Raw genomic sequence first — 144,179 nt, 5'->3', positions numbered from 1 at the left:
TCAGGAACAACTTTAAAGGTAAAATGAAGACCAGTGCTTAAGTTTCTTCTCATTCAAAGAGTGGTAGTATTAACAAGCTTGCATGTTCCTAGAAATGAGGGGAAAAGAAGGAAGTACTTAGAAGCCCCAACAGTCTTTTTGTCTTTTTTTCTTGTTTACTTCAAGGCCTGAGGCAAGACTGTCATTTTTATTTATTTATTAATTTATTTTTTGTCTTTTTGACTTTTGAAGCACTACCCAGAAGTTGTTCCAGACAAATATGCTGCAGCAACCAGATTCCTTTATCAATTCAGCAGAATAATTCCAGAACAACAAACAGGCTTGGGGAAGTAATACTGTTTAGAATAACTTTACAGTATGAAAATCCAGTTATCTATTTAGACTGAACTCTTTGCTGTGGTAAGTCAACTCATAGCAACAGATAACTGATTCTAAAGAGCACAGACATATCTACGACGTTATCTTTTGTGCATATAACATCTGACAAAATATTCTAAGTTCTGCACAGCAGATCATCTGTATGCCCACAAAATGAGTTTCCTTACAGCACTAGTATGTTCCACCCCTGCCAGAAGATTTTTTTTTTTAACCTGTGGGGCTGTTGACATGTTGAGGTGGGTGCAGCTGCATGTTTGTTCTACTTTCCTGAGCTGGGCAAAGGTGAGACATAAAACCATTGTTAATCCACAGCGTTTTAGATATGTAAGTATACAATTGCCTTTGCAGGAAGAGACCCGTTCTGCCTGCAAGGCCCTTAATTCACACAGTTTCATAGGTTAAGCTAACCTGACACCATCTGAACATGTCCACATACACATGCTGTCAAGTTAGCTCCTGACTGGCCTCGTGTCATAAAGAAGAGGCATCTTTCAGATGCAGACAGTTATCTGAAAGGAAACGGATTGCAATCTAAATTCAATTTATGTAACGACATAATGTTCATGATTTTGGTGGCTGATAAACTGTTCTATGTTGAATTCTACGAATTGAGTTCTATTATCCAAAGGTATAATTTACCCATTATTCCAGCCAGGTCTATTTCTCCTTCAGAATGTTTTAAAACCACTCATACAACGTCACTGAGTGGTGTACAGTTTACAGTCAAATGTCTCATCTAATTTAGAAAGCTCTGTTTCTAGATGCATTGTAAGACATATTTCCACACTGATGTTACTGCAGCTGCCCACTAATCCTGCAATTATATCATTTTGCTTTGGTCTTAGCTCTTCACTGTAGGCCAGCAGGCAGGTCTCTGTGACAGACTATAACAAGTATTTATTTAAGACTATCATCCTTCTCTTCCTTTGTTTTTTCTCTTTCAAAGAACATAGGCTATGTAAGTCAGTTCTGCAAAACAACTTAAAAACCAGTGATAGTAACAAGCATTTTAAACACCAGCTAAATGCAATATTTAAGAAGAAAGATAATTACTAACAGCATTAAAAATTAAAAAGAATTTAAAAGGAAGTGTGAATAAACAGCTTGAGAATTACACAAAAGAACTAGATATACTTGATGCACCTTCATCAAATTGAAGGTGTCTCAAGTGTTCATCATTTAGAAAAAGACAATCTTGTTCAATGTATATTATTCATAGGTGACTAAGAAATATATGACTACAGAAACAAGACAGAACAAAAGGCTGGATGAAATAAGAGCTATTAACAAGGACGAGGTCCAACTACAGAAATAAAAGAATTCCAGCTGATTCTCACAAAGGAGCTGTAGCTTTGATGCTGAGCAGATGCGAACCAAAATCCTCAATTTAAGCCAGTTACTCTTACCTAGGCCTGCTGAGCAGTTAGAGGAACATGGCGGAGTTTTCACCACTGCCAATGATCTGCCATGTGACTGGAAGAAATGCCTTTAAGTTTTCAAAATGACCACTTGCTTTGGACATTAAGGACCTCCACCAACTGGCTTAACATCTGCTTTCAAAGGCCCTAAAAACCTATAATGACATTCTAATAAATGGGTTTAATTCCTACCTTGAGGGAAGGAGGTGCTGGTACATCATATCTTTGAATATACTTCTCTATTTTGATGTCAATGATTTAACAAGTGACATAAAAATGTTTATTAACCTGTGCTTTACCAAACACATTAATATTTATGAAGGGGAAATTGAGAATTTATTAATTTGCTTTTCCATATGAAAAAAACACCTTATCTTTAAAGGAAGGCATATCCTGTTTCACTCAACAGGCACATTACATAGAATTTAAAGGTAAATATTCATATATTTTACTCTAACAACATAATACTATACAGATAGCAATGCAGGTGTTCATAAGAACTTTGGGGGAAGAAAGCATAGGAATAGCAGAGAAACACCTGAAGAGTACTTTCACTTAGAGCAATTTGGTCCACTCCAAACAAAAACATTTTAAAGTGGTTATGATCAAACAAAAACAACTTGCAGCAGTTTAATAGATTGCAAGTAGTTGGCTGAGACATAGACAGTGGATTTCATTCCTTTTTTGTTGTGAAATGAATAACATTAGTTTACAGAGTAGTAAAATATACCCCTGGTGAGGACCTGTAGAAGAGCTTTCTCTTCTAGAAGAGAAATAATGTTTAAAACTAGTGAGGTCTACAAGGTAGTTGGAGTGGATTCATACAGGCCGTTACAGCAACTTGGGTTACACGGGGCCATGTGTTAAATCTGCATCCCTTAGTTACACATCCGTATCATTTACAAGTTCGTTTACAAGTCCCAGTTGAGTTAGGCAGTATATGGGCTTAGTAAAAGAAAGACATAAACACCAAAATGTGTAAGTCAAATACTCAATCTACCTTTAAAATGGCTTATCAAGCTTTTTGGCCCCTTAGTCCAGTCATCAGACAAAATTGGATGTAACACTAAGTGTTAACATTTTCTAAGAAAAATAGAGGGATGGCAATATCCTTCTGAAAACATTCTTTCCACTTCCATGAGTAACCTGCCTCCCAGCATGTATGCAAAAACAAAGTAGTTGACTGATTGCCTGTTTATGTAGAAACAAAACAAAACAAACATAATCCAATTTGTAAGTAGTAGTTGTGGCCACCCTATTCAGATATGAAAGTTTCTGTCCCTATCTTTGCCTCTTCATCATGTCACTAAACACAAACTTGAATATAGGTGCACTCTATTTCAGATTTCAGGACAGTACATCTCATATATATATATGTATTTATTTTACCTGCAGCAGCAAGGAATTCTTCAACAAGAATTAAAAGAATTATTTAACATCTAATCAACACTCTGCAAATAACTAATATTAAGCCAAAATACAGAAAGAATCCTAAACAACAGATTTCATGTCAGGTATTTTAAAATAAGAGGAATACAATAATGTGCAGAATCCTCTGTTAGGTAATACGATTAAGTACTTGTAATTGAGAGTCTAATGTTTCTGCCAAATACCAACCATTATTTGATTATTGCTTTTTCAGTTACCCTGACATACAATAACATTTATTTTGCCAAAAAAGAGGTGGCTATCAGTAAATAGTGAACATGTTTTTTCAGAAACACTATGCAAATTCTTTCAGCTCCCTTTTTCTGGTACAAAGAATGAAAGTTGCTGTGCTCAACCTATAAGAAAATCTAGTTGGATGTGATCTGATAGACACAATGAAGCCCACGAGATGTTACAAAACTGCTAATGGGCTCAAAGGAATTCGAAAGATTTGGTATACTTGCAGATTTACAGCAAATATTTGTATAATATTTTCTCTCGCTGTTATCTTTATATGGGTAACATATGGATAAGGGATATATAAATATTCCTCCATCTTTCATAATTCTAAGATTCTTTAACTCATGTGAAATATGTGGCCAGAAAAAACTTCAATAAATACTTATTGCTTTGATTATTTGCATCAAACATTCCAAGGAGCTTTCTCACAAAATGCATTCTTAAATAATTAATGGAGATTGAAGGAAAAAAAAATTAAAAAAAATTAATGGAGTAAGATGATGTATACATAGAGAAAATAATTGTATTTACACCCTAATTAGAAAAAAGGAACAAGTCAAAGAACAAAAGACAGAATTTGCATGGGTAAGAACAGAAGAGTTAGGCAATGCCAAAAGTGAGATTGGACACATCTTTTGTCTCCTGGTAAGTATTTGTTTAGATAGCCTTTAAATAACTGGTTGTATTTTTTAGTATTGTATAATTCATTTTTCAAACCTTTAGTCAAATAGATTGGTCTATTTCTGAGAAAACATTCTGAAACTCACTTGCATATAGAATATCACAAGATCTATTGCATTGAATGAAATATAATTTGTGATCATTTAATCACGATGCAATTTTGTTTTGCTGACTGGAATGGTTGAGACTTGGAGCCAGAGTGCTTGGCTTTTGATAAATTAGCCTTTCATTTCCATTTAATCACTTTACACTTTTCAGACAAAACTTGGAATTTTCTCTTCCATAGGTGTCTCAAAGAACTAGAGTTTAGAATGTAAATACTTACATAGCCTTAGTTACAAGTAGCTCCTGTCATGGTAGAAAATACCTTAATAGCCACACATAATGCACAGAATGTATTAAATTAGACATTCTTGACTGGAACTTTAGAGCCAAGGAAGGAGGAAACAGATTTAAGAATCTGTTCTATATTGCTTTTGATGCAGCATCAAATCTGGCAGAACACTGCTACTTATATAAATAAATCTCTGGATGATTCAAATGCATCATAATCATAGCTTGATGCAGTACCTATGATGAAAGAGGACATGATGACAGGGAAATAAAGCCACAGAGAAGCTTCTAAACCTGTCTCCCAGATGGGCTAGAACCTAACCCTGTTCCAGAGCAGGGCTTAGAAAGTTCCAACTGTAACTTAAGGCTACTGCATTCAGTTCAACTAAAGAGAAAAAACAAACAAACAAACAAAAACACATACACAAAAGAAAATATCAAAGTCATCAAGACTAATATCCTAACTCTTGGAAAAACAAATGGGAGAAACTTTAGTTGCCTGTTTTGCATTTCCTCTTAAAGACAGCACCTCACTCGAAGGGCTTGTTTTTGCCAGGGAAACTGCGCAGGAAAAAAAGCTACTCTCTGATACCCAGTCTGGATCAGCTTTCTTGGTGTATCGAGCTTCAATTATTCTTGGATAACTACTTTCAAAATACACAGAGAAAACAGTGAGTTTAATTCTAGAGTAGGTATTCCAGATCAAAGAGAGCCACTCAGAGGATAAAGCCTCAAGCTAAAGCTGATTAACATTAGCAATATCCTGCCCTCAAAACAACCCCTGGAATTGTTGCTTGCTGCTATGCAAAGTAAAAGAAAACTCAGTTAGCAACTAGAACCACAACTACAGAGCCCTCCACACTGTATGACCGTAGCATCAAGGGCATCTCTACTGATGCTAATGCAGTCTGTAGAGATTCCACCACAGTTGCAAGGGTACCTTGCAAACAATTGTTTCAGGTAAAATTTCACTATAAAAAAAAAAGCTGCATGGCAAGGCCTCACTTTGGAAAGCCTTATTCCATCAGAACAGAGCATCCATAAAAAGGATTGTTCCGTAATACTTTTCATGAGCAAACTCTTCTGCTGCATGATCCATTACTCAGTGGTAGGATGCTGATGTAGCACTGATTCAGGGAAAGACTGAGTCATTTAGTAAATCATTTGAGTGTTCTGTAGGGATCTGCTGCTCAAATCTAGGTAAGGCCCAGACCTGTTTACCATGTCAGTGTGTAAAGGACACACACTGTGCCAAAAACCTCACTGAAGGAAAAACAAACAAACATAAATAAGGAATGATTGGTTTCCACTTAAAGTTTTCTCTTCAATTTAAAAATTGAAGGGGTAAAACTCCACAGAATACAGAATAGTTATCTATCAACTAATTTCTGGTAGAATGTCAAGGGAGATGGTACCATCAGGCATCAAAGAGGAAAGGAGCTAGAATCTAAAAACCAAAGGGAAGATCCTGAAAAGATTGCCATGGTAAATCCTTAAATAAACACAGGAGCCAAACCTAAACAAGCATTCTGCTAAAATAAGCTTCCAGCAAACCTATGGACTCTTAAAGCTTCAACTGTTTTAGAGTTATAGAGTTAGCTATAACTACAGTTAAAGGACTCTGAAGAACTACAGGAGAATTTCACAACTAAGTGTCTACACAATGTTCTTGGCAAGACATAGTAGCTCTTTCATTCCCCATCAAATCTAGGAAGTTTGATTAGAAATATTTCAGAGTTTGAAAACATTCCTTTGATTTTCCCATAAATTTATCATCTTGGAACTGAGATATAAGTTCTCACTTGTAAAAATCTATAAATGTGAATGGACATGTGATTGGGGTACAAAAGCAGCAGCTAGACATGGTAAAAAGGAGAATATACAAGTATTTACATTAATAAAATTTAAAATAATTATGTTGAGCCACAAACTTAGAACAGAAGACCATATCCAAGGCAGAATATATAAAGGTTTGCATTCCCACAGAAGGGAAGAGCACTGTTTAGAATACTTGAAGCAAAATGTTTCCCTTTGTATTAGATTTTTTTTTCAGTACCACCTTTTATTTATGCTAAAACACTGAAATTCTTGCTAAAAGATCATCTAAAACTTGAGTAATGATTTATTCTATTGTGTTCATTACACAAGGAAGACTTTAAGCAAGAAAAAAGAATTTAACATCTAAAAGAAACAAGTTCTTGATTTCTCTAAATCTTAAATTCAGTAACAGTCCCCAAGCATGCTGCTTTTGGCAATAACAGAGTCACCCAAAGAGAATATCCCAGTTACAATTTGTAAAACATGGAGAAACAAAACACACGGCTTTGTTTTAGAACAGGAAAACTAAGCTCTCCTAAAATCACTGGTGAAACTTAAAAAATAATAAGAATAATAAAAAAAACAACTGTCGAGGAAGAACAATTCTGTAATACTTACGTCTGTTTAAAAAACTTAGATTAAAAAAAAAAGTTTATTTCTGAATAAAGAATTGGAAATTGTATTAAGTACTGATTTAGTTACAAAATCAATAAGAGCTGAAAGCCTTTATGCTTTCATGAATGCTTGGCCTTAGTGCTCAAACTGAGACAAAATGCAGCTAGATGCCTCACTCCATTGGTCACTAATTGCCCTACCAGACACTCGTTAATGTTTGCAGACCCTTCCGTATCTATTCCAAATACAGCAGTGCTCACGATAATCACAATTTTAATGTTTAAATTGAGAAATGAGTGTACCTAGATAGTCAGAAGGACAGATGTTCATCTGAGGAGATTTCAAAGCTAGTTTAGAGCACCTTTTTGAATCACTCTCCTGAGAGTGTTTCCTTTCTCCACACAGAGCTCCTAAAATGGCTGTTTAATTTACGCACCTAAAACTAGGTCATATAAATACCTCCCATTTTGGCTAAGCTGCTCTTGAAAAATGAACTTTCTTAGTCATCTAGGTCCACGTTTACCAATTAGCATATTCCAGACCAAAGATACCCTGTATATCAGAGCAGCAGAAGAGAAGTACTTTCCTGCCTGACCAGCTCGATGAACAAGTCAGACGGGCTGCCAGGGCACCACGAGGTTTGCACCTCCAGCAAGAAGGAACTGGAGCATTTCGTACCCACCTCAGGCACAAGGCAGTTCATGTGCTGGCAGAGTAGCATCCTAGCCCAACAGCTTCTTCTGGGTACACTGATACATCTCATGTCCACAACACTGCAAAGGCTCAAGTCCTGAGATGATTTGTGAAACTCTGTGAACTCTACTCTTCAATTCTTTGATTACATCTTAGACTAATTTTGCTTTCCTGACTCTCTAAGTCTCAGTGAAATTGATCACTCTAGCAGGTCTCTAGAAAATTGAATCATAAATGAATTCATTCATTCCACACCACAACTTTTAATACTGATAATAAGCACCTGTGGAAAAGGAAGGACTAGCGTACATGTGTGAGAAGAGAACTGGCACTTGATCTGTTAAGAATAAGTTATAATCAATAAGTTAATCATTGAATAATAGTGATCAGGGTTTGTGACAGTACATACCCTGCTTTTAGTGCATGTTAAGTGTAGGTTTTTTTCTTTAGCTTACACTACTGAAAGATTTTTTTTTTTGTTAAAGACAGTTATAACATATGTACCCTTAGAAATTAGACATAAGGCTTTTGATCCTGAAATATGAAACATCAGTATTAGCAACTTTACATCTTCAGAATTGTTTTATTTTATTTGAATGGAATATGTGGAGATATGGAGTAGATATCACAAGTACCTACAGAGGCAAAAATTCCAGAGGATGGCAGAAATCAGATTACAGGACAAGGCAGGAAGTAGTTTCAGACCCACACTTCTTTAAAATTGTAAGAGAAGTGCGAGACATGTCAGCAGTGAGCTAATGCCAGTGCTTTGCCCCAAGGGCTCACTTACATTTGCAATTTTTTTTTAAGCAACCCAAAGAAATTTAGCAATGTAATTAACTTTTCAAGTTCCAGGGTAGACTTCTGGGGTACACATGCACGCATACAGTGAGATTTTATGAATTCTTTAAAACCATTCATAAACCTAGTAAAATAAACTCAACATTCTTATAGCCACTAAAATCAGTTACCAAACATAAATGGAATGAGGGACCTTTTTTTATCCCCTCCACAATCAATAATGATGTTTGAAATTGAAAACAGTTTAAACGTACAGAAAATAACTCCTAAAAGCGCTACTTTCCCAACTTGTTATAGAAGCACCAAGACTGTAGCATATGATCAAGACCCAACTTTTATTTTGTTACTTGCTTATACTTCTCTTCCTTGCTTAGATACATGGGCTTTCCTTGGTTACACTTTTTCTTTTAACTAGGAAAGCCTTGAATATATCACAATAGCAGACCATGACACTTGGAAGCACCGAATAATGTTGCAATGGATTTAATAGCACAGTATGAAACTGTAGTCCCTAAACTCTGACTTGCAGATAGTTTTTGAGACCCTCAAACCTTGCTCAGGGTTACAGGAAATTGTTGCTGCTATGGCAGCCACAGGAATCTATTGCCGCTATGATCCAAACTGACCAAGGGAGAAACCTTACGTTTCCCATACTGTGCTATGTCTCAGCGTTGCTGCTGAAGGGCCAGCAAAGACTGGAGCTATTGGTTGTACATAACGCAAAATCCCTTGTCATGTGGAGCCACAGAATCTCAGCAAGTTTGTTACTACTTCAAAGTGTAAGTCTCTAACTTAAAAATCTTATGTAAGTGTCTAGATACTAGAAAAAAAATCTGCTATCCTACCAAGACACTATAAACACTCCTTATAAATAATCCATAAAACACATAAACCCATATATCCACTTGTGAGAAACACTGCGTAGCCAATAACTTAGGCTCAGGCGAGGATCTCAGTGAAGTAGTGATTTATTCGCGATTGCAATGGCAGGTGCCCCACAAGCAGGAGCACACCTACCAGTCACACAGCACGGTTTATATACTTTATTTCTCAATGACTGGGACCCTCCCCTGTTTCCCCATTGACTGGGTAATCCAGGTTCACAACCTATCCAATGCTTCACAAACAATGCATGGCCTTCAGTTGCTGGCCTGTTAAATTTCAAATTTCTTTTGACTTTTTTACTGTTTGAAGTGGTAATGTTTCTTCACTTATCTGACTTGACACCATGATCTTCACCTAATTGTTCTAAGTCTGGTTGTCTGCATTTTACAAGGTCTCCTGCTAAGTTTTCTTATCACTGCAAACATATCTCAGTACCACATTCCTTTCCTCTAAACAATGTAACTCTGCAAAAACAACATGTTTATTCCCACAATTCCTCCCTTCTATTCTTTTTAAATTGTTGATTTTCGCAAAACTTTTCTCTAAGGTGTAATTTGGTAGATATATTCCTCTTCACTTTCCATCTCCTCTGATATCACCATCTTATCTGAGTAAGGTGGTGGCTCCATGGTCACTTGTTTCAATAGTGCACTTTCAATTAACCACTGTACTAGTCCTTTTACACAGGGGATAACGCAACAACCAACAGCTGTCAAAACTCCTGCTACTATGATGAAGGATGTAAATATGGACACTACCATCCCTTTCCATTTATCAAACCAAGATTCCAACCATCCAGTGATAGAAGTGCCTGTTCCTTATTTTCCTGCCAATTCACTGGCAAGGGTAGTAAGCCCTTGCAATGCTCTAGTTACTGTGCCATCCAGGGCAGTATTGTTGGGTATAAAAGTGCAACAGTGGTTGCTCAGTATCACACACACACACCTCCTTTCTCCGCAAGCATCATATCTAATGCTATTCTGTTTTCCCAAGCCATTTTGCTGGTGGCATCCAGTTGTTCAGCAATCCCTCTTATCACATCCACTGTATAATTTATGAATCTCTGCTGATTATAATAAATATAATTAATCCAATCCACATTCTTATTGATTGTTACCCACCAGAACAGTGACTGGAACCCTGCAGCAGTTTGATTCCTGGCTTTCTGTTCATCGGGAACTCCTCTAGGCACCCCAATAGAATCTATGTATACTCTTATCATCAAATGATACACCTAAGCTTCTTTTACTTCTTCTGGGTATTTGTGATGTTTCTCTTTCAAATGCCAGGGTGAAGGGTATAGCTAATTGAACAAGCGCAAAAGTACTTCCCCAATTAGATGGTAGGGTGGACTGTAAGATCTTCCCTCCACAGTACCACCAGAGATCTGCCCTGGGGGTCTCAAGTCTTGAGCAGTTTCCCATCAAGTCCTTGGTAGCGTTCAAAATCCTCGTGCACAAGGCAAATTCTCCCAGATGCCGGGTACCACTCACACCCTGCCGTTAGAGGCACGCTGTATGAGCTGTAGAGAATGCAGGGGGAACCCTGATATTGCTATCATGCAAGGAAGGGAACAGCAAAGAGAGAGACTTACAGGCCTCATTTCCCCAGGCAGACTTCTCTTGGTATAATGCAATCATACATCACATCTCCTGGGAATCCTTGGTCCACCCCAATGGGAAGGGCACTATCTAGGCAATCGGTCATCCCGAGGCACAAGCATAGCAATTGCCATGGCTGAGACTCTGGACGGTATACTGGACCTATTCTATCCAGGCATTCACATCCCCATACCCTGTTTCAATCTCAAATGTTTGAACTGCTGCATTTCAAAGAGGGCCTCCTGTTTTCTCTTGTTTTCTCGAGTTTCTCCCTTTCTTTGATGGCAATAGAGGACCATTTCCATACAGCCATTCTCAATCTGGCTGTTGGGTCTCTCCCAGTTATTTGTTCTCTCTACTCAATTGTCGTTGGACAATTAAATCTCCACAAGCTAACACCTCACAAGCATCAAATATGACAGATTGTAGTACATAACCCTCTGTCACATCCACCCATATTTTTACAGGGTATCCTGTCTTACTATCATCTGGTCATGTCTTTTCCAAGTTGCCAATTGACTAAGGCCTTCTGAGGCCTACAATCACTAAAAAAATAAAACTGATTTTTCCCTGTCATTATTTTTAAACCTTTCGTTTCCAAATAATGATCAATACAAAGAATAAGATGTAAACTACTACTATAACAACCCCCCCTTGGAGCACTTCAATTCGCTGTAGGTCTGTCCTTTCTCTCAATCACAAGTCACACTCATTAGTTGTGAAAATAAAAGGTTAGTTTACAATTGTAAGCTTTTATCCCGCCCAGAGTCCACAACGAGATTTTACTCTTCGATTTCAACTTCCAACGAGTCTTCTGTAGGAACAGCTTCCCAGGTACTAGGGTCAACGGATGTCTTCACTCGAGTACAGTGAGTCCAACCTTTTTCCTCAGTTCCTATGGCTGTTTCAGTGGTTAGTAGTACTTGGTTAGTAGTGGTTAGTGTCCTTCCCATTCAGGCTGGAGTTGATCCTTTCCAGGTCCGAATCAGGACCCAGTTTCCTGGTTGATGGTGATGAATGGGGAATTCCAAAGGTGGGGTTTGAGCCAACAGCCCACGGGTCCTGAGAGATGAGAAAGAAGAAGACAACTCCAGAATACAGTTTTTAATTGTGGTATCTTGTTTTGAATTGTGGTATCTCATCCCTTCTGCCCAGATAGTGTAATCCAAACAGCATCTCATATGGTGAAATTCCTATATCCTTCCTTGGTGCTGTTTGAACCTGTAGAAGTGCTACAGGTAAGCATTTTACCCAAGGAAGTTTGGTTTCTAACACTAATCTAGTTAATTACTTCTTTAACTTCTGGTTCATTCGCTCCACCTTCCCAGAAGAGGAGGGGTGCCAGGGGGTGTGAAAATCCCACTCAGTCTCGAAGGCCTGCATGAACCCTTGCTGTACTTGTGAAGTAAAATGACTTCCTTGATCTGAATCAATGTTTTCAACTATCCCATATCTAGGGACTATTTGCTCCAGTGATACCTTAGCCACTGTGATCACAGTGGCAGATACTGAGGGGAAAGCTTACACCCATCCAGTCAGATGGTCAATTAGGACAAACAAGTACTTAAGTCTCCCTACTTTAGGTAACTCAGTAGAGTCTACCTGTATACTTTGAAAAAGTCGAATCCCTGGCTTCCATCCCCCTTTAGGTGGGTTATGGATGACCTTTTTATTTACCTTTTGATATGTGGTACATCCTCTGCATATTTGCTTCACTGAAGTGTATATTCCCACACAGACATGCATGTACTTGGCACATCACACGCTGCTTGCACCTCCCAATGACTCTCTTGATGTAAAACAATTAATATTTCCCTCATTGGTGCTTTATTCAGCATTTCTCTCCCATCAGGGAGTATCCATTTTCCTTCAGACTTCATGGCTCCTGATTCCTTAAAAAAAAATATCTTTCTTTTAAAACTTTTTAGTTTTTTCTTAATTTTCAACAGTTCCCGGAATCCTCTCTGGATTTATTCTTCATTTTCCATCAGATATTAAATGCCTTAAATACCTGACTTCTCTTTCTACATATTGTAATTTATTTTTCAATACTCCCAAGCCCTGCTTTCCCGTAAAGTTGAATAGCTTGTTAGTCGCTTCCTTCACAACTCTTTTCTCCTGTCCTGACAATAAAAAAATCATCTACATATTTGTAATAGTAATACCTCCTTGGGAGGTTGCAATTGCTCCAAAATCTGTTCTAGAACTTGCCCAAATAAATTGGTGGCCCTATAAACCTGAGGTAAAACTGTCCATCTGTATTGCTGCTTCTGCCCCCATTTCAGGGTCTTTCCAGTCAGAAGTGAATATATCTTTGCTCTCAGGGCCTGAGAGCACTCCGTTAATAACACTGTTATTCCAGTCTAACAATTTACTATTTGAATGCCCAATTTCATCATCAAATCCCTTCCCAACAAGTTAGTCCTTGCCTTGGGTACATACAATAATTGCCCAGTGATCATTTTATCCCCTACTCTCAGCTTGGAATCCTCCAGAAGTGGCACTGTTATCCCAGCCCCTTCTACCCCCATCACTTTTAAGGGTTTCATTAGTTAATTTAATCCCTGATACTTTACAAGCCACTAATGACCTAGCTGCCCCAGTGTATTGGGTTCGATGGCAAGGTTTGGGGGGGGGGGGGGGGGGGGGGGGGAGGGGCTGCAGCAGCAGCCCACATGAGAAAAATCCAGAAGCCTCCCCGTGGCAGATAAGGGACAATTTCAGTTGTCCCCAAAGGGGCCCACTGCTGCCCAGAGCCAAGCCATGAGCAACATAGTCTGTGCCTCTGTGACAGCACATCCAAGAAAACAAAAACAAGCAAACAAAAACCTGCTGCTCAACAGCAGCTGGGAGAGTGAGGAGCAAGAAACCTTCCCACAGACACTGAAGTCACGCAGAAGGAGGGGGAGGAGGTGCTCCAGGTGCTAGAGCCAAAGCGCCCCTGCAGCCTGTGGAGAGGCCCCTGGTGGAGCAGGCTGTCCCCCCTTGGGAAACTGACCAAACACCACAGCAAATATACCAAAACTTCTGGACTGTTACTTAGACAATGCCTACATCCTACTTCCCTGCTCATTCAACTTCAGACAGCTCTGTCAGATGCTACATGCCACACCTTTAACACCTTCAGCAACCCTTTTTAACACTTCTATCTTTCTCCAGCCTGTACTTTCACCAAAGGCTCCGTCATTGGCCAACTTAATTCCATACCTTTCTCCCTCCAGGATGCTGAAACAACATATCAGTATACCATATTTCATCCCATTTTCCTTCTCTCCTCCACCTTCCACTACGGATATTCCTAGTTGAAGTGGCCAGCCTGGCCACACTTCAAAGCCTGTCCCTGAGCTTTCCTTGCCTGCAATTCCTTCGTCTCTCTTCTTCTCTTTTCCATCCTGGCCCTGACGCCCTCTGAAACTTTTCTTCCTCTTTCTCCAACCCTCTGCCTCGCTACCTGGTACACTGTCAATACCATTAGTTTCGCTCTCTGCTTTTCCTTCTCATCTCCCCTCCTGACATACACCTTCAGGGCTTCCTGCAGGAGGACCCCCCAGTGTCTGTTCATTATATCCCCCCACCTTCTGGAGCTTTTTCTGTGTATCTTGCCAGGCTTTAATCACAAAACACACTTTCAAGAACCCTTGGTATATCGAGTCCTCGGGACTCACCCTGAGCACTCCCCCACCCCGACCCCAAGTCTCCCCCACAAGCCCTGTGCCTATCACCACTGTCACCACTCAAGCCAGGATGGGCAAGTGGGCACCCCTGCTCTGCTGGTATTACCCCCGGTCCCAGAGGATGAGCTCCTTTCCTTTCTTGTAGAGCAGCTCTCCTCCTGATCATTCTCATTTCTTCCCCTGTAAACAACATACTTAGTATAGACATCATTTCCCCACAAGAGTATACGTTAGGTCCTAGGAACTGGTCTAATAGTTCAGCTAGCCTGATGGGGTCCTCAATTAAAGACTTAACTAAGATCTCCTTCTTAAAACTCCTAATCTCTCTGCTGGTAAGGAAGGGGCGGAGTTCACCTAAGAGCATACTCAGTTAGTGTTAGTACTGTTAGTATCAGGGAAGGCAAAATTCTCAGTATCTCTTCTACCTTGTTCTAATTCTTGCCAGAGCCTAGAGTACACTCTTCTCTAGGTACAGTGTTAATTGCAGTCCCTGTCTCCCTTCCTGGAGAGACTGCTGCTGGAACCGGCACAATATCAGGATTATAAGGAGCATAACTTGTCTCCTTCTCCAAAAAAGTAATCTTATTGTTTACATATAAATTTAAAGCCTGAATTTTCATCAGACCCATGTTTTGGCCAAAATACTGCTATTTCCTTAATTGTTTCTTTTGTCCAGACTGATACACAATATTTAACCTTTTTTTTTTTCTTTTATCATCTCCTCTAATTTTGAGATTATTTTTCCGATTTCTTATCATTCTTCAGAAAGAACTGTCAGTAGGCACTCCCCCAAGGATATCTTTCTTTCCCCTGGAACTCTTATTTCCCATTTTTCCTAGCCCTTGTCAGTGTGCTGCTACAGAAACTTCCCTCCTGAAGGGCACCACACACTAACGTTCCAATTCTGGAAAATGGGGGTGTACTGCCAAACACCTCCCTGTGCAAGGGGTACCACACGCCTATGAGCTTACCAGATTCCCTGGTGTACTGCCAAGCACTTCCCCATGCAAGCGTTTACTGTACACCAAATTTCCCAAGACTCATCCTTTCTCTCCCTCACCTCATGCTTCGTCCATCTCTGGCTGTGCCCCTCGCGGAGCTATGGAACCCTCCTTCCCGGTCTCACAGAGCCATGGAACTGTGGATCAGGACTCCACACTTGCTTTGTACAAAAGTACGTCTCAGTCACACACCATGCAGAGCCTCGCCCGACCCCCAAGGCAATACTTAATATTTCTTACCTTGGTCTATGCACAAAGTTACCGGATCGATTCTTAAAACCCGGAGTGCCTACCTTCTTCCTTTCCCCACTACTTCACGGATTCTGCCTCTTTAATCAGTCTCTGGCCCCGTCAGCTCTCCGCAGAACCGCCACCGTCGATGCACAGGGCTGCTGAAATCAGTGGGGCATGCCTTCCTGCTGCTGCACTGGTGGGGCTCCGCAGTAGGTGACTGGCTCCCAGATGAGCCCCCAAATTGTGAGAAACACTGCGTAGCCAATAACTTAGGCTCAGGCGAGGATCTCAGTGAAGTAGTGATTTATTTGCGATTGCAATGGCAGGTGCCCCACAAGCAGGAGCACACCTACCAGTCACACAGCACGGTTTATATACTTTATTTCTCAATGACCGGGACCCTCCCCTGTTTCCCCATTGACTGGGTAATCCAGGTTCACAACCTATCCAATGCTTCACAAACAATGCATGGCCTTCAGTTGCTGGCCTGTTAAATTTCAAATTTCTTTTGACTTTTTTACTGTTTGAAGTGGTAATGTTTCTTCACTTATCTGACTTGACACCATGATCTTCACCTAATTGTTCTAAGTCTGGTTGTCTGCATTTTACAAGGTCTCCTGCTAAGTTTTCTTATCACTGCAAACATATCTCAGTACCACATTCCTTTCCTCTAAACAATGTAACTCTGCAAAAACAACATGTTTATTCCCCCATACTTAAGCCTTTTATATGCCTACATTAAGACAGAGCAATCCCAGCCTGAATGGACACAGAGAACATGCACGTACCCAGCCATTTTGGATACCAGTAACAACACAAATTCTGGCTACCAAGCAATTACCAGGGTGCAGCCCATTCTTGAGTCTGCTATCACAGCTTCACTTGTAACAGCGGCTAAATCAACTTACGGGATGCCCAGTGTTTCTGCATATGCTGCAAAAATCCATTTTGGCTTCACTATAATCCTAATTATACTCCGTTTATGTACGTTGTTCCATTGCAACCTTGCAGCATAGATGTGATCTGTTGTGTTGTCCCCTTCCTGGTAGTGCATTCTATGGAACTTGGTGCAGACAGAATGACATCGTTACCACTACACAACATCTTAAAACTGTTATATATGGAGTGGTAATTCATGTCGAGAAAATGGTTGATATTAATAAAGAAGGGGGAGATTCAGGAGTGTGGCCATGGGGGTCAGAAAGCCCGTGGTTGATGATAACATCAGACTTTTAACGATGAGGCCATCAGGAATGTAAAAGAGTTTAGAAGGAACAAAGAAGGGTGATGCAGGAGACCCCATGCAGTTTTGGGTTTCTTGTTCTCCAGCCATTAAGGCATGGAAATTTCTGGGTGTTTGCTGTTGCTGTTATTTCCAAAGTTGTTTGACCAATGAAAAGTTGTTTTGAAAAGAACTGCTGTGGGGAGAAGGGTATAAGAGGGGAGCCTGCCCTCAAGATAAAAAAAAAAAAAAAAAAAAAGGCAACACAATGAAGTTACATCATCAATAAAGAAGCAGGAAAAAGGAGTGAAGAGGAACAAGCTAGCAGAATGGAGACCAGGATGGGAACAGGCACTTTGATTGCCTCAGGAAGATAGGTTCGGCCAAACTCAGCAAACTGCTCAGAGAAGCTTGCACAGAAAGTCGCTGGAAATAGGTGCAATGGAGCTGGAGAGAAGCAGACCCGTGCACACAACTGCCTCTCACTGGTAAGCAGTTGTGCATTATGGGGAATCATACATCCTTAGGAACAAAGACTGTCCTGGTAACCTTACAGCTTATTCTCCTTATTAACAATCAGACAGTTTATGATCCTGAAACACGGGACCAAATTTATGTTAAGGTGTGGGACTCTGCAACTAAAAATGGCAAGGTTGCAGTGGGATTGCTCAGCACCTGGCGAGCAGTCTCTGAGGCCTTAAAGAGCCGTGTGGGACCACAGTCAGAAACGTGTGGCTTGCCAGACAGTGAGGGAGCTGCGGGCTCCTTTACTGATCCGACTGCTACGCCATGGGCCCCTCTGCTGCTACAGCCATCGAAGGCTTTTGCTGTTACGCCCCCTGCTGACCTGAACGTGCCTTTTGACCCAGGCCTATTGGCCTTGAAAAGGAGATGGATATGCTTTTCTTCAATCTGGGAAGAACGGGATACATAAGGCCTGAAGACCGAGTTGCTTGACAACTTAAAGCAAGACATATTGTTCAAACGGAATGGAAAATGAAGACTTATTTGTAATCAAGAAAAGGAATGGAAAATGGAGACTTATTTGTAATCAAGAAAAGGAATGGAAAATGGAGACTGTTAAGTCATGGAACTTAAAGGATTGTTTGTTACCTTTTCTGATTGTGCATATGTATAGGCGTACTCGGGTTTAGTATGTAAAGCAATGTTCTGTATATTTAGAATGTTTGATGTTTGTGTGTGCGTGTTGGTAGAGCATAAACTCCCCGCACACCCAGCGCTGTTTACTTGCCTTTTATAAATATTCTTTTATGTTACTAAATTCAGAGTTGAGACTTCATTTATAACACCTTTTATACCTTTTATAAGTATAAATATTAAATTCAGATTGAGATGAGACTTCATTTATAACAAAACCATACGTACCACACAGCTGAAGCATATACATGTACATGCTGTGACTGTTCACATGCTTCAAAATTTCCTATTCATATTTACTTCAGTCCAACAATACATTCCTGCCAGGACAGAACACATCAGTATCATTAATTAGTATCTGGCAGCACAAGCCTTTAAACAGTCAAGTCTGCCAGAGGTGATCCTTATCACGTCCCAGCTTACTCAAACAATTCTTCCAGTGCTGTATACTAATACATACAGATACAACCATATCTGCTTCTTACAGGCACCACACAACCACATCGCATCCGTTCAGTCACTCAGCTCAAGCTTACTACAGCTTCTCCTGCCACCCCCAGTCTGCCAAAATGCAGTTAGCACATCTTCATATAGCTTTGCATTTTTCCTGCTTTCAAATTCATGATACTTACTCCAATTTTATGAGTTCCTTCCTCTCTTAAATTCATAGTTTCTTTTGTACTTACGGCCTTTCTGCCAATTGCTAAACACAGTCTCACTTTAATCTACAGCAAGTGTGCATGAGTACAATTTGTTTCATTAACTTCATTCATATGATTTTGGCAGCTTGTAAAGGCTGCAGGATAGAAACAAGGACCCAGCTATGCTAATCACTATGCAAACCAGCCACAGGAAGGCAAACCCTATTCTCAAGAGACTGAAGGCTAGATTTAAAATAAATAGAAATTAAGTGGTGATCAAAGAAGTTTGAGATGGAGTAAAGTTAAAAAGCAAGAGCTTTTTTGTTCAATGAACAAGTTTCTTCCTGCATCTAACATGCCTACTGTTAGCAGGCTCCCATCTAAGGGCTACCTATGGTATCATATTTCTGCTGGCCACTAGATTAAAGTGGCATACAAATGTCTTTATTTGCCTCTTTTTAAAAGTACATATAGCACCTTTGAACATGTAAATAATATTGCCAAAGAGCTGTTTACATAGCATTTTTAAGACCCTCTTGTTGGGCCAGGCACATTAGCTCCTGTTTGTTATTACAATGAAACAATTCAAGCAGTGTTAACAAAGCCATACACCCAAGTTTGTTTCCCCAGCTTTGCATAAGGACTGCTGGGGACTCCAGTAGAAGTAAAGGATTAGTTTTAGCATTTTAATGGTAACTGTCTGCCATAAGCAACACCTGATGAAAAGCAGAGTGGCTTTCAGTAAGCATTAATCTCCCTGAAGTTTTGGAAGAGGAAACGTTCTGTTTTATGTCCATCCTTTACAGAAGCTGAATTTAACATAACAAAAAGCTTGCTGGGCAGAGCTATGTCCCATTAGGTCAAGGGCTGAGTAGTCTTTTCGTATTAGTTGGTAATTTCTTGTAGGCTCAGAATTTACTGCTGTTCTTCTTTGCTACGGCAGAGCAGCACTAGAGAAATGAACTGTGGCTAACTGAACTGACCAGAGAGCACAATTAAATTCCCCAACCACATGAAGCACCTACACAAGCCATGCTGTTTTGTAGTAAGGACCACACCAGTTCTGGATTCTCCTGAATGAAAGCTGTTTGGTAGCTTTGCTTCTGCAAACTTCTCTGAGCTTCCTGATAACCAGAAGCTTTTGACCTCCCTTGAGTAAGAGTCAGCGGAGCAAAAGATAGAACAGACGACAATAAGCATCCCTGCACCCTGCCAACCCTACTAACCAACCTGATGCCTTTTCCTCACAATATCAGACTTGGGTAAAACAAATAGATTACTGTGAGTGTGAGACAGCGTAGGGAAACCAGCCTTAGAACAGCTGAGCATACCTCTGCATATGCAGAGTATGGTTTGGTCTACTGGTGAAATACAGTTGGAGTACCTCCAAGCACAGTCAGGTTCTCTGCGTAGGAGAGTAATATAAAAACAGTTCTGGTGTTACATATGAGCTATCTTCACTAATGGCTTTTTAATCTGCTCTAGGACTCAGCTGAATAAGGTAAAAAGTTTCTCCTGTGTATCACCTGTTGTCACAATCACACAAACAAAATAATGAGAGGAAAGAACCAGCAGATCACTTCTTTGATATCACGTGCTCCTTCAAGATAAGAATTATTTTTGCATCATTTTCAGCTTCTGCAAGTCTTCCAGTGCCACTCTTGCATTCTCCTTGGGAGAACAAACAGAAGAAAATTAAATCTCAGATCTGAGCTAAAACCAAAATCCTTGCTGAGGGCTAGCTCTGAAATTAATGTAATTCAGTGGCAACACAAACTTTCTCACTATTCTCTGGAAATATGAGAAAGAACATAATTCTGAGAAAGAGCCCCTTAGGGGCTCATGGACAGTTGCCATCTTTCAAAGTGTTACAGCCTGAGGATACAGAAAACAGGTCTTTTGCAAATTTAGTCAAACAAAAATGTTTCAAAATGATTTAGGCAGTAATATTAACGGTAGGCAGTTTGTGGAAAGCTTACCACATCTGATTTCTTTCAAACCACAGATCATACGCTGAATCCATCTGCTGTTTCCCTGTGATACTGATTGACAAAGCTGCAAGCAAGGCTGTGAAAAAATAATTTAAAAAAATCAGTACCTACTACTCATTCCCCTAATAAACACATTCTAGTCTACCCACTCATACGACCAAACCACTGATTTAATAGATATGGCAGTAAAACATAAAAAGGTATTAAGCAGTTTTATTTTTAGCAAATTTAACTCTAGTTCTAATCTATGTCTCCAGAAATACGCCTGGCTGTTCTTCCTGATGTTCCTGTATGTTTCTTATACACTTCACAACACCATGCAAAGAAAAGCATTATCAGACACAACAGGCAGAGACTTTATGTGTGTTATGTAAGTCGAATCACAATGTTCAGGTCAACAGAGTAGGTTAATCATACCTATATTATCTACTAAAATCCTATAGCTTGCACAATCGTGTTTTACTAGCTTATATTAAACATAGCTTTTTTGCTTTTAAAGAATACTCCAAGACCTCATTTATTTTAAGAATTGCTTTTGTTACTGTAATCCTTTAACGACACATAATTTTGTCTTCCTACAATGAAAAAAAAGGCAAGTATACTACCAGGCCTTACACTGGGCCAAGGATTTCTCCATGTACCTCTTGCAAAAGTTTCATTAGTTCCTTGTGTCCATTAGCTATAAGCTTCAGGAAAAAGTTGGGTGTAGCTCTATTTCTAGCATAAGTATGTGCTTGGTAGCAACTTCAAAACCTGAAAATAGAAGCCACTAACTTGAAAGAATAATATTTTATTTTTCAAGAGATTCTTACAGGTTTTACTTGTTACTTTTCAGGAAGTTCCGCTTGTCGCTGAGCAATGTATCCCTCACCCTAACATCAGGAGAAATAAAACCCTTTTGTCACTTTTTTTCCCCCTCATCCCTCTTTAACGATTCCCTGCTTTCTAAAAGCTATCAGCTTCCCTAAACGTAAAGCGTCACATGAAACAACTAACTTTCCTTCAGGAAATACAAGATTTCCTACCTGGGGGGAAAAAACGTGTCCCATGTGTCTTCCCCCCCCAAATCAACTACTGGCCCCACAGGCAGAGGGCCCCAGACCCGGCACGCCAGGTGGGCAAACGATCGCTGCTCTCCTCCCCTTGTCGCCACCCCGCTCTCCCCCTTCGCCAACACACCCCGGTCGCCTTTGAAAGCCCAGATTTCCATTGCGACAGGAACCAAGCCCCCCATTTCCCTCACGTTTTCTCTTTTCCTGTGCGTTTTCTCCCGACGACGGCCCTGCCCAGCCCCACAGCAGGGCGTCCCCTCAGGGCGCCCTGCAGCGCGCGCACCACCACCCCCTTGGCCGCCCCCTGCCCCCGCCATTTTCTGCCCCCCTCCCCATTAGGGCGCATGCCAAGCGCCTCGCGGCTCCAGCCTCGCGCACCCCTGATGGACGTCAGCCCCTGCCAATCAGCGGCCTCTCGCGGGAGCGGCTCCTCCCTCCGCCAATGGGGCGGCGGGACTGCCCCAGCAGCCCAGCCCCTCCGCGCCGTAGCGGCCTGTGAAGCGCATGGCCACGCCCCTTCTTCCTCTTCCCGGCTTTCTATTGAATGAAGTCCCCGCCGGCCAACAGCAAGTTCCAGGCGGGCTTGACGGACGGCTCCTCTGTCCAGTAGGAACAGAGAGCCGCGGCGCGCCCGCCAATAGGCCGCCGGATGCGAGCCTAGGGGGCGGGCCCTCCCTCCCAGGCGGGCGGGGGAAGGCCGCAGCTATCGATCCCGCTGCTGGAGGGAGGCAGCACACAAAATGGCGGCCACGGCTGCGGAGGCGGCGGCGACTGCGGCGGTGCCGGGCGACGGCGGGGCCGGCGATGCCGAGCCCGAGCTGGAGCCCATCCCGGGCAGCGAGGCCGGCGCGGACCCTCTGCCCGCCGTCACCGAGGCCGTGGAGTCGGCGGTGCCCGACGGGGAGGAGGCCGACGGCGGCGGCAAGGTTGCTCCCGGTGAGGCCGAGGAGCCGCAGCCCGCGCGGAGCCCGGCCGGGAGGCGGGAGGCGGAGGTGCAGAGGCCGGAGAAGCCGCCGCCTCCTCCGCCCGCCGCCCCGGAGGCGGTGCTGGCGGCGGCTGCTTCGGCCCGGGCTGAGCTGCGGGGAGCGCCCAGCCCGGAGCCCGAGCCCTGCCCGCCGCCTGCTGGGCAGCCCCGACTTCCCGAGGAGGAGCCGCAGCCCTGCCCGCCGGCTACTGGGGGCTCCGCGAAGCCGGAGCCCGGGGAGGAGCCGTCCCGGCCGGAGGAGGAGGAGCCGGATGCTGCTGCTGCTGCTGCTGCTGCCGCCGCCGCTGCTGCCGAGCCCGAGTCGCCGGTGGCCGGGGCTCCCGGCGAAGGGGAGGCGGAGGCTCCGCTGCTGCCCGGCTCGGAGGTGCGGGTCACCCTGGATCACATCATCGAGGACGCCCTGGTGGTCTCGTTCCGGCTGGGGGAGAAGCTCTTCTCCGGGGTCCTCATGGACCTCTCGAAAAGGTGAGATCTCCCGGGGGAGCCGGCCTGAGCCGCCTCTTCGTCCTCTTCCCCCTCCTCCCTTGCCTCCCCAGGAGGCCGGAGCCATGCGGAGCCCCCCCCCCCCTCCGGGGGCCCTCAGCACCGTCCCCTGGTGGGAGCTGGGCACCGTTGCTCCGGGAAGGGGGCGAGCACTCGGGATCCCCCTGCTCGGGGGGGGGGAAAGCCCCGAGCTGCAGAGGTGGGCGTGCATCCACGCCGGCTGCCAGACCTGGAGCTCTGCAGTGCTTCCCCTCCTTGGCTCGTGTGTACCATTGCCTAGGTAACCTTAATTGCACTACCTGCTTTTTCCTAGAATAGTGGTTTCTAAGCCAGGCTGTTACGGTCCTGAAGTGTGGTTATTAATGTTAATTGCTCCTTGTGTGCAGAGAACAGGGTGAAGTTTAGGGTTTTTATTTTATCTCGTTTTGGGAACTGGTATTCTTTCAAAGTAACTCATCAGATTGCAAGGTCTGGGTTTTGGTTTTGTATTGACTTCCTGTAGCAGAGGGCTCTTGGAATGCCACAAGTTATCATTGTGAGTCTATATTTATAAACACCAACTGCTATTTACAGGTGAAAAATCTCTGTTCCTGTTTTGTTTTATGAACATACAAATGCTATGCAACTACGTGGGAGAAAAGTGAAATTTGACCAGGGTTATTTTTAAAAAGAACTGTAATGTGGAAAATCTAGATTTTGTCAAAATTTAGACTGCACGTGTGTTTCTTATTACCATCATCTGTTTAATAATTTCTGTAATAACAGTATTGACAGTGTTTTCTAAAAGAAAGCTATTAGTGACCAGCACTTTTGTCCTGGACCTAGCATCTTGATTGCTTTGTGAAACAGGTCTTTTCCGAAACCTAAGTGATGGATAAAGTCATGGAAGTAAGTTTTAAATGTGTAAGTCATTGGTAACTTTGCATTTCAAATCACAATTTGTCTTTTCAAAGCCAATTACTCAAATATGATCTGCAGTCTGTATTCTTTTGCAGTGTGAAATCCTGAATGCCCCAAAGAAGGCCAGGAGGAGTTAGGTTATAATGCTAGTTAACATCTGTTCTTTTGTAGGTCTGAAGGTCTGGTACACAGCAAAATCACATTATTACCTTGGTTAGGGAGGTGACTGAGCACGTGCTTCTGTACTTCTAGGGATCTGTGCTTGTGAAGAAGCAAAATGAGATGTCTGCTCCTTTACTCCTAAAAGAGATTATATCTTTTTATACATGTATTGAACACAAACATCCCTTACTTGCCTGAGGTTTTGTTGTGCACTGACGATCCTTTTCTCATGCAGCAGATCTACTGCAGCCCTGTGCATTAAAGGTCACCTGTGGCAGGTAAACGCCCTGCTGCTTCTGCATTGTGGCTTTGGTGGAAGCATGCGTCTCAATTTCCGCTGTTTTGAAGTGCAGGCCCTGGGGAAAGCCTTCATCATAAGGACTGGGGAAAGTGGCGTGTGAAAGCTTGTACTATTTCTCCCAGATACTCTTGAAGTTGAACTCTTTATTTCTTCCTCTTCATCTGTATGATCCTGGGCTTACTTCAAGGGCGCTTGTTATATGGGAACTCACAAGGTGAAATTAGAGGTTAAATCAAAACCACCTCAATTTCAGCATAAATTTACATGAAAACGGTGGGATTTCTAGTATACAAGAGGGGTGTTTAGGGATAGATGTCTCCCCTAGGTCATCCAAGTACATCTTATAAACTTTCCTAATGCAAATTTTGTTTCCTGTAGAGCAGTATCGGAAGGCCTCTGTAGGAGAGTTCTCGTTGAGTAAACATGAAATTTGGTATTGAAGTACACTTGTTTAATAACTTCAGAAAGTAGCTGATGTGTTCACTACACAAGCTAATACTGTTTTCGTTATATTTTCAGAAGAAAATAATTCCTGGTCCTTTTTGGATCTTAATTTCTGCTTTTTTCTTCATGGCAACGAAGGTGCTTGTTCTATACAGCACCATGAAGAGTACCTTTTAATGAATATTTAGAAAAAAACTGTCTACTGAATTCTTTTGCCTTTTCAAAGCATCTTCTAAATTTTGGAGAAAAGGAAAAGCAAAACTGTCTCATTTATTTTTTTTTCCCAATTCTGTTTCCATTGTTAAAATGATGTTTTGACTTCACGTTTTAATATCGTGGACCTTGATATGAATTTAATGGTGTATTAAAGGTTTGATTTCCTTCTGTTCCCCTTTACCCCCTGCCCACCATGAATAGGATGTTCATTTAGGAGTCCGTAACACAAGGATATGGGTACCTCAGTGTTCAGTGGACTTTCCTCTCACCTTTATTTGAGGTAAGGAAGTAATCTTTCTGCCTTTACTGATGGCAGTGTGATGTACTGAAGATCAACCTGTCTGCTGCTGCACTGGAAGTTTTGAAAACAGGAAGCCATGTCTGTCAATCCCAGATCAATATCTTATACAGTAAATCATCCTTTCACTAGGGATATACCTCCTTTTTTTTTTTTTTTTTTTTTTTTACTCTGAAGGCCTACAGTACAAGTTAAAAATGTGATCCTACTGTTAAGAGATAATAACAGCAGCGGCAATAACATGTAAGTGCCTTATTGCCTTGCACGATGAGGTTCTGATGTGGGTTCCTTGGCAGGGACACGATGGAGCTGTGCTGATAGAAGAGGCAGGAAGCGCAGCCAGCCATCAGGCAGGGGAAGTCGATTGAGTTGGTTTGTCAAAGCAAATACTGGAAGGCTTCGTGCAAGAACGTAGTTAATTTTCCATGCCATTGTTCAAATTTTCATTGAAAAGTACTTGTTAGGCCTAGATAGGGCTTTTAATCTTGTTGTATCCAGGATTTGACTAGCTCTGTTTGCTTAGGGTATATGAGATGTTAATGCCACCTGCTGGCTTAGAATTACTGTAAATCTTGCTCTGCACCTGGAGGAAATGTACAGAAGGAAATAACTGATGTGAACAGCATCTATAAATCTGAAAGCGTAGGATTAAAAAGTTCTAGTTTTAGTTTGTTCTTCTGGAGAGAGGATAACTAATTCTGCACTGTTCCCCTCCTGCCTTTCTAAAAACTAAGTGCTGGGGGACAGGTGAAGAGAATTAAATTTATGTTCTGTTGTGTAGCCATCAGCCAGGACTTGGGCTTTGTATGGCTTTATCACTTGACTAAAAGTTTGCTTCTCATCCTATACTTGTGATTGACACTTCTAGAATCACAGAATATTCCAAGTTGGAAGGGGCCGATAAGGATCGAGTCCAACTCCTGACACCGCTCAGGTCCACCAACAATGCAAACCACTGTCTTTTTCTCTAAGCTGTTTTCCCTCTGACTTGCATGTGAACATTGCAGCTCCTGGGAGAGGAGGCAGTGGGAGAAGAGCAAAGGGTTGTTTTGTTACCAAAAAGCTGTAGATAGCCAAAAGATGCTCAGTTTATTGCTAGAAGACAGGTGTTTAAAATTACATCTTAATTGGGGTTTGATTGTGGAAGAGAAAGAAAGACTTCCTGCAAGGCATGCATTTAATCTAAGATGAAAATAAACTGTTATAGATAGGTTCAAATTCTGATAATCTTAGTAGTATTTTTCATTTATAGCAATCTTTCTTGGAGACTCTCAAATCCTGTGCTTCTTCTGATTTATTCATTGGACTTTCTACTGCAAAATAATAAGGTTAAGTGAACAATTGCATACATTCCCTACTTTGTGTTGTCTCAATCTGAAAAGTGATTTAAAAATATAACACGTTTATATTTAACACTTCTTGAAACTTGCAGTCTACATACACTGACACTTTGTTGACATTAACTCTGCAGGGTGAGTCTAGTGTATTGTAACTCTATGTGCCAAGGGAAGTGGAGGGGGCAAAAAAGCTACTCCAAGTTGTGGAAGATTCAGGATGTGATGTGAGGAAGAAGCAGCAGAAGTGTTACCTGGAAAAAGATGTGGTGCGTTTGTCTGTGCTCTGAGTTCTCTTTCCCTGCTAATTTAATAAATAGGGACTGTTGTTCTTTCTTGGCAAGGGAAAGTTTAAGCTCTATGGAAGTACTGGTATTCTCAGCAGTGGAGAAATGTCTGTGTTACTTGGGGTTGTGGGTTTTACTTTTTTTTTTTTTTTTTTTTTTTTTTTCCTTGGTAAATTTATACCCAGTTTGCAAGATGTTCCTAAAAATCATCCCCTATTCTCTTTTGTTGTTTCTCAGAAGTGTGAATGGGCTTAGTGGAATGCTAGCATTTAAGGAATGCCCTTAAGATTTCTCTGGCATTTGCTTTATCCCTAGAACATTAGAAGCAGAGCTCTGATGTGAGTGTGTGTGGTTAAGAGCATAAATTACACATACTATTCAACATAACCTGTCAATCAGAAAGTAGAGTGTCAGATTTAGCTTCAGAGCACAGGATTGGATCAGAGGACCTTGTAGTATTGCTTCCAACCTAAATTTTTCTATGATTCTGTAATGCTTCAACTGTTGTGTATGAATATAGCTTCTCTTGCATCTCTATCTACATCCAAAACTTTACTGAGCCTTATTTGTGGTCACTTCTCAAGTGCTTTTTGAAAGGCTTACCCGTTCTGTATTTCCATGTAGAAAGTAAAAATGGCTGACAGAACTGGACCAGCTTTTAGGGGGCTGTTAGCGTAGGTATAAAATATGTTAACAAGTGCTGCTTAAACTGAACAGACAGACTTTCCAAACCCCTTCTGGCTTTGAGTGAGTACAAAAGTGTGAAATTTCTGTCCCCTGCCCCTTCTCAAAGCAGTGAGCCTTAATCTCCCTGGTATGTAGGGTGTCTGTGGATTGTGTCTCCAACTTCCATTCCTTAAAGTATTTGTAGTCTATGACTGGTCTTTATTGGACTCCGATGCACTGGATAAAGGCTGAACTGTCATTTCTTCTCACAGTATGCTTTCCTGTATTGAAATTATGTATTTCTGCTTGAGTTACATTGTTTTCTGAGGGCAGCTTGACTTAGCTTGAAGTATTGAGAGCCAGAGGATTTTGAGAGCTCAAAGTATTGAGAGCCAGTGAAGTTTTCAATATACTTTAAATGACTTATTTTCTTATGTTTCTATGGGACTGATGAAACTTGTACATCTAGACACCAAACTGATTTAAAGTTCCTCCATTAATAAATCATACTCCCTTCCACGTTTCTTGGGTTTGACTGTTATATGGGTAATCTGGAAGTGTATATTAAAGATACCTTATCATAAAGCTTTGTCATTTTGTAACATGTCCAAATATATCAGTAAAGCATCCACTTTAAAATGGAAACCATGTGTGTAACTAACAGTGACAACAGCTGTAAAAATTAAAAGATAACTTGAGTTTCAATGGACATTCAGCCTTACAAACACGTCAGTACAATTGCAGTAGTTAGCAGGAAGCCTAAACTTAAAACACACTATCTTTAAAATAAGTACTTTTGCATCCTTGATAGAACTCGTAAAGTTAGAGAGAAATGAAGGAAATTCTGGGAATTCACATGTAGATTCTTTCCAATGAAAACGTGAAAGGTGCCTTTCTCCTTTTGGGGGGAGGGAAGGAGTAATTAAGAACCATCTGAGTACCCTTCAGGCTTGTCAACTTAGAGATTGTTCTGTCTCTACAGAGGCTAATTCTTCAAAGTCTGCATCAGCATCCTGACTGCATGGACTTCTGTGATCCAGTTTCATGGAAGTTGAAGTCTTTGAAAGGACTTGTAACTTTATGGGGAGGTGTGCTGTAAGTTAATATAGCCTTTGGTATATTTGCATATTGTTTGTAATCATTAGCTGGTTTCTATTTGTGTAGTGATTGCAGTAGGATGATAGTAGTTAGCATCTGATTTAAGTCATTCCTACCTTGAATACTTCTAACTGGCTATCTTGAGATGCTCTTTCAAGCTCATTTCTATGCATACCCTGTTTTTCTCTTATATTGCTTGGGAGGTGAGTAAACCTTTCAGCTGATAACTTGGCTTATGCATATGCTTTTTTTGATAAGGTGCCTGCCACTAAAACCTACGTGTTCTGTAACATGCTGTATCACACCAACTAAATCCTGTATTACCAATATCACTGCATAATCTGCATCTTGGATACAGATTATTTTCAGGAGTTAGGAAATACTTTGTGTTGAAATAACTACGATCTAATTGTTTATTACACTGGATATTATAATTTAAACCCGCAGTTTGGATATACGCATGAAGCAAATATACTTAGCACTACCCTTACTTAAACACAGTATTATATTCCCAGCATTCAGTCTTTGAGCCTTTATCCATGAGATATAAGAAACAATTGAATCAATTTTTCCTGTAAGGATGATACTGAGCAAATAAGAGCAACACATTAAAAGGTAATCAGAGTTTACCATAGTCTGACTTTATGAAAGCTCTCATCTTCACCATTATCATTTCAAACAGACTTGACTTAACACAGGAAGTTAGTGTGTTTTGTTGACATCGACTCAGTGCTTGCAGACAAATATGAAATACATGTGCTTCTGAACCCCTTCTGTGGCTCTTGGCAGAACAATGTGCTTTTACAATTCTTTCCTTTTTTTTTTTTCTTTTGGAGAAGTAAAATTGATTCATTGGAGATTAAAGATGAGAACATAAGACTTTACATTTGAAGTAGATACTCTCTGCCCCAAGATATATTGTTTAGAAATTTATGTATGTGTAGTTGCCAATTTAGCTGGGATTTGTTCCTTATCTCATGCTTATTTTAAAAATACTTTTCAACGGTCCTCTGCTTTGCATACGAATTGCATAGTAATATGTATTCATTGTAGTAATTCTACTGTAGGATTTAAGTATGAAAGAAGTGTTCTTACCTTGCTTGAAGTACCAAGATTTATATATCTAGCATCCAAATTTATATGGCTGTAAGTAACAGACTTCTAGGTTTGATATCAAAACCATCTTTTAACTAACTACAAAAGATGCCGTGGCTATGTATTAGTTAACCTGTGGTTGACAAACTCAGGAAGTAAAACTTGACTTTTAAAATCATATTTCTATCTCTGCGTACCCTAGCCAATTGATAGGTTTTCTTTGTGTAAAGATCCCCAGACTGTTAGAAGGGGTCTCTTTTTTACCCTGTTACTTTTATTTTTTAAATGTAGTCCCTGCTTTTCCTGTTGCTATTTATTATTTGCCTTCAATGCATATATATGTGTGTGTATAAATATATAGTAGAAATATGATTAGATCCTACTGATTACTCTGGTTGCTTTTAAACCTCCTTGGAGGTATATTTCTTACAATGGGCTGTATCTGTATTTTCTTCTAGAAGTACTTTTTCAGAGCAAAAAGAGACAGGACAGTTTTATGAGGGAGGATGCTTGGCACCATGGAAAACTGTTTCTAATTTTGAATAGGTATGAAGCAGCAGTGCAGTGCTTTCCAGAAATGCCTTGATTATGGTTTTAATGCCTGTTTCTTACTTTTTTTTTTTTTTTCCTAACGGTTTGGTTTCAGAACCTCCATCAAAGAATCGCTTTATTCCATCAAGTAATATTCTAAAATAGAGCTATAAATATAACGTACTATCTGCCTGTACAATGAACAACTGGCACTTATGCACAAATTGATTTAAGCAAATTGTAACTGTAGCATGTCTTTTCAAGAACAGTCTTTTCTGGACAAAAATATTGTTGTAGTAAGGACAGGTTATATTTCAAAAAATGTCACTTGTTAGAACAAAGACAAGGCAATTCCTTGTGGCATTCAAGCATGCGACATAAGAAATACATATAGGTAGTTATCTCACTGATGTAGCACCTCTTTTAAGAGGTGATCTACTACTCCCTAGTCAGCACTGACTGACTAGGTCTTGCAACTCTTATGTGTGACCTATGTACGTGTGCTACTCACAGATGTTTCTAATGTGTAGCTGGTGTAACAGAAATCATTATTGTACAGAAAGCACTTGTCTTCAAGGTCCAGAGGTATGAAAATAGGGCTGGAAACTCACATTGCATATTGTATATTCAGTAAGTATTCAACTTCATTCAGGTGCTCTGTCAATGCCTTGTCTTGAATAGGTTTGTTTTGGTCACATATTCATTCTGTTTCTTCTAGTAAGAAAATAAGCCATTGTCTGTTTTCTCTGTCATTCTTCTTTCTGTCTTTGTACACTGTTCTGTGTCATTTTCTCTTTTCTTAGGTCTTTCTGCCGTTGTTCTCTCTTTAATTTTCATTTAATTCTTCCAAGTTACATGGCTGGAGAAATTTACCAAGGAGGAATCAACAGTCATGTAAAAACTGAATGTTTAGGGATGTAACCTGCTATTGGATGGGGCCAAAGAAAAGATGCAGTCAGCTGTTGGAAGTAATATTCAGTCTCTGGGCATGCCCAATTTGTCTTGTTTCAGATGAACTATGTATTTGCTAGTCAAGTCTTTACATATTGATGCAGAACTTACACGAATGGTCTTCCTATACTCTTACATAACCGGTACCAGGCAGTAGCTGTGAATGTTCTGTAATCTTACAGATTTTTTTTTATTTTTTTTTTAAGGTAGACAGGGTCAGCAGATTCTAGCTCATTTGTTAAAACAGTACCTCTTGTGAGACAGGCCATAGCCTCAAAGATTTGGTATGGATTGGTTTTGTCTTACTAAAGCAGGTTTGTGTCTTATACAAAAATTCCACTTCAGCTGTCCTGTTTGTCAACTTTTTCACTTGTATATTACAGAAGTCATTGAATGAAAAGATCTAAATTAGAGATTCTTGATGGAAAAGATAGTCTGAGATACATTAATGATCTTAAATGACATAATTGTATCAGTCATGTGTGGAGCTTTCCATTAGGCTCTTCTATGTGTTTTGAGTGCTGATCATGCTGACTTTGCTTGTGAGGCACTAGAAGAAAAATCTAGAAGAGATGAAGTACTTGAATGGAATGCTTCTGAAGAATCTCTTTGCAGTCTTCTGTCTTATTTCTTCTCAGATCATTGCTAATAATGCTTCATGTCCTAACATCAAGTTGGTATAATTGTCCTCTAGAAGAAAGGCTTATGTATTGGGCTATGGACGTGTCTTGTAAACAACTAGGAAATACAATTCCTTAGAGAAAAAGAAGTGTAAGTGATATACTTCTGTATGGAGTTTGCCCTTTAAATATCATAGTCCTGGCGTTCATCTGGGGTTTAAATTTTCGCAGCAGAGTTCTCTCCCTCTAGGAGTTCTTGTTTTCAGTTTGTACACCAGTTTTCCCAGCTCCTGTAATCTTTATCAGGTGGCAAAAGATGGGATAGAGATCTTTTCGCTGTAAAAGAAGCTGAAGTTCTTGATGCAAGTAACACTGAAAATGTTGTGAATTTAATTATCAGCTGATAGGTGTATGTGTGATTTTTGTTGCTTTAAATCCCACGTGGAGCTCCATAACCTATTCGTAATCCTTAGTGGAAGGAAGAGTGTTTGCGGCAAAGCGACTTGTTTATGCTTGGTGGACTTTAGGACTTTAGGGAACTTAAAACTTAGTTATGAGTGAGTCTTTGATAGATTAATGCCAAACTGTGGGCTGGAGAAATGCCTGTATCTGCTGCTAAATGTTTGTAACTCTTTGTAGCTGTCAGTGGCAGTAGACTGCATTTAATTGTAGCAGTCATGTCAGGAGGGACATCTGGAGGGGGCCCAACCCTGAGAAATGAACTTCTTTGGGGCGGGAGGGTATTTTGTGGCAAAGAGCACTTATGGACAGATGCAGGAGGACAGAACAGTGCTGGTGAGGCTAGCCTGGCTCTTGCCTCTGGCTTTAGAGTTCAAAGGTGGTAGGGGAACAATAGCGCTGATGCTGATACTTTTTAGCTGAAAATTGTCATGGGTACAACTGCTGCTCTTTTTATGATTAAGAAAATGGTTGAGTTGCCCTTTGATTAGTTATAATAGAGTGCGAGCTGGATGGGTAAATTAATCTTGGGTTGCTTGCTTAAATAACAATTTTAAGTGTAAAAAGTAGCTTATCAGATATGCAGAAGGGCAGATAAGTGGAGACTTTTGCTGGTGACAGTGTAAAGAATCTTCTAACATTAGATGACGCATTTCTTCAAAACTTTTTTTGAAAAAGAGCCATGTAGGCATTTGAATAACCTGTATGTTTATTGCAGGAAACTACACCAGTATTCAGCAGTTATTTTCAGTTGAGAGGCAAGCACAGATTGCAAATAAATTTCAGTTCAATCAGTTAAGATGCTGCTACAGTTAAAGAGCTGAAGAGCACTGTGAGGTAGTGTTAACCTGAAGACAAATCCTGGATAATGGCTTAATTCACATGTCTTGTGGGATAAACGCGAATGGTGTTCAGTGATTTGGAATGGATGATTTAATGTTTGAATTGCAACCTCATCTGTCATGTTCTTACTGCATCAAGCTAGACCATTAAAATATAACCTCTTGTAAGCCAAACACTTCTGTGTATATTGGAGCTGGGATCAGGCAGAGCTTGGGTGCTGAACAGTCTCGTGAGAGCTCTGCTAAAGTTGATACCTCAGATGGCAGATTCTAGTGTAAGATACAAGAAACATTGAACAGGCTTTTGTAATCCCTTTCTCCCCATTCTAGGGTTTGAAAGACACGTTGAAATATGAATGTATTTATCAGATGGCTTTTCTCTCTAGAGCAAGCAAATATAATGCTTTGTAGGCTGATGAAATGTTTCCCTTAGCATAACCTTTTGCAGAAGGTACTGGTTACCTGTTGAGCAGGCCATGTCTGTTAGTACAGGAAAGCTGAAGTAGTGCCTAAGACTTGCTGGGATTTTTCTGTCATCTTAATCGGTGAGAAGTCCTATGTGTGTGTCAAATAGGGCAGCAGATATCATAGAATACTTAGAGCTGCCTGCTCTAAGGTAGGCAATATCTTAAAATACTGATTGCGTGCAGAACAGAGGGAAAGGATTTATACAGTACTGAAATTATAAGGGTAGCTTTGCTGAAAGAAACTCAATCTACTGGGCCAGCAAGCTTTGGGTTGTCATGCATCGGATGGTCAAGTACTAATCTTCTCTGGGTATTTATTGTACATAAAGAATGATAACATTCTCTTAAATGCCAATATTTACACATTGTGTGTTCAGCTTAAATCTGGAATAAATTCAGCCTTTTGTGCTGTGCCACAAATTGAAGAACTCTGTAAAAGTTATTGAAGATGCCTTCCTCACATGAGTTGACTTAGTATGGAAATTAATCTTGTATAGATTTAGAGTTGATGGGGTGACTCGCTGAGTGTTTGCGTGCGTGTGTTTTCTAGAAGTATAAGGTTAAATTTTTTAATACTCTTCTACGTAATACTTTTTCTTAACAACAATCCCTGAAAATATAACAAGCATGTAAGTGAAGTTACATACTTCATGTTCTCTGCTGACTTGGTTTTTGGTATTCTGCCTTTTCAAAATTTACTATAAGGCTTGGTGTAATGCTTCAGTTTTGCCCAGAATTCATGTATTTCAAATGGCAGTTATGTAGCATGGACAGGCTTTCAAATGCTTTTTAGTAAATGCAGTGAATGATCCCTCAAAACCTTTAATGTTCTTTTGTTTTCTTCAAGGTTTGGGCCCCATGGAATCCCTGTGACCATATTTCCTAAAAGGGAGTACAAGGATAAACCTGAAGCCATGCAGCTCCAAAGTAAACCATTCCAAGATGAGGCACAGGTGAAGTGTGAATCTAATGCTGCAGTCCCTGATGACTCTTCTCTCACGCAGCCATCAGAACCAAGCTTAGCTAAAAGCCTATGGACTTCTAAACCACCTCCTCTCTTTCATGAGGGAGCGCCATATCCTCCTCCTTTGTTTATCAGGGACACATATAACCAGTCAATACCTCAGCCTCCGCCCCGGAAAATTAAGCGGCCCAAGCGTAAAATGTACAGGGAGGAACCCACTTCTATCATGAATGCTATCAAACTACGACCCCGGCAGGTCTTATGTGACAAGTGCAAAAACAGTGTTGTTGCAGAAAAAAAGGAAATAAAAAAGGGTGGCAATGCAAGTGACTCTTCAAAATATGAGGATAATAAAAAACGAAGAAATGAGAGTGTGACTACTGTGAATAAAAAACTTAAGACTGACCACAAGGTGGATGGAAAAAGCCAAAATGAAAGCCAGAAAAGGAATGCTGTGGTCAAGGTTTCAAATATTGCCCACAGCAGAAGCAGAGTAGTTAAAGTTTCTGCACAAGCAAATACTTCAAAAGCGCAGTTAAATACAAAAAAAGTTCTCCAGAGCAAAAACATGGATCACGCAAAAGCTCGGGAAGTCTTGAAAATGGCCAAAGAAAAGGCACAAAAGAAGCAGAGTGCAACCTCCTCTTCCAAAAACGCACATTCAAAGGTCCACTTCACACGGCGTCTTCAGAACACCAGCTCAGGTTCCCTCCCACCTCGATTGCGTTTAAAGCCACAAAGATATCGGAATGAAGAAAATGACTCTTCTCTCAAGACAGGACTTGAGAAAATACGGAGTGGCAAGATGGCAACTAAGCCCCAGTCTCGCTGCTCCTCCACCCGCTCAGCAGGTGAGGCCCCTTCAGAAAATCAGAGCCCCTCAAAAGGCCCTGAAGAGGCCAGCAGTGAGGTTCAGGACACAAGTGAAGTGCATGTAACTGTTGATCAGGATGAACACCAGACATTGGGCAAGAGAGGCAGCAAAAGCAATATAACGGTTTACATGACCCTTAATCAAAAGAAATCTGACTCTTCCAGTGCATCAGTTTGTAGTAGTGATAGCACAGATGATTTGAAATCTACCAACTCTGAGTGTAGCTCTACTGAAAGCTTTGATTTTCCTCCAGGCAGCATGCATGCACCTTCTTCCTCCTCCTCCTCTTCAAAGGAAGAGAAAAAGCTCAGTAATTCCTTGAAAATGAAAGTCTTTTCCAAAAAAGTCTCTAAGTGTGTTACACCAGATGGCAGGACCATATGTGTAGGGGACATTGTTTGGGCCAAGATTTATGGCTTCCCTTGGTGGCCAGCCCGTATTCTGACCATAACTGTGAGCCGGAAAGATAATGGCCTTTTAGTTCGACAGGAGGCTTGTATATCGTGGTTTGGGTCCCCAACAACATCTATTCTTGCTCTTTCACAACTATCCCCCTTTTTAGAAAACTTCCAGTCGCGCTTTAATAAGAAGAGAAAGGGTCTTTACCGCAAGGCCGTCACAGAGGCAGCTAAGGCTGCTAAGCAGCTGACTCCCGAAGTTCGGGCCCTGCTGACACAGTTTGAAACGTGAACATGGAGAGTAAGGTAGGCAAGAAATCCGGAGGCTCCACAAAATTCATAGCCTAGTTAGAGAACTACCATGAAGGACTTGCCAAGTCAGAAGTTGCACTCGGTTGAATGCTCTTTTTATACTAAAGTTGTTCCATTTGTAGCGGTTTCTTGAAAGTTAAACAAATTGAACATGCAATCAAAATTAGCCTAAAGTGAGAATTTCAGTATTTTTCAAGTGACAATTTTTTTTAAAGAAAAAACTCCTCCAACACCCAATGCATAGGAGCCATAGCCTCAGCTGAAAGGCAGCTTATTTGCAGGGAATTTTTTAGTAGTTTCTACCCAATATGTACCTAGTTGCTGTGTGGCAAAGGGTTAACACAAGGGATGAAAGTAGTAGCTGTGATACTTTATTTTTTTCTTTAGGTGGCCCATCAGGGAAGTGTAGAAATGTAAGCCTTGTCTAAATGGTCTTTAAACATTATTTCAAATACTCTCTAATGTGTTTAGTCTGGCCAGTGCAAATTGGTTTGATGCATACATAAACATTTCAGAGGCACGTGCCAATCCACATAGGCCAGTTTAAATGCCATTAGGAGACTTGCTGAAATTTTTAAGGAAGAAAAATTCATGTAACTAAAGACCAGATTAAATGGGGTTTAATCTTAGTGACCAGTTCTTAAACACTCAGCCTTTCTATGCACATGGGGGCACAAATATTGACACTTCAAGGTCTGAGAAGCTGAGAGGGATGCCTGTAGCTCTAAGACAAAGCTGAGAAGTTGCTCAGTATTTGAGATCAAGGGCTGTTAATGCTGCGTAGGTGTGAATCATAACTTCTGGTCTTTCTTCCTGAAGAAGTCTTTCAGGCTATGTGCCTGGAGTTTTAGATTAAGAGAGGCTTTGTTTTGAATGTGTAAATAATTGATTGCTGAAATTGGTCAGATTTTCTCCTGACTGGTTGTTCCTAAATTCTTAGGATACGTCCTAGTTAATTACACTTTGTGAATTGTCAGATGTGTAATTGTTGCATTTTGGATGTATCTAACTTCATTTTTTTTAATATTTCCGTTTAAGGTATCTGTTTGCAGGTCAGAAAATGAGAATATGTAATTGTGTAATGCTCTGAAATGTAAAAACAAAACAAACAAACTGTAAATAAAATTGACTAAATCTGAATTATTTGTGTGTGTTTCTCAAAAAGCTTTGAAAAAATCTAGGATGTTAGAGTACTTTATATGTATGCCGTATTTAGAGGACACCTTTTTTAAAAAAGTAAATAGTCCTTTTTCACTCATTTTTAAAGATAACTGCTTGATGTAAAGTACTATTGGTGTACTTCAGTTTTAATTTTGAGATTAAGCAATTATCTCTCCCTTTTTGTTTCAGAATTAGCTCTGTAGAGGGCTTTCTGTAAAGTTTATCATTTTTCCCCCTATAATTAGATTGTTCCATATATTTGAATAAAGACTGTCATTTGTACAGTGGGGAAACATTTTCAGTTTTCTCCATTTACCAAAAACTAAGCAGACCCACTCACCACTGTTACTTCAGCTTTTCTTGCATGTCTGTTGCTCAATGCGGAGCATTTTCATGCAATCAATTATGTTTTTTGCTCTAGTTTTGGTCCTTATCTGACCATAAGAATTGCTCTCTTCTTTAACCCACTCCTGTTTGAGCCTTGCAATGTCTCATGAAGAATCTGTCAACGTTCATCCCAAAGCAATTTTCATCCTGTTTTTTCCATAATTGCCCAAGTAGGCAATCATGACATGTAAAAACTTAAGCTTAGACTGAAAATTGAGATTTTAAACAGACATGAAAATGGGGTAAGGATCTAATCATCAAACCCTTAAAAAAATCTTTTAAACTTGAGATAAATTTCATATATCCATGATAGTGTCTGGTCTTTGCAAAGCATTTGCTTTCTTTTAACCTTTTAAAATTATTCTGTTGTGCTCACAGAACTACTTGAAGCCCAAAGTGTTGAATACATGACCATTCAAATTTCTTCAGAAGCTCCTGGTGAACTCTGCTAGGTGCTAGTTCAGCTTCCAAATATATCAGCTTTTCCTTGGCATTCTAACAGTTACAAAAAAAATCAACCAACTGGTCAATGCTTTTTGAATGTGATAAACACACAGTAAATTTCATAATGCAGAAAAAAAAATCCTGTTTCACTTCTATGTATTCTTTCCTGCAAACAGAAACAGTTACTTACTTATTTAAGTAAATAAGCCGTATTTGTTACTGAAGCAGACTGCTTTTTGAAGCCAAGAACCCATACAGCATGGTTTAGATGTCTATGCTGGTTTCTTGAGGTTTAGAATCTCAAGCAAACTGGTTATAAATTAGTTGTTCTGGCTTAAGTAGTGGTAAAATCAATATTTACACTGTATTTTTTTTAAATACTTGGAAGCTTTGTATTCAAGCTTTGTATTCTTTTATTTAAAGTTAGCATAGTACTAGAGCATACGTAGTTGAAGTTTGATCAGGTGTTCACTGCTAAGATTGAAGAGCATGAAGTTTGAGGGGGTTTCTTTTGATTGCTTTATGTTCAAACAAACTTTACGAAAGGTGTTTAATGAGTTTGAGTTTTGTAGGCGGTCAGTCTTAAGAAGTCTTTCCTAAGTTTTATACTAAATGTGCAGTACATCATCCTCTCAGACTTAACAGATTTCGAAACCACCAGAGTATTTTTTTTCTTCACAACACCATGCTACCTTATATTGAAAGCTACCTTATATTGAAAATATCCTATTCATGGGTCCATGGTCTTTCTTTTCACTCTGAAGTAGCCAAAACTCTAGACATAATAGTTGATAATAGAGAAAATGTTGGGCTTAATGCAAAGTCTGGTTCTGACAGTAAGTCACCTTAATTATAGCAGCATGTATGCTGCGTGTAAGATTGGCTTTGAAAATTTACACAGCGCTAGGCTTTGTCTTAGCTTTAAACTGCAAAAAGCTGCTTTCTTACATGCCTACCTGATCCCAGCGGTGCCTGCAATCTGAGTGTGAACTGCTGTTCTTTCTACTTTCTACCATCTCTGAATTAGCTTGACAGTTTAAATGATTTATCAAATAACTAATGACAGGAGCATGCCTGTATGTTGCCAGCATAGTGCATCTGTGTAATTAAGCCGTGCAACTGTTGCAAGCAGGCTGTGCATTACGAACACAAACAGTAGTGTAAAGGCTGACTCTGTTAGTTTGATATCAGCTTAATATAATGAATTGCAGATGATGCCTTCTAGAATTAAGGAAAATCCTCAGCATGGTGGTTGTATATGCAAGGTATGCAATTTGGAGAAAAAAATGTGTTAGGTAGTAACGAGTCTTTTACACAAGCCTACTATTCCCTAATATTCCTTTGAAAATCTTTAGTTTCAGATGAAATGTTTTGCAAGAGGGTAGTTATGTCAAAACACAAAGATTTGTTTGGGATGTTTGGAAGTTTGATCGTTTCATGAGTAAAGCCGGGAGCAAATGTGAAATGCTTATTTTTCTGGAGTTCTACAGGAAATTGAACAGATATTTGTTATTTTTCTAATCAGAGTTGTAATTTTATGTCAACACTTAAATGAGATAATTACCTCTGATATACCACTATTTTCCTCTTATTGTTATCTTTAGTTTGAAAGCTACGGAACTGACATCTACCTCACTAGCAGGGACATTGGGGGTGGGTTTAAGTCAAATGTGCAAAGCCAAGAAGACTTTTTCTTCTCAGCGTGTTGTAAAATACTTTTTTGAGAGTAAGAGAGAAGCTTCAAGGTGTGATTAGTTTGAAAAAATATCAATGGAAGTGATGATTTGCTTTTTTCACTTCTGGGCTTGTTTCTCATTAACTCTCCTGAAGTTAACTGGTTAACTTTCCCAAGTCTTGAAACTAATGGCAGTTCCTGTCATCTATAAACTTTTGCTGAAGTTGTTAGTGTGTAACGCAAACACAGTCTTAGAAAGTTAAATCCAAGTAGCTTGTCCTCAGTAGCAGTATCATCTGTCCTCAGGCTCGTTCTGTGAAGTACACAAACAGAGCAGTCTTGGCCGAGGAGCTCCACTACAAAAGAAGCCAACAATTGATGATGGCCATTTCGGTTCTTCTCTTTCTTATAATTGTATTCTAATAAATTCCTACAAAAACAAGCAAATTCAGCCAGTACAATGGGATCACTGTACGCTAATTTGTAGATTAAGAGTGTGAACTGGAAGAAAAGTATAGTGAGTTTATGACTAAAAAGGTAGTTGACTATTTTTTACCATAAGCCATTTGGTAGAAGTGTTGGTATATTATTCAGAAATGAACTTGAAAGGGGTCTTACAGCACAGAACTTATAGTGGTTAAAGGCTTAGATGATTTATCTTTCTGTTCTTATTTTCAGTTTACTTTTTAAGTATATAAATAGAAAGGTCATAGGGAAGCTGAAGGAAAAAGAGAGGAACTTGGTATATTGAGTTAGATGTGATACTGTATGGAGAACTAGGAGAATAGCATTGAGACTAATATGTTACTCTGCAAGAGCAGTAGGAGGGAATAATTCTCATATTTGAGAGATGTTATAGGAAAAAAAATAGCAATGTGTGTCCTTGCCCCACGGCCAACTGTTCAGACTTAACCTCATCTAGAATTTAATTCAAGTTTGCAGAAATAGAGTGCCTTTGTTACCAGATTTTGTCAGGTGAGGCTATGCTTATGTGAGGTTGGTTTACTGAGGGGATTTTTTTTTTTTCAAAGAGAGGATACAGTAGGATACCTTTTGGAGATATAGACAGGTTATACTTGGCAATAATATGATACAATTATCCCTATAGATAAAATAAGCTATCAACACCAACAGAGGCCTTCTTGCACAAATACCTTAAGGCTTCTGTCATGGCTGTGGTGATGAGGGATCAGCCACATTTAGCAGCAGGGTGGGTAAAGGCCTACAGTATCACAGCTTCTGTAGTAGCCGTTAAGGTGTCTAAGGCATTAGATTAAAGCTTTTGAGATGTGGATCCAAGTATTCAGCTTCAAATTGTTAATCTGTAGTGGGAAGAACCTATGCTTCGTGGCCTTGACAGTCGTAATGCTGAGTTCCTACTCAACAGGTATAATACCTCAGTTGCTGTTCTCTGTGACAACTCGGTATTTTAGTTTAAATAGTTCCCTTAGTGTGGTGTTATGCTGTAAGTGTATTTGTAGAATGTGGCCATGTAACTGGACAAAATAAGATCCGCTTGTAGGATGTTTTTTTTGTTCCAAGCTCATCTTTACCAGCATTTTTTTTGCACCTGTTCTTGTTCGAACTCATCTTTCTTTGACATCAGTGGTAAGAACTGTTTATAGTGATTTAGATGGGGTTTTGCAAAACTCTTAGAGTGTGGCGGTCACTCTTCCCTAAATCAGAAATCTCTCTGGAGATTGTTTTTTAGTTGTTAGATCCTAGTGGTAGCTCATAGTTATCCTGTGAGTTACTCTTATGTTTCAGGTTTTCTTCAGTAATACCTTGAATACGTATACCAATCCATACTGTAATTTAGCTTTATATACATATATATAAGCTATATATATGTATGTTAGCTTTATATATATTTAGCTGAATATTATATGTGTGTGTGTATGTATATAAAATCAAATTGTGCCACACTTGCCCTTCTGTGAACACAAGGGAAAACAGCGGTTCCCAGGCTTGGCTGTGGAGACACTGCTTTGCTGTCTGTGATGTCGTGCCTTTTCCCTGCACAGTTTTGTTGCTGGCATCAGATCTAGCAGCTGGGGATAACTCTCAAGGGTGGACCTGCAGCACTGGCTGGCTCACTGCCAGTTACTGCTTGTGGAAGGGAACTTGGATCCATGGCTCCATGTACGTATGTATTTTTTTGAGAAAAAGCATCAGTGTGTTCTTGGTGTGGAGTAGGATAAGCAGCAGCATGGAAAATAAATGTAATCGATAATACAGGGTCTTCTACATCACCCTCTTGGGCAGTTTTCATATGCACAGTGCTAAAAACTTCTTACCTACCTACCCGTGGTCCAAAGGGATAATATTAACAAAACAGGCTGCAGGTGTATGTTGGAGCAGGGAATGTACCAGGATCCCCTGTTCCAAGTTTAAATTCAGGCTCTGCTCTTCCACTGTATGAAGACAGATGGCTCTATGGAATTTGTCTGGGCTACAATTGAGAAATTATTTTCTAAACCAGGACCATGCACATTTTGAACAACCAAAATGCAGTTTTTATGCCAACGATCTTGGCAGAGAAGGAATAAAGGGTTGATGGAAATGAGGATATTGGACGTCTGCGAATACCTGACAGACAGGTGCAGAGACAAAAGGGAAATACACTTCTGTTTAATTGCAACTAGGACAAGAACTACTAGTAAAAATCACAAGACAGGGAGTTAAGATTAGACACTAGAATATTTATTCCAGTTAAAGCAGTGAAATCCTGGATGTTGTTGGGAGAGTTGCATAGCTTCCGTAATTACAAGCTTTTAGAAACAATAGGTTAGGCTAACCTCTCTCAGGAGTGGGTTAGTTAAATTTATCCTGCGTTTGGGTATGGGATAGAATTGATGACCTATCCTGGCCCTGTCATAGCTTTGTTTTCTGTAATTTTGTCATTAACAACTCAGATTTAGGAAAGAGAATCTTTGCAGAAACATGCAGATAGGGAATTATCTGCCCCATGTGTCATGTTCTCAGTTGTGCGGGTCTCTCACTTCATTTAAGCTCCTGAGCTGCACTGTATCCATGCCAAGGGGCCTCTACTATGCAAAATCGTGTTTGGATGACATAATTTATATCATATGCCAACCTTAAATGAGTTGTTTCTTTTTTTTTTTTTAACATCTAGGTCAGTTTTCATGTTTACTTACTAACGGTTCTGATGTCAGATATACAATATGAATAAAAAATATTCTTACATGCACCAGCCATGTACTATGCCTTTGAGATTTGGAAGGCAGGCTGTGTTCCCACCAGCTTGTTACCATCAGCAAGAGATTCGGTGATGGAAACGTAGCATAATTCTGGTGGCAGGCTCTGCCCTGATGGCCTCGCCTGTCAGTGTTTTAGCAGGTGCACAAAGAGGAAGAAGGTACCTGCTTTGTCAGTAAAGCAAGCATGTACAATTCCAGGCAAATTTTTACTTAAATGCTAGTTTTGCATCCTTTATTTATTTATTTAGTATCATTTAGGATTTTTTTTTGTTTGGCTTTAGAAACACTAATATTTAATTGCACTGCTACAGTGGTTCAGAATTATAAAACACATGGTGCAAATATAAAATAAAAATCACTCCCCCCAACCTTTGTCTCCCATAACCCTTTCCACCCACACAAACTATTTACTTATATTTCTCTATGAGAAAAAGGGAAGTTTTTTGTTGTTCTTTTGCTTTGCTTTTTCCTGTATATTTTGCTGTTAAAATCATAGCTAAAGGTTTTGAGCACTGAATATTCTTGGTTGTAGTATTGCATTAGCACTATTTGATTATTGTAAGGAAAAAACAACACTTACCTTGAGATTTTTCAGACATTGAGGGCTTTAGGGACCTAATCTCTTCTGATAGGTTTACATAGAAAAGCTGGCTTTGGCACGTTTTTAGAAATTCTTGGTACTGTGTTATGTATTTCAGAGAATTAGGCACATAAACTGAAGAATGGGTTGTTGCTCTTGGTTTGCCTTGTAGTTAAGGCCCAGTTGCTTAAAATCATCTTAGCCCATATGGGAATATGACAGTTTTGCTTTCTTTTAGTAATTCATAACTTGGAAGAGAAGCCTATTTTAACTCTTCATGCCTTCATAACTTTGACTTTGTAAGTCGAAGTTTGAATTTGTTGCAGTTAAATAACTTTTGCCCTTTCTTCTGTTACAGAGTTTTGTATGTAGACCGTGATAGCAAGCCGATGACCTTGTTTGTTACTGTAATTATTTAAAATTTGAAGTGATCAACTTAAAGAACTAAGTATGTTTTCCTTTGAAGTTTTTGATGGGAGATGCTGCTATTTTTATTCTCCTTGTCCTTCCCAGCTGCCTTTTCTCCTTGCTGGCTGGCCTATTGTTTCTCTGCTTTTCCTTTGAAGAGCAAAACAAACACTTTCAAAAGCAGTATTGCTCTCTGGCCATTAGTGAATGCATCAGCCCTGTGAAAGATTTCATATTAGAAGTCTGTTTTTCAGCCATAACTCCCAGGAAAGAGACAGGGTGCAGCGGGGCAGACTTGGGCAACATCAGCAGAATGAGGCCACCAGCTGTGCCCATGCTGGTCCTGACACACATGCTTACATCTCTCACTGCCAGTGGTTTTTGTGGTGGCTCCACAGATTCTAGCAGCTGGATGAAGTGACTTCAGGCCAGACTGCTGGACATGCCCCCTGTCACGTGGAGGATGGGGTTCCTCTGTCGCTGATCTACAGGCCACAGCTGATACAGGGAAGTGAATGAACACAGGGACCAAGCGGTTGATGGGACGAGCGGCTAGCTGCACCCATCAGGGCCAGGGAATGCAGTGGCAGATGAGGAGCCGAGGCAGGCGGCCTGCATGGCAGCTCGCTCTGAGGAGCTGGGGCCGCTTGGTGCTCTGTGGCACCTTGGCTCCTTGTACCTTTTCTCCCTGCCTTGCCAGCACATGCACAATGTGCCATGGGGAAACCCTGAGGGTGAGAGAGGTTCCTCTACAATATAGCAGGTGTGGTAGTAAGAGAAGAAACTGCAAGTGTGGGGGGTTATTTTTCAGTCACTAAATCCAAGGAGACTTATTTCATTTATTCCTGCCCAAAACCTTTTGTACACAAAACACTGCTATTGGTCCAGATAAAAGTAGTTTTGACTGGACAGCCCCTTTGATCAGACATGCCCTAGTCAGTTTATGTACCTTACAGCAAGGTTATTCCAAGGTTATTCCGTGGTTATTCCTCGCTGGTTTGCTAAATCCACACGCAGTACTCTTAACACCAGGATAACAGCAACAAGACAAAGGCTCCATCTCAAAATATTCCGTATTCATGAATTTTCCCAAACATGCAGGTAACAAGTGTATGTTTAGTACGTATTAGAATAGCAGATTCTGCAGTAGTTGGGTTTATTGATTTCAAGAGAGTATTTCTATCTTTTTCATCAACTTTTTCCCTGGATCTTTGGCTCCTAATCATAACAGGCTTGTGAGCAGCTGGTCCATTGCTCTTTCACCTTTTGTTGTCTCAGATTTCTTCTATACTATAATCTTTTCCACGAAGATTATATTGCTACTGCCAGAAAGGCTCTGAATTTCAGTTTATAGGCTGTGAGGAGCCAAATCGGGGTAGTTGTTAGAATACTTATAATAAAGTGAAGCAGCACACAGAGAGACTCCAGTATACTCTACAACTGAGAGTCATCTGCTTTTCTGTTAAGTGACTTTAATTACTATAGTAAAGAAATGCTGGTTAGTTTGACCATTGCTGATAAGGTGTACACAACTGTGCACAGTTTTATGTGAAGACACAAAGCCAAAGGAAGATGCAATTTCATCTTTATGGTTTTTACCTGGAAAGGAAAACTGGTGTCTCATCTGCTTCATGTTCAAAAAGGGAGAGGAATAGCTGCTGTTTTTCACATTTTAGAAATCAAGACAAATATAAGACATGGAAGAGAGTGGTGATTAATTGGCTTTGACTATCAGCTGTATGGTTACAAACTGGATGTAAAATGCCATTGATTTTGAGTAGACAGTGCCCTAAGTTTGCTTTTTTTTTTTTTTTTTTTTTTTTACTTCAAAATATAGAAAAGGTCACAGTCACCACGAACTGTAACCAATTGCTTCAATTTTAACTTTAGAGAGTTACTTCGTGCAGCACAATTTCAGAGTATTGCCCCAGCTTTGAGCACCAAAGTCTTCCGTGGGCAGTACAGTGTTTGCACAGGTACATTGCTGGTGTTGACACTTTGTTTTGCTGTCTGCTAGTTTGTTTGCAAAATGATGCATTATTTCCCATGAAGGTAAACTCTGCTGTCTAGTTTAAGCACATAAAATTAGTATTTTTTTTTTTATTTTTTTTTTTTTTAGCATCTTTTCATGGTATGGTGTTTTCTGGAGAGCAAAAGTAGTCTACTCAGTAAGAATTCAGGCAGACAAGGAGGTTACTTTTTTTTATTTTTTTTCCCTCTTTAAAACATCACAAATTCTCTACTTCCATTGACCAGATTTTGTCTACCATAGATCTCAACGACTGGCAGCATTTTACATCAGCCTGAGTCCTGCTGCTCCCTTGCAGTATCTGACAGCCTGCTGTGGATTCAGGTGGGCGCTTAGGAGCTCTTTGCTCCCCTGCCTTGAGGGAAGAGCATGTTTGCCAGGAGGTACTGGCTGGGCCAGAGGTGGTGAGCTGCTGGTTATTTTATTTCCCTCTTCTATTTGAACACTTTGGATATAGCTTTTTCCCCTGACCTGCCCTGATGTCAGGATGTACGTGCATGTTCTTGAAAACTACCACGTTGTTTTTCTTAAACAACTTGAAGACTTGCATTAAGTGATCAGATTAAGTAATGTGGCAGGCATAATGTAAAAGTAAAAAAGAATAATTTAAAAATAAGATTTTGTCTAAAACCAGCCATCCTCAAACGCTATTGTTATGCGGATCACATCTTAGTAAGAACTGCCTTGTGGCAGATCATCTGCTGCCTATGATTATAGGCACTGCTGATGTGTAAAAGTAATATTAGGAAAGAAGTTAGTAACTTTTTAGTCTCTTTAAAAAGAAGTTTAATAGCTAAAACAAGGAAAAGAATTGAAAACATGAGCAGGAAGACCTTGGTGGAAAACTTGGTTGACATGTGGACTGTAGTTAGTGAGTCACTGTTCTAGGAAAATGAAGTTTGTTTTATTATCTTTTTTTCCCTTGTTCTTTCCAACCCCCGATCTGAGGGAGAACCCCCATTTAGGGAAACACTTAACATGCATGCTTAACTTGAAGCACTTGCCTAAGTCCATTAGGAAATACAAAGCGTGTGTTTAAAGCCAAGCAAATACTAAACAACATTGGGAATTCCAGTCCAAGTATGTACTTACTGCTTGGATTTGATGTGCAGGTGCCTTGTAACTCTTGAGATGGAGAGAAAATGGGACAGTGAGGAGAGTCTACAGTTGCTGTAAACAGAGCTCGGTTTACACAAAGTCATGATTTTTACTGTAATATAGTAATGTAAAAAGGTGTGATGCAGATCTACATCATTGCATTAGGTCTGGAATTAGTGGATATGCACTGGTTTTGGTTTCTGTAAGCTGAGATTTGGTGGTGATCCACAATGCTTTTCAGATCCACAGGATCTGCAGGAGTGTGGATCACACAGGAGTGTGGATCTGAAAAGCATTGCAACCACATCAATCACTAATTTGGTAGATGAAGTGTCAAAACCAAAACTGCCTGTCCTCAGAAGGAGGGAACACCACTGTAAAGTTAGCTGTTTGTTTCCTTAGACGTAGCTGTAGTTGTACGCTCACTCAGATAACCAGATTCCTGTCTTGCCTTGTCCCTTCATAGGCCATGGACATTTGTGGGCTAGGAATTGCGTCCCTGAGGCTGGAGCTGGGGAGCACAGGTGCTTGGACATACTGGCTGAACTGTCATCCAACTTTTTGTAGTATTTTTGATATTTCTTAGTAGTGTTTGGTTCTCTGACAGACTGTAAAAGCTTCTTTTTCAGGACTTCATGGATACGTGGTACTAATTTAATGTTAATCTTATTTTGGATAATTTCCTATTGTCTGTATGCTTGAAGGCCCAGTATTGGTTGTTTTGCTGCCTAGGACACTGCGGTGTTTAGTTCCCTGCACCAGCAAGTTCTGTTGAATATGGGGGTACTTTGTCTGGCATACTTCTCTTTACAGAATGGCTATGCATGTTTATTTCATTTATCTTGGAGTGGAACACACTTAAAATAGGTTTAATTCTGTATCAGTTCTGAGTATCATAACCAAATGAGGATCTATTGGGTATTAAAATGAATGCCTACATGTTTGCTGTCAAAGTATAGCACCTGGGTGCATCTTTGCCTGGCCCAGTTACATTTTGTAATTAGTCCTTGTTTTTTCTGTATCAGCTTTCCCAAAATTTCATTCCTATTTGAGTTCTGTCTCATTGTATACAATGTGTTCTCTGTTGTCCTTTTGTGGCATAATGAGTAACCGAGCAGTTGACAAATTCCACGTTTATCTCCTGTATCTTCCCTGCCTCCTCTAAAGTAAGACCTGTTTTCATGAATTCTTCTCTTTTGCTTCTCATTTTATATATATTTCTTTTGGATATTATTTGGGAGAGTTATCTATTCAGAAAGAACTTTAGAATTTTCTCATCCATGGTATGAGTCTCAGCTGGATTATTCAGAATGTCATTGCCAGTACTGCAAAATGTGCATATACATCTAAAATAGCCCCAGCAGTCTGAAGCTCAGCATGGTGGTAAAAGGAGCTAACACGGCTGGCTGGGTTCTGTTGGAACCTCTTTTGTTCTCCTGTGTGTTTTTTGATCAAAGGGGTTGGACTAGAATACCTCTAAGAGGCCTCTTTCAACTTCAATATTATTTTAGAGAACTGTTTTCTCCACACTACAAAAGTGGCAAGTCAGTGCAGACTGTATTAATTCTCTACTGCCCTGAACAGTTGGGGTTCTCATGCAGAAGCTGTTACTTGGACTGTTTCTCCTGCCTTATCACTTCATTTGAGTTCTGTGGAACAAGTGGGAGGACACAGTGAGCAGCTTTATTCTTTCGTGCTCCCATGCATTTCTTAGGTCTTACATTCAGAGTGCCATTACAGCATCAGTTTGTCTTATTCTGTCAACTATACATCATTGTATAGCTCATTGTATAGCTTTTGTGTATTAATTTCCTTCCCTTGCTAACAACCTCGAAACATCTTTAAAAATACAAGTTCTATCTTGATGCTGAAACGGGGTGAGACGTAATAGACTGGTACGGTAGCTTCTCTTAAAACTCTGGTCAACTGAGGAGTTTGTTCACTTGTGTATGTCTTATGATAACGTAAATATATTTTTTTGTCTTCTGCACACAAGGCACAAAACTGATCAGGCGAACCGGTAACTTCTCTGGCCACCTCAGATTTCACTTACCTACTTTTGCAATATATTTTGGAAGGCATTTAACTGTTTTCCCTTTCTCTCCCCTTTTCAGCTCAGAGACACTAGTCAACTGCTGTTTTTATGGAACCTCACTACACTGCCACGAAGAGCACCAGCTCATCAGGACTGAAAGAAATCTGAGACTGAATTGTCCTATTTTTCCTCTGAAATCTTCACCAAGTAGTAAACATTTTTTGAAGGGGAAAGAGGGGGTAAATATGTTAAAGCACCCCCTCACACCCAGTTAGGGCACCTGTACCTAATGTACATTTTCTTTAAAATTTAAAAAGATGTTAGGAAATATTTTATAAAACTTTTTTGCAATAAATGACGCATGAAATTATTGAAGATTATAAGACACTTACATGCAAGGAACCACTTGAATTATTAGTATGAAGAATCACTGCAAATAACTTTTTTTTTGTAATGTGACAGTCACGTTTGTATGTTTTGATAGGTGCCAGTGATGGAGCCAATTGCCTGGGAAGTTGACTGTAACTTTTGAACTTTTATTTTAATTCTTAACTTTAGCATTGCAATTTTCCATTCTATGAGGCTTAGTTAGTATTTAGTGCAGGTGTTAGCAGAGCTGTGACCTGTGATCAAAAGCATGTCCAAAACCAATTGTATTGTAAAATATGAACAGTCCTGCTATATGAGACCAATGTTTCCCATAGAGGTGATGGAAAGGACAGTGACCACAAACTCCATGTATCTCTGTATTATGGGAAAGCTCCTTCTGTGTGAATATGGTTGCATTTTATTTATGCTATTGTAACACTTAGGGAATTGAGGATTGTGAAAAAAATGTTAAGAAGGGCTACAACAGAGAGTAGCATTTTGCTTATGATACTATAAGATGGGAGTCGTGAATGGAGAGTGATTAAATTGAATGGCATTTCTCTTTCTAATCATGGGTTAATTTTTCCTTTTGACAAAATATTTTTCAGATAGGTAACCAGTAGAGCAAAGGTTTTATTAGTGTTTCTGATGGTTGTTGATCTCAGTTATATTGACTTGTTTGAATAGCTGTAAATCAAACAAAAACAAAAACAACAACAAAGAAACAAACAAACTCAGTGGGTTTTATCCATTTTATTCCCCTCCCCAAAAAAGTGTTTGGTAAGACTTACTTCAGTGGAACTTGTGAATGCTGGACATGCTGCTGAAATACTGAGTTATTAAATATTAATTTATTTGTCACTGACTATTTGACATTGTGTGCACACTTTCTCAGCAGTATCATTTATTACAATGTTCTTAACTGGGGATTTATTATATAACCTGTGAAAATATTTGTTTTGAAGAAGTGAAAATGTGCACATAATCTACTCAAAGACAAATTTTTGTTTCTAGAGAACTGAAAAGACTTGTATTAATAAACCCTTTTCTTCCTTAATATTCTGATTCAATTGGATAAAATAGTGTCTTTGTCCAGATCATTTAAAAAGGAAGATACCTTTCCAAGGGGCATCTGTATCAGTACAAAGACAAGTACAGCCTTCAAATACGGCGCCTGAATTAAGTAACACTGAATTTGAAGTGAGGACAACTCCATTGTTTGGCTTTGGTGTTGGCAATGGTTTAAAACTTGTTAAGCAGCTGGGGAAGAGGGAAGTGAGAGGTGAGGACAGTCATCCAGATCCAGGAAAGGTGTATCAGTGATGCACACACACTGAGCCAGGTCATGCTTAGTGTTCGCTCAATTCCTTTTTTTAAGAGGTAATTTATTTATAAAGCCAGAAATTGAATACTTACTGCCTACTTCTTAACAAATAGCTCTATAATGCTATGCAGTAGGTTCAAATTGTATCATTTTTCATAATAAAATATGACTTTTTAAAATTTCAGATTAATATTTTACAGTGCTCCTCCTTTTCACCAGTCAGAAGAGGATCAGTGGTTTGGTCCTGTTTGTGGCCTGAAATTTAACTAGAATTTAGAAAAATGAAAATGTCTGATTTGGTGAAAGGGGAAGCAGTTTGGTATAGAGTATGTGCTAGCCTTTCACCCTCTAGTCACTAAACGCCAATTGTATTGATAATGTACAAGGGTCTTGGCCTATTAAATAATATTTTAATACACACACACACAAACACACACACACACAAAAAAAAAACCACAACCAAACAAAACAGAAGCCACCAAACAACATGGCACAAAACAGTTTCTGCTCAGGAAAAAGGCCCAGGACTGTAATAGCAGGGTTATTGCACATTGGATTGAAAACTGATTGATGTTGTAAGTAGAAGCCAGTAGTGCCTGCCTGTGTGACATCTGACCCTTAACCAGTGCTCTTATTTCCTCATCATCATGAGCACTTGTGCACAGCAGCTGAAATACAGAGAAAAACAAAAACATTCAAGAGTGATGCAGATCTCTGCATTGGATAATATGGGTATATAAGCAAATAGCATAAAAATAGACAAGGTAGCTAATTGTACTTGCATTTGTTTTCACAGAAGGTATTGCAGCCATTTTGTTTGAAACCAGATTTTCATTTTGAAATGAAATTGTCAGGGATATTCTAATGATAGAGAATTACAGTAATGTATTGCTTTTCACTTTTTTGCTTTAGTTGCTTAATATTTAAGCTTTGCTCCGTGCTACCTTCTTGTCTGTATATTGAATGATCACTATGCCTCTTTCATTTTGTAGACTTGAATGAGGAAAATATGATTCATCCTTTAAGGTTTGCTGAGAAGTAAATGATAAAGAATGTTGTGTAACATTTATTCAAATAAAGCCTTGATTTTTTTCAGTGCTCTTTTAAAGGGAAATAATGTTGAATAATGTTTTGATGTATTAGCTTCCTTGTTTTTTTAGTCCTTGACCCAAAAGCCTTTGATTTCTGTTTTTTATTCTTTCTTTTTTTTTTTTTTTTTTTCTTTCTTCTTCTTTTTCCGTGAATTAAACAAAGATTAAACTGAGGTTACTAGTCCACTGCTGGAAGTGAATCACCTGGACAAATCCCTATTCAAAGTTACATTTCACCACAGTGGCTAAAAGATGCCAAGTCACGCTCAACCAGCCGGATGCTTTCCATGGGGAAAAGCTCTTCTTTTTCTTGCTGTGTCATTAATGAGACAAGATTACCCATACTTTGTAGAGACAGATACAAAGAAATCCTAATGGCCCCATTTCATGGCTGTGACTGAGACGCACCCAGCTCAGTTGAAGGAGGAAGGTGGAGGTCCTGCTCAGAGGCTGCTGCCCCTTTGGCCATGCTTCCAGCACAGTCAGTGAGTGCCAAGCGAGCTGCAGAGCTGGGGGTGAGCTCAGGGCTTCCCTGGCCCCACTGTGCAGAGCGAATCTCCCCAGAAGCACACGAGGGCCGTGCCATCACAGCTGCAGCAAGGCACAACGCAGCAGGAGCACAGGACATGCTTGGCCTCCGAATACCTGCGCCCCGCCTGCTCACCTCTCCCTTGACTGTTTTTCACTCACAGCACTAACAGTTTCAGACAAGTTGTCCATCGCAGGTAAGTGTAATACAGTGTTTCTCCATTTGGGGAAGAAATGCCTTATGCTGAGTTGCATTCTCTCATCATGGTGCCCTAAAGGAGGGGAGCAGGTTGTGCTGTACCAGCTGCCTTGTGAAACGGGGCTCTGCACCTCCGGCACTGTGGTCACAGGAGGGCAGGTTGGGAGACACTTCTTCAGGTGGCAGAATTTGTAGGAGATTATTATGTACGTATAAGATAGCATGTATACAGATTTTTTCCCACTTGTATTTTTATTACTGTGAAGAAAAGACATCCTAGTCGTAATTGAGCACCTAGGTAAAAGCAAAAAAAAAAAAAAAAAAAAAAAAAAAAAAAGCTCAGGTAAATTTGATTTCAAGGAAGTTCTTCTTTCAAGGTAGTATTGATTTTCTTTTGATGCTCGGTATGTGTGGAACTAGAGGGCAAGGCAGAGGTATTAACCCTCCTGTAAGTCAGGCGTTTCGTTGCAGTGACCTGTTGTCAGCAGTAAAGTCTTTCCCAGAATTGATTCAGCTCTTGAGCAGAGTGAGCACATGCACGTATGCTGTCTGTAGCAACTCTGACCTTGGCCCAGGACCTCTGTGATGCTTTTGAAATCAGTTGGTGCCTCCTGTAACTGTGAGCAAGTCTCCACGTCTGTCTGTGGCTTGGAACAGAGCTCCAGCATATGTTTCTCTTTGCCTGCACATTCTGTCCGGATTACAGGAACTCCCAACCTCCTTCTCTCATTATTTATTCATTCTTGCAGCAGTTCCTCTTGAATTGGTTATCCTCATTACGGCTTGGTAGAGAGGGGAAATCCTGCTGAAATGTAATTGCTCACTAATGGCTTTTCTTTTGTGACAATGTGTTGGTAGCATCTTGCTGTGGAGCCTGCTGGATTTGCTGGAAGACTGTGAAACCCAGAGGAGAGGTTAGCCATACAGCTTTCAGAGTTCTGCAATTACCCCATTGATTAATCTTCAGCGGTTTGGTGATGAAAGTATAAAAGTAATCCAACCTTCAGCAGCGAAGCCAGTCTCACACAATCCCATTCAGTAATAATGTTTACTGCTTCCCTGAAGCATCAAAAGGGTGATACTTAATGAGGGCAAAAGTGCATGTAGCAGCTGCTTAATGCAGCTTCTGGTGCAGGAAGGTTGGTGATGACTTGCCAGCTGAAACGTGAGGGATTGACACACAGAAATAAGATTTCTTTTAGGGTGAGACCAATGGGAAGACTTCTTTAGGAAATCAGGTAAATCACTAACAGAGAGATGATGTAGTCAACTCAGACACTGTCACATACTCGTTATTTTTAAGCATTATGTGGTGAGGAGCCCAGCGAGAGGGAAGCCAGTTACCTGCCCGAAGCCTCATCTGTAGTTAAGGAAATCACACACGGGACTTCTGCATTACCCTTGTGCTCCCTGGTGATGGGCTGGGCTCATTTCCCTGACAGACAGCATCCTCCAAGGCTATTAACAGTGTAAGGGGCTGCTGAGATATGCATGGTAAAGTCATTTTGCAGCTTTTGCAATTCCTAGAAAGTTGGGAGTGCAAGAAGCTTGGAATGCTGCTCTGCTGCACGGGTTGGTGTGGTAGTGCCATGCACAGAGCACTCACAGCGCAGTAGAGATGCGAACTGTGCTGTAAGGGAGCTCCTCCCGTGGCTCAATTGGTGACACTGCTATGCCCCAGCTGCCAAATGCTAACGAGTGTGCCAGGAGACTCAGCAGGATGATGCAGCAGCATGGCTTTGGTACCAACTGCCCCTCAGTGTTACCATTTTTCTCTTGTTCTCTTGTCCTTGCTCAAGTCGTTGGAAGTGGATTTGTTGTTTTCCCTCTTTGTGCAGGAAAGGCTGCGTGGAGGCACTGCCTGGGACAGGCAGAGCGTGGCAAGGCTCAGCACCTACTGGGTGGCATTAGAAAAAAGCTCAGGTTATTTCCTGTTTCATACAGTGCTGGCTGTTTTTTGTTTGAGTCCTGCAGTCTGTTTTTATGGTTCTGCTCAGGTTTTTCCCTTGTGTGTTTGTGTGGTTTTGTTTCTAGTCACTTGCTGGAGCCCAAGCCTTGGGCGCTCAGGGCTGGGCAGGCTGTGACCGGTGTATCAGCTTTTGGGCTCTTCTGAATTTTGGGCAAGTATTCAAAGCCAAGGAGAGGTAGTTCTAACTCTGAAATCCAGATTTTCAGCTAAGAGTTCCAAGTCTTAAAAGCTTAGGGACTGGAATTTCCAAATGTGGTCATCTTGGTCATTAAATGTTAAACCAAGGCTGTGCCTGCTTGAGGGCTCACTCGAATACTGAAGTACTCCGAGACATCAGAGAAAGGGGTTGGGGCTCTGCAGTGCAAAAGGAGGAATATTGGACTGTGCTAAAGATGAGATTCCAGAAATACTTCCTCTGTACGGACAGAGAAGACTAACCCTCTCATGAGTCACTGTTTGCTCTGTTTGCCTTTTCAAAGCCGTGAGGACAGGGACTAATGTACATACATCATGTTTCCATTCATACAGTGAAATTGTATCAGAGCTTTCAGTTGCGTCTTGGCTTAGTAAACTTGCTTCTGGCTGCAAGTATCATTGCCTCTGCTGCATTTGATGTGGGGGACACAGGTACCTTGGGTCAGAGAGCTGTCACCTAAAGGGCAGGGGCAGGCCCTTGGCCAAATGCAGTGAAGTGCCCACACTCCTGGCCTCCTCTTTCCACAGGTTCCCAGATGCTGCAATTCTCAGTTCCTTTCTCAGATAGAAAAGTGTCCCAAGATGGAATGCTGCAGCCAAATGAGCTAATGGAAATGTGTCAGTCTCACTGAGATAAAGAAAGATGCAATTGTTGGGAGCAGTGTGTGGATGCAATTAGCCCAGCAGAGCCCTGCTGCCTCCCCAGGGGCCCGTTTTATCACTTGGTACCTGCCATCACCACTCCAGGAATATGTTCAGGAAGCTATTCCAGCAGCCAGGCTCAAATCTACAGCCCAGGCTGGATAATACCATTTCCCCTCTCGCTAACATCTCACCTCACCAAGACATCAGCTGGCAGCAGGGCTGTTGTTCAGCAACACCTCCCGGACCGCTGCACTCAGGGCTGTGCCTGGGGGATGGGCTGGGTTCACATTCAGGAGTGAGAAACAGAACAGAAACCCACCTGCCCCACAGTGTGTGTCTGGCTTGAGTTAGGGAAGGCAAACCTCTTCTCTTTCTGCCGTGTCCATGTCGGAAAGGTGGCTTTGTAAAAGGCCTTCTTGAGGGCCAGCCGCTGGGAAGCGGGCAGGTATGGGGAATCCTGCCTGCTTCCGGGCTGGAGCCGGAGCTGCAAAAAAAAAAAAGGCCCCAACTGGGAGGATTAACCACTGAACATGCAGGGACATAAAAACATGGTTAATGGCTTTCGGCTGTTTTAGGGCATTGCAGCTATAAAGGACTTTGCTCTGTCAGGGTAGGCTGTGATGGCTCTGGCTGAATGCCACAGCTGCTGAGAGCCTGACAATTTATTGTGCAGGCTGTGTCTCTGACAATCAGGCTACTCAGAGACTCTGCTGATAGAAGACACCCCCAGCACATACAGCCATCCAAGCAGGAGGCTCAGCAGGCTTGGATAAAAATTAGGCTGCTGAACAAGAAAAAGCTGGGATTCTTCCAAACATGGAAAGCTTGTGAATGAGCAACGCATTAATGCTGCGCATTAAATGTGCCTGTACTCATCTTTACCTCCTGTTAAAAAGAGGTGGTACTTCGATATAATTGCATCTTGGCTGCAGCAGCCGGCAGCAGAGCTTGGCTGTTGCAGGAATCCCTTAGGAATAACACAGCTAATTAAAGCACAGGAGCTGGTGTCCGGCAGCTTCTTCTTTCTCTGCAGCTGCCTCTGTGCTAATCAGAGGTAGGTAGAGCTCAAGGAAGTTTTGTGCTGAATCGTGCTAATCAGGGAAGGAAGGATTTGGCTTCAGAGCTTGGTCCTTTATGAAACCCTAAATATTCTGGTGTGAGGAGCTGAGAGAGATTTCAGATCCCTGCTTACTGGCTGGGTGGGAGGGGATCAGCGGCACTGTGGTTACAGTAAGACATGGGCATGGATTATGTTAGTCCCAAGGTCTCTTTTCCTAACTGGAGACTGTTGCCTCTTGCTTAAGACTGGTGTTTTGAAAGACAGCTCTTACAATGTAAAGGGAGAGTTTTTATTGTTATTACGCTTTAAAGCAATGTTAAATCCCTTAAATCCTTGGTGAGGTGGAGGGAACTGCAGGTGTTCGGCTCCTCTGAGCACCAGGCCTTAGGACTCTCATGGTCAGAACCCAAAATCAGATGGAAAAAACATGCTTTGGGCCAAGCAGCCTCTCCCAGAAGCACCACACCCCCCACAGATCCAGCTGAGCTAGGCAGGGTACTGTTTATGCCCCCTGAGGGTGCTGTGCAGGTTGAGGTGAGCTCGTGGCCCTGCTTTTATCCTTTTACCAGGGGAAAACAGTGGAGGTGGCTTTGCTGGGCACTTCTAACTTGTAGCTGGCTGGGCTCCCCTGCTTTGAGCAGCATGGTCACAGTAAGCAGTGCCACAAGGGCAATGACACAGCCAGTGGGCCCAGGAGCCGGGGGAGAAGTGAGGCACAGACGTAGGCATGCTGCCAGAGGGGCTCTGGGGTCAGCCTCTGTGGGTGCCTGGAACAGCCTCGGTGAGGGAGCCCAGTGGGGTTTGAGACCTAAGCATGGATGGCCCAAGGATGTGCAAGCAGCAGTTTCGTTTCTCAGGTGTCATGGCAGCGGTGCTTTCCCTTGGGTTTGCTCACCAGGGTACGTGACAAGACGCTTCAGGATGAGAACTCAGGGGTGCCCCACACGCTGCTGTGGTAAGCCACGGCAAAGGGCTTTAAAAACAAACAGGATTTTGACGAGGTTTGTGGAGACCTCCTTGGTGGCTGTTTGGCTGGCTGCCCTTTTTTGCTGAGGAGACTGTTAGACAAAGCTTTTTCTGGGGAATAAGTAAGAGCCTTTGCTTTCTCAGGAACCTCTAATACACAGCCTAGAGCTTTCTGAACCACTGATTCTGGAAACCTTGCATGTCTGCCACCACTTGTGTCTGCGGTGTGCCTTGGTGCAAGCATCGAAATGCCAGCTACAGCTACAAGGCTGGGGGGTTACAGAGACCCAGCAAGTGTCTGCTGCTGGTGCTGAACACAGGAGGGAGAACAGCTTCTGGGACATCCCGTGAAGCTGTAAAACCTCAGTGATTGAGTAAGTGAAGACAGGCTTTGGAAACAGCCCTACGTCACTGCATGCCTTGGATTTAGGGCACAGAGAGCTCCCTCAGAGGGAAAGTCAGCTTGAGGGGGCTGAGTGTAGCATGCAAGCTCTGCTGGGACAGCTCACCTGCTTGTGGCCTGGACTGTCTGGATTTTAAGTAACTTAGGTTTTAATTTGTGCTAACCCAAACACCCACCCTGTTAACTTTTTTGTCCAGGTCTGATGGAGGAGCTGGACTGAGTGGTGGTAAAGAAAAAGAGGATGAACACAGCTCTTTTGGGTATCCCACTCCCATCGAATGAGAAAAAGTAAAAGTAACAGAAGTGATACAATCCTAAATTTAATGTAAATACCTGCATTGAATTATCAGAGAGCACTTACTCCTCATATTCCTGTACAATAAGAAAGTTGGCACAGTCTCACAAATGCGGACAAAAAAAGATAGAAGCTGTAGCATATGGTAACATGCTGTAATGACTAAACTAGCAATTACTTGGTATTACCTATCCTGAAAGCATAGAAATGAAGAAGGGAAGAAGGAGTGGCAACTTTAGATACCATGGACTAAAGAGGCTACTGAGCACATATCACTGGATGTGCTGGTAAAGCTCAGGAAACGGTGCTAACAGCCCCACCACAAAATGGATGAGCTACTTTTTGAGTGCCCTTATAATGGAAAGCTAAAGTGATGGATACAGACTGGACACTCAGTTTTCTGAAGTTATTTTCTGAAGTATGTCATCCTGGATATGTTACTTTGGACCGTATTATGATGTCTAGAGACAAAAATCCATGTCCTGGAAGTTGGTGGCTACACTATAGTGTTAGTTCATCAAAAATAGATCTTGTCATTGAACCAGGCTTAGTAAATTTAATTATAGAGATGCACTACCTGGCATTGCACTCAACAATATAGGTAATGTTTATAGATAAACATCCACAATATTAAATACATGATGCACACTTAGATTAAGGATCTTAGATTAATCTCAGAAAAACTTCAGCTGTCCTTCAAGTTGGGATGCTTCCCATGAGATCCTGCTAGGCCTTCTGCTAGTCAACTCTCTTGTCTGTGACTGAGAGGCAAACCAAAAGTCACTCCTGAAAATGGTGGTAAGCAACAGTGTGATAGGAAATCATACAAAACAACTTGTATTTTTCAGTAAGCTGGGCCTACCAAAGAAAACATGACTTAATTCTGTGTTTAGCTGCAGTAACACAAGCAAGGAAACTTGCCCACAGCTGCAGGAAAGAGGGGTCTGTGTCTCAGGAACCAGTTAGCCCAGAAAAGGCTTAGGAGAGGTCTAAAACTTGGCACTGCTGCTGCCAAAAGGGCTTACAGTGTTTGAGCACTTAAACAAGGAAGAAGTGAGCAAGAACATATAGAGCAGAACGGAGACAAATCTCAGCATCAGTTCTGATGTCCTCTCTTCAATGTCAAAAAAAAATGAAGGTCTGAGACACAAACATTAGGGAAAGCCTGGAGAAAATTCTTTGTAGGGAGAGACTTGAAGCCCTGTCTCTTCAGCTCATAGAGAAGACCAGCAGGCCCCCTTATTACCATGCAAACATGCACAGGGAGAAAATGCCAGGTACTAAAAGCATTTATTTTTGCAGAGGAGTAAAAAGGAACAAAGGCTGGGAGCTGAGGACAGATAACACCAAGCGGAAAAAAAGAATGTTTGTTGAAAACACAAGGTGAGTAACTATTGGAAGGCAAGGGAAGTTGTTGGTTTAGAGAATTTGTATTTAAAAGATTGTTTCATAAAATATTTTTTCCTATTAGAGGTTGTAAATCCAATGCATGCACCTCAAAACATGCTGGCAATGCAGTGGATTTGCGGCCAATTACAACAGGAGGAAGTACCAATTACATTTCTGTTGACAGCTGTGATGAACAATTTAGATATAAAAAATCCCTTTAAAAATAAAAAGCCCAAAAAAACACAGCTGTTTATGATTCGGACAATGTGAAAGGGCTTCATCAGGCAATTAACTGGAGTTTTACCTAGAAGAAAACTTGCTGTAATGTCAGATAATACAGTCCAGAGGTTTCTATTCTAGCACTAGAATGGCACTTTGAGTACGTATGACATATAGATTTTAGTCCTCTGTAACGGTGCATGCAATTTCCAGTGACATTAAGCCACCTCTTTTGCACAGTGAAATTAAATTACAAACACAAGTGTGAAAAGCAAATCAACTGCCATCATTCAGCTTCATTTGTTCTTCCTTTCATTTGGAAACTATAGGCACACATCAGGCATTCAGCAAGGAAGTTGCACACCTTTTTTTTTTTTTTTTTTTTTTAAAAGGTGCTTGTGCAGCAGGTAGAAATATTAAAAGTTCTGTTGTGCTTTTATTTTCCAGAATAACTGAACCAGCCTCCCCCCAAGAAGGCATATTTGCAGCCCTCCAGGCCTTCAAAGATATGAAGCCAGAACAGAATGGAAGGAAGAATAAAGAATATTTGTCACCAAATTCCTTTGTAAGACAAAGCAGCAGCTTGCTAAGTCACTGCCTGTAACTTTGCACAACAGCCATACACTGGTAAATAATAGGTAAACACACACAGGCTGAGTAAAGGTAGCCATTAATTGGTAGTAAAGGATACAGAGAAAACATACGGTGTCCACAGTAGCTTCCACATGGTTCCATTTACGTGTGGTCTAAGAGCACGTACATATATTGCAGTTGAGTGAAGCCCAGAGTCCAGACCTAGGCTGCCTCATGCAGTGATGCAGGACTACTGCTGATGTTGCTAAACCAGACAAAACCCTAGATGTGCTCCTTTCCCCACCCTTCAGGCATTACCTAGTGAAGCTCTTCAGTGGAGCTTTGCTTCAGCTTCAGCCAGACCATACCGCTTCCAGGGCCAGCTGCTTTTCCAGTGTGGAGTCTAACAGCGAGTACTGGCATCTCTATCTGATGTGTGCTCAACTGGGAGCTCTGGTGAAGCACAATTCACGTTCCCCTGTGGCTCCTCAGTTTGGGCTTAGGCCAAGCTTATGCATTCCAGCCAGCTCAGCACTGCCTCTACCCAGGGCACCTTCGGAGCTTGGACACCTCTGCTCCATAGTACTCCAGGTTTCAGGAAAAATTAGCAAGATTTACACTAGTCCCAACATTCTGTCCAAGCTAACAAACCTTCCCTGAGCCTGAAGAGCTCAGTTCTGAAAACAGGATGGTTTTACAGCAGCCAGCAATAAGCCAGCTAACAAGCCACTCTAGACCTGCAGACACTCCAAGTGTGAGCACACTTCTCTCCCAGCACATTCTCTCATAGCCCAGGTAAGCTCAGCCCACTTCCCTTGATACCAGAGCCCAACACACCCAGCATCAGGCTGGCAAACATCTCTCCAACTCCTGCTACCTTGTGGCTGCTCCCAGGAGCAAAATCTTTCTTTAAAACCTCCCCTTTACACACCTACCAGTCTGCCTGATTTTAGGTAAGACAATTAAGCCTTGCACGATTGGAATAGTACTCCAGTAAAACAAGACATGGTTACAGTTTAAGCATATGGAAATCCTAGAGGCTCTTTTTGTTTAGTTAAGTGACATTTTAATTATGCAGAAGATGTTAAAGGCAGCATAGGCCTCACTGTGAATTAGGTCTTCTTTTGACAATGATGACATTTTACTTCCCACAGATGTAATACATACTCCTTGCAGACATGAAATGGTTTATAAACAGTTAACAACAAAGTCAAAACTAAAAATGCATCAGAATACAGTTAACAATTAAAAAAAAAAAACAACCAAACAACCAAACAAAAAAACAAAAAACAAAAAAACAACACCCCATGCCCATAAGCATGCACTGTCAAACTGGAAGAAAAGCACCAAGAAACCTTAGCATGAAAGACTATTCCTTTCAGGCCTATCAGTGTAAAGGCTGGAGCTCAAGACATGCAACCACTACGATTTCAGTCCTGAAGGACACAAAAAACACTTCTTGAAATGTAAGATAACTAACAAACAGCTATCAAACAGCTGCTACTAATTACTTAAATCATATACTGAAATCTGCATGGAGACAACTGAAAAATGCCTGCAATGTAAACATTTCAGCATTGATATAAAAACCAGTTAAGTAGTAAATACAAGATACCCCTTCAAAACCGGAAAACCCTTGAAAAACTACACACATGTATATGTATTTCTTTTTATGCATCTATTTATAGATAGATGCTTCAAAGTTCTCAAAGTCTACAAGAATCTTTTGCAATCAACTGTAATATCACTTGTTGGCCACTATGGTTGGCTGTAATATGAATGAATCTCAGACAAGCGAATTTCACTAACTTTAGGGTACTGTTACAAGGTGTATATATATTGGCATGTAATGTCCATGTCATCTTCAAAATAAATAAAAAGTAAACTCTGAGGTAAGGGTGCTGCTATAAGCAAAAGAAAAAAAAACTCAAATGGTTCAAAGTAATGTCTTGCAAGTATGCTATTTATAAGCATTTTTAACAATACTACCCCCATGGGAACGAATCATACAAGGCAAGAACTTCACAATACAAACCAACAGAAATACTAAGCCTTTATTACAAAGAAAAAAATATTCCACAGAAGAGGTCAGCTTGGTTCTATGCATGCTGTCAGTCATATCCACCTGCTGAGTGTGGAGAAGTGCTTCTGCTAGATGTATTAATCCTTCAGGACGCTGTTAGGCTTTGTTCTTAGCCACAGGTGCACGGGTATTTTGATTTAACTGAATTACTTGCTAGAATGTTGTTGCCAGCATTAAATGGGCCAAACTAATGAACCTGACTGTTGGACATGCCAAAAACTGCAAGTGAAAAATCACACACTGAATATAGTTATTACTAAGAAATCAAATTACTTTCTGTACATCCACACTGTAAATAATTTTACAAGCAGGGAAATGAAAACGCTTGAGTCTATCTTCACTTGGATAGCGTGAAGAATGTCTGCTGATTCCTTTTAGTGGTACGTGCAAGCACAATGTCACAAAGCCTGAAAGCCAGCAGAACTAGAATGCATTCACGTTATCTATTGTTGTTTGGATTTTGAACAAAATTGATGGAATATGAACCAGTTGATGAATCCTGCTTTATCTGGAAATTTTCTGTTGACAGGCCAAAGGGGCGGAGAACCAAATTCCCAAGATCTTTCAGTTTGCCTACAATGAAAAAGAAGTATGTGAGTAGTAAGCAGAGGGAAAACTCCCACTGAATTATGCCCAATTACACAGTCCAGCTCTATTAGTTCATCTACAGACTTAAGGTGAATGCTATGGAAATCTCTTCAGTTAGTTGAATATTTAAGCTCCTCCATGAACTAAAAAAAAAAAAAAAAAAAAAAAAGGCAGTTATGATGTCAGCTTTGGGGGTTACAGCTGTCCAGAAGTTCTTTGTTTCCTCAGGTCGTAAGGTCCTAACTAAGGAGAGTTGAACAGCTCACAGAAGAGGACTGGTCTCCCCTGTACTTAGATGTAATTTTGATAGCTGCCAATGCTCAGTTTTCTAACGCAAGTTTTTCAGTTCATGCCACTTTTGGTGCAGCTACAGTTCTATAAAACATTCACATATGCTATAACTGCCCGTTTTCCTAGACTACCAGAAGAAACAGAGAAAACCAAAACTCAAACTCTGCCTACATGTAATTGCTACAGATCCCTTTTTAAGTGTGTACATTGATATGAAGAACATTAAAAGAAATTAATCCACAGAAATGTGCCTGCACCTGCAAACTAAGTAGTTCCCTTTGAAGTATACAGCTTTATAACTATTTTGCTTGCAAAAACTTGGTAGAGTGTCATCTGACGTGTTATCATGAACTTGCCTTCCAAACTACAGCTCTCTGTAGCTAACTTATCACTGGAAGGAGTTCTAAGCATTCATTATTTAATTAGTACTGATAAATACATAGACAGTATGATAGTTAATAAAATCTAAGGGCTTTGATTAAAATATACTACACAAGGTTTCTGACTCTAGAAAAGGAGTCTTGCTACCACCTATAAAAGAAGGACAACCAAAGGACACCATTGAAAAATAATAATTATATAGATTGTAGAGTAAATAAATCAAATAGATAAAATGCATAAAAACAAACAAAAAGCAGAGGTAGCAACATTATGTTGGCTAAACACAAGCTAGCTGAGCCCTGGCATAATAAGACAGAGGAGAAAGATGGTTGGTTACCCACAAAGAACATTATTTTCTTCTTGGCTTCAATGCACAGAAGTAGACTAACTTCCCAAAAAACAATCAGAAACGTTGACAAGATGAAGCCTACCCTAGGTTTGCATCCACAGGCTATGCACCACCTTTTAAAAAGCCTTCTACTTTTGCAGGAATGATGAACAAATACCGGAATGTACGATGCCAAGCCCCACACAAAGAGATGAACAGCATTTACATGGCACAAATAGATCAAGCCATTTGCCTTGCATGATGCTGCAGCCCTCTAACTGTGCTCAGAACTGAAACTCTATCAGTCTCAATTTACCCAGTGAATGTAAGAGATAAGGGGCATGCTATTTGGAAACTGTTCAAGTAAGGTTAATCACCACCCCAATAAACCATAATAGACTTTTTTTAATGACATCTGCAAAACTGAACAGGGGGCAGGGGGAACTTTTTCCTGAGTACATTCACAGAAAATACAAAAAGAAACAATCCAGGGGAAAATGTAAACATTTTAAGGAACAACTCAATCCTGCATAAAGAAACTAACAGTGTTACTACAGTACTCCTAAGCATGCTAGTGTAATTAAGCTTTTGCATTAAAGTGCTGGTTCACAACTGGATATCTTTCGGATATTTGTGTAACTATTTTAAAGCAAGATTGGTCTTTGTGAGTCAAAATGGAAATTCTATGGCCCTTTACAGGAGAAAAAAAAAGAAAGCAACCTTGATCTACAAAAGCAGCTAGTTAGTGGGACTATTTCTTCAATTTGACTTTTGCTCCTGTTTGGCTTTACAGATGAGGTGGCTGAGTGGTCTGGCCAAGGTTACTCCAGTGGGTGGCTCAGCTAGGATTAGCTTCCTTCTACGGTTTATTTATTTAAAGCTACACTGTTTGGTATAAATTTCTAAGTCAAGTTCATAATTCTACACTGCATCCTAAATGCACTCTGGTTATAAAGCTCTACAGATGATCATAGCATCTCTAGGATGGGGATGAATAGTTGCTATTGTACTTTTAGACAAACACTTGGTCATTGCTTAGCTCCATGTTTTGGGGTGAGATGCGTCTTTGTCTATTGGTGGAAGAATTTGGCATGGTCTGGCATTCCTACAGCCAGTTGTAAACAGTTTACAAGTTATCCCAGCACTGCAGCTGGCTCAGGAGCAGGCAGACAAGTTTGCCTGTTTCCTGAAACACTGAAAGGCCTTTTCTAATTGGAGTATGATGGCTCTTTTCCGGTCATGCCAGAGCCAATAAACACAGAACAACCGCCTTGGCATTCTTACTCATAGCCAGGCCAGTTCTTTGGGAGAAGCTAAAGATTGTATGATATATTTAATCCTTTATTCTTTGTCTCACACAAGCTGTGACTGAGTATTAAACAATACAGTTAGAGGTCACCAGCCTATCACTTAAACCCACATACTGCAATGCCTTTTAGTGCAGACACATTTATTGAATTGTTAATAAAGCAGAAGAAAGCCTTGCCTTTTCTGGGAACTCAAGCCCCAAGCACTGTTCCTGCTGCTTGAAGCACATAAACCCATCGTTGTAGGAAAGCACTATTTCCTCCTCCCCCACTCTCCTTTCATCCTGAAATTTAGATCTGTAGTTAAGTCCAACCTCCCCCTTTCCCCAAAGACAAGTTCTCTTAAAAGGGAGACTGTGCTTGCAGGAGACAAAAAAGCCTGTGGGGCTGTGACTCAGCTGCAAGGAGTTCTTAGCAGTCAAGCACTCACTTGTCCTGGAGCAGGGTCACACTCTCCTGAGACACTATTTCCATAGACCTTGTTCTTTGTGTTTTAAAGAGCATACGTCTACTTCTCACCTGGAACTCCAGCATACATGTATCAAATTTATTCAGCAAAACAATATTCAGAGATTAACAGGAAAACTAACCAGTAAAAGTCAATTTAGGGCTCAGAAGTCTGTGACTGACCTAAACTGAAATTTAATGTCCTATTGCAAAAAGGCAGATGCACAAAAGATTTCTCACTATTTATTCCTGATATAACAGCCAGAATTGACTGCTGTTGAGTCTTCTTGGCAATTCTATGAATATAGTTCCTAGTGTTAATGTGTTGTTTGGAAGCTGAAAAGCCATATATATTTTTAAATAAGTTCTGTGGGAAGGTCTCATCTTTGTATAACTTTTTGCATTACTAACATTTAAGTAATTGAAAGAATCAGGACAAGTCATCCTCCCTTCCCTAAATAATAAGGGAAGGACTGAACCCAAAGTAATTGCACATCAGATCTGGTTTGAACTATTTAAGTGACCTCATGCTCTCCCTACACACAGTACAGGGCTTCAGCAGCTTAGCATCAAATACACTATGCCCTTCAGTATCAAAGAAGAAACTCATTCTTCAGGCATTAATCCTAATAAATATTTTCACTAACCTTATGTAGTTGGAAAGAGCTCTTATTGATCAAAAAGTCCAGGTGATGTGCTCTGATATGCCTTTCCATTAATCACAGGTACATTATTTTCTGGAAGTCACTTATTTTATAAATTAAGCTGAAAGCTGATCAGATTTGATGAGTTATTTGTATAAAATGGGTTACACAGATTGGCACATTCCATCCCAATTTTTTATATCCAATATACTTTGCTATCAAATGGCAATGCAGAAAATTGCGTCACCACCACAGATCACAAGCTGTTAAACTTTGCTGAAACATGTCCAAGCTTCCTCTCATCTCATACCCTCTCCCCAAAGGTGATGGTCCTAGTTATCACAATTTCAGTCTAAACAAGACTAGCTTGTTGCACAACAGCTAGAGATCTTTTGTTTTAAAATCTGAAGAGAAATTAAAAAAACAGGAAGTGGTTAGTATGTGTTCTAATCCTGGGCAGTGACTGAAACAGGGGATGCTCACGTTATGAAAGCATAAAGGAAAAGACTGCAGAAGGGCTTGGGTTGCTAGGGACCTTTAGAGATCATCTAGTCTAGGTTTTCGCTGGAATAGTTAATTTTCTTTGTAGAGGCTCACATGATGCTGTGTTTTGCATTTTTGGTGGAAACATTGATAATGCAGCAATGTTTTAGTTGTTGCAGAGCCATGTTACATAGAGCCAAGGGCTTTTCAGCTCCTTGTGCACCAACAAGGAGGCTGGGGGTATGTAAGGAAGCTGGGAGGGCAGGACCAGGCTGACCAGAGAGATATTCCACACCACAGGACATCATGCTCAGCAATAAAAGCTGGAATAAAGATGGAGGAAGGGGAGACATTGGGAGTGATGGCATTTGTCTTCCCAAAAAACATTACGCATGCTGAGCCCTGCTTTCCTGGCAGTGGCTGAGCACCTGCCTGTCCATTGGAAGTGGTGAACAGATTCCTTGCTTTGCTTGTGCAAGCAGCTTTTGCTTTACCTAGTGAACTAGGCAGTAAACCATGCTTTTTCTAACAACAACAATTTCATTAATGACATGTGCTACCATTTACATGCAATAATTCATAGCTAGGTAGACTGGATAAGAACAGCCAAGGATGTACACCCTGATTTATTTACATATACGCACTGGTGAAGTGGTTTCAGCTTCTGACAAACTGCATGGTAGTGAGCCATAGCACTAGAAAACAGGAAGCACACTTGGGGAAGGAGGAAGATACACTCCTTTTTTTTTTATAGTATACATACATATGTGTGTGTGTGTATTTTATTTTATACACAGCTCCAGTTTTCATGGCATTACTCAGCTGGGTAGGTGCACAAGTGCTTCCTTTCAGTTGTAAGAATAAAGACCTAGAAAAAACAATGTTACTGACTGATTCACTAACTAAAACAGGAATTCAAGGCAATATCCAAACTTCAAAAGGAGCCAAAGCATGCTGAAGTGTTACATTCCTTCCAGAATATGTTGTCAATTATTAAACTTCAGTGCAAGTGCTCCTGGACCAGGCTGGCTCTGGAACTATTTGGATGATCTGATTTGCTCCTGGAAATCACAAAATCTGGGGTAAAACTAGACACCACAGGTGGCTCTCCTGTGAGCAAGCAGGTGAATGAATCCTTGTGCACCTGCCAGTGTTTAACCAACAATCCCCTAATGGATTACAGCAAGCAATTGTCTGTTCTGACAGTACTTGATGGGTAAAGAGTATTAATGAAGTTCTTGAAAAATAGTTGAAGCAGCTTAAAACAAATTCAACAAGAAGAATCCAAAGAAATGCCTGCACCATGCTGCATCAAGTTTGTCATGTTATACTCCTAGACCTCCCACTTAGCCCCCCCAACCTTTTTTCAGTTGTCAGGTTTTTATTTAACCTCACACAGAGCAGCAGCATTTTGAAAACCCGGAGAAGTATCTCCTTCCCAGGCCCGCATCACTAGATCCGTGACATCACTGCTGCCTCTGTTGAATATGAAATATGGCATTTAATAACACTTAAATAAATGAGTCTTGTTCTCGCCCATATTCAAAATTTAATTTCACGTTTTCTGTTAACAGAATGTATTACAGAAAAATATCCCCAATTTATAACACACTAATGATCACAACCAGTGCCAAGAATAAATGCCCAAATTATACCATGTAATTATGACAAAAATGTGACAAATTTATGTGTATCCTGTCACACAGTTTATCAGTGAAAATAGGGTTATATGCTATACAAACCCACTCTTAGTGGGATTTTCCTGACTGTTTACACCAGTAAACATCAGAACATCCCCTTTCACATATTTATCACCACCGAGAAGGGATTCCCATCTCTAGGATCCCAATATACACAGTCTAAACTGGTTCCCAAAAGGCCAGTCCACTTCTCAAATCCTAACTGCTACTGGATTAACAATTAAGTAATTTCACATCTAGCCTGAAATCTAGACAAAAATTACCAATATAGAATTAGGTTTGTAATGACAGTTTGTAATGCTGGATTTACTGTGTCAGTGCAGGCCCTTCAAACATTGTTAAAGATGGTACAAAGGGAGAATTCTTCAGAAGCTGTTTTCTTACTGCTCTGTTGAAAACCATCCTCATCCAACAAATAGTCATAATCCTTCTGAAGGTTTTCTGCATTTTTCATTTATTTATACCACTACCACACTTAACCTTCTTTATTTATAACTTAATCTAAGCACAATGGTGGGAACAAAATGACAAAATATGATGCACAGCAGCTCTAATTTAATAGGTCAAGACAGATACAAAACAACAGCAAATCAGACTCCCTGCACAGCAAGGAGCAAAAATTAAAGGAAAATATCAACTACAGCAGAAGCTCTTGAAAAAGTCTCTTCTTCCCAAGTATTTTAGGAATTAATGCTATTGTACGCAAGACAGACTGAGTTTGACCTGATTCTCCACAGAATAACAAAACACTACCCCAAACTGACAAAGCCTACTCATCTTAAAAATGCTTTTCATCTACTTGTCACACCTAGAATGAGCAAACACGTAACTGCTGACAGCTGTTTCTGAAACAGGTCAGGTACAGACAGTTTCTCTTTTTTTATCTTACACTGTCATTTGTCCTTGCTCTTGTGTGTGGATTTTCTAAACAGCACAAATGAAAAGATGTAAAAATAGAAACTCATTTTAAAAAGCACCAGACTGTCAGAGTAGCTTCTGCACTATTTAGAACCTATAAGAAATTAACACATCCTTCTAACTAGGAGGCAATAGACAATGTTGGCAGAAGTCTTTTTTTGGGGGGGAGGTGGGGGGGAAAGGGGGGTCACCCTAAAATCATTGGTTTAATCATAACTCTGTGAGTTATGCACAGAAACCAATAATGCTTGAGCGATTTTACTGAAGTAGTTAGTCTTTTGAAATAGAACAGTCCAGTTACCGTGCTATCCAAGCGATACCACACAACACAATGCTGGAGGCCCACACATTCAAATGGCTTATATTAATCACATTCTCTTTTCCACAAGTCCAGTCAACAGCATTGTTTACTATGAATTGTAAAAGTCAAGATATAATGAGCTATGTAGTCAGGAAATCCAATTTTATCTCAGCAAGGCCTGTCTGTAACACAAGGGTAGGCCTAATCCAGCCTTAACACAAACAAAGCTGAAACACTATATAAACCAGGATAAACATGAAGACTTGGAGGTCTATAGGTGGAAAATGCTACAAAGAGAACCAAATTTAGTTCTTCAGACACAAGATCAAACATGCTCAGTTATTACAGCTGGTTGACTTTTTTTTTAATGTATGGTTTAGTGAAAACCTGTTTTAACCCATTCATGGGAATGCCTCCTTTAAATACTTACTTGCAATAAGACAGAGCAGTTGGTCTGTTTCAAACTATTTCCCCCTGCTTTTACATGTTGTTTTAGAAGGTCTTGAGTATTTTTGTCTTTAAATTTAACTAATAGCCTTTTCTGTAGGGGAAAACTATTTGGCTAGAACTTACTGTAAGTAGAACTAAACAACGGAGAACTAGAAAGAAATCGTGAATTTTGTTTAACACAAGTATTTCCTTTAAAACTTACCTTCTTTAAATTTTATGTTAGATTCTAGTCACAAATTTTTATCTTCCTAGTAGACTACAATGATTATTATGCAAGTTACATGTACATGCTACTTACCTAACATTTCTTTCTTTAATTTTTCATTCCGTTCTTCAATTTGCCTAGGTAATCGCTGTGGAGAGGAAGAAAAATTGGAATCAGATCCATGCTTTCAATAATACTATTGTTTAAGCTTATGTAATTTTCATACACATACCAAGGATATACAGTTTACAGCTTAAAAAAATCCTTACGTCAAATCAACACTTATCTTATTTTGGAAACCTGTCATTCATTCTATGACATCAATTCACATAAGCAGTAAGTCATAACTTGCAAATGCAAGTTTCATATAGGCATGAATTTTTACTACTGAGAAACAAATCTGATCTGTTTGCCTGGTATTTTGACTGAAAAGTTACTGAATTTAAGAGATTTACAATTAATGTACATTTTAGCCCTATCTCCTCTGATGCACACATTAAATATGTTTAAGAGAGGTCAGAGGAATTAAACACAGAATAACATCTATGACACCTGCTCCCACTGGTGTGCTGCTTCAGGTAAATCCACAATGAAAACATGAAGATCTACATACAAGTATTTTATCAGAAGATCACTGAATTTCAGGTTGTAGTTTAATACGCAGCACCTTATTATGCAATGTTGGCATCGCATAATAACGAGTAAAGAGTATTACAAATGGGTAGGGAACTCCCAACAAGTTCATCCTGAGCAAGGTACTAGTCCAAGGAACAGTTCATTTATTTATTTTTCTCTCCTCAAAACTGAGGAAGATTTGTGCACCATCATAGATAAAATAGATAAAAGCTTCTCATGTTTCTAATGAGCATTACATAACTGCACAGTATTCTAGGCATTCCTATAATTTGAGATCCCCATTTACACCTAAACCAGCTGTGACTCATCTTCCATCTTTATACAGTGTTTTACTCAATGATTGTAATCACCATTTAGAATTATAATTTTATATTTACTACAACTAAGTTTACAATTTCATCATTTATGTATTTACTTTTCATAAGTTAAGTATTATATTAAAACAATATATTTTGAATGAGAGTTATTTTTTATACCTTTTTCATATTTTCAGAAGCAACTATTTCAACTTTTTATACCATACTTATTACTATACAATCCTGGCAGGTCAGAATGCAGTTACATTCTAACTACGCTGTTTCTTCTCATGGAGGTCACTGTAGATAAGACAGACTTGCTGTAATGGTGCTATCAGTAAATTAATTACGGTAACAAATCATGGTAACAGGTGTGCAATTCATTCCTTATACATCTCACTTGTGATAATTGGCTTCTGAACATAGTTAAATAATTTAATTTCCCAATCTTGTTCCTTCCTGTATTTTATAGCTCCAGTCCTCACAGAGCATCAAGGGTTTGTCATTCTGATATCATTGCTACAGAGAAATAAGGTGTTCTCCTTTGGAGGGAAAAAAAAAAAACAAAACAAAACAACACAAAAATAACGTGCTGCCAAGACTGTCTGACTATTCTTGTTCAAAGCAGCATATACACTGATGAACACAGCTAAATACATTCATTTTCTACACTGATGGGGAAGAGAGGTGGTATACCCCCATAAGAACTGAAAAATGAACACTAAGGAGTACAATGCACATACACATGGATGGATAAGTCTGAAACCAGACCAGACCCAGTATCACCAGTGAGCCAGATTTAATTAGCCCAGTCAGACCTTATCTGACTCCTGCTGACTCAGAGGGGCTTATTAAGTTGGGTGCAGATCTGGACCTAAGCTGCTTGCATGAAAACATGTGTGGATATCCCCAGGCTCCAAATTTGGTTTGCACTGTGGCTGTCACATCTGCTGAGTCTTGGATTATTTAATATATACACAGTCTCTCATTTGGAGATAGTGCTTTAGCAGGAAATAAAGGCACAAATAACTTGATCTGGAATACATGTTCCGTGTTTTGGAAGTCTGAATAGTCCTAGTCCACTCTCAGCACTTCTCACACCAGGAACATACCTGCAAGGCTATGTATCTATAGAAAGGTATCCATAAACACAACTATTTATCTGGTGTCTATGATACTTTTCTCAAAGTACAGCTTCTTTTGGTAAATAAGTTTATCTGGTCCGCCACTCCCTCAGAAACTGTGCTGAAGCTAAAATTCAGCAAACACCGTTATGCACCTGCATAAAAACCTAAAGATTGATACCACATAATTAAACACTTTCCAGGAAAGGATCAATAGGGATTATTTGACCACAAAACACTGTAATTTCCAACTGTTTAATTTGACATTGAGGATGTCAAAAGTAACCGAAGTGTGTAACGGGGCTTTAAAATCAAAACATTAGCACTGTACTCCTGAAATACAAACTATACTGAAATTTTAGAGCAATTTACAAATCAAGAATCAAAGAACTACTGTGTATTTAGTTCTTTTTTATAGCTATCATTTAATAAGATTATGACATTCCCTAAAGCAGCATGTGAAATATTTTCAACAAATGGGAAGAAGAAAGATTGCAAATTAGCCTCATTCACTGTTAGAGCCAGATTCTCCTGATGCATCATTTTCATTACCAGTGGGGGCACAGAAGTGCTGTACTATTTCTGCAAAGAGCACTGCACTTTACATTACAACAAAGCAGAGCCTCTAAGTCCCCCTGTGTATTATAGACATGCTAACTACATACGTGGAATCTGGAATTGTTTTTTGTTATAGAATTTAGATATTATGGATATTTTTTTTAAAGTGTAGGACTGGCTTTGTCAGTATTTCATTAACAGATTTTCAAGAGGTGAGATTTAAGCCGCAATCTCATAAGACTGCTTCTACCCTGAAACTTGACAAAGAACAGGATCAACTCAGAGCAGAATGCCCTACAACCCACTGCAGTGTAAATTGAGGGCATTTTGTACGAAGTGTTCTGCACCACATGTGAGCCTAAAGTCTCTGCCTAGTAAAAGGAGGTCAAGGAGCAAAAGGCACGTGTATCAGTCAGCGTTTGTACTTCCTAGCTACAAAAATTAAGAATTACTGATATTTCTAAAACATTTCTGAAAGACAGACAGAAAGAACAGCAGCATTTTTTAATGATCCTTTCCTAGAACAAGTCTCCAGTGGTAACTGAGCACTGGCACTTTTATGAGATTATTAGAGGCAAACTAACTGAAGGAAGATTATGGTATTGTAAGAGATATAAAAGAGACAATACCTATACTTTTAGAGAGTTCTGATCAGCCAAAATATAAGTATTTGAAATGCTTCACACTTTAAACCAACTACTGACAGTGTTCCCAAGTCTTAATCTGTGGAGTCCTGACTAGTTGTTCATAACAAGTTGTCTGATCTATCACACTGCATTTCAGCAGCTCTCCATACAAAGAGTGACTAACGGCTACTTTACCAAATAAATGACTAAATTACAATAAGCCTCTTTCTGGATCTAGGCTAATGCTAAAAGGCTAAAAGCTACAAAAACTAAATCCTGTCATTTCGTTTGGAAATGTCAGCACACTCCTTGGCTGAATTCCTCGATCAAATAAGCCACTGTCTCAGCTAGGAGACTATAAATGAGGCCAATACAAATAATCTTTTCTAGACTATGATAAATGCATCGCATTCACTGTCCATGCAGTAATGATGTTTGACAAGCTCATCATTTATTAAACCATTGCTGTGCATGCAACAAGCATCAGGGGGTTGTTTCACAGTACGGTAAACTGACCTTATCACTGGGTGCTGCCAGAAGTGATGGCCCCAATTCCTGCACTGCCCTGACCACATTTTCTTTCCTTCTCACTAGTAATTGCAGTAGATCTGAGTCTGCATTTGCCACCAGAAAGCCATGGTGATATAAAACTATTCACTTGGGTGGTTATTGGTTGCTGGCTTTTCTTTCCTCGTAGATAGTTGGTTTTCCTTTTGGCATATTATACATATAAAAATAACCAGCTATCCATGTAGGGTCAGTCATGAACTTATACTAGCACTAGCACAAGGAAAGCATCTGGACAGCTTTTAAAGCAGCTGGCAGTTCATGGGTTTATCTGTTCTTACCCTTAACACTAACAGGAGTTACATGGTTAAGCAGAATATTTTTCTGCTATGAGTGCAATTGATCCAGTCCCAAAGGAAGTAATTTTAGGCAAGCCTTCTTGTCTAATATGCTATTAAAGCAGTTTCTAATGTGTCAGTACAACACCATAGTGGGGGGGACGAGGGAGAAAGGAATTCGAAAATAAAACTGAAATCACTACAAATAATTTATCCACATGGAAATTAAAATAATTAAACAAACCTTGCAAATACATTTCTTCATTAACACGACAAAGTTGCTTTAGAGATAATTTTGTAACTTCTAATTTTTTTATTTTTAGGGAGCAGAATAGGTTGCATGTTCACTGATATGAAGCTGAACTTAAAATAATGATGCCCTCTGAAAATTTAACAACCTATTAGAAGAAGTCAAGTACTGTCATATGGATTTGCACGCTTAATTGTGCATTATGTTTTAAAATTGCATCCATTTATCTTAAAAGGGAAGTAAGAGATAGTTCAGTTGTTTTCCCTGCAGAAGATGGTCAGCTCTTTCCAGACTCTCTAGTGCTTGCAAGCCATTCACCCACTGTGACCTGAGGCTCCCACTTTGACATAATATGACCACTACTGTACGTTTGATAGCAGCTACCTTCCATTAGCACGTTCCTCCAAAACCACATTGTCTAGCTGCATACCTACCGCATTTCAACACAGCCTTCATAACCTCTTTTCAAAAAGGAGAACAACAAGCAGTGTGCGAGAGCTTTGTGCACGAAACCAAATTGCCCTTCTTGCTATACCAACTCTTGCAGAAAGACCCTTTGAACTTACCAAATCACAGCTGTTTTCCACACCAAGCATTAGCATACTAAGTATCACTAGAAAAATCCCTTCCTGCTTGTATTTTACACAAAGTTATTTGAAACCTCAAATGAGCAGGCTGCAGCAGAAACTTTAAGTCGCCACTGAGTAGGGATTATTTACATGATAGACTAGAATTTCAAGACATTCTAGAGATTTACCTTTGTTCATCCAAGCTGCCATATCCTAAAGTCCAAGGTAACTTTAAAGCATTTTAATATACTTCCAGAGATACGACAATGTTTCTTTAAGAAGCCTTTAATACAGAGAAGTATTTGTAATGTTGACTGAAAATGGACACTCGAACATAGTACTGCAGAATTCATGTGTTTGGGAACAAAAAAGTAATTTAATCAGAAAAGAGTGCTGTTTGCAACTACAAAGTTCCACCTTCTTCACATGGAAGACTGAGTTTTTGAAAATTAATAGCAGACTTCAGTCGCATAATTCAGACAGCTACAGACAGATCTTGTCTCCGCTATTCTCTTAATCAAGTCATCAAAAAGTATCTATTTTATAATTATGCCATAAAGGCATAATTGCATTATGACTGCAAATTCACTAATCAGAAAAATAATTCTACTAAAAGAAAAATTGACTCCCACTCATTAAATAGCTAGCAAGAACTGATTATGGGGTACTTGTATTCTGATTTCCAAATTGCAGATCCTTATTGAAGTGATGGCTACTAAAATGCAAGAGTGGCTCACTAACAGAGTCAGCACTGTACAGGTTCTGACCTAAACAATCTTTTCTAGTGCATGTATAAGTACAATTAAAAATCTTAAGCAAAATTTCAATGTTTAGTAGAAATTTATCAGAAATTTATTTGTATTTGAAAAAGCATGTATTGAAATACCTTTGTTTGAAAAAAGTTAATGCATTTAAACAGTTCCAAGATATTCCTGGTAGAGAATCAAACTAGAACTGTAATGTATTAATCGTTAAGTTGTGTGGGAGGTGACCACGCATGCACACATATGTATTGTGGGGGACATGGGGTAGGTTATTCAACAGGTGAAGATGTAGTTATATGCTTACAGAACATACGTTTACTTCCACTCATTTTATAAAGGTTAAAAGAGGACTACGCTTCACGGACCTAAGTCTTGTCATTACATTTCATGTAATCTTTCTTATGTATAGCCAGAGGAGAAAACCAGTACACTTTTTGATTCAAAGTTATCATCACTGTGTATGAAGCAGCTTGCGCAAACAGCTTTAAATATTTAGACTAGGAAAAGAAAGACCTTGTTTTAAAGTTGTGCCAAAGTACACCGAAAAGGCTTACCATGCAAGCTTCTCTGGCCTGATGAACTGAGGGGTCTTTTTCTAGGACTGCTTTATAATCCTCCAGAGCTTCATCTAGTTTTTCTGTTTTTTCATGTAGTTCTGCTCTCCTCAGTAAAGCTCTAATATAGTTAGGATCTAATTCCACTGCTGGAAAATAAGAACACAACACAGTATTTTACTTCAAACATTTTTATACCCCCTCAAATAAATTCTTAAGCCTGTATTAAAGTCTTAATGTTAATAGATGTTTTAACGCAGCTTAGAATCAGAGTCACGGTTTAAAAGAATTTAGGGAGGCACCCTTTACACCCACCTATGGAGGTCTAACGCAATTGACCATAGATCATAGACATTAGATGAAATATCACTATATAGAAGAAAGCTCTATTTGTGCATTAGAAATCATGTGGCACTTCAGAAACATGAAGAATCCATAACATTTTTCAGTTTTTGCATATAAGTCTATATTATTAGATTACACCTAAAGTTAAATGTACCTAAAGATATACGTAGTAGGGAAACCAAGCATTTCCTTGCTTATCTCACTGCAAGCTGAGACTAACTCCAGAACAACTACTGGTGTTCTTCTGAATATCTCTAAAAAAAAATCAAACAGTTAAAATTGGGTTGGGAAGCCACAAAAGTTTATACCAGCTCTACAAATCACCACAGAGGCATTCAGACTGAATTTAATCTTTTCTTCTCCTTATACCCTTGGCAATTGTGAGCATGTTTACTGGTGCAGTTAGGATTGAATGCTGAACTGAACAGTAGCCTGTGCAAGGTAATTTCTCAAGGATTTCTTCATCCATTTTTCATCACATGAAAAGGAAATACAAAAACCTGCTCATTTTTTAATTGCTAACCCATTAAAATTGTTCTCAGGACAGCTAAACCCCAGATTAGGTAAATATTCTGGTTTATTTATTCTAGAAGGAAAAAGAGAACCCTACAATCAGCAAGTTGCAGGTTAATGTGAATTGCTTGGCTGTGCGCTAAGTGTTGCATTGCAGTTTGTAAAAAATAAAAAAAATCCCTGGGCAGTGTCAAATGATGGTTAGTTTAAGTCTCACTGCAGCAAAACAGACCTGTTCCCTTTTAGCCACCAAGAAATTACCAGGAGTGTTTTTCAAAATGCACCACCACCAAAACAAGGCAAAACTCCACAGTAACAGAGGTCAGCTAGATTTTGTTACCTTCAAGATTCCTTTTATAACATACAAACTGAGATTTACTGTACAAGCACCACCGGCACTCAGCCATTGGGTTAGTTTTTTGGTTGGTAACTTTGGACACTTTTCCCCAGCTGTCATGTGCAGTTTAAAAAATACTCAAGCATGGGTGAATGGGTAGAAGAAATAAAGCAATACATGGCTGAAATGATTTTACTAGAAGTTGCGAAGATAAAACTATGCAAGACAAAAACATGAGAGCATAATCCCTTGTGACCAAGCAAGAGCCTTGCATGGGGACTTGATAGTGCTTTTAATTCTGTGAGGCCCCACACGTCTTTGGAATCTCAAATTAAACCAAGATTTGGTGGGAATAGCAGGTGGAAATATGTTTAAAATAGTAGGTATAAGGAAACAGCTTCCATAAAATATTTCATTTTTTTTTGGAAAAAAGTACCAACAGCAGTCTTATTGTCACAGGAGAACAGAAAGTAGATTATTATAGGCAGTAAGTTCAACAGACATTTTACAAAACATATAGTTTTAGATTCGTGTGTCTTTCACTATAGCCTTTCTATAAATTCTTCATATAGAAATGCCCAAAGTTACAGCTCTGTAGTAAAGCACTAACTGTTTAATTTATCCATGAAAGATCTGGCAGAAGAGTGATGCACAGGAAAAAAGAGTCATACCTTTGCTACAGTCACTTAGGGCAGCTTCTGTCTTGTCCTAGAACACAGAACATATAACAAAATTGTATATCATATTTCTTGGGAAACAGCTTGTTTACAATAGCACACAAAAAGGTTTGTCTGTCATTCCAAGGAATAGGAATGTTCATGTAATCAAGGCTTTTCATACCACTGCTTCTGATTTAAAGTCCTTTATCAGCGATTAGCTTCCTCTCCCTGAAAGCTGCCAGTGTTCAGATTGCACGGCTGCCTCACTAATCAGTCTGCACTGAACAGACAGCAGCAAGCGACTGTCAAAAGGCTGAGTCACATCTGCAGGCCTTGGCTGAACCAAGCTACAGCTTTCCTACATTTGTCAATTAATTAAGGGGTTGGAATAGACAGTTCCCAGGACTCCCAGATAAATTCCTGTCTGTAAGAACAAAGACATTTGGAAAGCACATATGATATTGCCTTTAGCACTAATATAGGCATTGTCCCTTGCAGAGGAAGCTGAGACTGCCAGGAGTGGTAGGGACAAGATGTTAGCGTGCTCAGACAACCACAGTTAGAGGATGAGAGTCAGGTAATCTGCTTATAAAGATAAAAAAAAAAAAAAAATAAAAAAAATGCTGAGACAGAGATCCTGTTTTCATCTAAACTAAAAGGGCTTCAAGAAAAAAAAAAGAAAACAAGAAAAAGGCTGTTGTGTGCCTGTATTGTTGATTGATGCAGTAGTATTCATAAGGGTAGTTCCTGCATTTCTATACCCCAGGAACTATTTTCTTCTCCATTAAATGGAAGCTGCCTCACAGAAGAATGCCCGACAAGCTTTCATGGTAGTGCAAAGCAAAAGGGTGATGGAAGTATAGAAGAAAAAATACTTAATGGGGGAAGTTAAAAATGTGGATCTATTTTCAGTGTAAGGTATGGGTCTGTGAGGTTCTACTATCTATACAGGTGATACAGTAGTTTGTGCAGTTTTTATTATCCTGTGCTCATCTGGGAAATATTGCATTGTTTTCCTAGCTAACATCTGGATTATGAAGAGCTTTTTCAGGTTACAGCTTTCATATTTGAAAGGTTTCAACATCTGCTATTACAGAATTCTATTTTTTCCTTGCCTGTTCAATTTAGTATCCCAAGAGTGAATTCTAGTTGAGCAAGAATTTATTTATACCTAAATATGGCTGCAAGGTACACTTACAGACAGAGCTGCATCTGCATCAATACTGGAGGAAAACCACAAGGAAGTTCACTTTGCAGGAAAATAAAATAAGCATAGGAGTTACTATGCTATTTTTCCATAATAATATAAAAAACAAAGCAAAAAGAGGGAGTAATTTCTCTTCAATTCTTATTTTCACTTATTTAGAAAGAAGAGGTAATTTAGCACCATATTTATAGCCTGAAGAGACAATATTGAAAGTATGATAATAAACAAGATAGAAAAGCTATATAAGTGTCTCAGACAACTAAATATAGACACTCAATGCCTGTGAGCCAGAAAAGTATTACTGAATGCTTGTTGATAGGTCCTCCTAGCTCCTGTTGTGGTCAACTAGTAGAATGTGTGAGCTGTATGAAATACACATACTAGCTGTATACTAGCATGACTGTACAAGATCAAACAGGCATAAAGGTTCTCCTCTCACTCCTCCTGTTATATGGCAGTCCAGCGACTTATTTGTAAAGATGAGATTCTCAATTCTTTAAAATCAATTATTAGCTTGTAAATTAAATTGTTGGCTTTCCATTGTGCTTACAGTACATTTCAGGTTCTGGTAACCTGGTAACATGTGGGCATCTGTCCCTGGACATGGAATAGAAAGTAGATAAGAGACAGCTGTAGCCATTCTCTTGGGACAGTGCCCTATTACATAGGGTCCATGCTGCTATATAGCAACTGTGAAGGAAGCACGCTAACTGAATTAATAGTCATAGGAAGCCCTACTTATGCCTGAAAGCATCAAACCAATCATTTGAAGACAAGTCTGACTATCCAGGTTTAAAAAAAAAAAATGGACAAAAAAACTTGATTTAAAAACAAATACTACCTAGTTACATTTCTAGACAATCTAATACATGGGTCTGTATACATTAAACATGCTTTAACACATCTGTTCCACATGAACTTTGAATTTATTTGAAAGAAAACAAAGCAATCAGTGTTTTAAATATAATGCAGCAAAGCAACTTTGAACAGCTGCTCCAATTGCAACTTTCAGTTTTGAATTAATCCTCAGTAATCAAGTGTACCAGTATTTCTGCTGGAAGCACATGAGAATATACAAGCAACAAAGCCTGCAAACAGTTTAATACTTTTCCCCTCCTTTATGCATCCTTAATGACTTCATAATTTCCTTTGACGTATAAACAATACTTGTCATTTCATAAAACAAAGATATTCACCTGCTTCATTTTTGCAGCAGCTCTGTTTGAAAATAAAACGGCCCTATCTTTCTGGAAGCAGGCTGGACAAATCTGCAGAGCCTTTGTATATGAGTCTTCTGCCTCTCCATAGTCTGCAGATGCAATAGGGAAAAGAAACAACAACAAAAAAACAAAACAGATCATTTATTTCAAATGCCAGTATGGTCAATGAATCATATGGCTAGAATTTCTTTGGAAACCTTTCTCAATATGTGATGCAGTATTTAAACCAGTAATCAGAATCAGCTGCTTTCTGACAAAGTATACTACTGACTACTACTTGTATCAATGACAACCAATTATTTTTTTTAAATCAGCACCCTCATAGGAGCAGAAAAGTAGTCCTGTGCTTCGCATAACTACTGCAGCATGCTGTGCATTAATTCTCACACCTGAATTTGTTTCATCCTTTTTGTTCAGAGCTTTAGGGTTTGAATCTTTTCAGCTGACATGTATCCTTGATCTGAAAGGAAATGCGTGTTGGGACATGTTACTGCACCAATACCTGCTCACAGCAGCTAGGGAAATCTCATTTGTCAGAGTATCTTTCAACAACTGATTTAAAGGTCAGTCACCACAAACCTATCAATTGGCACCTGAAGGTCATCCATCTTCACGTCTGATCTAAAGCACAGACCAGCGATAAAGCACATGAGATGATTAAGTTGTTTTCCAATAATGGTAGATTCAAAGAATGAAAAGGCCCTATAGTGATCCTGAACAATGCCCTGCCAGCTGACAAATGCATTCTCCTCAAACAGAGCAATTTTTTCTGCATACTAGTCAGTGACCGACCAGACAGGTGCTTAAAAAGTTATTCATTTCCAATGCTTTGACAGGCATCAGCAGCACAGGCACACTGAACACATCTGCCAAAGAATTTGTCAGGAAAAGGCTATGGATAAGATCTCAAAAGATGACTGAGCCAATACTACAGGTTTGCTACTTCCATAGTCCCAGCAGCTCCTTCCTGCCTGCTCTGACACTTACCTGAATTGGTAAATCATTCCCCAGCAATCTTGGTCTCTTAGAGACCTCCAGCAGGAAGATCACTGTCTGGTTATCAGAATATGCTTCTGGGAAGCAGAAGTTACTCATTTGTGTAACCCTGTTGACTGAGGTAAGCATTAATGTACATTTCCTTATTTCTTTGAAAATCCTCTAACCATCAAAACATTACATGAATGGTAGGGGTCAAAAATCCCTTCTCCCTTCATGTGCTTTAACTAAAATCATTGGTATTGTTATTTACTGCAGACATGTTGTTACAGATCAACTATGTTTACAACATATCCAGTTCCAATGTAAGCTAGAAGTTTGCACACCTCTAGATTTTTTTAAAAAATATGTATCTATATATTGATCTATATATCTATGTATGTGTACATCTCCACACATAGAAAAATATACACACATGTATGCATAGAGATGCTTGCATGTGTATATATATATATATATATATATATATATATATATATACACACACACATACACGATATATAGTGTATATATAGAGATATACACACATACAGTGTACAAAGAAAGAAAAGGGCCGGTGGATACAAAGAAACATACAAAGGTACAAAGCTATGAGAGTCATTGAGACACTCAGCCTCCATCAATTTTAAGCAATTGCATTAGCAGAACTCAATCTGGTGGAAGCCTTTTTTTTGCTTAGAAGAAAAAACCCTGGCACTTGGAAGGCAGTCAATTCCGTATCACGTTCTTGGATTTAAACACAGCTTTCATGAGAAACCTGCTTTAGCAATCCAAGATTTTGTGATTTAAACTTATCTCTTAAGGAAGTCTCTCTTTCTGTTCCCTAGAGCTGGGTGAAAAAATGATATAGATAACTTTGAACGATGATAGGTGTGAGGTCTTCCTAGAGGTTTTCTGCAATATCACCATAATGGTGAAGTATTAATTTGAGATTCTCTAACTTGCATACGATATTAAAAGATTATCAACACACCTCCTTTCTTGAACTGCTCATTTCCTTTCTCCTTCAGTGTTGTGCTCTCCTTTCTTCGTTTCTACAAAAGAAGAGACAACGTCTCAAAGTATTTAATTGAAATGAACAAGTAGGTCAGCTGTAGTTCCCGATAAGCTATGAATGGAGATCAGAATAGTATATAACCTGAAGAATTTTAACTAGTACCAAGATCACTTGCTTGCATTTACTGTGGCATGATATGCTTTATAGATCCATAAAACACTGGAGTATACCAATGAGGCAGTTAAAAAGCTCTAGTTCATTAACAACACTATGCACAAAGAGCATTCATATTGAATTATATTGTTTAAACTAGTATGCTAGCATTTTAGCTGTTAGCTTGCTTCTTAATTCCTTTTCAATTCAACTGAATTCAGTGTAGCTCAACTATGTAACATACATGTTAGATGTAAAGTCTCAAAACATTTGCTTGAAATAATTCTACCTCAGAAATTGTTACTTCCAGAGATGTACAAAGCACATTGAGCTTACTGAATTAGAAGCAGGTCCACGGATAACAGTGCCCTGAAAGATTTCTTATGCAGATTGAATAAGCCTTCAGAGCCTGAGACAGGAAGATTGTTCTGCTACACAGTGAAAATTGCACATGCTAAGAAGAGTTGTATTCTCATCCATGAATATCTTAACCATGCTCTTGGCACAAGCAAAGTTGACACGAATGCTCTTAGTCTCTGACACTGAAAATACAGGATGTCATAAAGCCATCTCTTACAAAGGAAGCCTTCCACATGTAGACATACCTCACAGAAGGAAAAACAAAGCACTATAAGTAAGACAATATCAACAAGCAGCAATGCTCTTGTTCATGAATCATTTCTATGGTTAAAAAAAAATAATTCGACTGTTGACTTTGCCCCCAAAACATGCAAGCATAAAGGTCTTAAATGAAGGTGGCTATAAATTACAGATCACTGAGCAATTAAAAAGCCAACACTAGAAAAAGGAACAGTTTCCTTTCCTGCAGATTCTGTAAATCAAGGATTAATGCAATTATCAATATCACACAGAACATCTCCTTGGAAACAGCTAAATATAGTACCATGGAGCACTGCACCATCTCACAGCTATGCCAAGTAACTGACAAACAATACAAGATCAGAGGTTCTCTCCTCTTACTTTTATTGCTTTTGGAAAGTAGTTCACTTGACCACTGTTACCATCTTCATAATAACAGATCACAGTGCTCCAAAAGCTAGGCTTGAGAGAAGTGGCATTCAGTGGTCACACACGCAACTACACACTAAAATCTTATCTGACCCTTTTGATACATGATTAGATCACTCATTTCCCCCCCCCCCCCCCCCCATCTCCTATTAATACTCATTGCTCCTCATATTAAAAAAAAAACAAACAAAAACAACACATGGTGGACAAAATACATCACTACTTAGAAATCTGCTTTCCTCCCGGGTGCAATGCTAGATCCACACTGGTCCTTCCACAATGTCACTTGCACCAGCACACACGAGCCAGTCAGTGATTTCTGACTATGAGCATAGGAACGAATTTGAGCACTTACAGCACCAACGGCATTAAAAGCACACGTTCATTGTATATACGTGGGATTTGGCTGCTCAGCACAGGGAATACATAGCTACATTTGAAAGCTGCACCCAAACGTGGGAAACGCTCGACAGAACTTCTCCAGCAAGGTCACTGCTACGCACTCATTTGCCCCTCCACAGAAATACCTTTTTAAAAGATCCTGAATGCACATTGAGTAGAAATTTCCACAACAGAGGTAGCTTTCACACCAGTGAACAGCACAGAGCAGGTTTAGAGATTATGACCTTAATGGAAAAGCAGAGAGATTTAGAGACAATCCTCATCCAACATAAGAAACGCTTGAAACACCAGCCCTACTGACTTCATTGCTCATGACCTATTTAGAGCTGGCCTTTAAGTTCTATTAACTGATTCACTGTTGTTTAAGGTCAGGTTGTGTACAATGTAACAAAAGATTTTTTCCTATGAGAACTACAGCATGGTTATGGTACTCCTGATGCAGAAATCCTAAAAATCAAGGGATACTGGATGAAAAGCTTTACTTGCATTAGCATTTGGATAATTATCAGTTGGACTTGATGATCCTTATGGGTCCCTTCCAACTCGGGATATTCTATGACTTTCTTCCATTTTATTAAAAATACTACAACAGAGTTTATGCTTATCCCAGTCAAGTATTAAATCCTAAGAATTGCTTTGAAGCAAGGAGGCTTCGAGAGATTAACCTTAAAGAAAAAGGAATTAAAAAGAGTTTTGAATCATGGGATTCCTTCTCTGACAGTCAAGAAGGTTGTGAGCTAGAGTCTCAACAGCACAGATGACCAAGGTATGGCCACATTTGCTGGGGAAACATGGACAAACAGAAGTCCTGAGCAACTGAGGAGCTTAAGGGCTGTCACACTGGGAAGCTGATTCATTCAATTCTCCTCACCTGAAAGCCTCCTCTTTGGTATCTCCTCTTGTTCACAAATCCAGCTTCACAAACTGGAAGGGCAGTCACAGAACTGTTACAGAACTTAGCCACAAAACTGTTACAGCCATACAAATGTCAGCGAGTGTCTCACAGTCACTTTGACTATTTGCCCAGAAGAAGTGTTGTCTAAGCATGTCTCAGCAGCTCTGGTAAGAAAACCTTATATGGCTTTGCAGCTTACTCAGCTCCCTGGAAAGCAGCTATGCAAGCAATGCAGTCCTGCTTCAAAACCAGCATTTCTGCTGCAGCTTCACCAACATCTTCATATTCCTGTATTACATGTTTCAGGCTGTCACTTAACTTCCAGACTGTACAAGTTTTCATTGTGTTTTCAAAAAAGGTGAAGACTGTGGAATACCGCATGCATCGTTCTTTATTTGCACTGGGAGCGTGACCCATTGGTGATATGTAGTAGCTGACTATCAACCCCTAAAAGCAAATGCACAGGATGTCAAAGCATACATGTTAGAAGTCACAGCCTAAATGCACAGCCTCTAAAGCACACAATGTATTTGTAAGAGAAATAGATGATGTGTTCCTGCATATGTATGCATTTCTTTAACTGAAAGTCACAATACAAAAGCAGCAGAAAGATGACTATTCTGGATTAATTTACATTTAACTTGATTTGAAATTTACATTTACATTTAATTTGAATGGATTCTTGGAGTGTGTGCTGCTCAAATTAATGCTGTTATAATCTTCTATTCAAATTCAGAATTAAAAGAAATAAAGCACCTTTAGAAAATATAACCTCTTTGTTCAGTATGCTGCATTTCCAGCTTTGATAGACTGGTCATCGGTTTGCTGTGATCATATCAGCCCAGAGAGGAAAAAATTGCAAGTGACTTGTCCTTGGGACAAATTTTGCACAATGTCATTTCAGTGTCCCCACCCACTCATTTTTCAGCAAAAGATTTAAGTAGCTGCAGGGCAGGCTACCCATTCCTTGGTGAGGGAAGTAGGTCAGACCGAACTCCTTGAAAGCTCTGCCTCAGGAACAAAGATCTTGACCCACTACATTCCCATAGGCTGCTCACATACAAGCATGGGGTCAGGCACAACTTCCCCAACTTACACTCCATTAAGATCCTCTGCCATTCGAAAGATGTGAAACCTTTTGTATTGCTTTTTGCAAATTTTAAGATGACAAATTCCAAGTGGCAGGCATTAATTTTTGATCTACATTTTCTTTTTTTAACCATGAGGAAGAATAACTATATTTAACTAAAAGCATAGTTTTTAAATGATCTGATTATAAAGGTTCACGGATTTGGATACTGAATCACAATCATCCGTATTCTGAAGAAATTAGGATCTTGACCTAAACCCACCTGGCAAGCAAGAGGTGCAGAGAATCAAGGCCTGATCTGAAGTAATGAGAAAAAGACAGCTAAATAAATCAAAGCATTATTCAAGTATTAGGGAGAGAGCAAACTACACATTTCTGCTGTTTACTTTGGAAGGAACCAATATAATAGTGCTGGCAATGAAATTCCTAAATATAGCTGGTGAGAGCTGGAGGTTGAATACCCACAGTTTGTAATGCTTCCTAGCACGCTTTCTCTGGCTGTTCCTATGCATTTTATTTGCTCAATTGATTTAACTTTGCAAGGGAACTGTTCCTGGCTCCAGTTTTGCAAAGAGCAACAGGCATACTCTTTCTCCTCTCCCACGCTATTTATACAAGGTGACAATGCACATCTGCATCTTGTAAACCCTTATGTATGGGCATCCAGCAGCAGTCATTTGAAGTTATTGGGGTTCAAAGGATCTGTGGAAGCAAGCAATTTAAACAGACAAGGAATATACTTTTCAGCTTCAAATACCACTTCTAGTTACAAGCCATCTATTAGCAGTCATCTGCTTCCCCCTGCAGTTTTGTGAAGCTATTGCTGTATCATATTCATTTAAGGAACTTCAATTTAGGTTGTAGTCACTCAAAAATCTTTTTTCAAAACTGGTGAGAGCTGTCACTTGAAAACTATACCAAATCTGTTCTCTCTGCTCAAAAGGTAGAGTAATTGGAATTGCTAGACTGCCCAATTCCTGCTCATCGTAACTTCATGGTAAAGATAGATTTAGTCTTTCTGTTGCTAATCACTACTTTCTCCTGAAACTGTAAGCAGCACATACAGAAACAACAGGGCACATCCACTAGCAGCAGTCACTTTAAGTTAGCGTGCCAGACTGAAATCTGTGCCTATTCCTGAGTGCCAGTCTGTCATTACTGCTCCAGAGGCAACAGCCTCCAGCAGAAGAGTGAAGCTGACCACTTAATCCATCACCACGAGTCAAAACCTTTAGTCATGCATAAGCCTCTCAGTTTTCTAAACCAAAGGTCTTGATTTTACAGTATCAGCAACTTCCACAGAAATGCAAAATGGAATATAAGCATAAAAACAGCAGCACTGCAAGAAAACCAAAGGTACAATTTTTCACTCTATTAAATTGCCATCCAAAGACTTTTTTTAAGTTTATAAATGCAACTGTGCAACTGAAACTATGAATCTCATAGGGAGACCTACAACTGCAGACTTTATACCCAGGTTCTTCTCACCAGCACTTGGAATTAACTACTCTAGCAGATACAAATAGACTTTTCAGATATGCTTTAACTCAGAAAACAAAACAGGATGTTTTGTTCTATTTTTAATATCATCATACAGGGTCATTTTAGTCCAGCAATCTGTCTTTTACTCTGATTTGACCAAAGCAACAACATACCTAGTGTTACTGCTGTACTGTATACAGGATTCAGGTTACTAAAGTAGGTCATCTTAATAGGGGAATCAACTTTAATTACATTTCCACACAATTGCATTATGACTCCTTCAAAACCCAATTATCTTGCAAGTTTTATTGCTATGCAAAATAATTTTGAATGCTGATTAGAAGCGTTAACAAGTACTGTACAGTCAGTTGCGTTGTCTCATATTAATTATCTGGTTTGGGTCCAACCAGGTCATTCTTCCTGAAAAGTTCAAAGACCATCTCTCAGTGACCAACACCGGTCTGCTCCACACTAGGAGGTACTTCTTTGGATCTTCTCTTCCACTTTGTACCTTACCTTTTATTTTGTAACTACTGCAGATACAACAGCTGAATTTTCACAGCCAAGGTTACTATACCGTATTGGGCAGATACCTGGAACTAGGAAAACATCAAATACTGAAACGAATGACTTTACTCAAGAAGATATCTCAGAAGAAATCCCAGATCAGTTCTTCAGCCCCTGAAAAAGCAAGTTCTATACAGAAGCTACAACTTATGGAAGAGCAATGGGATCAACCTGAGGCACGGGGAAGAAAAGGGTGAAGAGGCAAGCAGTTTAAAGGAAATTTCTTGATGAGGACAGATCTTCTCTAACACATCCTAGAATTTCTGGGAAAAAAAAAAAAAAGATTTACTGTTTAGACCAGAATTGAATATATCTCATGTATAACTTAAAAAAAAAAATATCTCAAAGGTTGGTTTTACTTAATTTGTACAGAGTTGCTAACAACACTAATGAAGAAACTGCTCTACTAGAGCTGTGCTCCTCATCTTGCTGACTTTTCCTGAAGTTAAAATAGCAGATGAGCATGGTAAGACAGCTGTAGTTCTAATGCACATGCAACAGCCCAAAGAAGGCAAGTGCTTTTGAGGAATATTACATATTTATTACAGGCCTTACAGCAGCTAGAAAGGAGTGTTCTGTATCCATGAGAGCTTACTAGGCCAGGTGCTTAAGTCTTTGCCAGACAAAGCCCAAAGAACAAGCAACATCTGTCACAATGGAAGAGCGTGAGGGATTCAGAACGCTGCTGCTGGATACACTCATAATTAGTGGGTCCTCCAGAAGAGGACCAGGTCAGACTGAAAAAATTACCAAGTAACAGCTGCTGGGTGTCCTCTGATTAATCCTGCAGACTAGACCAATGTCAAAGCCATCACTGTCAATGGCAACTAACCAGAAAATCTGTCTGCGATGCATCAAAAGCAATTTACTGCTCAGTGCCTCTGCTGAGATAGCAATAAGCATACTTAAATAAAATCTTATAAAACAGAATTTTGTTTCAGGCTGTATAATGCTTAAAAAGCTCAGACTTGCAAGTCCAAACAAGTAACCCAACTCTGTTCTAAGCTACTTCTGCTTTTTAAGAAATTTTCTTGCAGGTTCATGTGTTAATAAACTCTTTTCTTCCTGTTTTTATTTTACTTCATTGTGCAGAAGAAACTTATGTCATCCTACTGCTTCCCTGGAAATAATTTTTATTACTTAAAAATCAGAATTCTCACTATAGAGTGGTCTTGAAACATAATTCAGAGAAAATACACAGCTACTTGCTCCTAATCTTTGATCTCCTCAGCAGCTTCTGCATAGGTGAAAATTTTTACTCAGGGCTGCTACTATGCTACACAAAGGATGTGCATAAACCCAGTGCAAGTACTAAAATCTGTTTCCACATCTCCAGAATAGATTAGTCTTTTTCTACAGCCTAATTATATGACAACATTATTAGAAGTACCAATTTATTAAAACTGCTCAAAAACAGCATATTTAGTTAAAAAAACTACAAAGGTACATATACTCCATAATTTGATTTAAGCAGGGCTAACATCCAGCTCTTGTTATTACAAGTATTTTGATTATGTATTTTACGGTTGATGTTGCAACCACAGTTGACACAACTTTCTCTTGGTTGGGCAAGTATTCTAATCAAAGAAAATTCATCTACTCTGTACGTAAATGCCATCATGAGACTTCAGCTTGATGCCGACTCCCATCAGCATTGCCTGTGATCTAAAAATACAGACTTTCTTCCATCTAAATCAGTCCCTATAACTGGTTCACTGCGCATTCACAGAGAGAGGTGTGCTGGCACAATGTGGGAGGCAGCAGGGGTTCAGATCAAGGACTGCCAAAGCAGCAAACAGAACTGCTGCTGAGTGTATTGTCACAACCTAGTAATACTATCAAATAAACAAGTTCTGAATATTTCTGCCTCATTTTCTCCAGCTGCAAAAAAAATCATGCTGCCCTTCTTCTCAAGAAAATCTTTTTGAGTAATTTGTGGTTAAAAATATTTGAAAAAATTTAATAAATAGATGTGCAGCAGCTGCCTGCAGACCATAACAGAAGTATTTTTTTTCTTAGAATCTGCATCATTTAACACATTTTCCTTATAACCAAAATATAGGTTTCACTTTCTAAAATAAAATAATTTTAAACAACAACTCTAAGTATTATACATGTAAAGAAAACTAAGAGTGGAAATTCAGGAAATGATCTATCCCCATGTTTTTTCTAAACAGAAAATATACAGTGATGTCAAGTAAGAGTGTGCTAAGAGATTACTTCAGTAGTTGTAACACCTGCTACAAGCTTCTAATTTATCTCTCATTTCTGGATTTCTCAAGCTGTACTTGTAACAGATACCAACAATATATTGTTGCAGAAAAAAAAAAGAGAGATGTATTTTAAAGACTGCTTACATACTTTACTCAGAAAGCTCCCTAAGGAACATAATGTTCACACTACATACATTGCTAATCTAATAGCTATGGTGATGCTACAAGATGGATTCTCTCCAATTCATTAGGTGTAATCATAAATCAAGCTAGAGGGCATAACCTCTCAATGCCGCTGAAAATAAAAATTAGATATTTCATCTTGCAGAAGGATATCTGCAGCTGCTAATTCTTTCTCTAAAGAAATCTCTCCAGCTTTAAATGATTTTGTACTTCCACAGCATCTTTCAATGGAGAATGTAACAAAGAATGTAATTACTCAACAGTCTTTTGCTTATGTTACAGAGTGCAAAAATTACTGTGAGAACTTAAATGATTATCTAGTGATACAACAAAAACAAGGGAAGCAGAAAAGCTATGACACTACATTTCCAGACCTGTTTTTCTTTCTGGTGCTTAAAACTGACATACTTTTCACCCTGAAAGTTTAGCATTTTGTCTATGAATCTCTCAAACTGCCTTTAAGCCTCATCACGACACATGCTCACAATAACCCTTGCCATACCAGCAATAAATACAGGTAAGAAAAATGGACTTTTTAATCTAAACCAGAAAAGCTGCAAGGGCAACGTGATAGACTGTATCTGGAGAGTGTCTGCTTATAGTGTTCTCCCTTCCTGATCCTCCATACAAGAAAAAAAGACATTGACTTCCTGAATGGAGTCCAGTAGAAGGCCCTCAGAACAGTCAGGACATTAGAGACATGACCAAAGCAGCCTGCCTATGAGAACTGAGTCTCATCCAGGCTTAGGAAAAGGTGTCACAGGGAGACCTGGCTGCTAGAGAAAATGGAGACAGACTCCTCCTGTAGGCATGCAGAAACAAACAAACAAACAAACATGTCCAGGGGTCACAAGCTGCAAAAAAGGAAATTCTAATTAGATACAAAGAAAAAAAAAATCCACCATGAGGGTGGTTAAACACTGGAACACAGGCCTGTAGAGCCTGTGCAATCTCCAGGCTGGGAGATGTCAGCACCATTCTGGGTAGCCTGATCGAGCTGATCCAACTTCCAGCAGGGGTTTCCACTAAATCTTCACAGGCCCTTTTGAGGCAAAGTACATACCAAAAAAAAAAAAAAAAAAAAAAAAAATCAAGATTTTTTCTAATTCTTCATTATTAAATCTCAAAGCATTACACCCAGTAAGCATTTCACAGATGCCCATTTCACAGATGTCAAAACTGAGTGAGAGACTGAGATATAAAGTAATTTCCACAATGTCAACCAAAAGACATGTATTATTCTCAGTTTCATTCTTATTTCAAAAAGACTGTGTACTACGTTCCTCTCCTCCACGAGTTCCATAGTTTTCCCACCACATGGAACTTTTACATTGACATCACATGCCACTGACGAAAACTTGCCTTTTACCTTCACCAATGTATTTGGATCAGAAAGCCCACCCTATCAGCAAGGGAGCTATCTGAGCCACAGCTTGATTAAGTTTCTCTATACTTGCTTGTAAAAAATATTTAGTTTTCGGTTGCCTGTGTGATCTTAGCTCTGTATATTTCTGCTCACCATTCTCTATTTACATGAGCTGACAGTAAGACCACGGTATAGTCAAGTTACTGCCTAGCCCCTCGCTCTTTCCAAGCTTTTTGGGGGCAACATACAGACATCTGTTATTTACTTACATAACATAGACAGGGATAGTCAACAGTTAAGAGTGGCACAGCTTTATCAAGTGCGTTGAATGAGAAAGGACCAGCCTTCCTGTACAAAAGTACCAAGCCCCTATACATTCACTGGCACATTCATATTTTATGCACTTAAAAAATATGACACTTCATTTCTTCTTTTCCTCATTTTGATAGCCCACATCCATTACCATTGGTAATGATGATTTAGGAGTTTCTGAAACAAGCCATTCAGTACGCTATCTTCCCCTGTGAAGTAATGTTTTCTGGAGATGGAGCCCACCCTCTCATTCCTTGCTCAACTCTCTCCATCCCTCATTATAATCAATTATGCAATGCTACCTATGATCCAAGCTGTGCACCTACTTCCAGTGAGGACTCTATCCCCCTTATAGAAATAAGGCCACAGAATGGTTTGGGGTGGAAGTGACCTTGAGGAGCACCAAATTCCACCCCCCTGTCACGGCAGGGACACCTCCCACCACACCTTGGATTGCCCCAAGGCCCCATCCAGCCTGGCCTTGAGCACTGCCAGGAATGGGGTAGCCACAGCTTCTCTGGGCAGCCTGGGTCAGGACCTCAGTACCCTCAAAGAAACTATTTTCTTTCTCATGTCCAGCCTAAACCTACCCTGTCTTAGTTCTAAGCCTTTACCCCTTGTTCTATCCCTACATTTTCTGATAAAGTTCCTCTCCAGCTTTCCTATAGGCCCTCTTTAGGTACTCGCTCCCTAGAGGCTTTACATTCATGCCTATAGGACTATAAAATGAAGTTTGCTGAAGTCTTCCCCTCACCTGAAATTACAATGGGGGAAAACGTGGAGTTCTGACCTAGTTGCCAATAAATATATGAGTATTTTTCATCAATATGTCAGTTATTAGTATAATTAACTGCTCATCTGGGTAATGCAATCAGGTTTTAAGATGCTGGATAAGGTTTTGGTTTAGTATTTTTACTTCCTCACCATTCACAAATTCAAGTTGCAAAAAGTTTTTTTAATCTAATTATATGATGACCATAATACCCTAGGAACCTTGAAAGCTAATGGCTATCAAGTGACACTACTGACTAAGGGTCACAACAACTGGTTCACACAGACTTACTGTGGCATAGACACTTTTAGAGGCTGCTGAACAAGCCCTCAAGCCTATTTCATTATTGCTCACAAGCTCACACAGCTTGTTACCCAAGCATTTTGCCCAACATTGAAAACAAAAACAGTTAAAGCATTTTGTTTAAAGCCTCAATAATCTATAGGGATAAATTTCAACATTAATCCCAAAACACTAATACACCAACTAGCCTTTCAGATATCAAAAGCATCTGAAACCCCTCCCTCCCTCCCCGAGTTTTTGGAAAGCATTCTGCAGATAATCTGGGGAAAACAAATAATGCACAACTCAACAATGTGAAACAGGGAAAATTTTGTTTCTTATAAACTGTCTTAAGTGACAGCAACCTTACACACTGGTGAAAATAGATAAAAACCTGCGACAGAATGTGATGATTAGCAGCAGTAAGCAAAGCTAACAAAATAATAGGTACCAAAAAGAAATTGGGAAAACTAACATTAGTCACATAAAAGAGTTTTAAAGGTCCGTTTTCATGCTGGTCACAGACCATTCAGAGAAGTGACACTGAAAATGTATCTTCTTATATTCAATGTGGGTACTTTGAATTACCTGTTTTTCTTCCTCTGGCATATCTTTTTCTAGTTCCAGTAAGTATTCTTCATCTAGTTCTGTCTGCTTCCTTGTGCTATTCTCGTCACTCTGTATATTCCCTTCATCATCCAGTAGAGGTTCTTTCACCTCAAAGGAGTCATGACAGTCATGGAAACACTCATCTGCTATCGTGGGATCTTTGGCTGAAGATGCTGCATAGCCACTTCCCATATTTTGGGGACTGTGGATATCTTTATGGCCAGAAGCCAACGAGCTGGTGCTCTGCGATGCCTTCTGATCAGAAAGCTTTAAGTGACCAAGTAATTCTTCAGGTGGGCTTCCATCTTTAAACTGTTCCATGTCAGAGCCCTTGGAAAGGTTAGATTTTTAGAAACGAGAAAGAAATCACCCTAAATACGCCCAATACAGCAAACAAGTATCTAAAATGCTTATAAACGCACCTCAAAAACCGAGCTACTAACAGATGACATCACCCGACGGAACCCATAGCCCCTCTAGGGGAGGACACCAGCAGACACCCCTCCCAGCCGCCACAAAGCTGAGGGGGGCACCGCGCTGCCGCCACATCCCCGTCAAGCCCCAAGCCCCAAGCCCGCCCAGGCCCCGGCCGTCCCACAGCAGGACCCCACCGCGCCCACCTGCAGCCCGGGGCCCGGCCACCCCCACGGCCACCCCGGTACGGCCTCCACCGGGCCCGGCCGCCCCCAGGCCCCGACCTGTGCCTTCTCTTCCGGCTTCCTCCGCACCCGCCTCACCTCGCGGGTCGCTTCCTGCCTCTGGGCCAGCCAATAGAAAGGGGGCGGTGCGCGCGGGGCTTGCTGGGCTTTGTAGTCGCTACGGGCTGACGGGGTTTCGGCTTCTGAGGGTTGCTGGGAGTTGTAGTTCTCGGGACGCAGAGGGCAGTGCCGGCCCGCGGGCCCGCCGGCGGGAGCGGAGGGCAGGGGAGGGGAGGAAGCCTTTAGGCTGGGGGGTGAGAGGGGGCGTTACAGCCCCGAGAGCCCTGGGTAACGCGGTGTAGAGCCTGAGTCAGAGCTCCGTCAGGGCCCCGGCTGTGGTGAGGCCACAAATAAGGCCTGGGGGAGGGCTGGAGGGAAATAGGGAGGGCCCGATGGGTGAGCAGCAAGAGGGCTCGGGTACTGGCCCCAAGGATGCTGGCCTATTGCCTGTGCCCTCAGTGACAGCTGTGTGGCATGTCACGGCTGTACCGCCTGCAGGGCACCCGGAACTGGTTGGCTGCGTGATGCACTTGAGGTTTATTTATCTTTTATTCCAGTAGCATGTGGAAAACAAATTCTGTGTAACTAAGCACTAGGATAAAGCCCCCTGTCACTTTGCTTTGCATCCAGTCATTTCATACCACACAAATGTTGCACCTCAAACTTAGAAACAAAACTGAATTTTCTACCAGTTTTGACTTAGGGAAAAGTATGTGAGGCAGCACCTTTTTATTGAAAATCGCTGTGCCAAGCCATGAGGCAGTCAGTATGTATTATGAGGCTTTCATTGCTCTAAGCAGTTTTTCAGCAAGCTTTTCAACAACTAAAAGATCTCTGCAACATACAGAGATACGTTCCAGATTCATATTGGGTAGAATTTGTCCTTATCAGCAGGATGTGATTGAGGATAAGCCTCAGTGAATATGGGTTCTTAAAAAAAAAAAAAGGTAATTGGTCTTTTATGAGGAAGGGGATTCCCTTTCTTCTTTGCCTTTATATCATGGCAAAATATGCTGAGACTATTAAAGCTGAGCCAGCTCTTTATGTTTTCACACATAGTTGTTAAAAAGACCAAGAAAATATTAAATCTCCAGATCTCCACTGGTGGACTGAAGTGTATCTAACACACATGAGCATCCTGGGGAGGAGATGGGTCCTTAAGAATATTTTGAGACCCGTCCTGTCTTCCAGAATTCTAAATATCACCACACTGATTCAAGTCTGAAGGGCCTGAGGGTTGTTCAGCATTTCAAAGTTAAAGTAAAAATTGAAGATCTAGATGCTAGATTCATCTTTGGTCTTCATTGGTTTGATTTGGGCTTCTAGATGAACATTTCTAGTAACCGAATGTGTTGGTATCAGTAATGGATGTGGGCATTAAATTATACTGAAGCACTTCACAGTAAATTGGCAAGAAGCAGTAAGTTGGCTAGTTACAGTGAAAGCAAACAGAAAGTCTATGGCTGATTTTTTTCCCCCTCTCTCTGGATAAAAAAGTAGATTCAGCATTCTGCAACATCCCAGCTGTAGTGATTTAGCCCACAAAAATGTGTCTTTTTGCTGTTCTGCTAGCACTGTAATTTATTCTGGTTTATGGAAAATATTTCTGAACCTTTATGCTGTCCTGTTAAATATCGTTTCATTTGAAAAGGGAGAAAGAAATTACAGTTGTGGTACAAAATCAAGCTCTGCAGTTTTAAATTGGATAAAATGCTATTTAAAACTCCCCTGGCTGTGCAAAGAGCACAGGGGTTTGGGGAGAAGACACGGGGTTCCATCCCCCAAAAGAATTGTACTGTTGAGAATAATACTGGGCATCAAGGGTTTATCATGAATTCATTCTCTCATGAATCTTTGCTCTAAATCTAGCAAGAAGGGCAAGCTTTCCTAGGGTCCTAGTCCATTAAAGATGGGGGTGTCCCTGGGCGTCCTTTTTAGCAGAAAGGACTGCAGTTTATGATTATACCCCTTGTCTAGAACTGTCCCTCAATGCCACTGTGGAGTAGAAGCCCAGAGTGTCCACTGGTGTCCAGGGGATGAAGCCACCAGAAGAACATGAGGGGCTCTCTGCCTTCTGCAGGGAGCCAGTCCTCCAGCTGGCAAATGAGCTGAAAGACTCCAACTCCTCATGAGGTACCAACATAGTCAGTGTGTGTGACTTTTGTCCTTAAGGTTCCTGAGCGCTGACAACTGTATGTCTCACTTTCTCTTCATTGCACTTGAAACTTTAGAGAAGTGCTGTGTTCATAGGTTGATTTATGCTTGGAAAACAAAGAAATAAATTATCTTCTAGTATCTTCAAATATACACATTTTAGTAAGAAACACTTACCCTGGAGGTTATAGGGCAGTTGTCAGCTTTTGATGCTAAATATTACTTGTTCAAACAGAACATGTTACTGCCTCAAACCACCTTTTAGAATCTGTAATTCATTACTTTAAGTAGAAGTGTATGAATAGCTGAAGCTACATACACGTACACAAAAAATGAAATCTTAGTATCAATAAGATTTATTTAATCTTCTTGGTGCTAGGGGATTTTTCAGAACAGTTATGTTTATTTAAGTGAACAGCTGTTGAAAAAATCAGGAACATATAATCCTGCATAAGTAGATATGTTTGGATAAAAGTTGAGCAATGGAAGCCTCAACTGGTCTTGTTGAGGTTCACTCCTTGTTTTAAATGGGATTACCTCCCTGGGGTAAGCATGCAGCAAAATGCAGGGTCACTAAGTACCTCAGGTGAAACATTTTAATATTACAACACTTTTCTTGAGCCAGACGTAAGCTGAAGAGGCAAAAGTCAGAGAAAGAGTCTGTATCTCAGTACTTTCTTCCACCAAGACCTGCTTTGTCTTTCCAAACTTTTTCTGTTTCTTCCCAAACCCACAGCCTGAGGAGGATGATGTTATCTGGCATGATAAACTGAGTCAAGTGCAGTGTAGTGTGTGAAAAGACGAGCTGCAGGAAGTGAAGAATGTTGAGTTAGCATTAACTTTCTCAGTAGTGCTGAAAGAAAAAAAGGGATGAATATGAAAGATTTATATTCTTTTGTTTCTAACATGAAAGTTTTCTACTAGATTGTGTGTATATATATATATTTTACTCTTTACTCCTTAGATTTTACTCCTTTAGATTTTGCCTATCTTTTACAGCTGTCAATGCTATTACAGAAGAGGGCAGCAGGGAAGTGTAGAGCATTTTAGATTGTTAAAATCCCATTTTTAGAATTGATAGTAGTTACTCTATTTTGCAGCAATGCCTAGTTGGCATTTGGTGAAATGTCTCTGCTCTTTCAGTAAAGTTATGGAAATTCATGGCCCAATACCCTTGAGTTGACTCAAGCATCTTCTAGCAAGACCAAAGATGGTCAGAATTTCTTTTATTTCCAAGGGTAAAATGTTCATAAAACCTACTAGTAGACATAAAATAGCTTTAAGTACTGAAGACCAGATAATTTTCTGCTGAACAAACTCCTGAGAGTAGTACCTGACACTAAATCTCACACTGGGAGATTGTAGCTCCAGTATTTATGGGCAGATTTTCAAGACAGCTCTGTATGTAACTAGGCATCTAATCTGTATGAACAACTACGGTGATCTGAGGGACCCACTGGGTGAGAGTTTAGTGATGAAATTCATTTGTTTATTAATTTGTCTGATTTATATGAGAAAGGGAGAAAGCTGACCATAAAAAACAGATATCCGTGCATTTTGAAAAGTCATCCTTAAAGCATTTTGTTTGTTTTGTGGTAAATAAAAGCAGCTTTTTGCTTGTTAAATCTTGCACTCCATCCTGCAGTCTTGATACCAATCTATTAAACATTTCTCTTTGTGGATAACGATTTTCTAATATTTCATTTCAGAAAGCTGTGTTGTTTTTCTAAGTTTCCATGAACTGCTACTTATTCATGTTTTGAGCTCCCTTATCTGATAATTTGTATTCATATCACTCAGGAATATATGGATTTTCTTATGTACGTTTGGGGTGATCTTGAACTTGTTTGTTTCGTAAAATATTAAAGGTGTTCAGGAATTTCAACTCTGGGCCTTCAGGAAGCTTTGAATTTTACCAGTAGACAGAACCAAACCTCTAACCAAGCAGCCAAAGACTACGAGGGTATGCATTTGAATGTTGCAGGCTTCAAACTTTCTCAAATACTAACATTTAAAGCAGAAGATTCACAAGGTAGGGCCAGCGTGAGGCCCACATAGTGGATGTTGTGTATGCATGTTGGTGTTTCTTGTTTGTCACAGAATGTGTGAGATTTACAGGAGGAGCACTGCAGGACCAGAGCATTTTGGGGTTCTGAGTTCTGCCTATTGAAAAGGCCTTTTCCAAGCAACCTGACCCAGGCTTGTTCTTTTGCTCATCTTGCTCATGCAGCTCCTCTCAGTTTACGTGTTGCAGTAGGATCCTGGTCAGGTCTCAATCATAAAAGCAGGAACATTTATTGTTTGGTGAAAATGGCCAAATTTACAGCCAATTTTATAAAGTATATCTGCTGGTGGTCATTCCTGATGTATGTTAAAAGCATGCATTACTTGAGGAAAAAAATCAAATTTGTGCTTTTTAAAACAGGAATAACGTAAGTGAACGGGCATACAAGAGTTTATTGTGTGGGTGTCGAAGCCTTAAGGAGCTTCAAGCCATGTGGCAGCAGCGCTGGCACCAGACTGCCTGAGGTGCTGCTGGGCTGCAGGTAGGCCAGTGGGCATGTATGGAAGTAAAGTACAGTGTGTGCTGCTGAAATTCAACATTCGAGACTGTAGCTTCTCTTTCTTTTTTCAGGATGTTAATAAACCTGTATATGTTACACAGGAAGCAAATTATTTTAGAAATGAAGGCTAAATAAGAGAGTTTCTCCTAAAAGAATGCATGTTATCTCTGGAAGCAGCCATACTTTTTAAAATAGGTTATAGTCCTGAGTTGCCTGTACAGCATTTTCTGTTCAAAACAAAACAAAACAAAACCCACACAGAATAAAATTTTAAGACATGAATTTCTATGGAAACTAAATTGTGGCTTTATGTGCTTAAATTTTAAGGAGGGTATTTTTTTAAAGGTACTTACAGAGTTCAACTAGCTGACTTTTTTAAATGTAATCTTGCAAATCTTAGCTTTAATTCGTGGATTTTACTGTGAAAAAGAAACATTTTTCTTAGACAAAACCAGCTGAGCTCTGTGAACTCATCACTTCTGGGAGACACTCTTGCTGCCTTAAGAAAAGATCTTCCTGATTCACTGTTAAAGAGGCTGAATTAGTAGTATGTAAACTCCAGCAAATTCTGAGCTGGAGTACAGTATTTGTGAACCCCAACTGGAATAGAAGTCCAGTAGGTGGCGATGTTGGATTTTCAATGCTGAAGTTCCCTGTTCTTTATAAACCTGATGCAGTTCTCATCAAGAAATCAAAGCTGAAGATTTAATTGAAACAGGCAATTAAAGGGTTTTTAATCAGCTATAGGTTAAAGTTCTACTACATCTACTTTTTAGTTTGATTTATTCAAGAAACTGTGAAGGACACTTACTCATTTAAACTGTCCATTCTCTTTTTATCCATGCCTTGGCTGAAGTCCTATAAAATGGATGGAAATCAATAAATAGGCATATTGTTCTTCACTGGTCGAGCTATTATATTTTAACATCAGAAATTTCCAGTAACGACACTAGATTTCCTTTCCCTGTCATCTTCCAGTTACCTGAAAGACGTTATGCCAATACCTATTGTTTTCATTTTGACTCAAATTCAGTGAGTATAAAATAAAATCCCAGCCTGTTAATTAAGACTATTCTTTGTCTTTATCATTGTTTACATGATTTGTAGAGCAAGATGCTTGTTATTCAGCCAGTGTTAATGAATTTGTCTCATTAGAGCTCAAAACTATGCCAATTCACATCATTAGAGTGTCTAAAATAGGATTTACCATTGTGAGTGAAGTCACTGATTCATCTAGTGGCCAACAATGACAATACTAAACACTAAAAAATTGAGGGGTTCAGACTACTATAAACAACCCTCTGAGGACATTTAATTCAAGAATTCCCAAACTGTAATCTGTGGCTCTCACAGCTGGTCAGCAGATTTAGCTCTAAGGAGTGTAAAGTGGAGTGAAGACACCACAACTAGGCTCTGTGATCAGGTGGGGACTCGATTCTTCTTGTGCACACCAAGACTGATAAGCTACACTTTTTGCTGCCCTGAACCAACAACCTGTCATATTTTGACAAATGCTGTACTCTAGTGTACTTTTTGCTCATTATAATATCATTATAATACCAAAACACACCTCCATCCCAAAAGCTACCTGCCTACAAGGTGTGACCACCCCTCACTGAGCATGCGCTCTGAATTTCTTGGAGCCTATTACTTTAAACAGAGAAAGGAAATTTTTTCACCAATCCTAACTAAGATATGCTTGACTAGAGTCACTCAAGCTCCACCTAAAAGGTAGAAAATAATATAAATTGGCCTAAGAGAGAGGGGATGGTGGGGAAGATATTACTGTTGGGGGAGATACCATTCTGAGGACCTCCTGACCCCTGGGATCAGTTGACAGGCTGAGCCTCTCTTCCCCCCCCCCCCCCATTGGGACACCTTTGGGTGAGATCTGAACACTTGGTTATACTGTGTGTCACTGTGGAAACTTAGAAATCTCTATAGAGTCTTTGTGCCTTTTAACACGTTAATTTCCAGGCTGCGCACCTGTGTATTTCATGCATGCTGGCTCACTTTTGCAGACAGTAACTATCGCCTGCAATCCAAAGAACCTGTGTACCTGTTGCTGTAATAAATTGCACTTAACTGCATTGTTCCTAGCCATGAAAGTTCTCATTGAACGTGACTAGAGTAAGGGTGGCTATACGATATTGGTGAATCCATGACCATGTCAGTTCACTGCTCTGAATCCGACCAGACCCATATGGGATAATGCATTATTAGTGAATCTGTGGTTGTGATGGTTCAGTACCCTGAATCCGACTGGACCCATAACAGTTAATCAGCTACACCCCTTAATGCAACAACATGCTGCTTTTTCACTTGGTTTCAGACTTACACCCCCAGTGGTGCTAATGGAAAAATGAAATTTCTGAGACACGTTTGTAATCTCTGTAGAGTTCACTGGTTACAAGAATAAATAAAAAATGCAGCTTTACCATTATCCCAGTGCTTGATTAAAACCAGTGATAAGCACGTCATTGTGAATGATTAAAAAAATAGGAAAAAATGTTTCTGATACATACCTTATTAGTACTGTGCATTCAGTTTTGAGTATGATCTTCCTAAAATTATGGATATTTGAGGAAAAAGCCAAACCATAGATTGCAACTGAGTATAAATTGAACCTAACTTCATGCTTTTACAACTAAGATGAGAGAACAGAGGAATGCTGATGCATTAGTTAACATGTAGTGATGTAAATGGACATAATAGTCCTGCTTTTCTCTACAGGAACACTACGCTTGTTTTAATTATAAACCAGTCAGATAAATGTGTTATAACAAGTTTTCCAGTGACTATTAAGATAAAAAGGGCTGATTTCCTGTGGATTTGTGACCTTTATCTCGTAACACTTTTCTGTTTCACTTAGCGTTTTCAGCTCCTTCATTTGTCTTCCATGTTGTCAACATGCCCTGTTCCACGTTGCCCTGTTTTATCAGGCAAATGGGAGCATGTGGCTTAGCTGCTTCGGGGCTGTATGTGTGCTGACTAGCTAGTCAGCATGTATAAGCTTAAGTAGCCAGCAGGCTTTGAGAGTGATCAAAGGACAGATTTACAAAGGTCTTCATCTGAGAGAAGACACTAGTTTGGGTCCCTTCTACTCTGCCACCAATTGTCATAATATGGAATTGATAATCTTTCTTAATTTATTTTCTGGTTCAATTTGGTAGAAATCAATGAAGAGGTTCAAAGGCTAATGAGAAGGGGATGGGAAAGAAAGCTGACAGATGGATTCAGTATGACTGTGTAAGCCTCAGTTCTTTAAAATGCCAGGGTAAAGCTTCATGCAAGTTAATGAGCCATATGTTATTCACAAACTTATATACGTATCCATGTTTTCATCTATAACCAAGGTGAAAACAGCTTTGCATAAGATATCGGAATAAGGACCATCTTCCTGAATCCAGAATTTTCTATGAATGGTCTAAACCACATCTGTTTTTATATCTAGATTTCATTCTGTGTTTCTCAGAAAATGTTATATACTGTTCAATGTATATGAAATTTGTTGGTTGTTTAACCACTTTTACCACAGATAGCATGGTTAACGATGCTTTGATTACTATGCATTCAGAGAGAAATTTCTCTCTCATTTCATAGACAAACCAATAATTACGCTTCCCGAGAGAATAATGAAGGAATTTAGAGTTGTTTGTGTATATATGTATACAAACCTAAAATAGTAAGTAATGGATAGAGAGAGCTTAAAAAGGTAAATCATTTCTGTCTGTTTGTAATGTTAGTGAGCAGATGGCTCCAGTGAGGCACTTATATGTAAAATAGCTTCTCTTCTTTCTTCTGTGAGCCTTTGGAGGTTTTCTTTCATACTGAATATATTTGCTGAATGCTATGCATAGGTCTTCTAGAAAGTATTATACTTTTGCAGGACAAGTGTGTGGAAAAATATTTGTTAATAAAAAATATCCATGCATAAATAAAGATTATCTAGGATGCTAACAAAACATAATGAAATACTATTGTCTATGGGTCCTATGCAATGCATGGAGAGAGTTGTTTGACAGTGGGATCTAACGCATGCTCCCTGAAACATGCGCTAAGCTGAAGGATGTCTGCTGGCATGCACTAGGACATGCTGGAAGGAGACGGGGAATCCCGAAAGGGCCTTGTTCAAGGACCTTGAATTCTGCAAATGCTTAGGATCCACAGTCTAGATACTTTTGCTGAGGGTAAGCACTTTCAACTGTTCTTTGTAGGGGAGAGTAAAGCTCAGCCTTTTTAAGAAATGGAAGAGAACAAACTGGAACAGAATGGCAACTAGCAGTCATTCTGTAAGAGAGACCCTTGGCTTCAATTTTCCCATCACTCTGGGGAGTGCCTTAAACCCTAGAGAAAACGTTTTGGCGGATGTTTCCTGTAGAAGCCATGCTTCTGTAGCATGTATACCTGGGACCTCAAGATGCATTGTGCCAGAGGAGGATATGTCATTAGTGCTGTGCACAAACATCTCAGAGGGAGGAGTACTGTTCTTTGCTCTGTGCAGTGTCTGTGCAGACTATATTATACACCCTGCAGGTGAAACATTAAAAAAAATACATGCAGAGCCTGCAATTTTCCTAAATGCTGACCACTATGTTATTGCATCGGCTGTTTTTTCTGGTCTTGGGAATCATGATTTACCTTTTGCATTATAATATGCTTCACATTGAAGGTAACTAGTACTACTTCAAGACCCAGAAAAATCTTGGTGGGCAGAAACATTTTTTGGTTACATTAAAGTGACTAAAACTATCACTATGTGACTTCATGTTAGTGATGTAGTCACATCACTATGTGACTTCATGTAGCTACACTTCGTGTAGCTGTATCCTTTTTAGTACTTCAGGATGAAAATGACATTTCTTTGTATGATGCGTCATCCCCACAGTACCATCTTCTGCTTGATGAAGTGTGTGAGTCATAGCACTGCAAGCCTGATACGGAATTAAGGTAAGTGTATCTGCTGTAGAGTGTACCAAAACAGAGTCCAGTTTATTCTCTTGGGGAATAAGCTGGCTAGTTTGTGGTTACTGACAGAAATAAGCAGTTGTTAGTATACCAATACTTTCATACCATATCTGTTGTGGATTATCATCTCTTGTGATGTGCAGTTTTATGCTCATTTGTGTCAGGTGAAAGTCAAGCGCACTGACTGAGAACAAGGAGCATGTCTGTTCAACAGAAAGTTACTATTTTTGCATTTTCCAGGCTAGAACTGCACTTTATAATATTAATGTCCCCTCTCCTCTTCCTGTCACACTTGAAAAGATAATAGAAAACTGCATTTCCAAAGACTAAAGAATGTAGAATGCTCTAGAGTTTCAGTCTCATTCAGTTGGATTGATTTTACCATAACTCTTTTCAAAAATAAGCATTTTCATGTTAGCTGAGTGCACTGAAGCCTAATGGGTTTAATTTATGTGCAGCTGGGCTGTAACAATACTCTGTGAGCCATTACAGCTGTGCCTCTCAACTGAATGGCTTTGTACAAACCTCTAGTTAGCGATTAAGCTCCATGCAGTAGCTTAACCTGGAGAAATTCACAGTGTTTTACGAACAACTTCTGTGCTAAATGGCAGCAACTCCTCTTTGGAGGCAAAGTTTTTTGCCCACAAAATGGGTTAATGAGCAGGTCTGTTATTATGCAGAAAAAAATATGCATGACAGACTGTAGTTGTATCTGATAGACTGCCATGGTGTTCCAATTGCCATTTCACTAGATTGTGGATGTTCTGATTGTCGAGTGAATTTTGGCTGTACTAAAAAATTGGGCTAATATGGGCGTGTCCCACAGGGTTTGATGATGATGCCCTGACCCAAATAGTTTTTCCTTTAAAGGCAAACATTGCTACAGGTGAAGGACTAATGGATGATGGTGATTTGTACGGTCTCATTTGGCTTGGCAATCATAGAAGATACCAGTAGCAAAAATAAAGACATTTAGAATGGATTCACTCTAGAGAAATCAGGTGGCCTTGCAAGAATTTCATATTTTAAGGTGAGTATGGCAGTCTTTCTCTTCTGTAAGCCTCAGTGATGCGTGCATTACTTTTTTTCCTGTGTTAATGATCACTATGCTTGCCTGTATCTTCATTGAAGCTGTGGCTGGAGATGAAGTAAGCTCTACATATGAGCAGATGTGACACGACTCTTTTGAAGTCTTACGTGCTTTTAGCAAACTTGCATTGGTTGGTTCCCACTGGTGTAGCGTTGCTTAGTAAAAGAACAGGCTGTATGAAAACTTACAAAAATAGGAATTGATGAGGTGAAAGGTAAAGAACTTTGAAGATGAACAGTGGTCTATTAGTTATGGAAATATCATGTAATGTTATGCATGGCTGTGGAGAGCCTGGCATGGGCGCGATACGTTTGTGACCTGGAAAAAAATCTTCCAAAAGAGAAATGCGTTTTGGAGATGATCCCTTAGGATCATCGTAGGATGTGGCCTAATGAATATACTAAGAAAAATGAATCTGATGGAAATATCTGTCTTAGAGATAACAGAACATATTTGTTTCGATTGCCTATGATTATTTCCAACTTCAATAAACTTTCTTCACTTTCTTGTTTTCCCTAGTATTAGAGATTCCAAAAGCCCCTTCCCTTAGTTTCCTGTTTCTTGTCAAAGCAGTATAACTTCCTCATGTCACCAGGCAGGATGGTCTTAATATACTTGGTGGGCTTGGGCTTGAGAAAGGGAAGCACTGCAGGGGAGAGGTCTTGTGGCTCTTGGGCCTCATACATTTTGCATGCAGTTCAAATATGCCTCTGATGCTACGTAAAACTTTATGATGTGAAGATCAGTGGTGCTGTAGCTGGCTATGAGAGCAAGCATAGTAGCAGGGATAGATGAGTCCATATTACTGTTCCAGCAGAGCCCAGTAGCCTTCCCAGCCCAAACCTTTAGAAGAACAGTAGATCTTTTGGGAAAAATATTACAGTCTGCCTGTGAATGCCTTCTCTTCTCCATTCTCTAAGTCTTATAGGACACGTGTCTTGGGGTTTTTGGCACCCTGAGGATTTTGGCCTATGATTCATAAGATTAGGGGCACTGGCTATTGTAAATGGCATGGATGAGCATGGTGTTGATGCATATCTTTTCTTCCTGATCAGTTACAGTATTCAGGGAAAGCTGTCTTTTCAGTGCTAAAATAACAGAGACTTGCTTTTTGTAAATTAAAAAAAAAAAAAAGGTATGGGAACTTTCCTTGCAGGTTTTGTAATATTATATATAAAAAATGTGCAGGGATGATACATAAATTTAGCTGAATTGTGCTGTCAGGTGGTTATGCAAATTTATTTTCAATTAACAGTAACTTTTAAGGACTTCTGTGGGTTCCCTCCAAAAATTATAGCAGATATTAAAAATACAGTTCTCTCCCATATAGAGGCTCAAAGATGATAACTCCATACTAGTATATCATAAAATATTCTTTATGGGAACCTCGATATGTGAACAAGAATCTGTTTATCTGTCTTACAGTACTTTAAAATTTCATAAGCATTATCCTGTAAAGAGGAAATTACAGCCTTCCCTACAATCAAAATGGCATTATTTGCCATTATATAATGCCATAACTACAGTGGGATCAGGGTAAGACTCCAAATGTACTTCTATGGTTCTCACTATAACATATGACCGTGGGAAGACCTTGGAACATGACTTTCCTATCTTTGCTCAGTGAGCTGGGAGATATTTAATCTAACCACAAGCCACATCCATTCCTGTCAACTTAATTTGAGAATACACGTTTAAGGAAACAAAATGAAATGGCTCTCCCTTGGGACCTAGCATTGTTCCACTGTCCCTGGGTGTTTTAAGTACATCTGTTTATGGTTCATTCTCTGTTTCAGGCTTTAAAAATGTCACTAAAATTCCAAAGGGGGAAAGTCTCAGTTGGAGGAAGGAGTAAATGCCAATTTTCATGGTTTATACCACTTCAAATAAAATAAATAAATAAATAAATAATCAGTCATTAGGTTCATGATTGACATTTAGTTGCAAGAGACAAAAATAAATTCCAAATATGACCTAAAATGTCATAGATGATATTCTTGGGAATTATGTTACAGTATTGTATTATTGAGCACAAAACTATTAATGGCAGTGAAACTCTTATAATACTGCATTGTTTCTATACCTTCTTTTCTTACCTAAGTGGCAAATTAAAATCCTCTAAGAGAGCAGTGCTGTTTTCCAACTGTGCTGAAAGAACCAAGGGCTCAGCACATTTGTTTTAAAGCCGGGTTTTGGGCCTCCAGTGGTCAGTGCTCTTTTGTGCTGAGTTCACCACACTGTTTATGAGGGAAGGATTTACAAGTGTTGCTTTTAGAAATCAGATCTTCTGGTAGCCTGTACGTTTTTCAGGACAGTTACTGATGTGCTGACATGTAGATTCTGAGCTCTTATCATTGGTGGTATTTTCAAACTTACAAAAAAGAACGCGGTGAAGGATAGAGGAGTTCACAACTGTTGATAGAAGGAAATGGCAGGGAAGCAACTCTAGAGAGATTCAAGAACATCCTAGGAGTTACAATGGTAAATTTAACTGCCACGAGTGTTTTATTTTGGATTTAGCATTGTGGTGAGGGAACTTGGCCAAATTCCAGTTCTATAGTGATATGTGCAAGTGCTTAAATTGTTGCGAAATTAATCTTTAATTAAGACATTGTCTTCCATTTCTAAAGTGCAAATGTACAGTGAAGTACAACAGCAAGATTTTTACAGGCAAAATCAGTGGCAACTAGTATCCTGGAGAGGTACAAACAACACTACACAGCTGCGTTGCTCACTTCCACTCTCAGGCATCCAAACATGCAGCTAGCACACGTGTATACACACACTTTCATACACATTTCCCCTGCCCAATCTCGTATTTATACTTTTTTTTATATATACATGTGTGTTTGGCTGTTCTACAGCACTTCCACAATAGCTAAATAATTGCCTGTGCACTTCCCTGGGTTTATCCAGCTCCTTCCATGCATTCTGTGCTTGCTTCAGTAGCCTCTTTGGCAATTAACTGGGAATACGGTTAGCCCCTAGACTTTGCCACTCTTGTGACATTAATCTCCCTGTTCCTTGCTGGCTTCCTTCTAATAACATGCTGGGGAATTGTGCAAAGGTCTCTTTCTTCACCAGGGCTAAATGTCAAACAGGTAGCATATGAAGAGACCTGAGACTGCGAAGACGGTTCAGAATCTGATCAGTCCAGCATCCTGTTTGCTTTGCAGTCAGTTTTACCATTCAGTGTGTCACAGATAGCCTCAGGGACCCCGAGGCTGGAAGCTTGGCTGCTAGCAGCAATGTGTCCGTTGTGCTCTGGTAAGGGATTGAAGGTGAAGAACTGGTATGGATCCTTTTGCCTGCTGCTTTCTTGTAAGGGGCTCAGGAACGAGCTGGAGTTTTTCCATTCCTGGAATGTGCACATTTCCATATGTGGGTGAGTGATTTTGCTCAGGTAGCCAGGGCTGGGAGATGCTGAAGATAATGTCCTTTGACTGCCACTTAAGAAACTCCCACTGTCTTCCAGAGAGTCCTTCCTAGGGTGTTCAAAGGAGCACCGATTCCAGTTTCTGTAGCTGTAGGCCCACCACCCCAACTGCTTTCGACGGTGGCACTGACATTTTAGGATCTGTATGAAAGCCCTCTTGAACTCTTTGCTTGAGCAAGGGTAGATGATTGGATTCAAGCAGCTGTTAAAGTAGCCAAGCCAAAAAATCACCTTGAAGATTGTTTCAGGGGGCTTCAGAGCTGAAAACAGAGAGCCTGTTCAGAAGAAACAAGCAGAGACAATATGTGAGATAAATGGTTTGTCTGTTTTAGGAAAGGTAAATGTCCCATCGAATCACTGTTAGAATCTATTTGTTAAACATCTTTAATGCATGCAGCTTTCATTTTTGGTCTTTTAGTAATAACATGCTATTTGTATTATTTTAAAAGCTAACAAGGAACTGCTTTATCCACCATCCAAAATATAAAGGAGCATGTATTTAATGTAGAATTAAAATAAAGAGTTGTGTAGAATTAAAATAAAATACCGGTGAAAGACACAAAATGTTCATTGTTTGAGCTGCTGTATGATGCACACATAGAACAGGGTCATGCCTTCTGCAAAGAGCTATTAACTATCACCTTTTGAAGAAAAAGATCTAAATATTCCCAGGCTTCTGGGAATATATGTGCCCAGATGTACCTTACTAATTCTTATACATTCTTGTGAAGCTCATAAAACATTGCCACACTAGATTATTAGAGGGGTACAAACCTCTTGAAACCAGAAGTTAATTGTGGTAGGTCATATATCTCAGCCAATCATAAAAATGATGTAACCCAAACAAAGAGATTACTTTATTTCCTCTTTTGTTCATGACCAAATAGTTTACCTACAGAAGCTGCCCAAATGAAAAACACATACTGGGAAATCCACTTCACGTACTTCTAGCATTAAAAGCATTTAACTGATCAACTATATTTAGCAATTGGAGCTCTATAAAAGAATGTCTGATTTTTTTAAAGCAGAGCAGACATTCAGTAGTTATCCATCTGGGAAAATACCTTTGTGTCTGGTAAAGTAATCACAGAGCAGGGGTTCAGGGGAGAAGCCTCCTTTCAAGAAGTGGAATTTGATTTGTAGAGGTTTTTCAAGTGGAAGATGATGCTCAAACCCGAGTGTCATATCTCTGAGAAGTGCAACACATACGCTAGAGTAGTTTCAGATTCCCTGGGCTGTGAAAGCAGCTGAGTCAGTTGTGACTGTCAGGATGCCTTAGTGGGGAGGAGTGTGATTCTAGGCATGTTTCCCATGTCTCATAGCAATGTAGAGGCCATGGCTAGTGCCTGAAAACTATGCAAAAGCATTTCCCAGCTACTTGGGTAAATAACTCTTACATGTCACTGCGGATACTGTGACATACAGAGGGCAATTCTGCCCAGGTCCTGACTATAGGGGTCCGAGTCTCCTTTGCTCACAAGGAAGCCAGGTAAGTACATGTTGTTCCTCACACATCTGCTGTCCTCAGTGTGTCAACTAGTCCCTGAGCTGGCTCAGAAAATAAGGTACTAAAATGGCATTGACTCTCTGGAGAGTCTGTTTCCCTCCTCCCACCTGGGTAACAGATCCTGTGGATCCAGAATAATAGTTTTTTTCCCCGGTTGTGTACGGGGATGCTGCTGCTTAACACTATCTCTGCCTATGACCTTGGAGCTAAGCATCATGTCACCCTTTAAGGTTAAAATGGAAGTTTTAAATTGCAACGTTTATAGTACTTCTTTCATAACTCCTACACTTGGTTTTTATATCACGTGCAAGACTTTTGTAAGTTAAATTCACATCCCTTCTTGCTTTGTTACTGCTAATGATGTACAGGGTTTGACATGCATCTTCTCTCCATTTGTTTGAGGTCCTATATCTGCGCTGATTGATACTGCAGAAAGTACTAAGTAGAACATGAGAAATACTGGAGAAACTATGAGTTATGGCTGATAAATTTCCAGTCAGTTAATCAAAGTGATGCAAGCACTTAAACTGTGTATTGTTAGTGTTAAATACTATTTGATGAAAGATCCAGAAACAATTCATGTGATTGCACCAAATAAGCCAATAAATTAATATCAGATTCTTATAAAGCTTTAGAAAAAGTTGATCCAAGTTAAAAACTGCAACCAACATAAGGAAGATCTTCCAAAATTTCCCACATGCACAGTTGCAAACCTTTTCAGGATTCATTTTGTAAAAAAATTAATGTTTTATCTTCGATTTAGAGAAAAGCTTTGTGACTGTACAAAACAAGTAAAAAATATAATTATGTACACCAAGGAACTTAATGGAGCTCATCCTGATAAATTTCTTAAATTGTTTTCTGGAGCTCCCCTAAAATGTAAATGATTTTTAACTCTTAAAACCCAGTAAACTTCATGAAGTGGCTGAAGAGCTTCCATTTTTTTCTTATGTGTAAATTTTGAATGGACAGTGGTGACTTTTTCCAGATCAGTTGGTTTGCCTTTCTCTTATACTCTAATAATTGAAAATCTATGGGACATTCCTCTACCAGACTTAAGTATATTTTAGGCAGGTTAAATATGGACATAGTAAATGCTGTTGTATAGCTTTCAATAAAATAAAATATTATTAAGAATATTTACTGAAAAATTTTGTGGAATTCCCTAAGGGCAAATAAAATAAGCTAAGCTATCGAGGAAAACTGGGAACCAATGCAGACAACTGGGTTATACTTGTGTAATCAGTATCACACATGAACCAAATATAACCACGTACTGTAAAAACTAAGAGACCAAGTAGGGAAAAATGTAAAAAGCTGAGTGCTGAAAAAAGCTTAATCTTTGTAAGCTGCTGGAAGAAATATGTGTTCCGTTTTTTAAAAAAAAAAAAAAAAAGTAAAAAAAAAAAAAAAGTAAGGAGCTTATGTCTGTCTTTTACAATAATCTGTTTTTCAAATGTCATTTGAAAAAAAATGACAGCAGGCTATTTTCAGCAGCTGCAGCAAGCATTTTCAAAGCTCTTTTATATTAAAGGGCAGCAACACAGAAGTGTAGAGAACTTCCTCATAACGACCCTGAGTGACAGAGGCACCTTGTGTTCTGTCCTGATTCTTGAAAAATTACTAAGCCCCGATAGATTGTTTAAAAGCTATTGTGACCCTAGATGAGTCATGAACAAGAAAACTTGGAAATACGTTAGTTAGGAAAGTTGTGTGGTGGTATAATTTAAAAATAAGCATCAGAATTTAGTTACAATAGTAGAAAAGTTCTGAAACTAAGAAATTTGGGAAAAAAATTCAAGGAGTTAACGATCATTAATGACTACTTTGTTCTCCACTTTGTGCTGTTTGCAGAACCATGAAAAATGTAAATGCTGCTTGTTTAAATTATACAGAAGCTATTGTGTTGTTTTCACAAGAAGGCAAGGAAGAAATATGCTTTTCTGAACAAGGAATATTAATTTGATTAAAAAGCTGTTTTATATACTGGTCTGTTAATGTCTTGTTTCTTTTATTTACATTAAAGCTTGACAGAATTCTACATCATTCTTCTACTCTTCCTTGTATATATGTGTGTGTGTGTATATATGTACACTGCCATGAAGGGAGAAGAATTTTATCTATGAATTTTGTCTACCGTATAATGCACTTTTACTTCCTAGGTTTTCAAAAACCAGGTGGAAGGCAATTATTCCAAGAAGGCTGTAGCAATAAGCAAGGTCACTGTAATACACGTGAGAATAAGTTCACATATGGGAGCATACCTCACTTGCTGTCAAGTAGCACTTTTCATCTGTCAATCATCCTGCCTTTATACCATCCTCCTGATTTTACCAGTGGGAAATAAGAGCTGGAGGAAGGTAAAAGCAATCAGCTGAAGGTCATGTGCTAAATAATTTTCACCAGGAAGAAAGTTTTTGTTTTACCAGGAATGAAACCATGAGATCTGGCACAACTCTTATCTGCTAGAACACACGGTGGGCAGTACAGTGCATTCAAACAGTGTGTTGGTGACTCCTGCTACCTTTGCCACCACCCAAAGAAAAAGCAGAATTCAGGAGTATTTCCTGAGATCAACAGAAACTAGTTAATCCCCATCTCTGGCTGTACAGGGGTTGTATGCAATTGCTACACGACCTTAGCAAAGCCCCACCTATGAAGGAATCCTTGGCTAACAAAGAGGACCACTAGTAAAACCTACAAATGCTATGAAATATAGTAATTTTGAGATACATCATAGTGAATAAAAAGAGCTGAGAAGAGACTCAACAATTAGTATTTAACAGCATAAAACTTATATACAAAGAGGAATTAAATTATTATTTTTTTCCATGTCCATAGTGAGCGCAGTGATTCAAATTGCAGCAAGGCAAATCAAGAGTACAGCTTGGGAAACACTTTCAGTCTACCAAGACAGGAAAGTTCGGGAACATACTGCCTTAGAAGGGTGTAAAAATCCAGCCCTGGAGGCTCTTAAAAACAGAGCAGACACTCATCTCCTGATTTATGTATGGCTGATCCAGCCTTTGGGTTGGAGGATGCCCTGCATGACCTCTTCAGATCCCTTCTAGTCCTGCTTTCTCTGATTAGCTCTGCAGGCTATAACTGTTCATCAGGAAAACTTTATGGCTTAAGTTTTGGCAACCCAGCAGAGTTTTACATCTGCAGTACTGGAATCCCACTGACACTGAAGTCTTAGATCCCGTTGGTAAATATAACCACTATTTAGGCTGAGGATTAACTGTTAGAAAAATGGAATGTCCAAGTCCAATATTAATTTGAGCATTTATTTTCTTCAAGGCTTTGGAAAGTTTGAGTTTTTTGTATTCAGTCCTTCCTTACTGGTTGGAATCCCAGCCTGAATTCTCTACACAGAGAGAAGAAAAGATGTTCTGAATTATCCAGAAGGTGGTTTAGTTGGAAGTCACTATACATGCCATGTGCTTCTAAATATGGGTTAATTTGGTGACTATTATACAAAGCACCACTGCCTTTCACCATATAAAGATATGAAAAATATTTTGATGAGCTTGAATATTTTTAACATTACCCGTTTCCCTACCTTGTTCTTGGAATTAACAACAATACCTTTTATTTAACTGAACACTGGCTTTACCTCATAATTAACCTGTCAGGAGAAAACAACAGGGGGCTATTTTGGTACCTTGATAAAATGATAAAGCTAAGCCTACCACATACTCTCTCTAAATATCAAACTAATATTTCCTCCCCTAATCTCCAACTATTTTCCCATCACAGCCTGATAAACAGATTAAATATTTCCCTATACTGATTTAGATTACTTTTCAAAATGGCTGAAAAATGTTGCTTATTATTATCTTCTGGGTGATTTATTTGTGAGGTGAGTAGCCAGAGTGACTCCCTTGCTCAAAATCTCTTTCCTGATGCTTCATGTTTAACAGCTTCACTCAAAGGGAATGTGTATTCTCTACCCTCTTATTTTGATGAGCGAAACCCTGTGATAAATTAAACACAGCACCATAAACTAACCTCTGATTGCACCTTTTACACCACTGAAGTTTTTGCAAAGCCTGCATCCAGCAAAATTGCAGAACAGGAAATATTTTAGAAACTCAATCAACTTGATCAGGTTTTATTGTATTTTGACCATTAATTTAACAAGCTGTGCTCACCATACTTGACAGAGCTATTTGGTCTGGAAACACACTGAGCAACAGCAAATATCATGAAAAGGAATTAAGAAATATTTCATTTAGTAAAAGGTAATTTCATTTAGGGTCTGACTGTTTTTTATAATGAATGTTTTATTACACTGAAGGTAAGTAAAGCACCCTCAATGAGATTAGGGGATGTCGTGGGAAACAATTTGGCATGTCAGTGGTATTCATGCATTCTGCAGAGTTACTGGCCAGAACATCACTGAGCTATTAACATTCAGAGTCCACTGGAGTCAGTGGGAGTACTTGAAAGCCTTTGTAAAGGCTCATAAAGGCTTCAGTGGAGTTTGGAACAATCCCTAAATTATCAGGGTGAGCAGCAGGAAAATCTTCTGGACTGCCTTAATCCCAATCCTTTTAATTAAAAAAACTCATCACTGAAGGAAGTTTTGATGTTGCCCTCTACAGAGGTGAAACATATACACACGTGTAAATAAATACTCCCACACACTGGTCTCTCATATTTTTTCCTTTTCTGTTACTTTTCATCTATCTAAATATCTGCTTCATTGCTGCCTCTCTTCTATATTCGTACTGCTATATTCGTACAGAAAGGAGGGTGGGAAAGTTAAGACTTTCTATTTAAGGATCCTTAATGTAATAGTTGGTGAGGTTCTTGATGAAAGAGTAGTACACAGGACATGTTTGAGTTTCCACTTCCACTTTATGAAAGAAAGAGCTTAGCATCAAAATTAGACCAGTCAATGCAACCAACTCACCAAGCACTCCCACCCCACCAGTTCCTTCCAGGAAAAGGGACAAAACATGCTCCAGTTGTGTGGAAGGTGACCACGTACTACAGTAATTAGCTGGAGTTTAAGCCTTAAAAGTAAGATATAATAAGGTAATGTTTATGAGTTAAACAAAACTTTCACAATCACTTCTGATCTTTCTGTGCCATTGTGCTCTGTGAGCTATTTCCAGCCACGCAGAGGAAATAAACAGTGTGGATAAATGACCAACAGTTGTTTGTGACACCAGATAGTCATCTATGAAATATCCCTGGGTTCTGCTGTGGTTTTATCTCCTTCCTTCATCCTTCATGCAAGGAATATACATATATTTATACTTTAGACCGAAAAATCAAGAAGTTGATGCTTCCTTAGGTCCCCTGAAGCCCTCCCTGCTCCAGGCTGAAGAAGCCCTGTCCCTTCAGCCTCTCCTCACACAATGTGCTCCAGGCTCCAACATCCTTGGTCACCTCCACTGGACTCGCTTCAGGTTATTGTCTTCCCTGTAACACAGCTTTCTGCATGGATGCCCTGTTGCAGACATGCTCTAATGAGTGTTAAATTAAAAGGGCACAATCACCTCCCTCCATCTCCTGGCTCTGTTCCTGCTGATACAGCCCAACGTGCTGCCAGCTTGCATCTGATAGGGACATCTGAATAGTTTTACATCCTGTGTTATATTCATCTGAGTCATCTTCATAGGCGAGGGTATTCTGTGAGTGTGGATTTTCAAGAGTGCCATGTATTTATTATTTGTACCTAGTGGGAGCAACATTTTACACTATTGATGGTTAATTAATCCAAAATTAAGCACATTCTCCTTTACTGTCTGCCTTCTCTTTAATACCTCTGTTTTTTTTCTTTTCCCACCTTGGTGTATTCACTTCCCAGTTATTTGTTTCTTTCTTTTCATTTTAAATAATTCCTTCTCCTCTCATATCTTGTTCAGTTCTTAACTCCAATGGCTCATCTATTTTCAAACCACTTTCTATTGTGATAATTGCTTTTCTATTAATTAAACATCCATTTTTAATATAAGTTGTGTATTTGATAGCAATTAAGTCTATAAATTACCCAGAATTATCAGTTGTATTCAGAATGAAGTATTTGATAATTAGGACGTTTGAGGAGGAGTACCACCATGAATTTCCTAGATTTAAGGATAAGAAATCTCTATGAATAATTTTGGGTTGTCACATGATATGTTTTCTACCACTTACAAAAATTCATATTTCAAAAACTTTAAATCTGGTTCTGCTTAGCTGTGAGACAGCCTAGGGTGAGTGGATGTTGTTGTTTACTGGAACAAATACAGCATTTGTTTTTACTGAAACAGAATGGTCTGGAGTTCAGTGCTGTGCTCTGTGTCACTTGATATTCCAGTAATAGCAAACCAGCTACAATAAAATATGTTGTGAAACAATAACGATGTAGAAAGAGAGCCTCACTGCACTGGTTTCCACCATCGTCTTAATCTTTAAAACAAGACATAAAATTTGAAACTACTTGCGCCTATTAATAACAAGTAGAAAATTTAAAACTTGTACTGCTGAATGGAGGTATTCTGGAGAGAACGCCACCATCTTGTCTGTATACTACAAAGGAGAAGTAGGCAGAGAATTTGCTAATAAGTATTTGGAAGTTTTCTTATAGAATCTGGTCAAATGTAAATGGTTAAGGTATCCCGGGAAGGCAAACATAATCCTCCTTCATTCAGCCCAGATGACTATTACATTTTATTGCAGCATGGAGCCTTTCCAACCAGAGTTAAATCTGACCTTTTCAATGTTCTCCGTAGGAGAAAATTCCAGTGTTTTAAAAATTGCTGTAGTGTTGAAAGCATTGCAAAATGATAGCGAGTCCTGAAACATTAAAAGCAGGAAGCATCAGCGATATCAAACCCCGTCTCTCAGCCTGTTCTCAAGAAGACAACATTTTGCAAAAAATGAAATGCAAGAAACTTGTTTTATGCTGGAAATCATCATTGCTCTGAAAAGAGCCTTTTCTTGGTGTTAGGCAGTAGATGACTGCTGATAGCCTGGCCAGGAACCTCCACCTCTCCCCTGCAGTTCCCGCTGCAATTCCTGCTGTAGCCATATCTGTTGGTAGCAGCTGAGTTATGGCTGCTTAATGAACAGGGAAGCTTCGAGTGCTACATGTATATAGCTAGTAAAACTCTCTCTATAAAACTAATAAGCTGCCTCTGACCAGGCTTATTATAAGTTTACAGAATGCAGAAAGGATGTTAGTCTTTTATTTAAGCTTTCTGTGGTCCTTTTTACCGCATGCTTGGCCAAGTTGGCATGCCAAGATTTTAAAGCTAATTGGATTTCTCAAGCTTCTGATTTCTTTCCTTCCAGCATTCAGTGTTTGTTTACATTCCACTGGATATAGGAAAGAAACCCCACAGTTTACAAACATCAGAGGATGAAGTAGAGAGAATGGTTATAAAAATAAGAGCCAATGGGACTGCAGACCTTCTGGAGAACAGAGTCAGCATAACAGTGAAAAAAAGATCTTGAGAACTAGGAGGAGCATCCAAAATCAGTAGAATAAAATTCAATAAAGAAAATGAAAGGGAAGATAGTTAAAACCACTAACTGCAAACTGGTAATTTTACAGAATTTTCTAGGTTGGAAGAGACCTCAAGGTCATCGAGTCCAACCTCTGACCTAACGCTAACAGTCCCCACTAAACCATATCCCTAAGCTCTACATCTAAACGTCTTTTGAAGACTTCCAGGGATGGTGACCCCACCGCTGGAACCTGGGCAGCCTGTTCCAGTGCCTCACAACCCTTTCAGTGAAGAAGTTCTTCCTAACATCTAACCTAAAACTCCCCTGGCTCAACTTAAGTCCATTCCCCCTCGTCCTGTCACCAGGCACGTGGGAGAACAGGCCAACCCCCACCTCGCTACAGCCTCCCTTGAGGTACCTATAAAGAGCGATAAGGTCACCCCTGAGCCTCCTCTTCTCCAGGCTGAACAAGCCCAGCTCCCTCAGCCGCTCCTCGTAGGACTTGTTCTCCAGGCCCCTCACCAGCTTCGTCGCCCTTCTCTGCACCCGCTCGAGCACCTCGATGTCCTTCTTGTAGCGAGGGGCCCAAAACTGAACACAGTACTCGAGGTGCGGCCTCACCAGAGCTGAGTACAGGGGGACGATCACCTCCCTAGCCCTGCTAGTCACACTGTTCCTGATACAAGCCAGGATGCCTTTGGCCTTCTTGGCCACCTGAGCACACTGCTGGCTCATATTCAGCCGACTATCCACCATCACTCCCAGGTCCTTCTCTGCCTGGCAGCTCTCCAACCATTCCTCTCCCAGTCTGTAGCTCTGCTTGGGGTTATTGCGCCCCAGGTGCAGGACCCGGCACTTGGCCTTGTTGAACTTCATGCAGTTGACCTCGGCCCATTGGTGCAGCCTATCCAGATCCTCCTGCAGAGCTTTCCTACCCTCAAGCAGATCGACACACGCACCTAACTTGGTGTCATCTGCGAACTTACTGAGGGTGCACTCGATGCCCTCGTCCAGATCATCGATGAAGATATTAAAGAGGACCGGCCCCAGCACCGAGCCCTGGGGAACGCCACTAGTGACTGGCCTCCAACTGGACTTGGCTCCATTTACCACGACTCTTTGGGCCCGGCTATCCAGCCAGTTTCTAACCCAATGAAGCGTGCGCCAGTCTAAGCCAAGAGCAGCCAGTTTCTTGAGGAGAATGCTGTGGGAGACGGTGTCAAAAGCCTTGCTGAAGTCAAGGTAGACCACATCCACAGCCTTTCCCTCATCCACCCAGCGCGTCACTCTGTCATAGAAGGAGATCAGGTTCGTCAGGCATGACCTGCCTTTCATAAAGCCATGCTGACTGGGCCTGATCGCCTGCTTCCCCTGCAAGTGCTAATGATGGTGAGCAATTTGTATGTGGCTTTGGAGTACATTGGTGTGTCTGTGGATTGCCTTAGGATGCGTAACTAAATAAAAATGCAACAGAGCTGAGGTTTTTCATGCCCTATCTGTAGCTGTTATGCTAACAAAAATTCTGAGTATGTCTTCAATAACAAAATACAGAGATATGAGTGAGATCTGGAAAATACATGAGATATAGAAAAATCCATCAAGTGCTTAGAGTTTTGACACAAACTCTGAACATCTTTGTTAATAGGTATAGCTACCGCTTCTCTGTCCAGAATGCCTATGATGGCGTACACCACAGAGAGAATATACTTTTGTAAACTGTGTTGCCATTACAAAAGTATGGTAAAATCAAGAACAAGTTTAGGAAGGATCTTTTTCAGCACTCTAAAACTGACAGTAGGTAGGGACAGAAATAGAATATTGTTATTATTTTGTCCTGAAGAGTTACAGACTTCAGCAGCTTGCTAACTAGAAAGAATATGGGCTGAGCTTATGCTTGTTTTGCAAAGGATTAGCTGATTAAAGGAGTCTAGAAAAGCTAATCTAAGTCTGCTGACATTTCATTTATTATACTTAAATACCTTCAATTACTGGGCATGCTTCGGTGTCTTTTTCTCCCCTTCTCAGTTCTGACACAGCTGAGGCAATCTGTCTTAGACATCACTGGTAAACAATAGGACTCTAGCAGGGAATTGAATAACACTGCTACAAAGATGCTGTATGAACTTCCATTATATTTTCTCCTTTACAGCTTAGAGACTGATTGTTACTGCTTTTCAATTTCTAGGTATCACATGAAAGCCCATCAAAATAGCTCTAAATCTTGCAGTGGATGATGGAGCAGGACTTTAGTGAAGATACTAAAAAAAAGATGAATTTTTTGTTCATGTCTGTATTTCACAGATAGGTGCACTAAAGAGCATACAACTGATATCCTGTGGTATGGCCTTGATGCTTTAGCACTGTATGCACATGTATTTATTTACTCAGTCCTTTCATCATCATCATGACTACTAACCTGATCAATGGCATGTGTTTGCAAAAGCCCATAGCACAAGAACCTTGTGTCCACTGCCTTGCTGGATGCTCAAAGCAGTGTTCCCTCTCAAATTCTCACTTCTCTCCTGTCTTTGATTTCAATAGTTTTGAGATATCCTCTTGCTGTCCAGTGGCTCTGTCCTGAATTTTTTTTTTTTGCCTTGGAACTTTCTGATTCAATAAAGAACACTACTGGGTCTGTTTTGTGGGCCTGGAAACTGCAGTATCTTTTTCTGCTATCTCCATTAAGAGTCCCTGGTGTTTAGCCACAACATTTTTTTTCTAGGGGCAGACATGGTTTGATGGAAGTAGTAGCAGGACTTTGTTCCTTCATTATCACTGCTGGTGTGGTTCATGCTCCTATGTTATGGTCATCTTGCAGTCGTGTTCTTGAGAATCCCATCTTTCACACCTGAGACAGGAAGATGCCCTGCCATTGAGCAGTCATCACAAGTGGATTTTTCTGTATTCACATTTCTCTGTACTGCTTTGCAGATTTACTTTCCTAAGGCTGTACACTTTCAGATTGCCCTTTGGTCCTCTGACCTGCAAATGAAAGTTTGCATAAGAAGTGCCCAGACCTTTGGAATTTGTGGAGTTTCACCTGCTTTGATGAAACATATTTATTCTAAAATGTAGAGCTCTGTAATTGGTAACTGGGATCCCAGGGATGCAATTTACTTTTGGACAGAAGGCTCAAACCAGGGCTTAAGGGAGTTTATTTTAGTAGTAAAATGAATCACCTTGAAATAAGCTAGTTCTCCCTGTGGCAAAACATGCTGTACTGGTCAAGAAGTGCTCATATTTAGGCTTCTGGCTAGAAAATAGGAGGAATGGGTTCCTGCTGTCACCTGTGTGATTGGACGTTGTACCAGATGCACCTACAAGAGGGCAGAGGGTCAGATTGCAATGCGTATCATTAAGTCTTCCCAGTCCTGTGTGACCATTACAAGAAATCTAGAGAGTTAAGCTACTTTGTGAGGTGAAGACAAGGCAAGACAAAAATGAGGTGGAAGACAAAGCAGGCTGGAAGCCTTGCAGTGATAGCAGTGGACCTAATGCCTGGAAGTGTTTCCCATGGGAAACTGAGCAGCCTAATTTGGTATTCTTGGTGCAGAGATGCAGAGGTTGGCCTGATGTAACATAAATCTACATACTGTACTCGAACAACATTTTATTTTAAGAATCATTTTGTATTGGCTGACCTGTAGCATGCAGAATATTTTTATGTTCTTTTTTATTATTCTGTAGAGAGGCTTCAAAAACTTAATATATAAAGATAGTCAAAACAGTTGTATCTTCATTATGAGGCTCTTGGGACTGCCAGTTAAGATATGACAATTTTATTTCTGACTTTAGTGGATAAGATGAAAGGTTTTCTGGGAGTAGGGGCAGTTAGGTTCCGAGCATGGAAGCAAGTAAGACTGCTGATCTCCACTAGAGTTAAGCAATGGGCTGGGGAAGTTCATGTGCTTTGGTGAAAGTAGTGGAGGTGGTGGGTTTTGTGTATTTTCATTTGTGTATTGTGTGAGGTCTACAGCTGGGAGCTGGCAAGCTCTGTCTGATGCCTCATTTAACAGGAATGGGACTAAACTTTTACCAAGTAGCTAGGGGGAAACATATGATCTTTCATTTCTGATTAATTTTTTTAATAAAGTTATTGGCATAAATTGGATCTTTGTTTAAAGGAGGAAATTTTACTGAATATCTGCTGAGCTCTAGTCTTTGGATAAAAATCCTTAATTTTTCTTTCAATTTTTCAGCAATGCATATTTAATACAGTTCTGATAACCAAACACAAATTTGTATGAGGGGAAAGAAAAGAAACATTTATTTTGAAGAAGCAGGATATTTACTCTTCAAAGCTGGGTCACTGAATTTATGGCACAAGCAGTTGTCTTGAAGACACATATGTCTTCATTTTATTTTTTATGCTGTACCACAAATAATTTTGGGTGGCAAAGATGACAGTTTACAAAGCCATGGAGCATTTATGAATGTGCACAACAAGGGCATTCCGTAGCTCTATTTCTATCTGGAAATGATATCTGTTAAATTCTCATTGATACCAGTTTTGCTGCATTATCAGGTGCTTAACACCAAAGGAAGTGTGGTTCAGTCATCCAGCTCTGGACAAAAAAGAGATTGTGGATCATTCTTTGCGCTGATAGTTTCATGATGCTCAACACATTATAGTGTCAGTGCTCGAATTCCTCCCTGTAGCTGTATACAGTACTTTCTTTCAGAGCTTTCCTCACAGAGCCTTTTGATTCCTGCTTGAAAACCACTGTCAGTGCTAATATTATTTTTTTCCTTTTTTTGTGGAATATTTATTCAAGCAATATCCCTGCTTTCAACACCACGTCGGTTCCCAGTATACCTCTGCCACCTGATGCAGTGATCCTTTGTCTGGGATATCAAAATGAGTAGCTGTGGAGTATATTAAAGTGTCACAACTGAAGAAGTATAATTTTGGCTGGCAAACCAGAACAGCTGAGAACACTTTTGACATGAAAAAAGCTACATATAATCAGATTTATTAAGACATGGTTTTGGGGTGCTGAAGAAATGAGGATTACTGACTTGTCAAATGTTTTGTGGTTAAATCCTCAGAAGTCCAGAGCTGCTCTGCTAACACCACTGTGCAGAGTCATTGTATTACTGAGTGAAACAAGGAGCACAAGTTGTAAGGATGTGGATATGATGGTATGATTTAGATTAAAGTTGCAGATATAAGGTGTGAAAAGTACAGACTGAGGAAGAAGCCCTCCAGTACAGTGAAGGTAAATATCTAGTCTAGATTCAAAAGCAGAAAAGGTATTGTTGTTTGCAGTCCTGCACTGACAAGTGGGGAGACTGTGATTAGAGTAGCCCAGGTGCCTATGGTTTCATAAATCATTGATATGTTTTGAATTCTGCCTGTCACTGAAAGTGATTCTATACTATTGTGGGCTTTTTGTAAAGGTTCTTAATAGCTTCTTGTTTAAGTTTTTGTCTTCAAGATGCACAGCAGAAGATTTCTGGTATGAAAAATACAACACACAGCTGTATTAAGCTCTTTAAAAAGTCCTCCTCCGCTGATCGACCCAGTCCTCCAGTTAAGAATAGCTGAATTATGCATGTCAGGAAAAGGTATTTTCCCCAACTGCATTAGTATGCAATGCTTTAGTCATCCCTAACACCATTAATGAGCTTTGCACTGGTACACAGACACAAAAAGTACAAGGTTCTGGAGAGTTTAGAAAAAGAAATCAGGGACAAGGAACAAAACCAGCCTTATTTCACATCAGCAAAACAAAGAGGAGGTACCTGCTATTTAAATTCACATGGATGTTATGTTTGATACTGCGCATACCTTCATTTCCTCCCTTTCATAGAAAAAAGGCTGTCAGTAAAGAGTTGCCCCCCTGAAATGATTTCTAAACAGAGAACAGGAGAGCCAGCAGTTTACACTGCCGTACTGAGATGATGATTTTTTCACTCTTCTAATACTAATTAACAATAGCAACTCTTTCTGAACCACAGGCACCAGGAGTTCCCAGCTCTGTTGTGAGTGTGCTAGGGGTTGCAGACATGCAGGCAGTGCCAGGTCAGAGCCCACAGCAGCCCATTAGCCCTTCAGCCTGCCAGGCACTGCTGCCAGCATGCAGCCTGCTGCAGTGGTGGCTTGCATCCTATCACCTCACTGGAGCCTTGGACACAAGTGAGATGAGAGAGAAAATCAAACTGTGACAAGCAATAACTTCTCCACTCAGGTGTATTAAGCAGTGACCCATTAAACATCCTGGGAAAGCCCAGGACTTTCTCCCTCTAAGGGGATACTGACTCTTTCAAGAAATTTGTTTCTCATGTTGGTTCTGTCCTGCTGTGAGCAAAATGTTTTTAATGGGCTGGTCTGCATCTGTGTTTGCTGTATAGCATCAGGAACAGTACTGGCTTCTGCTAGCTAAAGATAGGTTCTGTTGTATTCATGCTGACTTTTTTTTTTCTTCTTTTTTTTTTTTTTTTTCCCCGGAGTTCCCTCAATAATTCAAAATCAAGGAGGAGATGTTGACCTACATGTACTTTATTGAGTAATCATGACCAACTCGATATATACCTGCTGCTGCCACTGGTTGTGCTGCTAGCGTATGTGGTGAAAACATGTTTCTATTCATTTATGTGTGTATTTTTGCAATAGTTGGAAACTTGTTCTCTGTCATAACCTTTCTTTAAGAGGCAGTGCAAGGACTTAAACTTCAGTAGCAAAAGATAACTTTGCTCACAGTTTTTCTTCTGTTTGGAATTTGTCACATTCTCAGCATTAGCTTTTTACAGATCTTGAGTTACTAAAATTTTTCAGCTTTAGATACACTAAGCTAGAGATGATAAAGTTTCTCTGGAGTAGCTTCAGTATTTGTCTTGCAACAGAGATTCTTGTCTAGATGACATTACATATTTACTGAAATCGTAATTCTAATACACTTCATCAGGACCATGCAGTTGAACTCAGTTTAGTTTTCTACAAGTCTCTAGAAGTATTCACTTACCACTCAATTAGAAATGTTTTGGTATGGTAACTAAGTAAACACGAATACAGAGCATTAATAAGGGCTTCATCTCCCTTTTTTCCCCCACCTCTTTCCATATTCAGTCTGCCAGATTGTCTGTGTCTCAGAGAAGTGAATTTTGGACAGATATTTTTGAGAGCTAGTAATTCAATATTAACAGGTCTTGAAATGTTCCATTTCAGAGCTGACGCCTGTATTATAGACAATACAAGCAAATTTCCCGAGGACTTGAGAATGCAGAGCACTGTTAAGGCTACACTGAATGCTTTAATAATATTTTGAAGCTGAAGTGAACAGAGTGGTTGCCACAATGCATGTGATAGTCTCCTGAAATGCCTCAACTAAGACCTACTGAAACCAAAGGGAACCTTTCTGTGAGAATCAGTGGGCTTCACAATTTGCTTTTGGAATTTGATCAATAAAGTTTGAACTGAGAACTAGAGCTCTTTCAGCTTCCCAAAGCTCAGGGGAGTTTTGCATCTCATCATTAGCTCAGGCCCATTTTCACCTAAAACACCTAATAACGCCAGAAGACTTTCTGAATTACACTTGGACCATCTAACAGTGAACTAAAACAAGAACATTTCAATGCTGAAACTTTTTGCAAACCTATCCAGAATTTTTGTTAAAGCATCCTGTAAAGATATTTATGAAAGCTAATTCAATCAATTAGAGGGTATTTAATATATAAACTTTGAAGGTATTGTCCCCTGATATGTCATCTGCTGCACTCGTGAGGAGGGCTAACAGATGAGCAGGCTTTCTGCAGGCTGCACGTTTTGCAAGGTTTCAGCTTCTTTAAAAAAGCCAACATCAGAATTAAATTACTTTCACTTCCCTCCCTTTCATGTGTTCACTACAGTTCTCAAAATATCTACTTATCATTCATCTTATTTTTTTCTGTGACATTTTTGTAGTAAACAACTAACCTTCTTCCTCCCCCTCCCCACAGTCCCGTGAATACCAACTTACCTAGCGGCAGAACAATGAAGAAGGGTAGCCAGCACAAGATAAACATGCCAACCACAATTCCCAGCGTCTTGGCTGCCTTCTTTTCTCTAGAGAATTTAAAAAGTTTGAAAGCTAAGGAGTTCCTGGGATTGTGACCCTTGGATTTCGTGCTGTTTAATGTATCCTCATGAATGTTCCTGTAATGGATCCGTAAAGTCAGCTCCTTGGAGTTGGACATCTCTTTCATAACCCCAGCTTCCAGGTTTTTAGTAGTCCTTTTGGCCACTATGTAGACCCGGCAGTACATCACAAGAATGACAATTAAGGGAATGTAAAAGGACCCCAAGGAAGAGAACAAAGCGTAGAATGGTTCTTCAGTGATGCGGCACTCCTTATCGTCCTTGGGTGCTGGTTCTTTCCAGCCCAAAAGAGGCCCAATAGAAATTACCATGGAAAGGACCCAGACACCTAGGAGAGCTAGAATTGCTCTTCTTCTTGTTACCAAAGTTGGATACTGGAGAGAATAACGTACTCCTATATATCTGTCTATGGAAATTGCACATAGACTTAAAATAGAAGCTGTACAGCACAGCACATCAACTGCTGCCCAGATATCACAAAATATCCTCCCCAAAATCCAGTAGCCGAGGATTTCCAATGTAGCAGAGAATGGAAGGACAGTAAAACTCAGCAACAAATCTGCTATTGCAAGGTTAATTATGAAATAATTTGTAGGGATTCTTAAATGTCTATTGCAAGCAACAGAGAGAATTACCAAAATATTACCTATAATAGCAAAGAGTATAAAGGCACCTAGGATGAGCCCCACAGTTATCGCCCTACTGATATCCAAGGTGGGTGAATCCAGGTTGCTTGTTGTCTCATTGGAGTTGTTCGCAGAAAGGTTGCCACTATTTAATGCAGAAACTTTCAAATATCCAGGTATTGATGAATTGGATTTCTCATCAAAGTAGGTATTCATCTTTAAAATCATCCTCCATAGCAAGGTATGGTTGGGTCCTGTGCACAGCACACAGATGGTTGGGTTTGGTGGAAAGTTACCTCTCTACCCAAGAAGTTACTGCAATGCCCCAGCCAGCTTTGGATTGAGAACTCATTTCTCCAGCAAGGTGTCAGCTTTGAGCACGTAAAACTTACCCAATGTGAACTCCTCTGAAGCCTGTCAGAAATAATAGGCTGTTCAAACTTGCTTAATTTCTCCTCTCAACTCGTTGAAACAGAAATTAGCAGGCAGAAGCTTGGCTGGAGCTCCAAAGTAGCTGCTTTGATCATGACGTCCCTGAAATAAAAGACAGGTTTACTGTTCTCCCTTGTGCATCCGTGGTCCTGCTGGAAGGATGCCCCTGTCTAGCTGCTGTGACATGCGTCTCCAGGACGGGTTTGTCAGCACTTAGGCAGCTCTGCATGAGCCGGCTGCCTGCGCTCTCGCTGCCTCTGCTGCTGACATCACCGGGGCCAGCCCCGGCGCAGCGCTAGAGGGCAATGCAGTTCAAGTTAAAACTTCTAAATCCAAGTCTGAAAGCTAAACAAATGGAATATATCCGCCCCAATTAAAGCGTTTGCTACATAGAAATCTGGATTGGAAGCCTTTTAAAAAAAAAAAAAAAAAAAAAAAGAAAAGAAAAAAAAGTTTCATAATCTGAGGAAAATACACTCAGAGGGTTATGGTGAAAAAAGCAATTTCAGTATGAAATGATCTAGCACCCTTTGCCTTTCAGTCACTAAATAAATGTCTTTGGGTTTATTTTGTAATCAAAGTGAATCACATGCCATGTTAGAGATGGCATGACTAATCATCTCCCACTTCCTAGGGAGAAACATGTAGGTTCCAAAAATCCCTATTTTATTCCTAGATTCAGTATTTAACAATGACATAGAAAGGTAGTTTGTTTCTAGTGGTAACCTTTCTATTAATGGATGATCAGAACCCAAATCTGTAGTAAGGTCTTTATGTTTGTTCTATATTTGTGTATACCAGCCACATCTGTGGCTTCATCTCCTCTTTTCCAGCTCGATAACTTTTGCAAGCACAGGTAGATTGTGAATCCCAGCCCCGAAAAGAGCTGAGCATCCGTACCCACAGCTAAAGGGAAGGTAGTGAAAAGTGTTTAGGAGTTTTTCAATGTACTCAAAAAGCTAATGAGTCTTCTTATATCTTTGCAAGGGCTATGAGATCATGGAGACAGGGCCTGTTGTTAAGCTGTTGTAGCTCTAGAAATACCTACAGAACCCTATAAAGAACATGATCACTAACAAGTGATTTATCTTATAGCACTGGTAGTTTCTCCATTTTGTGTAGCTTTTGGTCACCAGGTAAGGAGAAATATCAGATCTTTATAGCCTGGTACCATGGAAAACAAAAAGTGGAAGGTTAACTGAACACACATCTGCCAATATGCTGTTCTTAACTTTCTGACATCAGATTATATCCTACAGCTGTTGTCTGAAGTGCTCTGGGTTACTGTATATTGAATTTCCTGTTACAAAATGTACTGTGTTTAAAATAAAAAGTTCATTCTTAGTTAGGCAGCTATGGCTGAAAGTTGCAGCTGAGTGCTGGTTTTAAAGGACAAACCATATAAACAAAAGCTCTGGCTGAATTTTATTTGAGGAGTGTGTGGCAGATGTTTTTATAGCCCTTCCCAACAGCAGTGACTATAGCAAGGCACCATCATTCAAAAAATTTTCTTTGAAACATTTACAAGAATGACATGATAACATGTCATGGAGTCACTGAAGGGAAAAGGAACAAACACTCGATTTATGAGCTTAGCCTCGGCTTTCTGTCTCTGCTCTCTCTGAGATAGAGCTTTCACTGCTAATGAATGCAGTTAGCAGCCCTTGATTTGGAACATGTATCATTCGCACTTACCCATTCTCTCTGGACTCCACCTAACCTCTCTCAGTTTTGTTTGTGATTGCTGATTTTGCTGCTCTGCCTTGTCTGTTCAAAGCGTGAATTCCTCAGGCTAGGGCCTGCTCCATTGGGAAGGTGGGGATGCGGCTGGTGGCACCACTCTTGGGCAGTAGCAGCCTCAGCGTCTCCCTGGGGTCACCCAGCCTGCACCTTCCTGCTCGTGGTACTTCTACAAACTTGGTTAAAGCTGGTTTCATTCACTCTGCACAGGTTCTAACACTACCTCTGAATACAGATTAGGTGCAGGCCAAGTGTGTAAGCAGTGTGTTTGAAAGGAAGTGTTTTGATTTCTCCAGGCATAGCAATGTTTCAGCCTTTGGCATGTAAGAAGATGCTATGGCTGCAAAATGAGGGGGTTGGAGAAGAAAAGATCAGCAAGGGAGTACACAGGTTTACTCCAGATTTTTAGCTGGCAGCATGAGATGTGCCTAGCCTACCAAGCATAACAAAGTGGCCTGTAGCTCCTCCCTGGCTTTGGCCACACCATGTTGGGATTCTGTAGCCCCAGGCAGCCAGGTATTTCAGTGGTCTTTCAACAGTGTCCTGTAAGGAGCCAGCTGGTTCCAGCTTGCTGGCAAGGACCAGGACACCGTGCCAATGGCTGTGGCAGGAAAAGGGAGATGGAAGGGGATGGGGATTCTGACTGGTAGTGCCCGGACTATCAAGCACATTTCTTTGTGCTGTGTCTTTTGCTGGCAGGAGTACTGGGGCCAGTTCACTTCCCTTACTAGTGCAGCTTTCTATGCTTCCCTAGATGAATCAACAACAACAAAAAAATATTTTTCTAGGAGGCAAAGTGGAAGACAAAGATACTGCTTATCTCTTATGACCCTAGTGAGAAGTCTGCCATGCTTTCACGTCTCTGTTTACCAGCATGTGTAATAACGTACTGGCTGAATAGTCATTAGGCTCAGCTGATTAATGTTTGCAAATTGCTTGGAGATCTTTAGTGACAGGTGCTATAACACAACACCATGTACCGAAACCCAGACATGAACATTAACCAGTTAGCTGCCTTTGGATGAATAACAGAAAAGGTACCATGAAGAATAGTCTACTTTTTCTGCAAGGTTCAAGGTAGCACTTCAAGCTAGTGTGTTCAAAAACATCTGATCAGAAAAATGTAGATTATATTCATTTCAGAGCTGCTTTTATTCAGATGATTCATAATTTTCAATGAAAAAGTAAATTTAATAACCTGGAGATTCTACTCAATATTATTTCAATAATGATATACACCAAGACAGAATGCCGTTTAGCTGTTTAATGTACTTCTGCTGAAAGCTTGCAGAAGCTTGCTGAAGGAAAAAGCTGGATACAGGACATATTTGAAGAAACATGGAGAACATCTTCATATGTTCTCAGGCTAGTTCAAAATCTGAAATATGCTTAACTTCTAAAATATAGTTTGTTGTGTCAGTAAAATGATGCTATTGTTATATCTCAATTTTCTAATAAGCTATGTTCTTTTTATTTTATAAAGTGATGTTAAAGGTGTGCATTGGCATTTTGATCTGAGTGCAAAAACACAGCAGAAGCGCTTCCAGAACACTTTGCAACAGAAGTGAATAACAATGCAGCCTGCTCTTAATTGGGCTTGGGAACCAACCATATGAGCCAAAAGAGACTTTATGAGAGTGTATCTATGTAGAGTTTCATATAATTTATCTTAGTTCTTTGATTTAATTAGAAACCTGTGATTGAAGAAAACCAGGCTGTAGTGTCAAAAATATTTTCACTCTGACATATCATGAATATGCTATCATATTTGATACAAATGTTCTTGCCATGCCAGCACAAACCAGAATACCTTCCTCCCATCAAAGAGGTATGACAAACAAGAAGCAGTGAGGAGGGCATTGTAGGCAGCTGTAGAAATATCACACTTCCTTGCCACTGTCTCTGATACTAAACAATTCCCGAGAAGTGGAGTGAGGGCATGGTGGGTTTGGGGAAGGTTTTTTGTATTTTTGTTTTTTTATTTTGGGTGTGCATGTAGACTTGTGTCAGATACGTTTGGTCTGGTTGATTGGCACCAGATTGTTTGCTACATAGCACAGCTTTTTTGTAGATGATGTTGGTCATTAAAAATATACTGATAGAAACGTGAACCTCTTGACTGTTTTCATTAAATAACTCCACTGTTAGTTACATAGATCAACTTACTTGTTTCCTTGCTGTATTAATTGCAGGTGTTGCAAAATGTTACTAGTCTTTTGGCATAAGTTCTTCTTCTGAAGTCTTTTTTCTTTCTGTTAGGACCCCTGGACTACCCTTAAAATCCACAGACAGATTCACAAGAATTCTTTCTTTCCTTTCTATTACTGTGGATTAGCAGATCTTTGTCCAACACAAGGCTCTTTGGCTTATTCAGAGTAGTGCAAAATTTCCACTGGCATTGGAAATGCACAAGATTATGTAGTTCCTTGCATTTCATAGCTAAACAGAAGCTAGTTTAATTTGAATGTGTGTGCACACACCCCAAACCTCAGGAAAGGATCAATTTCCATGATAAAAGGAGAAAATCATGCGTTTAAAATGCTAACTTTTCAATTGTCGAGTAATGTTATTTAAAAACTTCTGGTCCTTTGCATTTTCGGAGTCAGAAAAATGTATCATAGAATTTTATTAAAAGCTAAGTTTATTAACTTGAGCTCACTAAAAGGAAATTGCCAACATTTGCAATTTTAAATGATCTTTTTTTTTTTCCCTGCTATGATTCAATGCTTGTCATTTTTTTATGTAAAAAACCCTAAAGAGTATTTTCTAATTAAAATGTAGTCAGTTAACTAAAATACTGTGCTTTTTATATTGTCAGTGGCACTTAATTCCTCTTACAGTTTTAGGTTTTGTGGACACATTCCCATATTAAAGCTTATTTTCTCTCACATTCCTTCAGTTGTGCATTGCTGCTAGAGCTGTGCTGAAGACCACCAACATTGACAATTACAGAAATTGTCCCATGTCAGAAACAAGCATCATGAGGATGATGCCAATTGAACCTTTGTGGGCAGAGGGTAAAGGACTATGTCTTTAGGTCTGGTTAAAAATGAGTATTTGGAAGCCTGGAAAAAAAACAAACACGTCCCTGCCTTCAAGAGAGAGAAATAAACACAGGCTCTCTCTCCAGCAACAGGAGGAATAAATGCTTGTCACTGTGTAGTTTTCAGCTTAAAAATGCTTGAGAAGTTGATTGGCCCACTTAATGCTGTCAGTCTTTATAAAAATGTCACAGAGCAATCAAATTTCAAAAATCTCAACAAAGACATGCCAATGGGGATTTCACAGTACTGCAAATTGCATCCTCTCTGAAGACAAACCAAGTGTTACGGGTTGTCTCTGAGACAGTTTGGAGGATGCTGCTCTTTCAATGCAAACTCTACTTTATCAGAAATTGTAGGGCCAGTTTGGTGCCCAGGTTCCCCTCCTGTGCAGCCCGCATGTGCCCTGCAGGGAGTAGCTTTAGACAGACAGATACTGATTTGTGTCTTCTGCTCTGTCTTATCTGCCCTTCAGGTTAAAACCAAGCACTGTGCTAAGCAGACCCACAAAGAGCAAAGTCAGGGGGGATCTGTTAATCTCAGCAAGCTCCAGGATCCCTTTTTCTTTCTCTGTGTATCCCAACATAATATCACCATAGCATCCAGTCAGCACAGATGTCTGCAAGATGTCATCCTCTCCAAAACAAGAGGAAACAAGACTAATGAGGTGCTACAGCTGAGTCTCTTCTGCCTTTTCTTTCATGATTTATCTAAACTATGCATTTTTTTTTTCAGTTTATCTCCATGTTTTGATCATATGCTTTCTTGACCACTTGCTTTCTTTTAGGACCTGCCTTCTGCTCCCTAGAACTGGGGAGAAAGGAGAGGGCAGAGCACCGGTACTCAGAAGAGAGTATCTATCATCTTCCTGCTGCTCCAGTAGCAGCTCTGGCCTCCCCTCTCCTGCTACAAAAACAAAGCAGCACTCGGCCAGTAGCACCATAAACAGGCTCCTTCCAGCTGCTTGAACTAGGTCGTTGGGTTGCTGACCTTCAAAAACACCCGCACTGCTTTGCCCTGTTCTGAGGTAATATTGAAAGCGTCTTCCCAGGAGAGGACTGAAACTGCTGGAAAAGTGACTACAGAGAAATATTACCAGAGTATGAAGAAGAAAGTGAGAACTTGTGAAGTCTGGACTTTTCTTAATGGTCTGCTGGGAAGCTGGCACAGAGAATAGAATTTCCTTATTTATGACCCTCTTATCAATTCGTGCAGATAACTTCTTTTCTGCTTGTGGTTGCAGTGGGACTATCAGTGAAACAAAACACATGGTTCTGTCCTATAACTGCCTCTGTCTTCACACACAAACACACAAATCAAAATATTTCTACAGGAACGATCACTCATTTGGTTCTTCTATAAATTGCAGGTATTTTCTTAAGTATTTCCACCCACTGACATTGAGTAGAATTGAGCAACAGCACACAGCACGTTTCTGGGACCATCAAAAGAAATTTTTGTGGTGAAAGAGAATTTCATTTTATTGAGTCTCCTTTGACTTTTTCCAGGAAGTCATGCTGGCTGAGATCTCATTGAAACTATGGGGAGATCACAGAGCTATTGGAAGATAGTATTAATTGAAGAACCATAATGCAGTAAAAAGAACCAATCAAATAAAAATCAAACCTTACTAAATTACTGATATAAAGCATAGGATATCCTTACTAGAATAAGAAAAAGCAATGAAACTGTGTTTGCTGTGTGCAGGTCTATGGTGTTGTACCCCACCCCCCTTTTTTTTTTGATGAAAAATAGTGAAAATATGTCATAGAATATCAATGTAGAGGTGCTTGCAAAAATGTCTTGTTCTCAGTGAGCTGACAAGATGGAACTGCCCCTGCACCATATGTGCTGCTACTCTGATTGTACAGTGTCTTGTTTGGTTTCATTTCTTCTCTATCTAAAAATTTGATCACTTAATTGCTATCACACTGCAGTGTGTCTGACCAGAACAACATGAATTAAATCCATAAATGCAGGAGGAGAAGGGGCAATTTTTCAGACAGTACTGTTGTTTTCCCTTAACTGGTGCTTGCAATATGCATGCCTTGCAGGGAAACCAATCTGCACCCTGAAATATAGTTGATAGCCCTTGTTAACTGTACCTTGAAATTAAAAGGGATGGAAGGAAAATGTGTGTTAGGTTCGGGAATTAATCTCTAATTCCATGAGACTCCACTATTTAGCAGTTTATTCCCCTTATCTTATTATTGAGATAATCTAGAAATCTTAGTGGGTCAGTGGATGTTGGGCATTAGCTTCATCATTAGGAGCTGTTTTCACAAGGATCAAACTTTACAGAAGCTAAACAGCTTTGTTTAAGGCCATGGACTTGTAGTGGTGAATCCTGGCTAATTGGCAATGCAGGTTAAAGTGCTGCCTGTAAAGAATTTCTAATAATGATTGATGCTTTGGCTGATCAGAAGTCCTTTCTCACTTTCTTCTCTTCTCATCTTTCATCCTTTCTTAATAGTCAGATTTTCCCTCAGTCCCGGCTATGACTAAACTATGTTTAGATTATTTTATAACCCTATTGATTTGTTAGCTAAGAATTGATTTAATCTCCAGCAGCCTAAATATTATATACTACAGTTTGGCAAGGCTCAGTTGCCTGCAAGAAGCCCTGACTCTAAGTCAATTGGCAGCTTCTGCCAGGCATCACCTGCCATCCAAGGAGCTGAACAGCTTGGGCCATTTGAAGGACTCACACTTGAAATGAAACACAGCAGAATTACAAAGTTATTACAAAGTGAGTGAGTCTGCCTTTGGTGGATGTAAGAAGACAGACCTGTAGTGAAAGTGTGGTGGTTGGTCTCGGCTGGCTTGTATCCCTTCTGCAATGATAACCTGCACAGAGGCTATCTGAAACAAAAGGTAAATCACTTGTGATGCTGTTCCAAACAGCCTCAAGGAAAAAGGATTTCTTCCTGACCCCAGCTAGAGATGAGTCCTAAGCCTTAGAGAAATCTGACATGTGCAGTCTTTGAGAACTTTATTCCAATTAATGGCTTTAAACTAAAAAATGGTGGATTTAGCTCAGATATATGGAAGACATTCTTCCCTCAGAGGACGGTAAGCACCTGGCCCAGGCTGTCCAGAGAAGCTGTGGCTGCCCCATTCCTGGAAGTGCTCAAGGCCAGGTTGGATGGAGTTTTGGGCAACCTGGTATGGTGGGCAGTGTCCCTGCCATGACAGGGGGGTGGAACTAGATGGTCTTTAAGTTCCCTTCCAACCCAATCCTTTCAGTGCTTCTGTGCTTCTCTGAGTTTCTCCATGTTCTGCGGGGGCTGACTGAGCTGCACTTGGTCTCTGTTTCTGGCCTCTGGCAGACAGCTCTGGGGCTTGTTGACCAGAGCTGGCCAACGTGTGGCCAAGGTATGAGTGCAGTGAGGTCGGGTTGTCTATGCCTGCCCAGAGGCCACCCTTAGGAACCAGTCTTCTTCCACACCTTGCTGCCAACCTCAGCAAGAATGACCAAGTTACAGAGATAAATAATGTTTCATTATGAATTACAAGTGGCTATATGTGAAAATTGCAAAATTACACACCCATCTCTATGGATGCTGGTGTGCACTGCCAAGTGGTTGAATTGTGCTAGTGAGGCTGAAGGGGAATGCCAGGCTCTCCCAAAGGAAGCCTTTTCTTTCCTGTACATTTAAGCTATCTCATTATTTGAATCCTTTAGAATAGAATTACAATGAAATGAACATTTGGTTTCCATCTCCATATTATAGTCTTTTCTATACCATAAAAATTAAAATTAATAAAGACTGCAGTCTTTTTTTTTATTTTAATCACAACAAAAGGAACATTGCTGGATATATTCACTTACAATAAATAAACCAGTCTTCATCTAAAATATTTAATGTGACATTAAAAGGACAAAAATTAAATGCTGGAAAAAAAAGGAAAATGTTTTTTAACACAACACATAACTCATGTTACTCACTGTCATAAAATAACTTTGTGCCAAGAGCTGTGCAAGATTAGAAGCAGATTAGACATTCATGTTGCTAATGAAACAATCACTGATAAACTAACTAAGATGACAGACAAGTTATAAATCTCCATGCCTCAAGAAATAAACTTGAAGGTAAATTCAGGCCGGCTAGAATCATCTCACACTAGCAGATTATGTCATAACTAATTAGTCTCATTTTTGTGCCTTGCTCTGAAACATTTATTCATTCTAAAAATTAGGTGATGAGTGTTTAGGAACTTCTTTAGCAGAGCAGAAATGTCACGGAGAAAGAAATTATTCAAAAATGCTGGCTCAACAATGCACTTGGACTGAGTCGGAATTAGTGCTGGCCTGGTATTTTCAATCTTTGCTATTTAGCACCAGAACACCTTATTGGCCCTTAGGAACTTCTGAAAACCTCCCTCTGGGACTGTGCATGAGAGCCAGGACTACTTCTGAACCTGCTGATAGCCCTTCCTTTGTTTTTAAATATCCAGATGGCTTATTCTGCCTCTAGCAGGTCATAGCAATTTGGGTCCCAAAGTACTGGGATATTTGAAATCTAAACTTGCTGAATTTTACAGCTTGGGAGATTTTTGTGAAAGGTCAGTTATTTCCTTTTTTTTTTTTTTACACAAACAAACAAACAAACCCTTATTTCTCATCTCTCTCCGTTTCATTAAGTTCTGATCATGGTATATGCAGTACTTCATAACATCTTTATGGCATTGAGAATTTGCAATTGCATCATAAATATCTTATGGCCAGTAAGTGGATGTGGACTTACTGTCAATAAAGTCTGAAATTAATCTTGTTGTGGTGATATACCAACCCACTTGGATGTTTTGCCTTGATAAAAATGCCTAGGAAGGGCAGTGACTGAGGTTTATGTAATACAGGTCTTAAATTATCTTCATTCAAATAAACTGATGCTAATTTATCATCTAATTTCATGTATTGTTTTTCAGAAATCTGTAATTATGTGTACTCTGGGGTGTCTTTATTGGAATCAAGCCATTTGTTTATTCTTGTGGAAGCATTTTTGACTTACGGTTTTGTTAAAATGTAGATATCTGAGAAAAAGAAGCAATTCTAGACTTCTTGTCTTATTGGTTCTCTACTCCAACTAGAAATCCTAGGGAAGCTAGAAACTTGTATTTCTCCTCCATATCTCAGTAGTTATCCACCCTTTCCTTTGCTGAACTCATTGCTGTAGAAATGATAGTAAGAAATGGCAGAATTGCTCAGAGAAAGATTGCAAATGGATAGACAGTTTCTTTGGTGCAGCGTTGAAAACTTGAAGGTAATAATGACAAAGAGGAGCCTTGCTATACACGGAGGTAATGAAAGAAAGAGAAAGAAAAGGTTTTGCTGTATTAGTAAACAGAATTGGTACAGTGACTTGTATCTGCAAATGTGCTGCTCCTAACTCGTCTGTTAGTCTCAAGAAAGTTTTGCACTATCCTGGTGTAAAATCTGAACTTGCCAGAAGGACCATCTCTTTTGTCTCCCTTTTTGTAAGGACAATTAGAAAATCCTATTTAATTAGTGAATCGAGATATTCCCTCTTCCCTAGTACTTTACTAAGGCTCAGCATGATGACCAGGTATTCAAGTGTTACAGATTCTCTTCTTCCTTCATGATAATATTTTGAATGCACATAAACATCTCATAATAGTTATAAATAAGCAGTAGTGGTTTCACACAACTCAGTAAATAAAAGAAGAACGTGCTACTCCATCCTTTGATATAAGAGGAAATATAAATGCATTTAACAGTATTAGCCAGTGCATCAGTGACAGTCAAGTACTTGGGAGCTAGAACATATACTTACACATGGAACTGTGAGAACTTCAAAGAAAAGAATTAGACAGGGTTTATCTGGTATTTTTAGTTAAAATTAACAGTGGGCTCTTTTTTGAATAAATGTTAAATATTCATGGACCTGCTAATCTTCCACATTTTGTTCTTGTGAGAGGCCTTAAAAATCTGTAACAACTCTTTAATTCTCCAGAGAAAAATTAGGTGAAAGGAAACATCTTTTCTTAGTCTTTTTCCTGTCAAGATTTGAAACAATTATGTCTACTAATAAAGTGAATGCGAAAGACCTAATGCTACTTAATCCTAATTAAGCGTGCATTAAATACAACAGTGAACTGCAATGTGTGTTGTCTCGTGGTTGACAGTAGTGTCAGAGAACAACAAGAACAGCTTTATTTTGTAGAACTAAAATGATCTCTATGCGTTTATATTCCTGTGGTTTCACAGAGGGACATGCCACATCTGGCTGCTGCTTATCCACACGTGTCCTATGGCAACGCAGCGCAGGAGAGGGCAGGTGGCTTGGGAATTGTTGTGGAGCTGGGTTCAAGCCAAGGAAATCACCTCACCCCTCTCTATATTGCAAAGAAGAGGTAGAAAAAAGGTACAAGGCTCCTTTTCAGGTGTCACTTTGGATGTTTAAATACTTTTGCAATGCCTAAGGAGTCTGACTGTTGTAGATTGCACAGGTATGTTGTGCCCACTGATGCACTGCCCTAATCTGGTAACATAATCTGGAGTTAGAAGTGTTCACCATTACATGGACCTTATGCTTTATAATCTTTTTTAACATCAGTAACTAGCAAAAGCCAGAAACAAAAAATACACTCCAACAGGAGTAAAAATCTGATTGAGAAGCATGAACAATGCTCCAATGGCTAACTCCTGCTAATGCCACCAGGCAGGAAGGTTGGCTTCTGGGGACAGCCTGACCCTAACTACCAGAACCTCTGAAGTTTCATCATTGGGAAAGCTTGCTGAATTATCACAGTGCTAAATGCTGCAAGAAAGAGAAGGAAAGCTGATGGAATTCAAGCCATTAAGAACTTTACAGTTTGTAACCAGCACCTTGACTGCAACCTGAAGTTTCCTGGCAGCAGAGTAGAGCTGGTACAGAGAAGAGATTGCATAGTTCAGTAGCACTCTGTCTTAGATTCCTCAGAGAGCTATCAATTTATTAAATGTAAACACAACTATTGATTTGTCATTTTGTTACATAAACAAGGAGAACTGTAACACCAGGCATACGAGATAAGGCCCTTTTCCAGAAAAGGACTATAACCGCATGAATATGTACTCTTGGATTGATTTACCAAAAGCAAAGCAGTCTGATTCTGCGAAATGCAGTGGCTTCAAGCTATTGCTCAACTGAGATAAAAAGTTGGGTTTTGATGGAATTTGCATTTTTAGACACTCATTGGAAGTAATATTTGTGAAGTTGTATGAAGTCACTGCGTCAGAAAGAAAAGTGAGCTGAGGGCAACAGTTTTGACCCATCAGGAATAGTTTCGCTTTCAGAGAGTTTTCTCAAGATTATCCTATATGTTGTCCCCCACCAGCACTGGGCAGTACATGATCTACAGGCAGTCACAACCACCAGACTTCTGATTATCTTGCCAGTGTTTGGTGTAAAGAACTAAATGATGGAGGAGAGGTATGGCTGACTTTGTGTCTGGGGAAAAATTAGAGAAATATCTGAGAGCTTTGTGAATGAAACTGAATGAATCTGTCAGAATTATGTGAAGGGACACATAATGGGAGTATTTTAGAAAAGCTGAATGCACCCATGTCTACTGTACATTGAAATTTTTGAAAAAGAACTAGGCACTTGATAGCATCCTCAGAAATTCTTGTTTTGAGATTTTGCCAGTGATGTCCAGCCTTGGAGTTTTATAGTTATACAAAATGCCTGTTTCAAGTAGATAGGAAATTATCCTTTAGAAATAATCTGTTGATGAACTGATATACGGGGTGTAAGTCAGATAATTTGTGTCCCCACCAGGCAGTGCTTCTGCAGACTTTGTCCTTTTCCAAGTCTATTACTCAGACTAATATTTGTAGTAATTAAGAATGACAGTTCTTGACGCCAGAGCCATACATACCCGCTAAAAACAAAGCAAAACAAAACAATAAAAAACACAGTAAGGCGTCGACTAGCTTACAAGTTAGAGATGCCAAATGAAGTCATTAGACTTGTCAGTCAGTGTGGCACCGCTCTTCTGATTAGCAACTTGCCTTTTTTTGGACAGGAATCACCCCACGACTCCATGGCTTCAGGAGATTTAGTTGTAACCAGAAACTACTCCAAGAGTCTCTGATTATAAAATAACTCACCTTTGTTTAAGGACATCTAAGGAAAGAGTGTTCTGACCTACTTCTGACAGGAGCTGGTCACAGCTTCTTTCCTTCTGCCCTTCTGGGATAAGAATGAACATTTGCCCGTGATGAAGATAATGGAAGAAAATATGTATGAGAATGAGTCACTGAAATTTTTGTTCAGAAAGCAAGATCCAGAATCCCTAGAGATCTTTATTTATATCCCGACCAAACTCAATGGAGAGTTTTAGAAGGACAAATAAAACTGTAGGAGAAGCTAAAGTAATAAATAATGATAACTCAAACACACTATTTCCATCAGAAACTAAACAGGCACACTATGGCAGTGAAACTGCTAAAGAGCTGAGACAAGGTTAATTCTGTGGAGCCCTGCAAGAGTTTTTGGAATATACATTGGATGAAAGGTTGCATTTCACTTGTTGCTTTTACCTTCACTCTGAATATTCAAAATAATACTGCAGTCTGCATCCCATCCTTGTGCCTTTTTTCCAGTCCTACCACCTAAGAGTGTTGATACTACCACAAATGTATTGAAATATATTCAGGGACAGATGTATTTACAAGGCTGAAATCAGACTGCCTCGATGCAACATCTTTCACCCTAGACTGTAAGCATGAAGTAACTGCAGTCAGATTTAGATCCTGGACTTCTCCAGAGCTGATGCAGGAGAAAAAAAGTTCCTGTCATGTGTGTTATTTTTGTCTGTGTTATGTTTGCCTGTGTATATATGCAAGAGCAAGGCCCTACTAAGCTGGCAGAAGTGTCATGGACATGAAGAATGAATGTCATAGATTTCGCACCACAGTTCTCAGCTTTCAGGCTGTGGTCTCTTCTCACCACACCAATTTCTGCAACACTACGCCTCTGGGCTCTGGTGCAGAGAAGCAGCATTGCTGCTGGTTAGGGCACTGGCTGGAGCATGAGGATACAGCAATTGTAGTTTGTGCTCTTCTAATGGATTGCTGAGTGAGTTTACAGAATCACAGAATGACAGAATTGCAGGGGTTGGAAGGGACCCCAAGAGATCATTGGGTCCAACCCCCCGCCAAAGCAGGTTCCTTAGAGCAGGCTGCCCAGGTAGGTGTCCCAACGGGCCTTGAATATCTCCAGAGAAGGAGACTACAGAACCTCCCTGGGCGGCCTGTCCCAGTGCTCCATCACCCTCACCGTGAAGAAGTTCTTTCGCATGTGGGTGCAGAACTGCCTGTGCTCCATTTTGTGGCCATTGGCCCTTGCCCTGTGCCCACAAACCACCAAAAAGAGTTTGGCCATACCCCTCTGTCTCCTACACTTTGTGTATTTATAAACATTGATAAGATCCCCTCTCAGTCTTCTTTTCTCCAGGCTGAACAGACCCAGGTCTCTCAGTCTTTCCTTATAAGGGAGATGCTCCAGGCACCGTATCATCTTTGTGGCCCTCCGCTGGACTCTTTCCAGGAGATACCTGTCCTTTTTGTACCGGGGAGCCCACAGCTGGATAAAAGACAAGCCATGCTCTCTTCCAGTGTCTCAGTTTCTCATCCTTTCACAAGGAAATGATGCTGCCTGTCTTTTATGTAAAATACATTTAGATCTTTGGCTGAAAAGCAATACAACAGTAGGATACTATTACTTGCGGGGAGAGAAATATGTGAACACCCAGGTTTTCCCCCCTTCACACATACACATACATATATACTCAGACCCACTTTAGTGCAAGTGTGATTCCCTTCTGTTTATACTTACAATCATGATTCCTGTGTCTGCTTCTGCTAGAGTGAATCTTTCACAGAGCCTGTGGAGCCTTTTACGCATACTAACAGGGTGAGTGCCTGTTCGTCTCTCGTGTGACTCTGAGGCTATTACAGAGAGAAATAACATAAATGTTTAAAAATAAAAGAGCAACTGAGAACTTTAATGAGGTACCTGTCTCTGTGACGTCCTCCAGTCTTGGAAAAATGGAGCAGTTGGAAATGTAACTTGGGTCTTTGTGGTGGAGGATGGATCAGCTGCAGCGCGTGCTCTCGCTGGCTGTAAAAGGAGTATTTTTGGAATGGATGAAGGGGTGATTCTCTCGCCTTGCCTTGCACGTCACTGTGATCTCAGTGCTGCTGAATATATGATGCATCTCCAACTGCAAGTCTCGCTCACAGCAGCTGTGTGGTGAATGCAAACTGCCACTAAAAGAAATGCAGGTAACTCACAAATAGGCAATAATAGCTATTTTTTCACTGTTACTGCTGGGCTGTACCACAAGAGGTTTCCATATGCCTAAAACTGTGTCTTTGGTAAGCAAACATTTTACAGAGATGCCGATCAGAATTTTCCAAGGAAAGAGATTTCCACCACAAATTCTTTGAAATCTTTACAAATTCCTTGGAATTCTTTGTAATCCAAACTTCCCATGGGAACATACAGATTTTCCTAAAACTTCACTTACTGTTAAGCAGCAGGGTGGAAGTTCTGCTCAGAATCAGAGAGATAAAGCTCCATCATGAGATGGCCCTTTCCAGAAAAGAAACACTGGCTGCAAGTGAGGCAAGGCCCCAGACTGTAGAGGGCATGGAGGTAAAGCATGAGAGGCAGAAAGCAGAAACTTTTATTCTTTTGGCAGGTCCATGTCTGAACTGCTGCTAAAAGCTAGCAGTACTACAGTAAAATTCTCCTTGCTGGCATTTATTCAGAGTTGGTCTGATGAGGCTGCTGAGTGCTGGAGTTCTCGGCTAGTTACAAGTCGCTTCTCTTCCCCAGTTGGTGAGCGAGTGAACGTTTCGCTGAAAGGCTGCAGCTGTTGGCTTAGCTGCTGCTGGCATGGATACGGAGATCCACAGCTGTGGTGATGGTGATTTAGAGCAATCCAACCTGAAGTGATCTTCTGAAAATGACAAAAGGGGGCTTCAGTTGCTGGCATTCTGACAAACAGGAGTATGATTTCCTACTGTTCGTTTTGCTTTGAGATATAGCTGTATTTAGAATAATTTATGCCAGAGACTGCCTGTTCCTTAATCCTGGGGTTTTGGGATCTCACCATAAAATATATTCTTTGTCTTCCTTAGGACTTTTCTAACTGCATAATCTAACTCCAATTTTTCAGGTAGCACATTGGCCCTGTAAGTAAATGGAAAATTAATTAATGGCTTAATATACTGAGCAAAAAGAAGTAATAAGTAAAGAAGAAATAAGATGTTTCACTGCACAACATTTTTTATCAGCTATTTTCATTTTTGCTGTGATGTTGTCATTACGCCTATTTGAGGATTTGTTTTTTTATATAGCCACATTTTCCACATATCAAACCTCAGCCTTCATTTCAGAAGACACAAAACCTTCTTACAGGTCTTTGATCTTTTGTATGTTAGCTGAAAAGGCCTTTGTAGGAAAAAACAGATCTTATTAGTATACTTGCATCTCTTAAAAAGAAAATAACTTTCTACAGTAAATGCATTTTGCCTATTTATTGAAAATAACGTTTTCACTCCTGTATATATGAAATGAGTTGAGCACATTACC

At 39.9% G+C, this 144,179-nt stretch overlaps 3 protein-coding genes and 1 long non-coding RNA gene across 9 annotated transcripts; 1 reads left to right on the top strand and 3 right to left on the bottom strand.

The window, feature by feature from the left end:
- Positions 1-19,277: 19,277 nt before the first annotated feature.
- On the bottom strand, positions 19,278-21,831 carry LOC311214820. Its single transcript, XR_014618870.1, has 3 exons — positions 21,625-21,831; positions 20,801-20,888; positions 19,278-20,492 (listed from the first exon to the last, which is right to left on the bottom strand). It is a non-coding gene; the product is annotated as an uncharacterized lncRNA (long non-coding RNA).
- A 758-nt stretch (positions 21,832-22,589) lies between these two features.
- PWWP2A (PWWP domain containing 2A) lies at positions 22,590-52,254 on the top strand. 5 transcript variants are annotated; one of them, XM_084295614.1, is made up of 4 exons: positions 26,904-26,981; positions 27,125-27,256; positions 28,923-29,035; positions 34,851-37,627. In XM_084295614.1, exons 3-4 carry the CDS (start codon positions 28,962-28,964, stop codon positions 36,529-36,531), a joined length of 1,755 nt encoding a protein of 584 aa, XP_084151740.1. In that variant the 5' UTR covers positions 26,904-26,981; positions 27,125-27,256; positions 28,923-28,961; the 3' UTR covers positions 36,532-37,627. The 5 variants fall into 5 exon arrangements, with proteins under 5 accessions (XP_084151738.1, XP_084151742.1, XP_084151739.1 ...); XM_084295616.1 differs by lacking the exons at positions 26,904-26,981; positions 27,125-27,256; positions 28,923-29,035 and adding exons at positions 22,594-23,314; positions 49,669-52,254 and having other exon boundaries at positions 34,851-35,818; XM_084295613.1 differs by lacking the exons at positions 26,904-26,981; positions 27,125-27,256; positions 28,923-29,035 and adding an exon at positions 22,594-23,314 and having other exon boundaries at positions 34,851-35,818; positions 36,404-37,627.
- A 10,598-nt stretch (positions 52,255-62,852) lies between these two features.
- Positions 62,853-95,538, bottom strand: TTC1 (tetratricopeptide repeat domain 1). Of its 2 annotated transcripts, none has more exons than XM_084295215.1 (8): positions 95,490-95,538; positions 94,771-95,121; positions 83,413-83,473; positions 81,420-81,532; positions 79,029-79,065; positions 77,163-77,311; positions 71,034-71,088; positions 62,853-63,470 (listed from the first exon to the last, which is right to left on the bottom strand). In XM_084295215.1, exons 2-8 carry the CDS (start codon positions 95,110-95,112, stop codon positions 63,337-63,339), a joined length of 891 nt encoding a protein of 296 aa, XP_084151341.1. In that variant the 5' UTR covers positions 95,113-95,121; positions 95,490-95,538; the 3' UTR covers positions 62,853-63,336. The 2 variants fall into 2 exon arrangements, with proteins under 2 accessions (XP_084151341.1, XP_084151340.1); XM_084295214.1 differs by having other exon boundaries at positions 95,412-95,509.
- A 13,875-nt stretch (positions 95,539-109,413) lies between these two features.
- ADRA1B (adrenoceptor alpha 1B) lies at positions 109,414-127,585 on the bottom strand (the record flags this gene model as incomplete). The annotated part of the gene is made up of 2 exons (XM_084295408.1): positions 109,414-109,976; positions 126,613-127,585. The coding sequence occupies 2 exons, from the start codon at positions 127,583-127,585 to the stop codon at positions 109,414-109,416; spliced, it is 1,536 nt and encodes a 511-aa protein (XP_084151534.1).
- Between the last annotated feature and the right edge of the window lie 16,594 nt (positions 127,586-144,179).

This window comes from Netta rufina, assembly GCF_964035555.1.
Source record: "Netta rufina genome assembly, chromosome: 14".
Classification (NCBI taxonomy): domain Eukaryota; kingdom Metazoa; phylum Chordata; class Aves; order Anseriformes; family Anatidae; genus Netta; species Netta rufina.
Note: the sequence above shows the minus strand (reverse complement) of the source record. Positions and strands in the feature narration are given on the sequence as shown.

Bases quoted from the DNA above. Each gene is read 5' to 3' on its own strand.
- PWWP2A (XM_084295612.1), top strand. From the start codon at position 22,605: ATGGCGGCCACGGCTGCGGAGGCGGCGGCGACTGCGGCGGTGCCGGGC. The intron at 23,315-34,850 runs GTGAGATCTCCC...GTTTTCTTCAAG, and splicing joins CTCATGGACCTCTCGAAAAG to GTTTGGGCCCCATGGAATCC.
- TTC1 (XM_084295215.1), bottom strand. From the start codon at position 95,112: ATGGAACAGTTTAAAGATGGAAGCCCACCTGAAGAATTACTTGGTCAC. The intron at 81,533-83,412 runs GTGTGTTGATAA...TTGCATCTGCAG, and splicing joins TGAGCAGTTCAAGAAAGGAG to ACTATGGAGAGGCAGAAGAC. The intron at 79,066-81,419 runs GTGAATATCTTT...TCTGTGTTCTAG, and splicing joins CTGCTGCAAAAATGAAGCAG to GACAAGACAGAAGCTGCCCT.